The 144179-nt window shown below is 43.1% G+C and overlaps 3 protein-coding genes and 1 long non-coding RNA gene across 6 annotated transcripts; 3 read left to right on the top strand and 1 right to left on the bottom strand.

Annotated features, from left to right (window-relative positions):
• Positions 1-6069: 6069 nt before the first annotated feature.
• On the top strand, positions 6070-11583 carry SPINK9 (serine peptidase inhibitor Kazal type 9). The gene is made up of 5 exons (XM_042826639.1): positions 6070-6307; positions 6801-6992; positions 8842-8861; positions 10862-10989; positions 11538-11583. Exons 1-5 carry the CDS (start codon positions 6070-6072, stop codon positions 11581-11583), a joined length of 624 nt encoding a protein of 207 aa, XP_042682573.1.
• A 12130-nt stretch (positions 11584-23713) lies between these two features.
• On the top strand, positions 23714-47025 carry FBXO38 (F-box protein 38). 2 transcript variants are annotated; one of them, XM_042826265.1, is made up of 22 exons: positions 23714-23800; positions 26500-26641; positions 27557-27690; positions 28787-28950; positions 29376-29541; positions 29916-30053; positions 30302-30439; positions 30579-30672; positions 31028-31158; positions 31479-31649; positions 32535-32677; positions 33280-33502; positions 34241-34360; positions 34785-34961; positions 36748-37467; positions 40454-40554; positions 41274-41376; positions 42377-42543; positions 43631-43776; positions 44617-44720; positions 44950-45063; positions 46385-47025. In XM_042826265.1, exons 2-22 carry the CDS (start codon positions 26514-26516, stop codon positions 46561-46563), a joined length of 3561 nt encoding a protein of 1186 aa, XP_042682199.1. In that variant the 5' UTR covers positions 23714-23800; positions 26500-26513; the 3' UTR covers positions 46564-47025. The 2 variants fall into 2 exon arrangements, with proteins under 2 accessions (XP_042682199.1, XP_042682200.1); XM_042826266.1 differs by lacking the exon at positions 23714-23800 and having other exon boundaries at positions 26555-26641; positions 28863-28950.
• Positions 47026-57000: 9975 nt separating this feature from the next.
• On the bottom strand, positions 57001-113152 carry HTR4 (5-hydroxytryptamine receptor 4). Its single transcript, XM_042826203.1, has 5 exons — positions 113040-113152; positions 111995-112195; positions 100643-100796; positions 99423-99988; positions 57001-59719 (listed from the first exon to the last, which is right to left on the bottom strand). The coding sequence occupies exons 1-5, from the start codon at positions 113096-113098 to the stop codon at positions 59632-59634; spliced, it is 1068 nt and encodes a 355-aa protein (XP_042682137.1). The 5' UTR covers positions 113099-113152; the 3' UTR covers positions 57001-59631.
• LOC122164305 lies at positions 71657-78366 on the top strand. 2 transcript variants are annotated; one of them, XR_006170197.1, is made up of 4 exons: positions 71657-71929; positions 73966-74104; positions 74378-74699; positions 77618-78366. It is a non-coding gene; the product is annotated as an uncharacterized LOC122164305 (long non-coding RNA). The 2 variants fall into 2 exon arrangements; XR_006170196.1 differs by lacking the exon at positions 77618-78366 and having other exon boundaries at positions 74378-77006.
• Positions 113153-144179: the final 31027 nt, after the last annotated feature.

Consider the following 144179-nt stretch of genomic DNA (forward strand, 5'->3'; position numbering starts at 1 on the left):
TTAGAAATGGGTGGTGATTTAAGTATTTAAACATTGAAACATAGGAAGTATCTGAGATTTCAGAAAACCATTCCTAATCTAGCTACAAGCGTTTGTTGCTATTCTATTATTTAAGTATTGCTATTTATTTATTACATTATTACTTATTGCTATTGCATATGATTCTTATTTCTGCTGTAAACACAACTTCATGACATGCTTGTTTTATAAAGGAGCTAATAAACACATCTGGAAAAACACTGATTTACCTGTGATTTACCTCTTTAAAGATGAACAGTTAATATCACATTAATATTACCTTTCAAACGGAAAACTTTGTTCTACTTCTGAGGCAATGTCTGCAGAGAAGTGTTGTATCTTTTCCTATATGAATTGCCTAAAGGTACCGAATCAGCGTAGATTCGGTAGAAGTGTACAGGACAACACCAAAAGGTGATGGGTTAGCAGGCACTTCTGCAGGCTGACAAGTGATTGCATCTTATGCAGACTGAGGGTACATTGAAATTCCCTGTCCTTTGTGGTCAGAAGGCTTTTAACTGCAATCCAGCTGACATATATCTTGATGTCCTTGAGATTTCTCTCTAATACTGTTGCTACAGTGCTCAGAATTAGTGGGGCCTTCCTGTTCTTCAGATACCTGAAGCATTCTTGGTACCAATCACTGACGCCTCTTATTAACTTTGATTCGCTCTGGTTTTCATTCAGACAAAAGAAAATATGAAAAGAAAATAAGAAAATAAGAAAAGAAATATGCCTTTCTGTGCCGTGATCTCGCCAGGTGAAAGAAGCTTCCCCTACAGGAAGCATTCCTGGCATAGATCACAAGGTGACCTGGAGCCCGTAGTGAGGCAAACAATTGTCTAAGATTCTTCAGAAAACCAACAAAGCACAGCTTGGAACTGCCACTGCTTCTGCAGAGAGCCAGTTACGTGTATGCTGGCTGCTCTCTGAAACCAAGCTGGCTTCAGTTCTTGGCTATCCATTCCCTGGAACCTGCTGCACATCTCTGAATGCCTGCTCTAGGACTTCTCAGGCAGTCTCCCATCTCAGAGAAGCTCAGTGATTTGTGTTAAATGGTGTTAATATCACACTACCCATTTTCACCAGCATGGCTCTGTACACTGGAGATCATTTCCTAACACACTCCATCTGCTCAAGGAAATATCAGTTGATGTCAGTTCACCTTCATACTTCCCTTTCTTCATCCCTCTCCTCATTGAGATGCAAATAATCTCAAAAGCTTTCACAATACAATTCATTGGACTGTACAATGCACAAAACCACCCCCCAAAAACTTCTTACTGTTGCAGAAAAAATCCTGATGGAAAGAAGTTCATTCCTGAGGATCCCATGGTCCGACAGGACCACACGATCAGCCCTCTGTGAGACCCTGCTTTCTTGATGACCTGCCTTTCTCTGGGGATGAGCAGCTCCTCCTGCTTTCTACTCGTGCTCATCATTCAACACGAGACTTTAGATTTTACCTACCACACCTCAATAAATTTGCGCTGAACAGAGACTGACTAATTCCCTGCAGGGATTTTTGTGGGTGCTCCTCATCCTGAAGAATGTTTTACAAATAGTTGGTGTACTTAATGAGGCACTAAGAGATTGCAGTAGGATCTTGCTATCCTCTATGTGCTTCGGTGATTAGAGGTGGGTAAGCAGGCATTTGCTGACATCAGAAGGAAAAACGGCTTATATTTAATTAGGGGTTCTATGAGAAAATGCATGTGAAGATTTCAGGTCCAAACGCTTCATTATACCCCTCCTTCCATGCCGACCTTCACCTTTTCTCTCTTTGTCAGTTGTATCTTCTATTTATGAAAAGTATGGTATTTTTAATGAAAGCAAAATCAATCTGTGTCCTCTCTCTCAACACTGCTGGCAGAAACTTTCTCTCAAGTATTTCAGATTAAATTTCTGTCACACCAAAGTCAGTGGAAGTGCAAAACATCTGGAAATTGCATCTTAAAATTCAAAACAAAAGGCAATATAATGTATAGTAAAGGCAGAAGTCATAAAGAAAAACAATAATGATCAGCTCTTTGCATACTCTTGGTTTGTTAGATTTTATTTTTATTTTTATTTTTTGCTTTCTGAAATGATATATGAAATGTTCAGCTGGGATCTGTCCCAGCTTGATGACTGCAATTTTGCAGAAGGAATCATTTGTTATTTGTTAAGGTGTGGAAAATGGGAAACTCACTTTCCTGCAGGCAAATACCCAAGTGTTTTGGCACAGTTTAATGCTGTTACATCACTTGATTTTCATGCCTTCGATTGAGTAAGAATTTAATATCTTAATTGATTGCACATGGGCGGACAACCCTAACCACCCCCACATGAAAAAACTGGAGGAGTTTGTGAACTAGGTTATGTATAAACATGCAGTGGAATCACTAAGTCAGAATCCTCGCTCTTGACAATTTCAGTCTCTACCCCAGCTTGTACATTCTTCCCAGATGTACGTGGCTGTGTGAGTCCCTTTTTAGCTATTCCATGCATCATTGTTTTCAGCGCTGTTGATGTCAAGCAGAGTAAGGCACTCCATCATATGAATGAGCATAAGCTACTGTACATCAATACCTTCTGGAATGCAGCCAGATAACATCCTCCCATGCAAAATAAAGCAGGCACTTAACTAATGATCTGCTGCAGCAGCATAGCTGGCATCACCTTTTGGCTCCATTTGAAGCTCTGAAAACAAAAGCAATATTTGAGTGACTGGGACACTTTATCACTCTCAGAAAAGCATGCACTAGATGTTTTGTCTTTATCAGATATAACAGGTCAATTAAAGCAAGTAAACATTTACTCAGTAAGCAATCACTTTTTGTTCTTCAAAATAACAACTTGGAGAGGTGAGAGGTTGGGAGAAGACACGATACAGCCATAAAAGTAGAAAACTACCAGGGGCCCCTAGTAATATGCATATATTTAAAGCAGTAATTCCTAGTCGGAGTTTCCTAATCATCCATCTCTAGGAAGCAGAAATAACCAAATAGATCTGAAGTTGTGTTTTTCAGCCAATAAAATTCTGTTTCTCAGGTATCTAAAATCAATCCAACTTGCTACTCTATTTCGTGTCTGCTTTGTCATGTCAAGAAATGCTACCTCATTAGGACAAATAGAAGCAGCTGACTGCCAGCAACAGCTGAAATTCACCTTCAAGAATCATAGAGCCAACTTAGGTTGGAATGGAGCACTGGAGATCACCTGGTTCTACACATCTCTGCCCTACCACCAAACCATGGCCACCTCAGAACAGATCAGGTCTCCATAATCTCTTTGGGCAATCTATTCCAATGTTTGACTGCTCTCATTACGAAATTTGTTTTCTTCACATCTAATTGGAATTTCTCTTGCCGCAATTTGCAGTATTCTCTCTCTTCCTTTCATTGTGTGCCTCCAAGATGAGTTGGTCTTCTTTGTACCCCAACCCTGCAGAACAGCTGAAGACAACAGGATTCACCTTCTCACCTTTGCTAGAATTGCCCCAGTAATCCAGTGTCTTTTGTGTGCTGGAGAACCCAGACCTGTACACAGTCCTCCACATGCAGCCTTAACAGGGAAAAATCATGATTTATTTTGATGTGACAATGGCATCATTAGCAATACAGCCCAGTATGTGGGGTCAGATGACGTTGCTGTAGGGGCAAACCACTGACTCACGTTCAGCTTGTCTACCACAAGAACGACACCATATTCTCCCCTCAAGCTTCTGCTGAGCATTCTTGGAGGCAGCATGCTGACCTAGATGAACCTGTGGCCTGCCTGGGGATGACAGGTCTCAGGTTGTCAGACCAGCTCTGCTGAAAGACTACAAAGGCAAACAAGTGCCTGCAAGTTTGGACAGAAAAGTGCCCCAAATGAGGCATGTTTTCAGCTGACTGGTACGTATTTTCTTCAATTTGCTGGATATGAATTCTTCCCATTCTTGAAGTTCTGCACATGGATACTATGATATCTTGGTAACCTTTTAAATCAGACTTGTCATAAATGCTGTGTGACATTAATTTTACAGAATTTTGAGATTTTGAATCAGTGTATTACTTCGCTGCAGAAGGTGAAACAAAATATTTATTTCTATGTATGGCATTTTCCTCCTAAATCTTCCAGATAGATTTGATGTTTCAAAATGCACAGAACTCCAGAACTCTGGCAGACTCCCTGCCGTGCCAGCTTCCAGCATTCAGCCTCACACTCTACAGTACGTCACAGCTTCTCATCAGAACTGTCTCTCTCCATCTCATCAGTGGTCTGGGAAAGCCCGACAGAGCGTCAGGTCTGCTGCTCAGAAAGTGAATGCCAACCTGATATGAAAACCCTAACCAAAATGCCTAAATGTTAACAGAAAGGAAAGGAAGGATTTCACACCACGGATTTGCTACTGTAGGGCATAGAATCAAAAATCCTAATAGCAAGACAACTTTCAAATGCCAAGAAAATTTAATTCAAAATCTGTCTCCCTCATCAGCCCCCCTCGCCTCCAAATGCCCTGTACTCCTTTCTTCACTAGGCCTCAGAAAATCTTCCTACATCAACTCAGAAGGCTGCAAACAGACATTTATACCCTTTTTCTAGAGCGATGTGATGGATACTAGAGTTGCATCAGTCAATATGCTCTGTAGCACAAAATGAGGTGAGGCGGCGTAACCGAAGCGGGGTGTTTCCTCATACCAGTGTCAAGGAAGCTGCATGTTCTGTCAAGCTGCAGTTTTGTAGTTTCAAGTTGCCCTTAAAGTCTTGTTTGCTAACAAACTCTTTGGACCAAAGATCAGGAGCATCTTCTGATTTGTTCTGGTTTTTTCTCTTGTTGCCTAGAGCAGGTAACAGCATTAATCAACAGACATTTCCTGAGTACTTCTCATGAATTTCTTCATGTCCCAAGCCAGGCTTTTGGGCTTCCCAGAACCAGAATTGCACTGACAGACTCAAATAGCTGAATCCCAGCAATATAAACCAGAGCTTGTCTTTCATGGACTGAACTCCATAGGAACACACCTGGATTTCCAAATTAAGAACAAAGGAAAACTTGTAATGAAATCACAGATGTAAAAGCATTAAAAAATCTACAGTCTCCAACTCAGTCCACATCCTCAGTTGTCCTTTTCTTCTCTTAAGTGAAAATGGAATCTGATGGCATCTTTTTTTCCGAGAAAATTAACCATTTTTTCATTACCTACTTTCTTTAAAGACAAGATCATCAGTAACCCTCTTACTCTGCAGAGAAGCGTGACTTAGTGGGGTCCGAGGAAAAGCTGACCTCTGCAACCTCTTCTGTGAGGATATTTTGCTCCTCTGTCTTGCTGAAGCTAGTGTATTTGACAGTGCAAAAGCCCCAGGATATCTAGCAATGGAAGGAAGGTCATCACTGAAATATTGTGAATTGTAGCAATTGTGCAAGGATTGTTCATACTGTAAGAATTTTCACAGCTACATCCCAAGTCATTAAAGAGAAGGCTATTCTAGCCAGGTAGGTTTAAACAGAAATATGGGCTCAAAAGTCCACATAAGCACAGGCCTTATGAGGAGCACTGAATTAGCTGGGATTGGTCAGTCTGGAGAAGACTCAGGACACCTTATTGCTCTCTACAACTATTCTACGATTCTATGACTACCTGAAGGGAGGCTGTACAGAGCTGGGGGTCGGCCTCTTCTCTCATGCAACTGATGATAGGACTAGAGGGAATGGCTTCAAACTGTGCCAGGGGAGGTTTAGGCTGGATGTCAGGAAATACTACTTTTCTGAAAGAGTGGTCAGGCGCTGCAATGGGCTGCCCAGGGAGGTGGCGGAGTCACCGACCCTGGAGGCGTTCAAGGAGCGTTTGGATTTTGTGTTGAGGGACGTGGTTTGGTGAGAACTGTTGGTGATGGGCGGATGGTTGGACGGGATGATCTTGTAGGTCTTTTCCAACCTTGGTGATTCTATGATTTCTTTGAACTTCATGAAAATGAATATTCAACTCCGAGATCTCCATTGTGTTGCTGCCCCTTCTCTGTATTACAAAAGTTGATTCAGTCACCAACACACCAGTATGACGATTTGTTTAAAGAATGCTGCACATGACTGCCGTTGAGCTGGAACGGTCAACAAAGGAAAGGATGAGCGGGGAGAGGGACCTTCTGCACATCCCACGGCAGCAAACCAGGGAGCAACTCAGCTGGATGCAGAGACTCTGTGAACTCATCACTTCTCTTTGCAAGGCTGTGTACTACAGTACCTTTGCTCCTTTTTTTACTGATCCCCAGACTGGTGGAACTCTGAAGGCAGATGTGGGGATCCTCTGTGCTGTGTGTGAAGGTGAGTGCATATCCACACAAAACATGCACTTCTCCAATCAACTGAAGACTGTCTGGAAGGACTCGGTGCACGGCCATGCTAACCAGCATCAGCTTTACCCACAGCTAGCAACAAGGGCCTCCAAAATTTCAGGAGAATAGGAAATATACATTTCAGCTACTTTCGTATCAGTCTTCCGGAACACACACAGTAGAAATTATTATTATTATTTTTTGCCGTGGGAACTACATTCAGCTGTAAGGGCCATTACGGCAATAGCAGATCAGCAGTAAGTAACCACCTTACTGAGTCACTGTTCAAACTTGCTAATGGAGATGGAACAGTTAATTAGGCAATGGGATTAGCCAAAATACAATACATCTCCTTTATCAACACAATCCATGATGTGACTCTCATCTTTGCCCTGTACTTATGACCTTCATGCTATACAGAAGACATTCTTACTGCCACTACCCATGGGCAACACCTTCTTCTAATTACCTTCTGTTTGGAGGATTTCATCATCGGGGTTTCTGCTCTTGGTGTGTGTGTATATATGTGCACTCAGAGATGCACAAGCAGATATCTGATTGTACTGGAATACTTAGAGCACAGACTGACTGTGAAACAGCTCAAGAACCCATGTCTGCCATGAAGATAACAGGTGTTTTTGTGCTTCTCGCCCTGGCAGTTCTCTGCCTAGCAGGTGAGTAACCTTTTTTATTGGTTAACATGCTATAGTTACAATGCTTTATTACTGAAAATTCTTGATCTGCTAGGATAGATAGCGGTGGTTGCTGGGCTTGTGTGGCAGAAGGCAAGTGAAATTTTATGCTCATGCACCATTTACAAGCAACATTTCAGCAGCTTTGCAGTTGCCAACTTGTGTAGATGAAACCTATTCCTTGACAGCAGTGTGAATCAGAGCTGTGTTCTGCACTGTAACTAAGAAGTGATCTGTAAAGCCTCCAAACTCAAACAGGTTTTTTACCTACTCATTTTCTTCTTCAATCTGAGTGGGTTGCTTGGAGCTAATGAGATCCTTCTTCTGCCAAAGTGAGCAAGCAGGAGAGAGGTGATTATGCGCCAGCCATAGAATATGCTGTGAGCAGCCTCTTTGTGGGGTTAGTTTATTGGAGATAGCTTTGAGGCACAAGTTACTCTATCATAAAATACAGAGCTGAGAGGAATTTCTTGAGCCTTCACTTGATAGTTCAGTTTTTTGGAATACAAACTTGCAACATATTAAAAAAAAAAAAAAGACAGAAAAATAAAAATAAGTAAATAAGTACACTTAGAATAACTGAAAGGAATGCAGATCTTCACTGCTATTAGAATGGATGTCCAACAGCATTATTAATCTTAAGGAATGTTTTTTTAATGAGAAATATGCTTTCAGCCCACTTCATTCACTGCAGCAACAGCAACAAACATTGCTCCCACAAGAACTCCAGCAAATCCCTTCCTTAGACATTCTAGTTTATCTTACTACTTCAAAACTTTATGGATCGATACTTTATGAGCCAGATCTTTTTTGATGTACTGTGTAACTTATGCCAGCTTTCTTTACCTTGGATGACTTTATTTAATCAGAAGACGTAGGCAGTTTGATGGAAGCGAAGTTCAGTGGAAAGCTGCCTATCGTTAAAGATGCAGATCAGCTGCATTTAATTAGAAAAACAAGTCTTAGTGCCTGTATTGCTCCTTATAGCATATTGCACACTGCTCCTTCTGTACAAAGCCTCTGCCTGACTTTTATCCTTTTGAAGCCATAGAATGACAATCACAGGACAGGAGGAGAACAAAATACATTCCTATAGAAAGTTATGAATGTGTCAGCACAGTGGAGACATGCCAGTGTTACTTGATTACTTTCTGGAAGGTGTAATTAACACTGAGCAGCTGTTTTGAAGGAGCTTTTCGAAGCCCCACCTGAAATCAGGGCTCTATTATACTGGGTGCAATGTGTGTAAGGAATAGGAAACAGTCCTTCTGACAAATAGTTTAGAACCCAAGGCAAGGGAAAACACATTCTAAAATTGGTACTATGATCCAAATTTCATCATCATCACAATCTACATTATATTTCAGTAAAGTTATATCCTCATTGTAAACAGGAAAAAAAAGGATATAAGGAATGTGTGCCTTGCTTACAAACACGTGAGTTTTTTTGAAGACCTAGGAATTAAAACCCAGTCGTGCCCAACTCGTTCATCCACAGAACATGAGCCATGTGACGTAATAATAACTCCTGATTCTTTAATCTTCCTCTGATGGAAAGGGGAACAATAGACTCCAATTCCCAAATAGCAAAGGCTGTTCAAGCTGCTGACGCTGATTCCTAAGGTAAACAAGGCAGTGATTCCCACTTGTTGGATAAGTCCTGACACAGGTAACTTATACAACACTGAGGAACTATGTAAGTATTTACTTTCAAGAAAGCAAGAGAGGTGGAGTTGCTGGGCGGGTGCTGATGAGGGCAGCCCAGATGCAAAATGAAGATTCACCAGCAGTGTTCTTTTACTTCATCTTTTGTGATTCTGTTTATATTGCAGATGCTGCCCAAAAGGATGAGGTGAGTCACTTTCTTCTTTATTTCTGGATAAAAATATATAGTTTGTAGTGACAGCGCAGCAAGATCAATGAGGTCAGAAAAAACACATTAACCAATTGCTGCCAAAGTCAAAAAGAAATCCCCAAGGCTGAGATATGTGGCTTCCATACAGTTGCTCTGACACTTTCCAGATGTTGTTATGTATAAGGCAGTCTGGGCAAGAAATAGATCAAGGCAAAATTGTAAGCCAGAAAAATCAGGATTTTATATATTTATCTGGTGACAACATTGTAAGGCTTACTTGGTGACTTTCAGATCCTAAATTGCATATCCAAAATTTTAATTTACCCTGTCTGCACTGGATTGTCCATCCTGGAGTCACCCTCTGAGATCAACGAGGCACTAAGCAGTAAAAATCCTTCGTCAGGTGAGGAAAGAGTTCATTGGGGATTGCAGCGAGCAGCAGTGATGCGTGGAGATTCACCCACTCTTACAGCACAGCACACACAGCCTCTGATGCTGGAACCCAGGCTAAGGCACACACTCTTTTCCAGGAGGAGCCAGTTCCACTTTCTTTTCCATTTTACCAACTGTTATGTAGAAACAAGGCAAATCCATTTGATTTGTAGCTTGTTTTGTTATCTGACCTTCACCACCCACAGGCTAGCAACTGAGCAGCCTTATGTTGAAAATTGCAAGCTATGGATTCCCTCCCATGCCACTGCCTTCGCTGGGTTATGTGACAGAAAGCTGCTGGCCATTAGGTCTCTGATCTCCTCCTGCAACTGGGGCCAGTGTTTGACATGCATTGAAGAGAAAAGTGACCAACCAAAGGAAAAGACTGAATAAACCAGTATCTCATGGGCTTCTCTTATGGGGCAATGGGTTTGAGCCCAGAATACCTCAAGAAGTAATTGGTTAATGACCCTTTTGCCAGGGGAGACCTCTCAATTTGCTGATCATCACAGCAGCCACAGCACAGGCTGCTGAAGGAGCTGAGCACACATGGCTCATTGCTCCTCACTCACATGCAGCCCCTGGACAACAACTGTCACAAAAATAGTCACAGAACCTGTAATAAGCTCCAGGTCTTGGCTGGAGTAATATTCCTTCACTAAGAGATGGGACAAAGGGTAAAAAACAGGGCCACAAAAAGACAGCAGCAAAGCCAGGTTCTATTTTAAATGCTTACGTGTGTAAAAGATATTTCTGATAGATCTTCAGAAAGCAGAAGCTCCAGTCATAGCCTCCCTGCAAAGACTCATGTTTCAAATTCTCGCAAGGCTGGTAGTGAGCAGAGCTGAGCCAATATGAGTTGCAGCAGCACAAAAAAGAAAGGTGATTTCCTAGGTGAGCAAACTCCAAGCTTTCAAGGATAACAAACAATACATTGAATAGAATATGTGAACTATACAAGAAGCTCCTCAGCTGGCAAATAGCAGGAATGACATTCATTTCACAAAAGAAGCCTGAGCTCTGGAAAGAGGACAGGAGCTCTTTCAGGGATTTCTTTTATTAGTTTGTACTCCCATTTTTATATGTACTTCTATAACAAATACAGTCCTACTGTCAGATGAGAGAGAGCCTTTCAACAGCTTCTTTTCATTTACACAGGACTTCGTCTAATTCTGCCGGATCTCTTCACCGTTGTGAAAAGTTGTGTTTGTGGAAAGGAGACAGAAAACCTTCACATCCTTGAAAAATAATCTTACTTTAATTTACTGACAACTGCAAGCATGGGGAAAATATATATTAAGACTCAAAATTTGTAAATGGAAAATGAGCTGTATTATTTCCCTTTATTAATTCAGGCAGACAGCAGAGTTCCCAAAGGTGCTCAATACCTGCCATCATACATTTCTTTCTTATGGCTTGGGCTCAGCTAGTTCAGATGGTGGAGCTCCCCTGACTGCTGCTCTGCAGCAGCTGATAGCTTTGCCCAGAGATGTTGCATTATCTCTGTATGTGAATGATGAACGTGAGAAAGGCTTATTCCAACATAAATGATGTTGTATTTGCAGGTAGACTGCAGTGAATACAGGAGGTTAGAGAGAGGAAGACCTATTTACTGCGAAAAGCTCTACGAACCTTTTTGTGGCTCTGATGGGAAAACATATAACAACAAATGTTCTTTCTGCAAGGCAGTCCTGTAAGTAAGATACTGAGTGATGACTTCTGAATTAGCTCAAATCTGAGATGAGCTATCTGGCATTTCCACTTCATTTTGTCCAGGGTCTCTGCTCCTCTGTTTCTCTGCTTAACCTTTACAGAGTAACTGCTTCTCCCCAGCAGTTGAACAGTAAGGCCCAGTTCATCCAAAGAGGTGCCTTTGGCGTTTGTGGGAGCAGCTTCCTGCTCTAGGAGAAACTAGAAGTGGAACAGACCAGAGGAGAGTCCACTGAACAGCACTGGGCTAACAAGGCACCAAATTGGGTGATATCAGAACTCAAATGTGGAATTTCCAATATTGGAAATATTTCTATATTGGAAATATCGAAAATATCAGAGCTTTCTTACTTCTTATGCATAAGATACAGCATTTTTAAAAGAAAAAGCTTTATAAATCAGTGTCTTCTTGCCTCCTGCAAATGTTCACAGTGTCTTTTCTGTTAGCAAATTGTTGGCTGAGGACTTCAAAGAGATTTTAGTCCACAATGGAAAGTTTACTGTCTGCACTGTCTTTCCTTTCCTTCACAGGAAGAGCAGAGGAGCCTTACATATGAAGCAAGCAGGTGTATGCTGAATTAATTCTGCATGACAGAGAAGAATGCCAAGAACAGCTTTACACTGCCTTATCGTGATCTCCTAATTTAATTTCATTCATCCTGTACTAATAAAAACGAACAGATCTCCATGTACACCTTTCAGCTGTGCTCTGATGTCTGCTGCTTCTCCCTGCTCTGGAGCGCAGGGGCTGACACATCTGTCATCCCTGCAAATCTTCCTCTGGATACCCATAAGCATTCCTCTTTCTGCAGCATGCTGGTTTTCACGTGAGCACTGCATGATGCATTTGTCTCCATAGCGAAAGTTCAGATCCCTACATTGCCACCTGCAGGCACTGCTCAGTTTTCCTTGCTGGAGCTTGCTCCCACTCGCTCTTTTCAGACGCTTCCTTTCAAAAGCTTCAGCTTCCCAGTGAAGCGCTCAGGCTCCTCCAGTTTTGTAGCTAAATTTTTGATTCTCCTTTTTCTTTTGACTTTGTACAATTCTGATTCACATACGTTGTGTAACTTCTTAGATTGCATGTTTATTAAAACAAACGTAGGCTCTTTTCTTTTTGTCTGTGGTGACCTCTCTAGAGAATAAATTTGTTATATCAGTTATTCACAAATGAGACGTGGAGTCACAGAAACTAGTTACAGAGCAGGAGCCAGAGGCAGTGTGCTGGCAGAGCAGAGCTCAAGACAACTGTTGTAATATTAGCAAGACACACTAGATGGCCCCATGTTATTGAAATTTACCCTGCAATCAGGCCCACTTTTTCCTTCGAATGAAACAAATCCATAAATGTGCAGGACTGTGTAAGCTTTGAAGCTGTGTCTCTGTTAAACCCAGTAATGTGATCTATGAATGATTCTTTTAATTTCTGATAACTTGTCTGCTCTCAGACCTGAAGAAAACTGTGTTCTACTATTATGTCTGTATTATCTTCATTATTAAGCTGCCCTATGTCTTTGACACTTAAATAGTCAGCCAAGGGAGCACATTTTCCACAATTAAAGCTTATTAATGAATGAATTTACTGGGATTACATCTGAAGAAAACTTTGGAACTGGAATGTAAGACTCATACTTTAGAGGAACATAAAATCAGGCAGGAAACTTCTGTCCTTGCCTTTGAAGATGAGATACCAGAAAGCTGAGCCATCCCACTGCTGGCTGAAAGGCACTGTAGTTCCAGGCAGACAGCATTCCGTAACAGAGGGACTGAGAGGATCTGTTGGTCCATTACGTACCTGCCATGTCCTGGCAGAGCTGAGAACATCACCCTCATGCTTTGTACGGGAAAAGAGGATACTGGCAATTATGTGATACTGAAAATGACCAGAGATGGTCTTTCGCATGTTACTACTTTATTGTGCCAGGATCCAGCTGTGAGTACTGAGATTCCATCATCTTTACTTTGAAATAGCTAGCGTGGCCCTGCCATGGCTGTCTTGGATCACAATTCTTCCCAGCACTTCTCTGGCACATTCTGGAACTGGCTAGAGATCACTGCTGGACAGAAAACTGTATGAAGGCACCTGGTTTTAGAAGGCAGAAGAGATTTCATAGCACAGATATGCTATGAAACTAGCTGATACGCAGACTTGCCATCCTCCACATGAGAAAGGCTCCATTTAATTTGCTGCTACATGCGTATAATATGAACTGGTTCAACCATTTTAAAACTAATTGTATTCGGTACATCGGATACAAATCTTCTGGTATTTGATGTTGATTTTGCTGATTATAGTAAGTAACTGGCAGGGGTCAAAATGGATTTGAAATCCATTTTTTTTCCTGATTTTGGTTCTCAATTGCAGAGATGAAAACATCACACAGAACAGTATGTGGTATGTAGGGGGCCTGAATCCCAAGGAGTCCCAAAGATCTATTCTCTTTTTTATACATCTGCTGCCTTTCAGAAACTCAACAGCTCTTTAGGAGGAGACTCTTAGTACTCACAGAACTCAGAATACAAAACATTAACAGCGTCTTTGGGAAAAGAAATTTAAAAGCTCAACAGCAGTAAAAGCTGTATGCAATTGATGACCTTGGCCATGAACAACCAAAAGGAAGATAAAGCTGAAAAAACAAGAAAAGAAAGGAAAAAAAAAAAAGAAAGAAAAAAAAGGAAAAATGAGGAGTAATGAAATGTTGAAGCCCATAACCCTAGAAAAATTGAGTGGTATATTCCAAGCAAGAAAACAGCATGAAACGAAAATACTCTGCATTTTTATGTCAAATACTTCTAAAAAATGAGTGAATTTAACAAAATTCTTCCTCTTTCTGATTCTCCATTTCCCTAAAGCATTACCTATCCTGGTAACACTAAGTAGGGAACACACAAAAAATCCTGGTCAGCATTATTATATGCTATTCCCATTCACTGCTGTGTCCCCTGAAATCCCATAACAAGAGTGGTGTTCATTCCCCCCTGTGGGAGCCTTCAGACTCCTTTCTAAGGGACGGTGGTACTTGTAGTACATTAAGAACCTTCTCATCACTCTGTGTAACTCAAACGTCATTAGGACTGATGTTGGGCTATCTGTGACCTTGGCTTTAACTCTCCTCTTTCAGAAGGGACAGAATGGACATGTTATTTTCTAAGTGGCGCATAAGCAGAAGATGCTCATTTTGGTGTCCTATTGAGGTTATCAGTTTAGATCGACAGTCTGAGCCAAGTGCCAGGGTAAAACTGGAAACTTAAACATTCGGGCTAATGAAGGTGGATGAAGGGTTTCCGAGCAGACCACAGTCCCCTTCTCTTTGAAAGTGCAGTCAAGATTAATTAGCACCACGTGTCAAGGGATGAACTGCTGCTGTGAATGCTGGATCACACAAGTGGCTTATGTGAGGAACAGAAAGCTCCCAGAATGAGCAGTGTGGTCACTCTCTTCATGGCACCTCCCAGTGTGTGTTTCTGCTTGGTGTATTCTTCTCAACAAACTCAGACTTCATGTGTGGTGTGTAGGGAGAAAAGTGTTTGAGAGCATCATCTTCAGGAGAAGAGTTAGGTACAAATGGCATCTATTTATTTCCTCTCTGAAATAGAAGAGGCTGGAAAGCCTTGTAATTCTAATAGGAACAGAGAAATATGGACCTTTTAGTGATTTGCATGACTGCCTTCCCAAGGTCTATATATTATGAAAACACTGGAGTAAATGGATGTTAGTGTTTTATTATTATTATTATTTGGCCCTCCAGCCAAAGATAGGAATATCACCTAATATTGAAATATTTTTTAAGTTGCCATGTCTTGAAATTGCAGTTAGGACAGCTGACTAGAAAAATACCTCCATTGGGCCATGAGAGTATTCTGGTCGTTTTAATGCTTTTGTTCATTCTCCTTCAGACAGACTGCTCACATGAGTACATTAATTAGATATGCTGCTGGTAAAGAGCTAAATTGTACACCTGGTCTAAGGAGAAGTTGCTGTCAGGGCCACAGGTGCCCATTTCTGGCATGAGAACAGTGAGACTTAAAGTCTGAGTGCATTGACAGGTGAATGGTGCCAGTCAGACAGCCCTGCCTGTTTTTTTTTGGAGTAAGATATGTGTAAAGCATGTGCGTGTAGGCAGATGTGCAACTAAGGATAAATCAGTGGTGACAAAAAAATCTGCCAACGTGTTATTTCTCATCAGCTGGAGTTGTTACCTGTTAAAATACATAAGCTGAGAAAGGTAAGTAACCTAATTATCTTTGTATTGAATGAGAAGGAAAAATGGAGGATGCTAGTCGAAAACTGTTCTGCCTGTTCTAGCACAGGGACTAAAACCAGCACTGCCCTGCATTTTGATTGTCTGGAAACCAGGCCCAAGCAATGAGGCAGCAGGAATGCAAATGAGTGAAGCAAAAGTTTCTCAGAGCTCAAAGGCTTCTGGCTTTGGACAGGCAGCCTAGAAGTTTCCCAGGACAGATCATCCTGCCATGACTGCATCTTGGCTGAGAAAGATCACAGTGAGTGAACAGAATCAGACTCTGATCTTTTATCACAATGACAGAAAACCCAGCAGACAATTTGGGGGATGTCTTCTGTCTTGTAGCTTGGCCTGTTACAGGCAAAGTGAATACTCACATCAGCTGCTTTAGTATATTCAAGTTTTTAAGCAACTGTTTGTGTGAACCAAGTTTCCCATACAGCCAATGCACATTCACAGGGGTGACAGAACCTGGTTAGGTTTGAAGGCCTAAGATGCACAGGATGTACATCCACCACAGACCTCTGGAACTCTAATTCTTTTCTGATCAATTCTGACATGAAACAGTAGCAGAGAGCAACACTGTCCAATGTGACAGGTTTGAGCCCTTTATCTCCTTCTGCTGGCAACATGTGGTGGCCCATAGCTGCAGATAACACTGAGAAGCATATCAGCTTTTGCCACATACCAGACCAAAGAATTTGCATACTGCTGTAAATGACATCTGAAAATAAATGCTGAAGCAGCCAGACAATCTGGACAGTCAAGCTTGTGCAATGGAGCAATGACATAGAAATATGGGGAAGAAAAATGTGCATAGCTTGAGTGAGCTAATGAAACATGCTCAGATCCTGTTTGCTTGAAATAATGGGCAGCCAGATGTTGGCGTAGAACGCAAAAATAGAGCGCATGTCCTTGCACTAAAAGAGCATGCAAGTTTTCAAAAGTCTGCTGAAAAGGAACTCATGTATCATTGATGTATCTTTATACATACGTAGAGGAGAAGGTAGAAGCTTCACAGTAAGGTCTTCTTATGCTTTCTTTTTTCCTTCTGTTACAAGAGGTAATGAAATATGGGCCTGAAAATGAGATGGTTTGGATTCCTGGAAAAGAGAATGACTGTGCTATAATAAAACTACTTCACTTGCCCATGAAGCCCAAACTCTGTTTTCTAATTACTGTCATTGCTGTAGCAAGGCAATCATGGATGTCCAACCTTTTGGCTCGCCTGGGCTGCACTGAATGAAAAGGAATTGCCTTGGGCTGTGTATTTGCAGGTCACTCCAAAAGTAATGCCTCCTGTATGTTTCCATGGAAATGATAACAGATACAAATAATACTGTATAATTGAGCAAATTCTCAGCTACAAAACTTTATTTTTCAGCATAGTCACCACCATTTGCTGTTTTTTTCCAGTGATGAACAAGACCCTGCGTGTCACAGCTGTAAGAATCTGCACCAGCGGAGGTGATCCGCTGTAGCTTTCACCACTGCTGTAATGCACCACCCACCATCTCACTGCGCTCACATCCACTGTTTGGTCTCCACCAACAAGTATTGATGAAGGTCAATGGGTTCACTTTTTCCACATGGAGGAATTCAATTCCATACGCACTTCCATGTCAGGTCCCATTGTCTCAGACCTCCCCTCTGCTGCCATCTATCACATGGCAACAACATGAAATGGATATTGGTGGAAGGTTCAGCCTCTACTTCTATACCTCCAACATCTGCCTCTGACATTCCAAGCCAACATCATAAATAGGAGACATTACTTTCGAAGAAGCCTCATAAAACATATTTAATCCATATAAAGAAAAAAAAAAACAACCTGATTTTTAAAAAGAGAGCACCAGAACCATAAGACCAGTGGGCTACATGACCTTATTTTGATGAAACAGTCCCTGGTTTGATGGCAATGGCTGCAATTCTCAATGAGTTCTGGAGATGTTCATCAGAGGTTTTTGATGAAGTTCTACTATTCCTGCACTTCATTCTCCACAAGCTATTGATATCACTTGAGCTGGCACCACAGTGCATCTCATGCCTGGTTCCAGCCCGGCCGGGGCTCGAAGCGCACTGCTGCCCTGTGGGTGCTGCAGGGCCGGGCCGCTCAGTGGGGCACAGCCACCTCATGGTGGTGTGGGGCAGGGCATGGCTGCACTGCCAGGGGGCCGGGTCACACGTGGCCTGTGGGCTGCAGGCAGGACATGTCTGAGTACAGAGGATGAGGGGCGCTGTTGATCTGCATGCTCCATGTAAGAAATGGGCGCTGCCCCAGATATCCCAGAGACTGACCTGGAAGGCAAACTGTGGGGGGGGAATGTAGTCTCCTCGATCACAGATACCAGAGGTGTACAGCCGAGCCAGAACCAAAATCCAGGCCTCCTGACTCCTACACTATCAATTACCTTCTTAAAGGCATCAATGGCAACATGAAAAATTGCCAGCTGTATTCCATAGTTGTTATTGCATAAAGCATTGTTTAGATCATAACAGAATTCCACGTCTCTGAACAGAAGATAATACCAGATGACTGAATGGTGAAGTATAATGGAACATAATTCAACAGGCTTCATTAGGGTAGTATCAGTGTCTGCTCAGCCTGGAGAGCTGGATTCTCACCCTGCCCTAAAAATAGTGTGATGCCGCTCAGGCTGTTTACAATAAATTGCTCAAAGATTATCTCATGCTTGTTGAGCGTTTCCAATTACAACGATTATTCAGGGTTTGTCAATCTTTTAATAATACTACATATTCAGGGCAGGGGGAAGCAGGCCTTCAGTGTCCCAAGCATAGACAATATACGCAGAAGACATTTTAACCTGTTTTATCTTAAGATCACAACATCTCACTTCATAAGACTAACTTGTGCTTGCAAAGAGAACTGGTAAACAAAATAGCACCACCAAAATATAGAGAAGTTTGGTTATTTCAAGATAACTCACCGACTGTGTTATATGTCAGTGTTATGCAAAGCTTCTCATTTTAGTGCAGGACCTCATATCCATTTGAAATATTTTCTTCTATTAATGTATTTGATTTTCAACACTTCCTTTTTTCCACACATGCTATGGATCTGAATTCTTGTCCTACGCTGTTAGAAGAGGAAAAGAAACTGACTACTGAGGAAGTACACATTTATTTTCTCACTGGAAAACAATGCTTATAGGATTCTATATATTCACTTACAAGAGACAAGATACTCAACGAACAAGAGTTTAACAAGCCATCCTGTATTTTTCATGCAGAAAAATATGTATCTGTTATGAAAAGCAAAACAAGCCAAAATAAAAAGTCGTCATAACTGTGAGACACAATTATGTAAGGAATGTGAGACACACAGACGTGCCTGGTAGGCCTTGCTGAGGTTTCTTATGCCAACCATTTTTTGTGGCAAGGAGTTCATTATGGTCAGTCCTTTTCTGTTGAATTCTGACTTCCATGTTTCATCTGTCACTACAACAGCTCTAATGGCTGTCTTACCTTTTTTCTCCAAGGACAAAGAGGCAACATGAATGTAAATATGTATGTATACATTTAAGTGAGTTTAATTGCAATGAACTCCGATACTATTCAGAGAATATTATTCAGAATTATCACCCCATCTGTGCTAATGTACTTGAACACTTTTGGCTGTTTTTGGACTGATGCATGAATAGATTCCATATACATAAATATAATGTGTATAAGTGCACACACATACATACATGGCAGGTTTTCCCCCTTTTCTCAGTTGCAAATATTTCAAACTTCCTTGCAAAACTCATTCAAGAAGAAAAGTTTGCTGTTTTGCAGACAATAAATAGGCCATAAGCAAAAAACTAAAATTTGGTAACGGTTGAATTCTGGCATTCAATTCCTTGGAGGAATGGGGAAACTGAGGCAGTAATAACCTCCCTCTGGAATCACTCAATAGGAAAGCTTAATCAAATTCGAATCCACACTGTGCACCTCTCCATCTTTAAATAGTTTATAAGCACTTAGTAAGCTTCTGAACTTTCATCTTACAGAATAAGAATGCTTTGATAGTTTGGGCAATTTATAATAATGCAAAACTTTTTATATATGAGTGACAGGAACTAACATATCAAATGCTAGTACCATCCCCATAAGGAGATGTTTGGAAAAACATCCAATTCTATGGGACATGAGTTGTATTAAACTGCTGAGATGCAAACAAACACATGTAGATAAACATGTAAAATCTGAAAACATAAAACTTTCCCTCATTGTTTGGAATATAAAATTCCAGCACAAGATGGCCAGAGGCATCACTAGTTATGAAGCTGTCCCCCTGTTAGGCCTACATACTGTCTTCCAGAAGAAAAAGCTGGATGGCATCAGCTGCAAGCATAACAGCTCCAGTATCTCATGTCCAAAGGTAAATGTCTTTCTTGGCCAAGCTGCAACCACGCTCCTTCAGACCTCCCAGAAGCAGCCCCTAAAGGCACAGTGCCATACAGGCACAGGGAAGGCTGCTTTCCCATTCACACCACTGAGGTGCCATCTTCTGGGAGCAGCACAGCGCATCCAGTGGTGCTGGCCTCACACCTCCTAACCTCAGGCCTCTTTGAGCAGAGCTGATAAGATGATCTTGCAGGTCGTTTCCAACCTTGCGATTCTATGATTCTATGATTTTGTGTGACATAGAGCATAAGAAAAGGATGGATTTCTTTCTGCTGCTGTATTCACTGTAGGATTCTCCAGGCTGTGGCTAGTTTCCACTCTTTCAGTGGACAAGCCCAGCACTGCAAGGACTGAAGATACATTTACATTCATAGATTTAACTGCAACTTTACAGAAAGTCTTGAGGATGCTATTAGGGAAGGACTTGCTTCCTTCCCAGAATGACAAAGCAGAGGAGTTCCATCCCCGTTCCCAAAAAAAGCTGAGTTATAGCTTGCTCTGGCCCCAACTCTCTCCCCGTTCTTACAACAAGCAGGACCACACTTAAATTCTCAGCTCCCTGCTCCAATCCATCCCTACCTAATTTGCAGCAGGGGAATGGGAATTTACCCCCATCATTCAACTCCAAAAATACATTTAACTATAGCTCCCTTTTAAGTCCAACACTTACTGTAACTTTCCTGTCTGAGCAGGAGAAAAATTCAGAAGCTCAGAGGAAGACAAGGTTGCCTTTGCTTCCTTTGTAAATATTTGATATCACAAAACACCATCTGTACCAATTCCTTTAGTCCACGCCTGCATGAGGGAAGAGTCAGGCACAGAGATGCTATACTATTTGATTTTTTGTTATATACTGTATTAAGACTTCATGCTATTTCTGGGAGATGTTTTTGTTTTGCAATTCTGCCCCGCAGCACAGCCTCTGAACCCTGTTGTTGCAACAGACTGCAACCTTTTAAAGGAGAGTAGAGGTGCGCTTGTTGGCTGTCAGCAGATCCTACCTCCCAGCGCCACAACACATTCTACAAAGGGCTCCCTGTAATCCTCCACAAACCAACTCAAACCAAATATGCCTTTTCACCAGTTGATCTGAATATTTCTAAGCAATGATTCTATATTTTCAAGAAACCAAAGCAGATAAATGACTATTCTGAGCTCACTGGGGAGCTAGACAGCCAAAAGCAGCAGCAGAGGACAGTCCTGCATGACTTATTATTGGAGAGGACATGGCAATTGCATTCCGTGCAACCACAGCACCTTGGCAGCATATGATCTTCCAGGTCTACCAATTTATTAAAATGCAATTACAGTTCTGAGGGGTCCAAATACCAGTAGACAGATACTTTCCCCTGTGGATGAACCTCAGTGCTTCAAATGGATGTTTACAGCATGAAACGGGGGGGTAGAAATTTAAATCTGGGTGAGAGCATTACTGACAAATAAGAGAGAATCTATGTCAGAATCATATCAACTCACGTTCTGCAGTTATCAGCTGTGGAGAGAGGAGCAAAACACTGTCTGTTGACTCAGTGACGCAGGTGAAACTCATTAGGCTTTCTTATAAAAGACGGAGAAAAGTTTCTGGAAAGGAAGTTTGGTATCTTGGAGTTTGGGATATGTGAAGAAAATTTCTAGAAACTGTGTTGGCAGCAAAAGGACTGGATATGGGAAAAGTGTTACATAAGTTGTTAATTAGGAGTTTTAGATTCAGAGAGTACGTTGCTTTTAAAGATTTTCTCAGCTTGTAGTTTCTGATTGTGACTATGGGGATATTTGGTAGTTGTTCCTTAGAATCTTTTAGTCTTTGTTAGCTTCTTTGTGTGTGGTTAGTTCTTAATTCTGACAGAAATTGAGCTGAAAAGTATCTTAGAAAGTTAATAGGGAATGGAAAGTGTCCCAGAAAACTCAAGGTTAGAAATATCTTTTGGGAGACCAGTAAGTGCTGAGAGTCTGTAGGTTATTTAATAACAAGATAACAAAGCTTCCCTAAAACAGGGACTTGTGGTATGTGTGTCTGAACAGTGTCCCTCAGCTCTAAGAGAGAGATCTCAACACTCTGGGTAAAAGTAAGCAAAGTGAATGCTCTAAAACTAGTTTAAGTTACATAGTTAAGATACTGTTAACTCAGTAATGTAGCATGCTATCTCATTTTAAATTGGATCAAAACCAGAAAATTACTTTTTAAATTGATGTTTGTCTACTACTTCTGTTTCCTAAACGTTTTACTTTTGGTTCTTGTTTAAGTACAATTATCTCAAATTTCAGAACTTCTGAAATGTAGATAGAAATAGAGCCAATGAACTACCTCCAAAGATCAGCGTACTACTGATCTGTGTGATGAGTTGTTGGGTTTCTTCCGAGAAAGAAAAGGTGTTCTGGTTTTCACAATCTTACAGCCACCTAACCTTTCACTATCAGCTGAACTCTCTTATAAGCAAACTGCTCTATCCAAATTCCTTAATTCAACTGAGTGCGTCTCTGTTCTGTTACTGGTGTTCTCAGTCCTACTAAAAACTATCAGATTTTCATCCTTCTGCTGAATGGACTACTGTTTCCCTTTTTTACTTAGTTTTCTGTAGGAGGGCTCACTTAGATTCCTCATATTTGGGGGACAAAATGTTTGGATGCTGTTGCTGACAAATCCAAAACTCACACTTCTTGCCAAGAAGAGGGTCTGCTCCAATGTTAATAGTATTATGCTCAATCCATCCCTTTCCTTTACCAACTTAGCTTAAATACAGACTATTCTCCATACATTTCTGCTACTAATCATTCTTCTATTGTAAGTTTTTTGTTTTGTTTTCCTATTAAAAAAACTTATAGGAGTGCAAAATATGCTATGGTAGCCAGGCTATCGGTAAGATTGCCTGGGTGGTTTAGACAGTAGATGCTCCTGCAGCCTTCTTTTTTAGTAACTGTAACTGTGTTTGAGTTAGCAGAAGAATGAAGAGATACAATAACTGAGTAAGAAAAACTAAACAGAAGCATTTTTTGCATGAAGCCACTTCGCAGATGAGATGAATGAGTAATGTCACAGTAAACACGAATGCCAATTCATGCGTTTAATCAACAGTGATGTCGTAGACTTCACTTGGGATGTTTTTTTCCCCAGGTTACTGTGTCTTAGACCACAGTTTTCCCATCAGTGAGAATGTTTACCCACAAATGTTCGCTCTAAACTATGTGATTTTTACAGCCTGAATCTGTTTAATACATGAAAAATAAGACTGTAGCTTTGCAGTCAGAAGGCCCTACTGTGTTCAGCTGTTTTGCGTAAGGAAGAATGGGTTGGCACTCAAGCAAATAAAAACTCACTAATGTTACCACATGTTCATAAATGACTGTGGCAATTAATTACACATACAGACTATCTCTTTAATTTTTTATAAGAGGTTCTAATGTGCAAGATGGTTGCTTTGTATGGGCTTATCATGGCTAAATTCTTCAATTTCCCAGATAAACTGAAGAGCAGCAGAAAAGCTACAGAAAACAAGGGCAAGAAGTACTCAGTGTAATCTGTAAACGATGAGCTAAATGCAGACCGGCAGACTTCCACCAACGCTTTCCAAGGACAACTAGCAGTACTCCTGGGGCTGTGCTACAGCCAGATAGCGCAGTCAGAATCGCTTCTCAGTTCATACAGAACTGTGGGCTGTGGTGTAATTTTGATAAATCGCCTTCTTTTCCTCTCAACAGGCACTGGTGCTGTGTGGGCTGCTTTAATCCCCACCACCTTACACGCACAACTACACGTTTTTGTTTGCTGTTGTCAAGCCAGCTGTCTGCATGAAAACAGTTTTCCTCTGTTCCATCTCTTTGGAAATACACAATTTAGATCTCCGCACGTCAATGAGGAGGGAGGAGCAGGCCGCCGCACCTCAGCCACCACCAATATGGCGCCTGGCGCGCGACACGCAATAGGCCGTGTTGGCGGGGACGCATCCAAGATGGCGGCGGCATAGTTCCACCTCCTCGCCGCTACGCAAAGATGGCGGCGGGGCGGGACGAGGTTCGCCGCTCTCCGCCCAGACCGGAAGCGAGACAGGAAGCGCGGCGGCGCTGGCGGAAGGGACCGCGCAGGAAGCGCCTGCCGGGGCTAAGCCATCCCCGCGGGCACAATAACAGGGCGGCGCTGAGGGGCAGGTAAGGGGCGGCGGGCGGGCGGAGGTATGGCGGGTCCGTCAGCTGCAGCGTCCGCCCGGTCCGCGGCCCCTCGCTAGCCTGGGCCTGGCGCGGCGGTTCTGTCCCCTTTTGCTGTTGCGTGGGGACCCTCGCGGAGTGACAGGCCCTGAGGAAAGCGGGGAGACCCGGGGCGGGCGCGGGGTGCCCGCTGGGGCTGGCTGCGGGAGAGCGGCGAGGGAATCTGCCGTCGTATCCGCGTACCTCGGCACGAAATCAGCTGTACGCCGCGGAGCGAGCGCTGCTCGTAGCTTAGCTCTCCTCCGTGGTGTCTCGGCAGCGCTCGCGGCTGCGGGGCCCGGCAGCTCCGGCTCGTTCCGCTCCCCTTGCGGTGGGCCTCGTCGTTCCGGCTGGAGGCGGCTGTGATGAGGAGCTGCTCTGCTTAAAGTGACCCTTAGCAGCTTAGCCGGGAAGAACCAAGCTCGTTTGCCTGCTTCATGATTTTTTTTTTTAAATTATTTTTGAAAATTGAGTCGAGTTGGCAGCACAAAACGATAGGTGCCTTTAACTTGTCAGCGTGGGACCTGGAGTAGCATGCGTTCTGCAGAACGCTGCTGCATAAGAGATTCAGGCTCTTTTTCCTTATTGGTAGGAGCCGAGTGCAGCAACAGCCCAATATCAGAGAAAGTTGTGCTTGCTGCCTTTAAATCTGGATTTTTCTAGACTTCTCCCTTTCACGCTGATCTGCTAATATCTTCCTCTTCCCTCAGATCACAGTCTGTCATCTTTTATGCTGTTGTACTTGAAATACTTCTCTACTTTACTCCTGAATCTGCTTGTTAATCAAGATTTTTTGACGTTGTGTCTGGCTCTGTGCAAATTGAATGATCAGGTGATATTCACTTGGAATCCATGCAATACTTCTTTTCATAAGAACTCGGTGTCAAAAGTAGTTTGAAGTCAATTTTAGGCTTTCTGAAGCTGAAAAACAGTGCAATGTTGCAAACGCCCTGAACTTTCCCAGCGTGCACTAAAAAGAAATGCAGTATGTGTACAGGCAGCACACTTAGAGTTTTCAGCTTTGGCAGAAGAGGCCCCAGCCAATCCACAGGGATACATATATGTTACATGCAATTCAGTAGCAAAAGATGCCTTTTAGTATCAGTATTGAAAATGAGATTAACTATGAGCCATGCAGTTGTTAATGAAGAGTGTGTAAAAAGATACGTACGTGTGTGAAAGCACATGTTTTTCAGTAGTTAGATCATAGTGAAGCTGTCATTGTTTCAAATTTTCATTTTGTGCCAGCCTGTGAATCTTTTGTGTTCCAGAACACAGAATTTTCCTTTTAATTACCAGGAGGTGCTTTGTTTATCTGCTAAGGAGCCATTTGCACGTCATAAAAAGTACTGTGATGTATTAAATCACAGTGAGCACTGTAACAGAAACACCTCTGATAAATCTTCCAAAATCCATTTTTTTAAATTTGTTTTCTCTCATCCACTGAATTTTGCTATTCAACCTGTTAAACAGGTTTACTGAGTTAAAGCTGTTTTGCCCTACTCAGCAGAAAGCATTCCTCAGCTAAACAGCAGTACTAAAGACATTTCTCTTGCTGTTTGTCTGTATAGGATGTTAACTCAGTTATTCTGTTGTTAATATGAAGTTCACATTTATTTCAGCTATGTGTTATTTCTTAGAATAAATGCTTTTAAATAAAACTTTATTGTTATTCCAGTCTTTCTGTGCCAGTGTGTGCTGTTGGGCAGTATAAGCACAAGCACTGGAATTCAGTAAAGGGAGCAGAGAGGGGATGTCCTGCACACTGCTGCTGAAGCGAGATCTTTGAGCTTTTCAGCAACGTTGATCTTTAACTAAGCTACCTGAGTATTTTTTTAGCATTGTAACCTTTCAGAGGAGCCAGCCACTTCTTACAGTCCTTTTTTCAGGAATTATCTGCAGCCTGGCTTCTTTAAAAGGGAAAATTGTTTTTCTGCTGGACAGAGGCCTTGTGCTGTTTCACTGGGCGATCTCTAGTTGGTGTTTGATAATCTCTTGGTGTGATTTGTCTTGACTGACAAGTATGTGGACGATATCTCTGAAGACATTTTATTCACACAGAAGAGATGATCTAAAAGCTGTGGTGATTTTCCTCTTTATCAATTTTCTCAAAAGGATTTTCTGGTTTCGTAGGATCATAGAATCATAGAATACCCCAAGTTGGAAGGGCCCCCACGGTGTTCACTGAGTACAACAGCTGGCTCCGTGCTGAATCCCACAGAAATCAAGCTTTATTTCTGAGTATTGCCCAAATGCTTCTTCAACTCCATCGGCTCGATGTCATGACCACAGCCCTGGGGAGCCTGTCCTGTGCCTCTGGGCAGAACCTTTCCCTAATACTCTTGTGACCTCTCCCTGACGCTCCATTCAGCTCCATTCAGCACCCTCAGGTCCTGAGCTGTCACCAATGAGGCGCCTGCACCTCCACTTCCTCTGAGTAGCAATAGATTTGGGAAGCCATGCGTGAACCTCACACACAAAGCAAACTACAACTTACTGAAAAAAAAAATTCTATTTTTCAGCTAATTCAACTGCACTGCTGTTTGCTTTTTTCTTTTATTCTTTTTTTTTTTTTTTTGAGAAAGTAAGCTTAAGGTGGTGTATCCTCTATTCAGGCCTTCTCTCTCAGTTGCACTCAATTTGTGAACATTTCCTTTCTTCAGAAATCATTGCAAATATGGGTCCCAGGCGGAAAAATGTGAAACCATGCTCGGTGAACAGAGAAGGTTCTGAGTCTACCAAAGCTGATGAGCCAAAAGATTACATGAACCAGCTCTCCCATGAAGTGCTTTGCCACATCTTTAGGTGAGCGGCTTTTCAGAAGTCAAGTTTATTGTTTATTATTATATTGTTTTCTGTTTTGTTTTCTAATCTCGCCTCCATTAATAGTTGTGTCACAAACTGCTCAGAAAGTATTGAGGTACTGTGTGTGAAGAGTTGGATAAAAACTGAATTTGAAAGGGTCAGGGATCAGTCTTTCAGTTGCAGAATTCATTCAGGCACTTTGAAAGTTAACTTGTGAATGTGATGAATAGTATAATAAGTGAGAAACAACAACAAAAAGGGTGATTTAATTTTGTTCACAAGCATGTGATGACAAGTGCTTAAAGATTGATTTCAGTGCAGAAATATGTATCTCAGGTGTTACATAGCTGATAGGCTTTGTTTGAAATTGTATCTGCTTCACAGATATTTATATATAATTGTTTGTATCTGCCTACAAAGGGGAACTTGGATGAGTGCATTACCTTACCTACAACAGCCATCCTCCAAGGTGTTCACCCTGCCAATTATACTGAAAAGATAGCATTTTTTGTGACAAGTTCTCTGAAAACAATAGCTCCCACAAGATATTTGCAATTTGAACATGATAGTATGTACCAGAAACTGAAAATAGCTTTGATTAAACTGTGAAAAAATTATTGTGGCTAGTAGTTTGGTTGACAGTATTAGTTAGAGAGCTAAAACACATCCCTGCTTTAGTATTCAATTTGTACCTCAAGTAGCCTGTATTTAGTATCAAAAATAGGTCTTTCTTTCTCTGTAGCCAAATCTCACACTTTAACAGAGTGCTGTCTGAAAATTCTGTTTGAATTAATGTTATTAGGTGTTAGAAATGTATGAATTCATGTAGCCATCCTTGAGATGTTCTTTATTTTGGAAGAAGCTGAAGGAATTCACATTTGATAAATCAGAGGGATGTTTTTTCCTCTCCCAAAGGTACCTTCCCTTGCAGGATATCATGTGCATGGAATGCCTGTCCCGGAAGCTGAAGGAAGCAGTCACTCTTTATCTGCGAGTAGTGAAGGTTGTGGATTTATGTGCAGGCCGTTGGTGGGAATACATGCCCACTGGTGAGTAGTGCACTCACTCAAGATCTGGCATTAAAGTGGTGTTGAGCAAAACTGGCTGTGCATGCTGTCCTGTTATTTATACTGACATGTACAGGGTGAACTTTCAAAAGCAGTAACAGGAGTTAGGCTTTGGATTCTTTTTGTCCAATTGTGAGGTCTGGATGGCTTCCTCAAGTTTGTGTGTATATATATGTATGTTGGATGCTACTGTAGCTGAAATGGGGATTCTCTGTAGCAGTCTATAAATACAATCTATGTTTGTCTGGTTATTGTAAGGGAATTAAACCAAGGGTTAATCCAAGAAGAGTCTCTTTGCATGCAGGCAGGAAAAAATACAATGGAATGAGAGAGCAACTCATCTGCCACCACTTTACAATGTAAGAATAAATAAATTTTGATGTCACACGTCAAGCTATCTTCAGATCAATAGATAAGTTTGGCAACTTAGGTCACCCCTGTGAGTATTAGAATTTTGCTTGAAGTTTGTTGGGGGTGAGAGCTAAAATAAGTGAATTCTAAAACTTAGAGATTCTGCAGTTAGATGCATTAGGACTGATATCAGGTACGTGATTGCACCTAACCTAAGACAGATGTAAATAGAGATAATTTACAGCTTTAAAATCCCTCTTATACGTTGTCTTATGTTAGAATAAAATAATCCTTTGCTTTAAAAAAATTGTTTCATGTTTTGGGGAGTTATGAGCTGTGGTGAATAGTGGCAGATACAGACAACTGATCTGGTTGGGTGTTGTTGAGCCATAAGTTGGTAAGTGGGATTCCAGAAAAGATAGAGGCACAGAGCCTGTCTGCAGATGTCCATCATCTGAAATGGGCGAAAGCATAGTTAGCCCTGTAGCTGTGCAAACACACAGGAGTCTCCTTCAGGAGACTTAGCAAGCCTGCAGAATTCAAGGCAGAAGCATGTAGATCACAATTTCTATAATCTGGAAGCAGATGATAAGCTATTGCTTCACTGAGTACATCTTTTGACATTAGAACTTACACTGCCATATAAAAAGGACAACACGTTTGGCTTTCCCTTTACAGCTGGGTGTCTGCTGTTACACAAATACCAAATCTGTTGTTGTCATCTTAGGTTTCACTGATTCCAGTTTCCTAACGCTGCTGAGGAAGATGCCAGACATTGAACAACTTTATGGTCTTCATCCCAGGTATCTTGAAAGACGCAGAGTTCGTGGCCATGAAGCTTTCAGCATTCCTGGAGTTCTAGAGGCTTTGCAGGCCTGTCCAAATCTATTGGTGAGTGGTTAGATTCAAGAGAGAGATTCTTTCAACAGCTGAGACAATTCTTGTTAACCAAACAGAAAAGTGTGGCTTACAGGATTTTACATTCATATTTACTGAGTTTGTACTGAAATCTAGCATTTAATTGTGACCATATATACAAGTGAACAGTGCTTACAAGTACTTTGTTTAGTTGCGCCAGTGGGAATCACAGGTGATGCTAAGTCCAGCTAAGAGTTTAAACTGTGTTTCCTCTTGCTTTTAAAAAGACAAGTCGCACTGCAAATGTCCAGTAAAATGACACTGCATTATCTTTGGTGTGTTACTGAGAAATTTACATGGCTAATAAGCATATTGTTGCTTAAGCTTATTGCTTGCTGTTATTGCTTATGCTTATTGTTGCTTAAGCATTTACTTTACTTCTTTTTTTTTTTTTCCAGGGCGTTGAGACCTCCCATTTAGAGCTGGTGGAAGCTATCTGGACATACATGCCACAAGTTCATATTTTAGGGAAGTTTCGTAATCGTAACGGTGCTTTTCCAATCCCTCCTGAGAACAAGCTGAAAATTCCTATAGGAGCTAAAATTCAGACTTTGCACTTAGTAGGTGAGTGTTTAGTGGTGATGTGTATTGCCTTAATCACAGGTGTCTTTTGTTACTGTCAAACTCTTACTCAAACTCTGAGAGATTGTCATTATTTTGAAGAGAGGAAACTTGAATTTGTGGAATTTTTTGAGATATCTGTTGCAATACATATAATAGCAGGAAGGGAAAGTCTTAAACTGTATTCACAAACTGAGGTGAAGGACTTGTGCTGAAAATGTGTACAGCTTTTATCACACTTCATGTGACAAAGAAAATGCTTCATTTTTATAGTCAGAGTATTGACCTGAAGAAATTTATCCTGGATTTTATACTTAAAAATGCATTTTTAAAAGTGGTTCCTGAATTGAACTTTCATTTTGTTTATGTATTATTAGGAGTGAATGTCCCTGAGATTCCTTGTATCCCAATGCTGAGGCACCTTTATTTGAAGTGGGTGAGACTCACTAAACCACAGCCTTTTAAAGATTTCCTTTGTATCAGCTTACGCACTTTTGTAATGAGAAATTGTGCAGGTAAGAGGGATTCATCTGTGGTTTTAGCACATTGCAAATCTAATAATTGTGTTAAAGCTGCATAGCTATCAACTGCAAATGGAAATCTGAGAGGAGTTGTTTTATTTAAAGTGTTGTGTAGGAATATCTTTCTCCATGTTATTTGATGCTGTGTAATTCTGTTGACATCTTTGAATTATTTAAGATGATATTTTGTTTAATTTTGTTACGTGAGCAAGCTTTTATCAACATTGATCTGTTCTGTGTAGGACCCACAAATTCTCTGAAGTATGTTCCCCTAGTGACAGGCCTGGCTTCTGCCCGAAATCTGGAGCATCTGGAACTGGTCCGTGTTCCATTTCTTGGAGGACTTATTCAGCACGTGGTAGAAGATAGCTGGAGATCAGGTATGAAACTTCTCTTGTACTTTAAATAAATAGATTTTTAAAAAATTATGGATGTATTTGGTTAATTCTCTTGTCACATCAACACTGGTAGAAACGTAGAAGGCTTAAGGTTGTGTGATGAAATGATGTTTTTTTTCAGGTGGTTTTAGGAATTTGCACACTATAGTTCTGGGAGCTTGCAAGAATGCACTTGAAGTGGATCTTGGCTACCTCATCATAACTGCTGCACGAAGGTATGGCCCTTCAGAGCTTTCTTTTTCCTCTTTTTTTCAAAATAAGTGTCTTAGTAATAAAGTTCAAGAATGTGAAGAAGCAGAACAACATTCAAAAGTTTAAGGAATGAGTACTTGTATTCTTTGGCTAAAATAACTGAATCATGTTGTGTCTGGAAAGTGCTGTGCTGTTTAGTCTGGCTACTCTGATGCTTCCTGTAACTGCAAAAAATTGCCATAAAGACACAAATATTCTCTTAATCCTACCATTGGTGAGATATTTTCTTTGTGATACCAGAGTGCATCTTCTTGAGTAGTTTCTGTGACAGCTGTTTGGGAATGCCTCATAATATGAATAATTCTTGATTGCATTCAGGTTGCATGAAGTGCGGATCCAGCCTTCCTTGACCAAAGATGGTGTTTTTTCTGCTTTGAAGATGGCTGAACTGGAATTTCCACAGTTTGAAACTCTTCATCTAGGATATGTTGATGAGTTTTTACTACAGTGTATGGCATTTTTAATATACATAAATTATTTGATAGATACAAAGATTAAAAGAGTTGATGTCAATGTTCAGTCAATGTCTAAGAGTGATTATAAAGAATTTTATTTACCCTTAATGAGGCTGCTGATCTCATACAACAAAATGCTTGTTTTTTTTTTCACTTCTTGAAATGCTCATTGAAGTTAGAAAGTCTCAGCTTTATTCAGCTGAAGTGATTGTTTGATCCACTTTGCAATTTAGACTGAAATAGGGAATTAGAACATCGTGCTATGAAAGGCAATTTTCTAAAGTTTACCACTATTTCTACTGTCTTTTCCATAGGTAAAATGACAAATGGGGACTTGGTGAAGTATGGCTTGGCTGATGTGGTTGAAAATCCAGGAATTATTACAGATATTGGTATGAAAGCTGTAAATGAGGTTTTTTCTTGCATCAAGTATCTGGTCATTTACAACTGCCCACATCTACATAACCCAAATAATTGGATCACAGGTATTGCACGCTTTCTGAAATTTTAGAAATATTATGTGAATAGCTCACATTTTTATGAGCAATTCATGCTAAATCTTAACTTGTAAGAAATAAGATCCTCTTAGTAAGAAGCAAAATAATGAGGTACTAGGTGGAAAAAAATAAGTGTTGAAATGTAAATGTGTGAACGATTCTTTGACTCCATGCATAGTTTCTGTATGCAAATGTGAAAGTGTTTGCACTGCTAGGCAAGAGAGAGTACAGTATTTTAACATATAAAATGGCAATATGATCTACTTTTTATGTGTGTATCTTAGAATGCATATTTTTGTTTTAACCTTCTTGAATGCACATCCTTGCAGGTCTTGTGGTGGGAAGATAGTTAAATCCTGTGGCCCTCTGGATTTTATGTATATTTCAGCTGCTGAAGTACTAGGGAGAAAGTGAGAAACAGATTAGGGTTCTTTTCAATATCAGTACTGATGTGCTGTGAATTAGAAATGAAGATAAAAATTTATTTTGTGCAATCATTAATAACCATAAGGCAATAAAATGACTTGTGACATTACTCACAGGAACTGTACACAGGATAATACAATGTAACTAAAGTGAACATCCACAGAATTAACGTTTTGCTCTTCTTTGCAATTCAAAGGATGGTACGACATGAAAACCCCATAAAGAGTGATTTTAGAACAGATTTTTTTTTATCCTCATACTACTGCTTATTCTGTTTTGTCGTAAGTACGATAGGTGATGCATGGTTTGGAACCAGAATGTTGCTGGTAACAGTCAGATGGGATACTAAACTCTAACCAAACTGCCTACTCTAAAATCTGGAAAGACGACAGTGAGAAATAAATGAGATAGGAGTTCTTAAGGAAATAGATCTCTTCTCTTCTGCAGATCATTCAAGATGGACCCGGTTGGTTGACCTCACGTTGGTGCGATGCCACGCGATAAAGCTGGATTCGTTCAGTCAGTTCATTGAGTTACTGCCAAGCTTAGAATTTATTTCTCTGGACCAGATGTTCCGTGAGCCTCCTAAGGTGTGTATTTTGGGGAATTAATTTGCTTTTTATTTTTGCCTGCTCATTTGAAATACAGTGAACTCTAGCAGTTAGGCATGCTTCTAAAAGTTTTAGTAATTAAATTGAATAGCTTGGTGAGCGAATTACTTAGGTTTGCAGTTGCTGTTATTATGGTTTGTTAGGGAGAGTGGTGCTGCTTTTGCAGAGAGAACAGTGACATTTATGATGCCATATGATCATGTGACCAGAAAACATGATCCTTGATAGTTAGTTCTATCTTGAAGCTATTGTGTTCCAGGAAGACTGTATAGCCTGCTCATTGTGTTGCTGTAAATCATCTAATAGCATATGACATATTTCAGTAAGTTAAGATTTTACTGTTTATAGAGTTTCCTTTCATTAGGATCCTTACAGAGAAAGGAAAGTTTTCTGGATTGCCAAACTTAAGATAGACCTTTGCAGTGTATAACATAAGGAAATATTAGGAACAATTTACTAGCTCTTCTTATAGATATTAGTCTCTGTATACTGTCAGAATGCTTTTTTTCGTAGCAGTAGGGTACATTACAGAGGTAATCTGTCAATGTTTTTAAAGCTTTAGAGTTGTTCTTTGCTTTTAGGGCTGTGCTCGTGTGGGCTTAAGTGCAGGCACAGGAATCGGTGTCTCATCTGCCCTAGTCAGCAATCAGAACTCTAACAATGACAATGACAACAACAATAATCACCAAAATAACAACAATCCCAACATCCACCACAACAACCATCAACATCCAAATGACCAAAATGAGGAGAATGAGCTGCGGCAGGATGGGCAAGCTGAAGGGCAGCAGATTGCAGCTGAGGGTAATCTCTGATCTTTGTGAACCCTGCTGGGTAGTCAGTATGCTTGTATTGCTACTTACCTACAGTCATAGAGAACATATATATTGAAAACCCTTACAATTCCTGGTGTGTAACTGTAATTTTTTAACCTTTTCTTAGTGCTGTCTGCACATTGCTGATACCTCTGATAAAAGCCATCTCCCTGTTGTATCTAGAAACTGATGCAGGGACATTAAAAATCAATGACTTGAGGCAGTACTGGTGTTAGCAGTGTAAAACTTCAGTGTGATACTCATTCATGGATGGAGGTGTGAGGTGTTTTCTAGGCTTCTCTGGTCAGGGCTTAGTAGTGTGTCACAGTGTCCGATAGTATATTTTTAAGCTTTACCAGTGAAGACAGATGTCATTTCAAGGAATGAAGATGTGAATTCTGATTACACTACTCATTGCAATGTTAGAAGACTTTTGAAGGGTGGAAAATCTGGGAGAAATAAACCCCAAAAACTGAAACTAAAAAAAAAAAAAAAAAAAGACTAGGACTTTAGCTAGAAAACGTAGAACAAGTTGCTGTGGGCTCTTTTAAGTAGAACAGGTCTTTACAGGACTTCAGTGTGCAAATTAAATTTGAGACTCTGTGAAGAAATCAAGGCAATTGTTATGTATTTCTTGGTGACTGACTGGCTAGGTGTTGATTGAATTCCTCTCCATGGGTTTTGTTACTTTTATTTCCTTCTTTTAACTGTACCTCAATCTTCTCAGCACTAAATGAGATGGAGGAGGTGGCACCAGAAGAAGGGATGGCTGCTGGACAGGGCCACAACGATGTCCCTGCTCACAGCCAGGCTGTTGTTCCTATGGAGGTTGATGAAGAGCAAGCAGGTAACTATGCTTTTGGAAGGAAACTGCCTTTTGGTATCACCTCTCAAGGTGTTAAGTACTTCAGTGTAAGTTTGGTTATTAATTTTTTTTTTCCAGGTGAAATATCTGGTACATTTGAAATTATGTTGCTAGCACAGCTTATCTCTGTGAAGAAATTCAGTCTATTTTAAAGTCTGTATTACAATTTCCAATTTTCTTCTGCCTTTGTTATTAGGTAACTAATAATATACGTTTATACTCAAAGTTGGTAATTCATGCTTCTTTTAATGATGGAGCCACAGGATGAGTGGTGAAGTTGAATGAGATGGCTAAATTGAACTAAATTCATCTCTTGTAATTTTTTTCAAGGAGTTCTAAAAGTTCTTCAGACTTTTAATCCACTCTTCTCTTATTTTTACTTGAACTGTTGTGGTTCTGTTTTCAGGACCAAGTGGCATTCAACCTGTTGTAAAAGCAGCACCTATTACTGTACATGATTCAGACAGCGAGGATGAGGAAGAAAGTATGGGAACAAGAGCCTGCATCACTAACAACATTGCACAGAATTACTCAGATGGAGAAGAGAAAACCAGAGATCCAGTGGAAACTAAAGAACCTTCAGGTGTGGAACAGCTGGGTGAGGGCTGGACAGTGTTCTGCAAAATTTGTTCTTCAGTTTTTCAGTCTTGTTTACAGCTTTTTAAAAGGCATGCATGTTTGTTTGCCTCCTCCACTTTTCTTCCTTATTGTAAGTAAAGAATAGAGAGGCAAGGACATCTCTCTATGAGCTCTGATCATGTAGTTGTTGTACAGATACAAATCAGAAGTATAGTGCTGCACTGCTCAGCAGGCAGAAACCTGCCACTCTTTATTTGCAAGTGTGTGCAATTTAGCATGTCTGTGAAGCCAAATTTGCAGTTCTTTTGCATTTATGATTCCCCTGCCAAAGCATTGCTCCTGGTTTAAAAATAAAAAAAAAAAAAAAAAAGTGACAGTTGTGGCCATCTTTTGGTTCATACAGGACCTGTGGAATTGTCCTGGAGGGAGGGGATGCTTCCAGGTGAACTTTAGTTTGATAGGAACTTTAGAATTCTCAGGGTTACGTTTAGTACTCTGTGCTCACCACTTCTCAACAGTGCTCATGCTTACTGTGTGTATGTGTATGTATATACTTACTATTACTATACATGTTATTAAGAGTCAGAGGCTCTTTGTGGTAGTGTGGCAACTATAGAGAGATGCAGAAAAGGGCATTCCCTCCCTTGCAGAATTTACAGCTATAATATGCGCAGCTGTGGCAGTAATTCTGAGTCCTGTGTCTGATACTGTGTGACATGCTGTCTTTCCAGCAGCACAGATGACTTACTATTTCCTGTAGTTTTTATTCTAAGTGGTTTCTTATGTATGCAAGAAAGGAGGAAGTCAAAGTCAAATTATAAGTAGTTGACAGTTGAAGTGCATGTGGTATTAAGACTTGATGAGTTTTCAGCTAAGCAATTAGCATGGAAGTCCTGTATTGTGAAAGACTGAGAAATGTACTGGTCTGATACTGATTTGGTTTCTGTAAGACCTAGGAAGAATCAAAGCTGCAATGAAACAAGTATCTTCTGTAGCCATCATACTCCTTACACCTAATCTCTCTCCTCATTTTAGCACATTTCCATGAGGCTTTATAGGGCTATTGTTACAATGTAGACGTCGGTTCCCTTTGGGGAGTTGAAATAATCTGTAGTAGAAAACAAGAAGCATTTAGAGGCAATTGGATTGAACTTCTGCAGAGCCAGTAATATTCTGGGGGGCCTAGTTTAGTGTAATTAGCTGAGAGAAATAAGTTAGTAGACTTCTAGGTTCTCCTTGTGATTTTGTACACTATTCACTGTGTTTCTTTGTTCATCTGTAAACTGAAATATCTAGTACCTACCTACACTGTGTTTTGTGCCTAGGAGGGGACCTGAAGATAGCTGTTGAAAACAAACTTTTGTCATATCTACATTATTATTTAATTCCTCAGATTTATTCCTTATATTTAAGAAAAGAGAAACCTATAATTAAAAAACATATAATTTTTTTCGTATTTTTGTGGTTATGCCTTTTTAACCAACTGGTTAGCTGGTTTGTCAAAATATTAACCCTTCTGGCAAATACGTGTCATATTTACTGACAGGCACACCAGCACACCACTACAGAAATAGCTGAAAGACTTTATAGAAACTGAACAACCGCTCAAATTAGTGTTAATTCACATAACATCTGAAGGAGTTGTGAACAGCATAATGGTCATGACAGGGTTTGTTGTTGTCCTCTAGGCTACATTCTGTTTTAAGAAGCCTAAAAGAGTAGCCAGCACTCAGTATTTATTTGAACTGTGTATTTGGTTGTCTCATTGTTTTCTGATATTTAACTTACAGTGAGTGGTAAAGGCAAGACACCCTTGCGGAAGAGATGCAGTGCCAGCCAAGTGGGCCAGGCAAAGCAGTTCCATATGGAGGAAAGCAGCTGTGAGAAAGGTTGTCAAGTAACAAGTGAGCAGATTAAAGCAGACATGAAAGCAGCAAGTGACATGCCTGAAAGGAACAAAGGCAAAGATTCTTACCCGAGTTGTGGTAATGCAACAGGATCAACAGGATCATCCAGCTCCTGCAGTGCTATTTCTCCTAGCCCTGACTGTGCACAGACAGCTAGTAGCCACTGTGCTGGCACCAGCCTAACAGCTGCAGATGAATCCAGGCAGTGTGTCTGCTCACCTTGTAAAAGTGAAGGTTCCAGTGAGAGAGAGACTGAGGAGACCTCTGTTTGTTCCAGGTGTTCCTGCTACAAGCCACAGGACACGCAGCGGAGGACTAGTGGGTGTTGTGATGGGGAATGCCCATCCACCAGTGGTGCCTGCAGGAGTGGACGGAGCAGCACTGGGTCAGATTTTGCACTTAGGACTCTGCCGAACTGTGGGTCTCCTCGAGAGGCAAGTGGTGAGAGGACTAGTGGGAGTGCCTGTGGGCCTGCCAGTGGGGAGGAGAGTGTGGGCTCACAGCAGAAAACCTGTGAGATGCAGTATAAAGAAGAATATCCTCGCCGGCCGCTGACGAGAGCTAGAAGCAAGCTGTCACATGTCCCTCTGGTGTCAGAGTCAGGTATGGCCTATATACAGTGTTCATTTCTGAGTAAACTACTGTCCTGCCATGAGAAAGTGTTGAACAAGAGCAACACCCACAGGTAATACTGAAGTTAAGCATGAAACATACTGAATAACAACTTTAAGTGGTTTTCAGAGGTTCAGAACAACTGACTTCACTGGCTTAGCTGGGTAAAATAACAAGTTCCTCTTTAAAGAATGCCATTGTTGTTTTTCTCCATGCAAGTATTTCTGTATGTTATCCATTCCTACAAAACAGCATTTCATTTACTCATTTGAAAACCAAATGCAACTCCTTTTGACAGCATCTCTCTTCCTGTGAAGGTTGTCATTTATTGAAACTTAAGAATGCCTCCACTATTAAAATTCTCTCTTTAAAAGGAAGACAGCAGGTATGCTCAGATCTCAGAAAGAAGGCAAGTGTTAATAACTGATACTTTATCAAACAATAACAAAAGCCAAGATTAGGATTGAGATGTAATACTGTACAAGCTTGTGCACCTGCATGTTGGACTTCATTTCCAAGTGTGTAAGGCATGACAATCAAACGTGTTGAAAACTGTCTTTTATTAAACTAGTTCACTTTTCACATAATATAAAGCATATGAATGAAACAACAACAAAAAAGTCCTGAGGGGCTGAAATGAAGTTGGAAATGTTGGGAGAAGAATAAATGCAAGAGGTGAACTTGCTATTTCTTTTGAATTTACATGCTTGCCAAACTAATAATCCTAGTTTGGCATAGCAGAGTTTGTAATTACCTCATATACTCAGCATTGTTTGCTGAGAATACGTGGCAATAAAAATGAAACTGAGAAATGTAGCATGCTGGTTCCAGGCCCGTATGTGATAGAGGTAGAAAGGATTGATAACAGATTCATATCTCTGGTAACATGGAATAATTCAAACACAGCAAGTCCTTATGTTTTTCCAGTTTAACTTAGTGTTGCTAAGTGTGAACAAAACCTAAATCATGTAGGAAATGGTTCCATGGCTGAAAGCATCTCAGAAGAAGTGATCTTGTTTTTACATTTAATGTTTTTTCTACCTTGCTCCATTATGACTAAATACTAATCTGCATTATTTAATTAAAAGACAGCATTTCCTCTCTATCTTCATAAGTCAGTGAGATCTTAATATTATTTTGCTGTAGAGTTTGAATTGTTTTCCTATAAATAACCTGGGAATGTGCAGTAAAAGTCACTGCTTTCCTCTATTCTGGTATAAATGAAACTGATTTTCAGATTCTGTAACAAACCTATATTTGGTAGTAAAAAGTTGGGTTTTTTTTTGTTTGTTTGTTTGTTTTTTTTTAATTACTTACACAGTGGGATGAGTTGAACATCAAAGCCAGTGAAATGTAGAAAGTATTATGACCAGTAATGACCACTGGCTGAAATATGGTGTGTAATAGTGATTTTTACCTCAGTAAAAATGCAAGCCACAACTTTTCCTGTAATGAATCTTTTCATTTTGACATGTGTTAGTTCTCATTCGTGGTGAAGCAAGCTTTTCATGAGCTTAAAAATGTTGTGTTGAACCTTCTGTAAGGCCGTGGGCTGTATCTTGAGCAATGCAACACAGAATTGGAGAGCTTTTCCTGTGTTGTAGATAGTGAAATGCTTCCTGTCTGTAAATGCTATGGGAACTGTTAAAAAGTAACAAACAACAAAAGCAAATCAAGCAACCCTCAACTAAAACATGGGAATGGTCGTTCATTTTTCATGGTCATTCGTTCATGAACTACTTAGCATCAGATCTTTCAGCCTCTGGCTCCCCTGAAGGATTAGGCAGAATTCTGCAGCTCATAAGCCCGCCGAGAATCACTTGTAATTAATAGTTCTCGTGTACTGGAAGCTGATGATGTTACATAGGCTAATAATGATCTCTTATTGTTAATAGTGATATAGAATAGTTAGTATTTTCTAATATTCTGCACATTTATCTTGATTATAAATCTTTGTAAGCATGCCATCTGTTTTACAAAGGAAAAAAGTTAAAGGATGATTCACTTTAGTAAAATAATTGATACTTTTGACCTGTTAATCGTAGAAAATTGTTATCTTTATTCTTTTCAAAGCTTTGTATTTTAAATCTAGAAGGAATTTGATACAACTGATGCATTTTAATAGAGTATGAAGCAGTTTGGGGACCTCAGAGTATTTTATACCTGGGCATTGTTTGCAATGTCAGGAAAAACTCTGAAAGTTATAAAGAACCAACTTTCAGGTAGTTTGAGGTTATTTCTACTATTTAAAACAGTAAAGGTGTTTTGTTTCCTGGATTTGTTAAGAGCATTGTTTGCTGCACAGAACCAAGTGTAACTTAACAAACTGCCGTCTGTTCTTTTCTTGGCTCGTTGTCCCTGATTTTGGACCAGTAGGTTAAGGATTCCTGTGTTTTCATCTGTAAACAGCACCCCTACCTTCTCCAGTCCCCAGATTATTCTACACAAATGATTCAGAGCAACAAATTTGCAAGTCTGTTTCCTAGAATCACAGAATGACCTGGGTTGAAAAGGACCACAGTGATCATCTAGTTTCAAGCCGCCTGCTATGTGCAGGGTCACCAACCAGGCTGCCCAGAGCCACATCCAGCCTGGCCTTGAATGCCTCAAGGAATGGGGCATCCACAGCCTCCTTGGGAAACCTGTTTCAGTGCTTCACCACCCTCTGTGTAGAAAAACTTCCTCCTAATATCTAACCTAAACCTCCCCTGTCTTAGTTAAAACTATTCCCCCTTGTCTTATCACTATCAACCCACTTAAACAGTTGTCCCCCCTCCTGCCTATATGCTCCCTTCAAGTACTGGAAGTGTTTTGGTGCAAAGAAAAGATGCACAGTTTTTTTTCAGGACAGACAGGTATTTTGATCTAGCTGTATAAAAAAAAGTATGTGTTCTTCCTGGATATTTTCACCTAGGAAATGTCCCTGTTGTCTTGAGATGTAAACAGAGGAAAACTTGTTCTGGTTCTCTGCTTTCAGAAGTGACCAAACCAAGGCCAAGGCAAACTACGAAGCGGAAAAGGACTGCTGACAAGTCCACAAGCACAAGTGACCCAGTTATTGAGGATGATCATGTTCAAGTAAGATGTTTCTCCTCACTCACTACAAGTTTTTATCAGTTGGGGGTGCTCACGAACAACAATACAGTAGCATAGACTTGTCTTTCTTTTAGGACTAGATGTTGTTCTCTGTGGTCCTGTCTGTATATAGGAAAATTCTGTTTTGGGTGCAGTGATACTTGGGCTGGCTTGAGAAGAGCAAAGTAAATGCTAAAGCTAAAATTGAAGCTAGTGAGATGCTCGCAGCTACAGTGCTGCATAAAGTCTTGCCTTCCCATACTGTCCGTGATGTGCAAGGGGAAATTTTCTTCTCTGACATTTGGTTTTTGAAATGACAGCATAGTCTACTGCTGTTAAAAGAAACATGGTGTATGTAATTACCTCTAGAAATACCAGCTCAATTGTAATGTTGCAAGCTGGGGGTTTTCTTACTAGGTAAATAACTGGTAGATGGTAGATTATCTGATAGAAACTGTGTTTTCTGATGAGAATCTTTTTTTTTCTTTTTTTTTTTTTATCCTGTGAAGTTATTCTTTTGCATTCTGTGATGTTGCTAGTCAGCAGAAAGTCTTTTTTTTTCTGCCATTGAGTGACTAGTCATCTCAAATGCCTGTGAAACCAAGTTGTAACATTTTGATTAGTATCTCCTTAGTATCTTTGTGTATCTGGCAGTAGCAGCTTATTTGATTTGATTTGGTTTGATTTGACCTATTATGGATTTGTTTGTTTGTTTTCAACAGGTACTGACTTTGAAATCCAAAAATCTTGTTGGAATCACTTTGACCAATTGTGGAATAACAGATTTGGTACTGAAAGACTGCCCCAAAATGATGTTCATACATGGTGTGTAGCTGATGTTATGCCTGTCTCCTCCATCTAGGATCATTAGACATTTCTGAAGGAAGCCAAGTTAATCCATTGCTGCTTTGCTACAAGTCAAACTGATATTTAGAATTATTGCATCTCAATTTGAATGTTCTTTTCCTTACAAACTGTAACAGATTTAATAAAGATTAGTATCAGAAAATCAACACTTGAAATTACATGACAGTTACAAAGACAGAGATACTTATTGGAGAGCGATAACACGACAATTGGAAGCTGATGAAATGATTTTTAAAGCACCTTGTTGTTTCTCTCATTTCTTCCTGCTTCCACATATTAGTTAGCTGACATGATGATGTCTTCCTTCTTGTCATGATAGAAATCTATTTTAAATTATGGCACTTAAGATGCATTAGGTTCACATTCCAGGTTGTATGACTAGTCCTGCAGTGAAGCGTTGTGTCATCTGTTGTTTTCTCTAACATGGACACAAGCACCGTGTTTTCTTCTGAGATGAAGTATCTTTGTTTAACAGAGAAGGAGGAAATTATTTCTTTATTTATTCCAGAATACTTCTTAAAACATAAATTAACTTTTAACTAGATTTTGATGACATGAGCATGATTACTAGAAAGGAAATAGCTTTCTTTTACCCTGCAATACGCTGTATTGGGTCTGATTTATAAGTCGTTGGATTTCAGTAGTGGGGATACACAGAAAGTTTCAGGGGGCTTTGTAAAAAGAAGCAAAGGAGGAGGGAAGGGTACTAGATTGAATTTGACATGGACTTTTATTAAAGTTTGATCAGAACATGGAAGAAATTAACAGATGCTGTATTTCTTCAATATACTTAAGTTGCCAGATATCCAAATTACTTCAGTAATTGTTACTTACATTATTTGTTTGCCTTCTTTTGAAACAGTCTGCTTTGAAGATGTCTGAAAGGAGAAAGCCTTTTCAGTAGTATATTTCTTGTTTTCTTTTGATTCTTTTAATAATTTCATTTGCTTGTTTATAGCTACAAGGTGCCGAGTATTGAAACACTTAAAAGTAGAAAATGCACCAGTTGTGAATCGGTTTGACTACGCCCAGTGCAAGAAGTTAAACATGGATCAGGTCCTAGATCAGATTCTCAGGATGCCACCAGAAAGAAACCGTATCATTTACCTTCGTCCAATGCAGCAGGTATCCAACCAATTTCTCTTGTTTAATCACACACAGAGCTGAAGTTCTTTGCCTGTATTCTTTCTCTTCTCTTGGCTTCATTTGTTTTTCAATTAATAAAAGAAATGTGGATGCTACAATAACTTGTTTATTAAAACTGTGTCCCATCAAGGCTTTTATTGCAGATTCTGGAACTTGGATGATACTGAATTTTAAGACTTAATGTTAATATCTCCAATAGTCATTGCATTACAAGATATTAAAAAAATCATGATGCATTGAATTAATTCCCAACTGAATAACTAAAGGTAACTTTAAGAACCTAGATGCTACTAACACAGCTTGTAGTTACATATAAGCAGAAGCATGACATAGGTGTAGGTATCTGAAATCTTTTACTGATGTCCTGTTAGCAATTAATGTTTTGAATACTGCTGTAAAGCTAAAAGCTGCATCCTCTTTTGGTACTGAACAATGTTAGAATAAAGTTTTGATACTGGCAGCCATCTTTTTCTCCCTCAGATTACTCATAGTAGAACAAAGCACTGGCATTAGTGATTTGTTGATATCATTTCAACAAGCAAATAATAGAGCTTGATCTAGAATCCAGACTAATTTTTGACTTGCACTCAAGCCAGGATGTTCCGTGTTATACAGTGGGGCTCCTGCTTTCCTGCGACGTAATGCAAGTTTGTGGGTCAGATTTCCTGACCAACAAGGGGAGGTTGATTTGGTATCAAAGCCAGCTTTCTTCGAGTCTTAGATCTTAAAGGAGAGTAGTAATACTATTGAAAACAACTGGACCAAAGACAATTCTGAGCAAGTGAATGTAGTTCAGACTGTTACATAGTTTTGTGAGGGATACATATACACTGGAGTTGGAAAAACTCATCAGAAAATACCATATCCCACCACATTCCTTAAGAATTTGTCACTGGCAAAGCTGTGCTAGGAAAGTTTAACTCATGTATTGCGTTATGTGTGATGTTGAAATTTCATTTAATTGTCCCCCAGAGTTTGGGAGATTTTATAGATGTCTGCTCTTGACTCTAAAATCGCATTCCTTTGTATCTCTTTGTTACAAGTCTTTATTTGCCTGCTTTCACAGGTGGACACACTGACTCTTGAACAGAAGATATTTAGTGGCCCCTATCCCTACCATATTTGCATAATTCATGAGTTCAGTAACCCGCCCAACGTCCGCAACAAGGTGCGCATTCGGAGCTGGATGGACACGATAGCAAATATTAACCAGTGAGTACTTGTCCTGCAGTGCCTTTGTGGAAAATACAGTCAGTCCTGATTCAAAGCTGCAGTTAGCTGTAGGCTTGTAGTATTCAGTTGCAATGTAAAAAAAAAAAAAACGACAACAAAAAAAACCCACCTTAGTTTGCTGGCTGGTGAAGTTTGAATTCTGTACGGTGTGTTGATGTAATATCAGTGTTAGGATAGAGCTAACAAAAAACTTAGATTAAATAAAACTGGTCATATGAAAAATACTGTAGAATTCTCTAGTTCTATTCCATGCAGTAGTAACGCAATTTAACACTGAAGGAGTCAGGGTGGTTGAGAGATATTTTCACATGGGAAACCAAATTTTGTCTTTCAAAAAAGAGAGAAGACTGATTTCCTTCAAGAAATAACATTTCTGGAGAAGATGATGTACAGTCAATTTCACTTTGTTACTGAGGAGCAGAAATTCCCAGCAGCAGGCAATTGTATCTAATGGCTTTTGTCCACATACTTTAAGTCTGTGTTTCTGTTGTCCAGGTTTGTCACTAAAATGGTTAAAAGAACAAATGTATTTTTGAATGCCTGTTTAGATGCAATTATGATGGGTTGTTTTTTGGAGATAGAAGCTATGTGTTAAAGTTACCTTAACTCAGTGATCTAAACAAGACGTATTCTCCATAGTTACTCAAAAGTGAAGGGACTTCATACTGTTTTTATGTGAAGGTCTTAGAGGAGCATTTCTATGGATTCAGGCTCATTAAAGTAAAGGTTATGCAGTAAGATTTCCCATTTGGTTCTTCTTCCTCCTCCCTTCACATTTCCAAGCAATACTGGCTGTAATCTTTTCATCCATCTCTCTAGAGAGCTTATTAAATATGAGTTCTTCCCTGAAGCAACACGAACTGAAGAAGACCTGAAGAAATACACTAAGTACCCTTGGGGACGAGATATTTACACTCTAGAAGGTGTGTATCTGTAGAGACCTGAAAGTTGATGCTCTTTCTCTTGCTCAGATAAGTAACTTTGATTGCATCACGTTGTAAGAGACATTAATAATCATTGTTGTGAAGAAAGAGGAGGGCCTTTAGCACAGAGTGGAGAAGTTTATGTTGAGAAGATGTTTCTGCATTGAGAGTGCTGATGCTACAGGCGTGCTGCTGTCTCCCTTGTATCTTCATCCTGTCTGTCTTCTAGGCATTGTGGATGGCGCCCCTTACTCCATGATTACTGACTTCCCATGGTTGAGGTCACTGAGGACAGCAGAGCCAAACAGCTACGCCAGATATGACTTTGAGGATGATGAGAGAAGTGAGCAGTCTTTTGTTGAAAGCTTCAAAGAATTCTAATTTGTTGCTTGGTCCAAATCTGACAGTGTGTTCCTTTGTTGTTGTTGTTGTTTATTTTTGTTTTCTAATTCTTATCCTACTTTTGTAGGCTATAAATAACCACTTGTAAAAGTGTTGAGAGCTGGACAAGAATGGGGACTGACAGTATAGTAGTGCAAGAGTGGATTGAGCAGCTTGGAGACTCCTAGTTATGACAAATCAGAAAAGCAGTGTAATGTTTAGCCTGAAAACATGATGAGTGTGTCATACCCAGAAGAATTAACCAATGTTCAGTGGGCAGCATCAATAATGTGGGCAGTCTCAGCAGAATAAGTTCTGTACAGTGGTGTTTCAGAGTTTGAACAAGCAGCAAAACAAAGAAGGGTAATATTTTAGCTGGAGTGAATGCACTTAAACTAATACACAAAACTAATGTTGTGATGTGTAGATCTAGCAATTCAAGTTCTCAGGAATTTCCTGGTGTTAGTAGTCAGAGCTCAGCTTCAGTCATGCTTCTGGCTTAGTGTTTTGAATTGTAAAGGTAGGCTAAAGAAAGTCCAACAGAAAGAGGAGTGAGATTCACAAAGCATTGGGAGAAATAAGGAAAGAACTTGACTTGAAAAAGCTGGAACAGAGAAGATGTAGGTTAGAGTTTAGGATGAAGTAAGGCTCTTTCTGTTTAGGAGCTTGTCTTGTGAAATATTACAGGAGACACTTCCTAGGGCTTCAAATAAGAAGCTTGTTCAGTAGCAGGGATAAATATGTTCTTTTACTACTTAACTAGGAAAATCTTGGAATTTCCTTCTTTAGAAGTATTCTTAACTGCCGTGGTTTCAGATGTAAGTATCTAGCTCTGTTTCAAAGAGGATGAGCCTCAAGAGGATGAGTCATGGCTATACATTTCTGTAATATTTTTTAAAACTGATTCATAAACTCTATGATTGCAGTTCAGTACGCAGTATGAAATGTCAAAAAATGATATGTATTCTTTTAAAAGGTGTAGTTAGCATAAATAGGGTGTTAAAGCCATAAAAAAGGCAGTTGCTTCATCCTTAATTACTCTTGTTTATACAACATTTAAGTGATTGATGAAACAGGGATCCGGAAAGCATGTCAGGTAAGTCTCAGGAGGAAGGCTCTGTTGTGCTTTCAGGTTCCCTTCACCCACAGGCACAGAGACTTAGTGTATACTAAATGAGGATTAGAGCTATTGAACAGTTTAAATGAGGGGAGGGGAAGGCAAAATGAATCTATGAATTCCATAACAGGAAGGATTACGGTTTTCACTCTTACGCTTTCCCCAGCTACTATTTACGCACCGCGGAGGAAAGGCCAGCTGTCTGCAGACATCTGTATGGAAACCATAGGAGAGGAGATCTCTGAACTGCGGCAGATGAAGAAGGGCGTATTCCAGCGTGTGGTGGCTATCTTCATCCACTACTGCGACGTCAACGGCGAGCCGGTCGAGGATGATTACATCTGAGCGGATCCCCTGTCGTCTCCTCTAGGTTCTGCTTGGCTCTGCCCGCCATGGGAGCAGGTGGATTCGTTCTGAATGCAAAGCGGTTTTTTGAAACACACACTTTGCAGTTGCTCTTACTCTGCTTGGAAAGAGTATGTAGTAAATGTATAATGAAAAGTAAAAATTGTATACTAAGGTTTGTACATAGGTGAAACAAAAGAAAAAACTTCCTAATACTGAGACTTTATTTCATATGTTTATACAATTTAATTTAAATTCCATTTTAATGAAGGCCAATGATTAGGAACAGGGAAGAATATTTGAATTTTTCAGCCCATATAATTCACTGCAGTTTTTTTTTTTTTTTTTCTTATAAACAAAATCCCATTTGCTGTGTTCGAAAGAGTCATCACAGTCTCTTTTAATCTGTGCCTTTTTCTTGAGCATTTAAGAGTCCAGTCTGAGTAAACCTGTTGAGCACAACTTTTGTGTCTTGTGTGCATTTTTCAAAGGAAGAGAATTGTGGTTGTGGGAAAGAAGGCCAAAAGCTGAAGAAAGCAGCAAAATTGGTGATCTGTGGTAGTTTCTAGAGTTCATAAAAAACAGTTTGGAAGAAAGATATTTAGCGCTGTGCAAGATAAATTCTATACATTTTGTACTGTAGATTTCATTTTATTAGCGTATCGACTCTTGTGATATGCAGAATAAGCTAGTCATGTTTGGCTTCATTCTCGCACGTAAATCTGTGCTTATTAACAAGCTGAAATGGGAATTTTCTTTAGGCAGGCAGGAAAAGGGATACGTAATTATTGTCAGGGCTGCAACTATGAAAAACACATAAGTCATCTGACTCAGTGAGCTTTTGGGCTGATTCATGCTCATGAATGCAGATTTTCCATATAGTCAGTAAATACTGCTGTGCTTTGCCCCTGAATAGTTGTTTTCATTGTATTAGAAAATACCTCTCCTTCCCACAGTTTTCAGAGATGTTTTGTGTACATCCAGAATTTGCTACAAGTCCTGTATATGGGTGTTGCTCACTGTGCACCCCACTGAAGTCCTTATGATAGAGATTGGATGTTTTGGGGCTTATGTCCGGAATATCAAGCTGGAACTAGCATATATAGGAATCTCAGTTCTTCCCTGCACTGACAAATACTGCTTTTTTGTTGTTTTCTAGTAATATAGTGTAGCAAAACTCTATACTTAATTGCAAATTAAAATTGATTACTTTTCTGTCCATGAGTAACTCCACGCACACAGCAATACCATACAAAAATGCACAAGTTAGTATTAACCTAGCTGGTTTGTATGCTATGACTGAAATTCCTGTGGAAGTGGTAGACTTGTTAAAATCCAGCATACCGTGACACGTATCTGTGTGCATACATAGCTGCAACTGCACAAATGCACCTTTAGATGCTCCATGTGGTCAGCTATGGCCTGATTATTGCTTCTGCTTTTTTCCAAGGTACAAACTTACCAGCCTATCAAAATACAACTCTGGTAAAAGCTGTAAAGCAGATCAGTTCATGCTATTATAAGACTTTACTCATCGCTGTTGGTGATTTCACTTCTTTGAACACTGGTGTGAATGTGACTAACAAGAATTTCTAGCCCTGTAGAACTGAAGAGGCAAAGCCATCCAGTAGAGCAAAATCAGCACTCATTTCCTCCGTATCTGTCCCTCAGCAGAAGTTCTTGAGGTCTTAAAAGTACATTAGATAAGAGGAAGAGAATGGTGCATAATGGAAACAACAAGAGAGAGGTATCTAACTGTCAGTGCTGTTAATACAGTCACTTTAATACAGGATCAAACTTAATGGTTTCATTGTGACAAGTATATTTAACCAGAGATAACAGCGTAAAATCTGATTCTGACCTTTCCCAGAAGCGTTTCAATTAATCTGAATCAGTCACACGTGTTTACCATTTTAATGCAGCATGTACAGGAAAATGTGCTGCATTTCTGGAGTATTGCACCAGATCTGCTATCTAACTTGAGCTTTTTGAGGAAGTATTTATACAAATAGTGTACTTATTTATATTCAGTGTTCCTTTGTGTAAGCGGTTGAAACTTGCAGTACTTTTAACCTGTTAAACATGACACCTGTTTGGCACAGAGTGGTAACATAGTGACTGAAGTCATTGTGTCCGTGTGAAAGCTATTGGTGATGGAGGTGGTTGAGGTTATATCTGGGGTGCTGGCAGGGAACCTGCTTTCTTCCTTAAGTTCAGCATCTGAAATCGAGGAAAGGAGCAAAGCAGATGAAATGAATTATGTTCCTGTTTAACTTTTACTAGCAAAAACATGTCTGGAGGTTCCCACCACCAACTCAAAATGGTATTACTGGTTCGTGGATGGGTACAGTTAGCATCAGTGAGAGCTGCTGTGTGAGCAGTAATTGCTGTGCTAGTTGTGGGCTGCCATGCACACACTCAGCACTGCCCCAGCTCCGGGGGGGAGGGCTGCAGGGTTCCTGGTTTGTTTTCTATGGTGAAGAACAGAAGGTTGTGGTTTGGGTGTCTGATTTCTTCCTTGTGGATCGCTGTGTCACCGTGTTGGGGGTACGTGTTAACAGGACTGATCACGCTGCCATCAGCACAGTGCACTGCTGGGGTGTGTGGGAGTTGCAAGTTTTCTTTGCAGGCTGCTTTTTAGTTTGTCAGCTAAAGATGGTTTATTAGAGCTGCAGGAGCGAAGGAGCCAGAGTGTGGTAGTGAGCGTGAGTTTGATGGGCATAGCTTTTGTTTGTGTGCTGAAATCTCTGCGATTCTTAAATCACGCTAAACCCTTTTCCGTGAGCACTCCGTGTGAGCGTCTGAGCTGCTGAAGGATCGCTTACCCGGCTAATCTAACCGGAGACCGGCGCGGCTCCCGGCCGCCAGGGGGCGCTGTGCGCCGAGGCGCTGCCTGCGCTGCCGGCCCAGCTGCCGTCCAGCTGTTAGCGCTGCGCTCCGTGCACGAGGCCGTATCGCTCGCAAGGTTTCAGATACTTCCGTTTTCTGAACTCCTGGCATACATTCGTTGGCTGCTCAGGGGAAGTTGAGGCTTAAGATGACGTTGCTCACGGTCAAGAGCAGCTCGCTTGTTATTACTTTAAGTGAAACTTCGTTTTTTTCCTTCTTTCAATGAATGCATTTCCTTTCCCTGGCTCTGAGAGCTGTAGGTCCTTCCTGACACACAGGTTTGCAATCTCTTCTTGTGCCGTGCAGATCAGGGCAGCTGACACTGATCTGTGTGTGCCGGTCAGAGCCAGGTGAGCCTCGTGCCATCGATTGCTTCCTGCCCTTTTTTGGTGCTCAAGCAGCAGCAGGTCACAAAGGTACAAGGGAGTTTATTTAGACGTTTACAAATATGATTTACTGTGCTAAATATCATGCATACCATGGACTGTTTTTATGTTCTGTTTTAAAAGAGATTGGTGGATCCAGAGAATCTGTCCATTGCATTTTCTCCAGTCCCGCATACATCTCCAGATATCTGGGTGCATCTGGAACATTGTCACCAGGCTTACAGAAGCAGACATAGATATGCAAGGCTTGAGAAATGCTGCTGTGCAGTTTCCTGATTGTAAGCAGCTTTGTTTGTTTGCACCTGAGCTTCCCCATCTATTTTGTTTCCTTCTGGGGCAATTTGTTATTCAATTTCCATGTCAAACCCTGGAGGGCACAAGAAGGTTTGCACTGTTCTGGCTGGTTGCTAAACTTCCTTCAGGATGCAGCCCAAGTGCTATTCTGTGTGCAGCAGGCTTCCCTCTGCATGCCAAAGCCCTACGCCCCGCTGTTGATCTGTGGCAGCAGATTGGGTGATCCTGCTCTGCTCTTCTTTCTCCCACAGAAAGTCTCCCAGCTGGGACTTTTAGCTTTACTGTGCTAATATATGGTGGCTTTGGAGTGAGCAATAAAATCCATTTACAGCACACTTAACAGCAATATTTGCATCTAGATATCAAAGCAAGCAGTTTGTTTCAGTCCAAGGGCGGCTTTGCAAATATTAAATCTGATAGATAATGAAAATGATAAAAGAAACCCCGATGTGATTGCATAATTTCTTTCCCTTCTTCCTCCATGTGTTTTGCAGTGCATGTGGTTTCAGGGAAACAGTTAAACAGGAAGGATTGTCTCTCCTGGCTCACTCTGACTGAGCAATTCTTTGCCAACAGGAGACTTCCTGGGTGGGATATACTGTTAGATTTATATGCCTGTAGTGCAGCTGAAGTTGTCACAGAGATCTCCTCTTACAGTCAATGAAGAGAAAAAAATTCCAGGAGATAATTTTGATAATCAAAGGTAGGTATTGATTAATTGATTGATGAATCGCTAATTGCAAAGCAAGTCTGAGGTGTCTTGTGCCACTGCTTGCAAGTCCATGAGCTCTTTCATGCTTTTTTTCCCACAGCAAGTAGGGGTAGCAGCTCTTCCTAAGAGAGGACGAGGTGATGATATCCAAGTTATTCACATACCTGAGAAATGTCATCTAAATGGAGTACCTAAAGTACATAGATAAAACAGACATGGGATATGAGCCCTATGGAGAAAGAAAGCCTGGAACACTGTCTCCAAGATGGGCAGTATGCTGGTCCTTGCTTGTTTCGCTGATTTTAGGATAAAGAAACAAAATCGGTGTTTGGGTTATGAAAAGTATTCTGAAGGCGTGTTTTTATGCTGCTAGATCTGGTAATTCAAGATGAATCCCTTGTCTGATGAAAACAGCACATTTGTATGTTCACATGTGCACTGCATGTGATAACAGCACAGCCAAAGCTCAAACTAGGATGAGATAAACTTCCTCCATTGCAGACTGTTGTTACAGAGCAAACCCACTAGCTTTGTGTTTGCAGGAAAGAACTTCTGCTTCCTATGGTATGATGTGTTCAAAGGTGAATCCAGCATTTAGTATGAGAACGTGAGGTATATATGAATGCACAGGTGTGCATTGTTGTGACAAGAGGTAAGGAGACATTTCAGTGTTAGGATCTACCCAGCCTTAACCATGGCTGCTGACTTTGAGTTAGGCAGTCCACCTGTATCACACACTTCTAAGGAAAGATGAGACAGGAAGATGAAACTAGTTAGAAAAGCAACACAAGAAGTACCTAAGGGTTTTTGCAGGTATCCTCTCATAACCTTGTTTCGTCCCAGAAGAAAAACTTTGGCTGAGAGCTTTCAATAAATACAACTTGTTCTGAAGTGCTTCATCTAAAGACCCAGAGCAAACCTCAGTTTTCAGGGATAGGCCATTCTGAAGAAGAGCTGCTTAAGAAAAGGATGAATTTCTGCTAAGGAAGGTGCTTGAAGAACACTTTTCATAACACTCATTTGCAAGAAAATATCCAGCATTGTGACAAAATGGACCATTAAAATATCCATGCTTCCATGGGACAAATGAATCAAAAGGAAAGGCAAAGAAGAGGTCACTGCACTCCTTCCACCAATATCTCTCTTGATGGTCCAGAGTTGATATCTTAAACTTTACAAATAGTGCTGTGAAGGACATGCAAAGAGCTGTACATTGCAGCTCTGGCACAAAAGGAGTGCAGGGTCAATCTGCTGCGTGTACTCATAGTTTTGCTGTGGGGACAAGCTGCCAGATCTGTGGCTGAACACACGAATCTGATGGCAAGAGTGAGAGAGCACAGTGACTGCCATAAAACTCAACAACATTAGTTTGATCTCCATATCTTTCTTTCAAGCTCTTCTTTCTCAAGCATACTTCTATATGAAGATTTCTCTAGGCAAAAATCATGGATTTAGCTCCTGGTTTCACTGCACTCCTCTTTCTGACTCAGTAGTAGCAAGGATGGGAGCAAACAAATAGGGGTTATCAGCTTAAACATTCCTGGTCTAGCAGAGGGAGAACAATCTGTCCTTGAAATGGGAAGTGGGTTGTGCTCATGATTGTCGACAGGGAGCCAACCCTGGCAAAGCAGAACTCCGTGTAGGCTCCTGGGCTGGGTGACACAACTCCTGGCTGCTCTAGGCTTCTGCAGGAGGAGCACAGATGTCCACAGCTTGATTTTCTGCGTGAAGGTGATTGCTGATACTGATCTTGGGCTGCTTGTTGAAAGCCGTGGGAGTGGTAGCAAGTGAGTAAGGGTTGGATGTAGTAGTGGAGAGCAATTATGGGAACTGGCATGGAATAAACATACCTGCGTTAATCTGTTTGGATCTTCATGCCTGTTTGTGTTAATCTATGTCATCCACAAAGTAACCTCTGAATAGCTGTTACTGACAGGGCTGTTATTGAAACAATGCTTTTGACTCTACATTGTTTTCTGTTTTTTACAGATAGAGGGATGCCCTTGAGAGGAACTGGATTTAGAAATCAGTGATATGAGGATGGCTGTTGACAGGGCTTTCAGAAACTCATCATGGTAGGAGCTCTGTTTGGTGGGTGGGATTCAACAGCCAAGGCATATGATAAGAGATTAATTACTGAGACTGTGTGATAGGGATTGAGTTCTGATATCTGAATCATTGCCCAGCTGAAACGCACCCCATGGCAGCTGTAGGTCCTCATTTGGGGCCTCCCAGATCTTGATTTTGAAGAAATCTTCAAGTAAGTCATCAAGTATGCTTCTTAGTCAGCAAGCAAATCATTTTTTCTCTTGTCCAGAGGACTGAGAAGCCTCCTTCACAGCATCACTAAAAGAGTACAGACCTTGGCACTACAGAGCTGGTGTAAGGAGCTTCATCTTGCATTGCAGCCCATTCTGGTGTGGTCCAGTAGAAATAGGTTTTTTTTTCTTTATATTTTTTTTCTTTCTAATTGATTCCAAGGACTTTAGATGACGACAATTAAAAAAAAAAAAAAAAAAAAAAAAAGCTGTAAGTTGTCAAAACAAATAATGTGTGCCAAAATAATTTTAAGCTTTTCTGCCAGATCTTCTAAATTCATTAAGTAATAAGCATATATTTGACAGGAAGTCCAACAGAGTGGGCAATTTCAGTTCAGCTTAACAGGAAGTGAAAGAATGCGGGTCCATTAACATTTTAATTGGGTAAATTCTAATTAAATTATATCTTTTTTATTCTGTGAGAAAGCTCCAACGATAAGATTGCACCTTGGAAGAAGATGCTGAGTAAATGTGTGATGATTTTGGATTCTGCAAGATTTAAGCTGTCCAAAAACTGAAGGAGCTGAAATCTTTTGTATAAAGGATGGTCAGGCACAGCACCAGCTCCCCAAGGCGCTGCTCAGCCCCAAGCTGATGGAGTTCAAGGAGTGCTTGTGTCAGACACAACACTGCCAGATACGTGGTGTGATCTTTAGGTGGTGCTGCGCGGAGCCAGGAGTTGGACTTGGTGATCCTTGTGGGTCTCTTCCAACTCAGGTTGTTTCATGCTAAAATTAGTAGAAAGAACATCAGATGCATTGACTTTTGGCGTGTTAATACTCAGAAATGGCAGAGGAAAGCTCAATGCAAAGGAAAAAATAGGATCCTAAACAACTGAAGGATTTACATTTGACAGTTATGAAATGGAGATGATCTCTTCGGCTTCAGCATCTACAAAGATAGGTGAAGAAAACTCAGGATGACTCAGAGTCTGCTGGCTGCTGGGCTGCCTGATCAAGGAACCATCATTTTATTGGCACTGCTCTGTATTTCTCATCCATGCTAGAAGTAAAATGGGTGAAATTTGGACCCAGTTGGTTTGTTCTGTTCCTCTCTATTAACTCAGATCAACACCAGTGAATACCTTAAGTACCCTTCTGATTCTTCTTCATCTTTGCTGAGCAGAGACAGTTTTGAGTGTATTGGATTCTGGAAGCCACAGCCTTCAGTCATATTGTCCTTAGGTTGAAGATTGATTGTTAGTTAATACCTAAATTGAGAGGCATTTTGAGATGCTGCACTACAGTGTTTAAGTACAACTGCTACACTAGTGATGATTACTCACAGGGCTCTTGATCTCATGTAGAGGGCAGTAGGAGAGGATAGTAAAATAAAAGCCAGTGAAGTGTGAAGAAGTCAAAGGCAAGTTGAGTAGCATTCAGCACTCTCAGTGCTGGCTCATATTTAAGTTTTCAGGGGTTACCATGTGCATATCCGATGTACATTCTCCCTTGAAATGTCATTTGCTATAACAGGAACTTAGAACCAAAGTTTGGAGAAGAAAAGAGATAGAGAGACTCGTTGGAGACAGGGATTCATACTGCTCAAGTTTAAATTGACCCTAATGATGGTTTTCATTGCTTGCGTGAGTTTGGTTTGATCACATTCATTCTGCAAGCTAGACCAGCATCACAGTGATCCTTGAGACCAGTGGGATGGGGGTGAACTCATGGATTGAGATAAAAACTAGGACAGAAATAGAAGAAGGAGAAAAGAATAATAGTTACATTATTGTGCATATGTATATAACCCTTCACTGGCATGACAGTATGAGAAGCTGAGAAACTGAAATGTCTGAAGAGCCCTGCTTGGCAGTAACTAGAACATCAGCATGTTATCTACGTTGTTTTCCTCCTAAAGCCAAAACATAGCATCATACCAGACACTGCAAAGGAAAAATCAGCTCCCTCCCAGCTGAAACCAGGACAGCATGTTAGGCCAAGGTGTGGGCTCCTATGGCTGCAAGCACGTTGTCTTTAGTATTACTGGTTATAATTATTGTAATAATAACCAGTAATAAAATAAGATTATCAAAATGACAGTATCTCTGTAAACAAACAGTGGCTGCAGGTACCCTGCTGGCTGCTCAGACTTGCAATGTGTGCACAGAGGAGAGCACTGAGAGAGTTCCAGTGTGCCGGATTTGTTTTATCCACTTAAGTCCTCCGCTAGCGCACACTGCACACACCATCTCCTTGAAGCTGTATTTGTATATTCACGTCTGCAGGGATTTCAACATTCAAACAAGCAGAATAGGAAAAACACAGCTTGGAGCCAGGCACTGTGTGGATGAGAAGTGAGTAAGGGCTTCCCACTCATCACTACAAATACCCCTCTGCTCCGGCACCGAGTGTGTGTTCCACAGGAGCCTTGTCTCAGCTGTGCACAAAGTGCTGTAGTGCAATGCAAGTGGAAATCATTGCCTTCATTTTTAAGTTGCTCTGGTAAATGTTTTCCTTTCTTTCTGTGCTTATACAGGCATCAGGTGGCATACTAGATCTCTAACTATGTGAAAATGGTTTTGAGTATTTACTGAAAATGTTTTTCAGATTGTTCTGATGAGATTGTCTCTCCTTTTTTTCCAATTGTTCCCCTCTCCAAGTCTAAAACCTGAAAATAAATTCAGTGTTGAAAGAACTGTGAAGGATAAATTTGGAAGGGACATCTTCCCATAAGGATTCATGTCTCTGCACAGCGTTTATGAGCATGACCTGCTGGTACACTTGGGCTGCAGCCATAACTCCGTACATCTCACTATGCAATGGAGCTGCTGGCTGCCTCGAGCACTGACATTTACGGTGTGTCACCCAGTATTGCTTCACATCCCTCCAGACAGTCTTGATCATCACCTAATTAAAGTGTATGGCCTCTTCTGCACTCTTCCGTGGAGCTGCTGAACACTGCCTCCCGTTGGTGATGTGTTTATTATGCATCTGAATTTCTCTTTGCAGCAGTCTTTGCTTCTATCCGAGCAAACTGAACAGTGGGAGCATGGAATGCTGCTGAGCTGGAGTGATGGCTTGCATCATGTTGTGCATCCTTGCACTGTAGGGCCCTCTTAAAGTCAGATGGTCCACACCTTTATAGTGCTGGACCAGGTTTACAATCTGCCTCAGAAGGTGATCAACCTGTTCTCTGCTTCCCTCTTCCAGTGCAATAACTGCTTTGGGTTTGCTCGTCTGGGTAAATGGGCTACTAACAAACACCATGCAAAATCTTAGAAATGCTTCCTCTGAAGCCTGGAAAAATAGAGAAATATGGCAATACAGCTGTGTTGACAGAACAGCCTCCTGAAGACTATTTAGCAAAGGCCCAGCCAGCCAATTTCTTATTAGCTAGCTGTTCTGCTAGCACTTTGTCTCTGGCAAGGAAAAGTGTCATCGGTTGTAGTCCAAGAAAACAGCTACAGTAGGCACTGTGCTTAACACTTCTGAGGCTTCCTGCATTTGAAAGAATATACAATGTTCCTAGACTATAAATGTGGTAGTGGGACAATTTGCTGGTGAGTGCTACTATATGTACAAAATACATGGATATTAGAGTGAATTGTGAGACAGGGAAGTGAAGGATAAGTGAGAAAGAAAGTCCCTTTTCAGTCAAATTCACTGGGAGACTCAAAGAAACAGCGCAGGAGGTGCTGGAGGATTATTATGGCGTAGCAGGGGATATAGAGATTAGGAGCTTGTATTATAACCAATGGTTCATCAGTATTTTTGAAGCAATGTGGTCAGATTCTCCCTTCCCATTCTAGCAGTTTCAGTATATTGCAAGGAAAGTTGAAAGCATTATCTGGTAATATCTTAAGTTCTGAGTGGAAAAAATACAAGAGAGGAGCGTGAGCTAGAGTTTCCTGCAATGTACATAGACCTTTATTTTTAGAAACAGCCAATGCATTGCAAGTTACTCAGCACAGGCAGAGACACTGAAACCACTAACCAAAATGGTCAATGGGAAAATGAACTCAGAGGCTACAAGAGCAGCTACCCTTAGCAGAGGAAGGAAATCAAAAACAGGTTCTTTCCCTGAGACAGCTCCTTTTCCAGAGAAATACTGACGTTCCTGATGATGGACAATGCCGTTTACTGTGTTTGCAGAAGCACTGCTGAGATTACTGACTTATTAAGCAGAAGCTGCCAAGTGATTCTTGACAGCTTTGCTGACTCCAACCAGCCATTAGGCAGAGGTGACACTAAATAGTGTTAAGAATCGAATCCCTTTTTTTAAGGTTTGTTGACCATTTTGGTTAGTGAGCTACCGAGCCCACTGACAAAGCCTTCTGAACACTGCCTGTGAGCAAAACTCAGTGGTGAGAAGTTCATTTTAAATTAAGAATATATTACTAAAGTACATTAAAATACAGGAGAAAACAATACTTCAGGGACAACCAGAAACAAAGAACACCCATGCAGCTGGTTCCGTATCGCTCAACGTATTTTGATGCCTTTTAATGAGGACAGATGAACTCTGCTCTAGCATTTCTTTAAGAAATTGATATCTGGAGCTAATCCTAGGCAACCTGTTCTGCAGTCTTGTGTACCCAAGTCCAGACAGAACCTGTGTGAGCAGTTCCACGGAGGTATAAATCATAGGCTTGAAGCTCTCTTGGATGCATTTCTCCCAAAACTTTCAATGAGATCCTACTTCTTCACCCACCAGTGTTGATTTAGAGTTAACAGTAGAGGTGAATTGACACTGAGTTCTTTTGGAAAAACAGGTCACTGAAGGACCGTCCCTAATGATGAACTGGAATTGGCACAAACCATCCCTTACCATCTCTTTTCAAGCAGCTCGTGTTCTTCCCATCAGCACCTGTGACCAAAACACCAGTAGTTGGTCTCTTCCTAAGTGCTGGGGATTTCCTACACTAGGATGTGTCTGGCTTCCTCTAATTAGAACTGTTTCTGCCCACAGTTCTTTTGGATCCTAAAGGAAAATGAAGTGAAGCTATCACTGACTGTTTGGTGTGGAAGAAGCATCTCAAAGAACTCAGACACCAAGGTGAAGAAGTCCGTTGTTCTCAGCATGCACAGTTTTCTTTTCCTACTGAGCAACAATTTTGTTCAAGGCAGGATTTGTTTGTTTACAGTAAATATCTGTCACATAGCAACAGAAATATTAGTAAATCATATATATATAATGTTAAGCTCCTGGGTCTTGAAGCCTTTAATGAACAAAACTCACACATTCCTGATAAAAAATAATAATAAATAATGTCACTACAACTTTTTACATTAAAAATGTCTGTACATGACTACACAATATAACAAAGTACAATTTTATCTCCTAGGTTCAGGGTAGCATCTCTGGGTTAGATCTTCAGCTAAATAGGTATGTAGTCCTGATCCTGCATATTTCCCACTGCAGGAAAATCATTTTTTCCAAGTTGTGATGTGCACAGTTTGCCTACCATTTATGTGCAAAAGTGAAAGCAGCTCACAGGGAACACAGCAACACATACATGCAGGAAGCAGCTTAGAAGCGAGGTTTTGGCCCACAGCTGTGTGTACAGCGTTATCTTAATGTTTTGAAACTTCTTGCCCCAACTGGAAGAGAACAGAAGGAAACAGAAAAAAATAAAGATGGAAAAGTAGGAGTCTGTCTTCCTAACGGAGACAGAAGAGATTCTTAGATGGTATATTTTTCAGGATGGCACTTAGTGACGTATTACAGACTGACAGTCCCTTGACCAACCTTTCTGCTTGCTGACAGTGCCCAAAGTTTGCTCAGATGAGGGCAGTGCCGGCCGCATGCTGGGTGAGGCCTTAGAGCAGCACAGTGCGGCCAGGCTCAGCAGTGGACTGCAACAGTGGTCCCAGACCTGCTGTTAGCTGGAGAATGTCTCTGTAGGCCCCTCCAGCTTGCCAGGTACTATACACACCTCCTGAATCCTGCTCCAAGGAACCTGGCCAGGAAGCATAATAAAAGCATTTACAACAAAAGCTCTGCAAGGCAGGGTAAATCAGCAGCTTGTGCAGATCTTTCCCCATAACAACAGTCAAAAGGCAAACACTTCTTCTGTTTGGCTAAAGAAAACAAAGCTGTTTCTCTCCTGGCAGCGTTCAGCCACCGGTGTGATAAAGCAATTGATCTCATATGATGCCAGGGCTTTAGAACTCTTTAGGATCAGGATAGCACGGGACAGAGTGGTGGCTCATACAGAGTTGGCATCTGGAAAGGAGTAACAGGAGTCCCTGTTCTAGGCAGATTGTATCTGTGGTGTTGCTTGGCAGAAACCTGCTCTCACCCAGGGCAGGCTCTGATGCAGTCATATGGCCACACCATACAGCACTCAGGGACCTTCCTTGGCTCCATGGATCCACACAGCGTGTGGCTGGGCCTTCATACAGGGTCAGTGCAGGCAGCTCCTGACAATGCAGATGAATGGGTGTTCATTCATCTGCTGTCTGGGAATCCTTTGAGTGTCCTAAAAGGAACCTCCAGCTGGGCTGTTCCTCTTCTGGGATTGTGGCTAGAAACAGGACTCCTGGGATTCTGGGTCATTGTGGATGGGAAGCTTCTGATGTTCCTGATGATGCCCATTATGTAAAACAGCGTACCTGAGAGTGGGAAAACAAAGCTTTGTTAGCGCTAGATAAAAAGCACAAGCCCATGTACAATGAGCTCCTGAAAACCCAGAATCATATCCTCTAAATATTCCTCTCAGTTGACTTGGAATCATTAAACTGGATGCATCCTTCCACTGAGTATACTCAGGACTTAGGCTCCTAAAGTACAGTGCTTACAATGCTGCTGAGATGTCTGAGGTAGCTGATGTGAGAATCCTCCAAATGATGTATCCACCAGTTCTAGTAGATCAGCCACGGGCTCAAGATAAAAGCCATGATATAGAATTCACTGCCTGTCCACATTTGTCCTGGTGAATATTGCTGGGGGAATTTTCCCCCTGACAACATATTAGATGCTGTTTTTCAACGCTGTTAGGCTTGATTGACTTAATACAGGTTATTGTACATGCAGACATATCCACTGAAACATCTTCCCACAGGACTCCATCACTTTGAACAATGACCATAAAAGTTTGCCAGATCACATTTGTTCTACCAACAAGATACAGGCTTGATGTAAGAAACAAGAAGACTGTTTGCATCTGACACCGAACAGACACTCTGATTAGATGACCATGACGCATACAAGCCTTAATGCAAGTTTGATTTCCCATACCAAGTGAGCCACAGCACATGGAGTGGAGTGGTCCAGCAAACCTCAGGGACACAAAATCCCTGCTATGAACGGTGACGGGACAAGAACCAGGAGAGCCCTCACTCTGAGAACAGGGCAGGTATATTGGCTTGCTCAGAAGCACAACAGACAGGCACTGAAAGCTGACTTCACAGAGGACAGCCAAAGAACCAAACCTTTGATTTTTTCTTCTGCAGGAATCAGAAAATGGTTGGGCAATTTATCAGGTGATGCCATTTGTTACAAAGCTGATTAAGCTACAGAGGAGTCATTGAGGTGTCCCAGGATTTCTGTTGGCTCACAGGGTTTGCCTGAAGCTGCTGGCATTAGATCAGCACTTCCAGCTGTTTACCCTGTGGGGAAAGAGGAGCAGTAGGAGAGCAGGAAAGAGCATTTACAGGCAGGGAATGAAGGCTGTGCTGTGGGTGTGCTGGGCATGATTTGGTAGTGGCATGTGATTCCGTACCAAAAACTTACCCACATCTCCAGGAAACTGCTAAAGGAGTCCTCTGCTGTCAGGATTTTGTGTGAGCACTTTGTTTACACTATGGTAGTTTATCCTGTCACATAAAAGTTAAAGCTGCCTGCCACATGACACAGTTAGTGTCAGATTAATGGCAGCTTTGTAACAGCCCTGCTTTGCGTTGTGCCACCACATCTCAACTGATTTGCGTTCTGAAAACACCATTCAGGCATCAGAATCAATGGGAAACAAGTTTCAAAGAGAAAGCACAGCAGCAGCTGAGAATCACTTCTGCCTCACCTATGTGAACACATGTGCTCAGCCTGCCCAGAAGCCATGCACTGCAGGGTCTGTCTCCCCAAACAGAAAGCAGTGCCTGGACCCTGTGTGTGGGGGCTAAATTCTGCCAGATTTGTCAGCTAGATCTGAGTAATGGATATGAAGATATAATCTGTGAGCAAGGAAAAAGAGAGATTTAAATGTATTAAATAAGTTATCCGCAGCAAATTAGTTGCTCAGCTTTCCTGCCTATAATGAGTTCCTAGATGAGATTTATATACACTGGTGTGCAAAGCAACCAGGCTTGATTAAAGGCAGCATCCCACACTGCTCCTGCACCTAGCTGCTCCCAGAGCAAGGAGCAGCATCACTATCATGTCCCACTGTGCCACCTGCCAGCTTCGCTTGGATCTGAACACTGCCACCCAGCCACAGACCCCAGGGATCAAAAGGCACTGCTACCCATACAAGGATCCCACAGCAGGCATTTCACGTACTTGCTAAATGGTACTTTGTGATGATGACCAATTTGGAGATAATTGCTTCTGTGTCTCTTGGTTTTTCTGACAGTCCAATGGACTCTTTAATTAACTGCTTGGATTAGCTCTCAGCTCAGCAGTGGGGAGTTGTGTGGTTTTACCCCCCGTCGGCCCACGACCAGAACACAAAGCTCCAGCATTGTTCTGGGAGCACAGCAAGAGCTGGGAAGGATGCACCACCAGGATGCAGGACACTCTGTGCTCTCTGCAGATCCAGCCCTCGCACCAACTTGCACAATTCCTTATGGAAGTGCAGCCAAAGGTGCTGTTTTTTGGCTTCCCCAGCTGTAATGAAGGAGTTGCCATCCCCACAGAGCCCTCTGGGCTACTGCAGAGCACAGAACTCTGGTAGGTGCCAGAGCCATAATGGTAGCGCTGCTCATTAATTAAGAGTGAACTGATGACAAGGAGCAAACACAGCCCTTCCCAGCTAGAGCTGACTCACTGAGGGGCTAAGGATCTACTGCACCTCCTGCCCTTTGCCTGCCTGTGAACACTGGGCTTCATTTTGCCTCATCAGCCTCTGCCTCTTTAACCTTGGCCAGGAGAAATAATTTTGCTTCAAAAGCCATAACAATAGCACAGAAAACATGGCAAAAATGAATGGCCCCAACTGCCCAAGCATGGCAAAGAGCTCAGCTGGACTAAGGTAGATTAATGGGGGAAGCAGCGCTGTCACAGAGCACTGTAGGTGCACAGCTGTCCCCACTCTCTGCTTAGTGATCCTCTCCCAGTGCATCTGCTTACATGATTAATTGCTTCCATTTCTGAGCTGGCAGAAGGTGGTTCCTGCTGTCCTGGTGTTTGATGGGGACTCAGGTGAGCTTTTTGCATTGCTGGGACGGCTGGGGCACAATTGCCACAGACTCTGAGGATGGTTAGGCACAAACCATAGAGAAAGCTGATGAGCACCAAGTTTCCCTGTATTTGTAAATCTTTTTGGTAACCTGTACATTGTAAATGTAGAATGAGTCTTTAAGCTCCTCCATAAGGCAGGAAGCAGAGGAGCAGAGCTTCAGCTGTCAATTTGTTATCAACTGGAAAGAACGCACTGGCTTTTTGTTGAGAAGTGAAACAGATCTGTGGGACCAAGAGGTCTTCTGAATTTGTGCTGGTTTCTCTGAGTTTGTCTTTTAAACAAATACAATAAGCAATAATTCTGTAAAAGTGACTGGGGAAAATTTTCACGTAAAGGCATTAAAGGCTGTTGTTCTTTGGGAAATGTCCTTCATACATGTTTTTAACGTGTGTGTGTGTGTGCATGTGTGTCAGCTGCTTGCATTCCAAATGAAACACTTCCATTTAAAGCAGGCATTAAATTCCAACAAAACAGAAATCACAAATAATCCTTATCCAGCCACATCTTCCTGCCAGCAGCTCTGGTGTCCAAATTAAAGCATGAATCTGTTTTGCTGAGTGCTGCCTAGCTTCTTCTGAAGACAACCCATTCCCTGTAAAAACGTACAAGTGGAGTTCATTTACAGCTAGGAGGCTGAACAGATGGGGGTGGTTGTTTAAGGGAGGTTGAGGTATCACAGAAACGTGTGATTGCAGAGACACGGATAGGTCAGAAATAATAACCTGCAAGCTAAAATCAGAGTGCCATAAGAAATGCTTTTTCCAATCTCCAGAAGTTCTCCCAGGCACGAGCTATGCCAGCCAAGCAGCCCTATGTGTTGGTTCCCAACAGATCCAGGGTTTCAGAGGGGAACTGCTTCTCTGAAGCAGTCAGATCTCAGGAAAATGTTTTCTGAACAAGGCAGAAAACATTAATGTTTCTGGTTGCTCTCAGTGAGCACAGCCACCTTTCCCACTGTTCTCCCATTCCTTGGTCCCGCTCCTCTCCATCTTGGCCTCCACTAATTCACTGCCTGCAAAATTCTGATGACCACATGCATGGTTGAGGGGGTACCAGTGCTGCCGATTGCTCTGATGCAGAAGAGCAAAGCTTTCAGCTGTAGGAGATCTGTAAATGTTTCTAAGCAGACTTCCACTGAAGCAAATCTCCTCGTGGCAGTGGGACGCCTGGAGGTAACCCAGGTAGGATGTGTTCACCAGGAGGAGCGAGGGCCAGGAATTAGAACTTGGGTAGCACCAGACCTGGGAAAATAGATGCTCCTCCAAGAAACCTTGACATTGTGTCCTGCTTTCATCCGTATTCAGACCAGATCCTAAAATCTCAACATGGGGGGAGGTGGGGGGGGAAAGGGGGGCGGGAAATCTCAGAAATGAAATACTGCAAAGGGGGATAAAGAGCAAAGAAATGTCTGAGGATGCACTGACTGCTTTGGAATGCAGTGTGGTTAGGAAAAAAAGATTTCCAAAGAAGAAAGAAGCATTCCTAGCTCCATAAGGAAACCTCCAGTTAGTTGGAGGTGCACTCAGTGAGTGCTCATTAGGACCAGAAGGAGATGAAACATCACTAGGCAGATGTGGAAGATGGTAAACTGTGATCAAGACTCAAGTCACTTTTAATAGTGGAAACTACCATTATTGAGCCTTAGGTATTTGGATCACAGTCTGGGCATAGGAGGAAGCTGGATTTAGCCTCATGGTAATGGAATAGAGCCTCCAAACTGAATATAGAATTGAATCTTTTCTTAGAGCTGAAAACTGTGGTTTCCAAATTCTCCTTTTTTTTCTTTGTCACAGCTGAAAATCCCTTTGATGCTTTGCCATTGACAACGCACAGCACCATTGCTCTAGCTTTATGCTCAATATGGGGCCCATCTCTCAAAGCTCCATTTCTTCCAGGTGAACTGATAAAGTGTAAGTAACTCTTTGCAACATGAAATTGGGATCACAGTTAACAATCACTTGGCAGACCGGAGCAGGTTATTTTAATGAACACATCATTCTGAAATAAGCCTTCCACCATCTGTTCAGCTCTGTAATTATAAACGCAAACAATATAATTCATAAATGCACTAAAAACGTACGGGGAAAAAGAGAACAGCTTAAGATGAGTGTTTGTTAGTTCTTCCAGACAGTGATGCATCTGCCTACTTGATTCCTGTTTCAGGAATAGGTAGGTAACAGTCTTTTGACTCTGCATGTTATGGCAGCAGCTAACCCACGGTAAACAACTGATGGCAGAGGATGGCAATGCAGTTCAGTGCGGCTCATGGCTGGCATCATGATTTGCCATGCCTACACCAGAAGGACCCAAGGAAGATGGTGCAGACCATCCCGTGTCTCAGTGGATGAGGAGTAAACCTTGAACTCGTGTTTCAGAACAGCAGCACTGAATGTGCCTGTGGCGCTGGAGTGCCATCCAGGGCTGCAGGAGCTGAGGATAGATGAAGGTGGCGGTGCTATTTGCTCCCTGAAAAGATGCTTTCAGCAGTTTGGAAAACTGGGAGATCCTAGGGAATAATCAGAAAGTTGGGAAGAGTGAGCATAAGATCCAACAGTCTCCAGGATTTGCTCTTTTAATCTGTGACATTTTTCATTTTGAAAAAGGCAAAAAATAGTCTTATTTTTTTCTTAAGCCTGAAATACACAAGATGTCAACATGAAATGTGAACAAACTACATTGTTTCACTTCCATTTTCTCCTGGAAAAAGAGAATACTCGTGATCCAAATGAAATGCATTTTCATGAAGCATCCAATTTCAGTACAGCTGCATATTTAATTTTTAAAAGGTCAGTGGAGAGTTGTCCTCTTGCAGTGACCAAGTTCGTAGGCCTCATGAAATTAAAGCTTGCCATCTCTGGGCTGAGTGACTCATGCTTCCATCTCTGAATTGAACTTCCACATTTGACCATAGAAAATACACAGTGAGATAAGAACGACTCCCACACCCCCTCAACACGATTCCGGTGGTGAGAGGCAGCAGTAAATTACAGCTCATTCTGTCTTCTCATTGCTATGTATCAACACTGCAGAACAACATAAATTGATTCCATATTCAGTGCTGCAAAGCCAGCAATATATCTAACGCTTCCAGGATGAATGGCTCCTGTTGTTTCTCTGTGGGATTTTCATTTCTTCTTGCTCCTAAGATGAGCATGATACTTGCAGGATTTCCTAAGGGCTTATAGTATATCATTTCCTAAGCCTGTTGTGTGTCATCCTGATGCTGTGACTGATGTCCTGCAGCCCTGAGAACAGCCCGTCACCAAAGGGGGGTGAGCAAACACAGTCACTGTCTGTGTGCCCTATTACAGCCAGGACCAGGAGAGGAATATGAAGCCCATGCTCTGTTGTGAGCCTGGTAACGTGAGGTTAACCTGCACCACGTGTCCCCTGCTCCAACCCTCAGCAGGGGCTGGTGAAGCCCAGCTGTCTCAAGCAGTATCCATCTATCCCCAAAGAGAACATAGCCCTGAATTCTTAAGATGCCCAAGCCAAATCCAAAGGCATGGCTGGCCTGTCCTAATCTTGCTCATTACCCGGTTTTTAAAAAACAAGGAGGAACAACTCTTGGTTGTCTGCTTGTCCTTATGGCTGACGCAGTCCTTCAGGTAAAATCCACAGGAATACCACCAAAAGTTCAATTTTCTGGGCGCAGCTGAATAGTGAAAATCCAGATCTCATGAAAACATGGGGATTGTTAAATTATTTAGATGGATCTGACAGCACTGTTTATTTACAGTCCTTTGTAGTCAAACGTAAATACAAATTTATCTCTACCTCTTGACATGCATTTATTTTTTTCCACTCTTGAGTAGTTGTGCTGAATATCTTAATTATCATTAAATCAAATAATGCTGTTCAGACCTCGCGAGCTGGAATTAAGCACTCATCATTCTCTACTAAACTTCAGTTAGAGGTTTTAAGAACAGCTGTCTGCAGCCCACATCATCCAGCCTTCAAGCACATTTTGTAAGGCTTCTGCATGCCTCCTCAGGTTTAAAATTAGCAGACAGTTCTCTAATTAAGCAAAGCCTTTGAGTGAGAGAAATATACAGCTGGAAAAAAAGAAAAAAAGCTTTCTATCTGACAAGCCACGGAAAACAAAGGAAGCGTCAATCAATGCATTTGTTCCTCACCTTTCTCCTTCCTCTATTCCATCATTCCTGATGGATGCTTTCCTCAGCTGAGCCACCTCCTCTCACTCCTACGGAGCAGCCCAGGCTCCCGCCTGCTCCCACCACCCACATTCCCATGATGTGTTCCCACAGCACCTCAGTCCGACAGGTCCTGGTGTTCCCACATAGCATGTGATGGCCGTGCAACCATGGGCACACAGACAGCACTTCATCTTGATGATCAGAGAACCATAAATCACAGAATGGGTTGGGCTGGAAGGGACTTAAAGATCACCCCTTCCCAGCCCCCTGCTGCAGGCAGGGTTGACAATAGAAATGTTTCAAAACATTTTCTAGCAAAATACCCTCCCATTCATTTCCTTTTGTGTTTACGGTGGAAGCATTTGTTGTTTTTTGAGGAGGATGTTTAACTTCTTTTTGAAGTGTAGTCAAATAGTAAACTGAAGTACGATTTTGAAATAAAATGTCAAAACACTTCAGGATCTTGTTTCCTTTCCTTTTTCTCCTGTTGAAAACATTCACTAAATTTGACCCAACCAGTTTGTTTCCTTGGAACAGAAAGTGTTCATTACATCTTCCCTCCTTATTCTTTTTATTGCCAGGCTCTGTTAATGAATTTGGTCAATGAAAATTTATAGGAACTCATTTAAGCGACTTCAGCTTCAACAGCTAATCCCAGCACACTGCCCCTCTGCTCCACTGTTCCATGAATGGAGGAAAAGCATTTGGGTCTCTCTGGTAGATTGCTGAACACAACCCTTCACTTGGCACAGGAAATAGATTGGAAAGAGATTGATTAATGAAGGTAACTAATTGGGAGCCTGGCCTGAGTCAGCCAAGGCATTCCACATAGATCAGCAAAGAAGCAAAGAATCAAATTCAATAAAAAATAGGGCTGAAGGAGCACATTTTTGTATGTCATTATCTCTAGCTATCCTCCAGAGCCTTCTGCATGATGCCCTGAAGTCCCATTTTTGTGCAGAATAGTAATACCCTCCTGGAAGATCATAACATTATTGATAGATATCAGAAGTTAAAACCAGGGGAATGACAACAGGTATGTTAATGCCAACCTAACAGCTTCCTGTAAGAATGGAGATCTACCACATTCTTCAGAGATCTGTTTGAAGTGATTGCTCACAGAAAGTTACTGGGTACTCAGGACAGCCCCAGGCTCAGAGGTAGCTTCCAAAGATTCCTGTTAGGGGCAAGCTAAGCAACTTCTCTGAGCCTCCTTTCACCATGGATAGAGGCAAGAATACTTCCCCTGTATGCTGCTTCTTTAGATTTCACCTTTCCTCTGGTTCTTTTCACCCGGGTTTGTTGTTTTTTTTCAAGATGGGATGAGAGGGAATGGCCTCATGTTGTGCCAGGGGAGGTTCAGGTTTGTTATTAGGAAAGATTTCTTCTCAGGAAGAGTGGTGATGCACTGGCACAGGTGCTCAGGGAGGTGCAGTCACTGTCCCTGGGGGTGTTCCAGGACTGTGGAGATGTGGTACTTGGGGACATGGTTATTGGCAATATTGGTGTGGTGGGCAGTTGGACCCATTGCTTTAGAGGTCTTTTCCAACCTCAGTGGTTCCATGAAACCAAAAAATAAAGAAGCTGAGAATGAAGTTTCTGTTTCCCATGCAGCTGATGAACTTGTTGCTGTGCTCCTGTGCTCCTGTGGCCTAATTGCTTTTTCCCTTTCATGCACAAGCAGATGCCTGTGCCTTCCAGAGCTGTCAAACATGGCAGCTTTCAAACCGCAAAGCTCACTTTCAAAATAATTAGCCTCATTATACCATTAGCAGCTCTGATCCTGCCAGAACTGTGCTCCCCACCACTTCCCACCTGAACCTCACGCTCCCCTCCCTAGGAAGATCCGCAGACTGTTTCACCTCCCCTGGGTGTGAGGGCAAGAACCTGCTGCTCATGTTTCTGTCTTTCAGATGCTTGACCTGAATGATGTTTATCACTTTCCTTATTTTCCTCGCAGGACATTCAGCTCAAATTTAACAGAATGCCCTGGAGAAAACAAGCAAGAAAATGAGAGGGGCCACCCAGTGCCATGCTGCAGAAGGTGGGCACTTTTCTCCTCACATTAACTGTGTATTTTCCTTTCATTAATGTTAAGCTTGGCACTACATTACATATTGTAATCATCTGTCAATTTTGGCCTACACTTCATTTTTGCATCATCACTAATGCAACATTCGTAAGAGGCACAAATGTGATAATTAGAATAGTTGGAAGTGCTCACTTATGTTAAAAATATATATGGAACATCACATTAAGAGCAGCTCACAGCTGCCTACAGATGGGAGAGCTCACAATAGTTTTCTGGTTTTTAAGTAAGGTGTTTCAATTACAGAAGTACAAGAAAGGATCTATTAAGAAAATTCAAATAGATTATAATGATTTTTATAAATGGAGATCTCATAACTGGGAAAATTGGATTTTTTATCAGCTGAAGAGAAACAAGCCATTTGTCTAAACTGAAAGTGGGGCAGAAGAAACTGGAGCTGTTTCCTTGTGCAATGGAAGCATCGCTATTTTCAAATGTACTGCAGACCAGCGGCCATGAGCCCCAGCACTGGCCTGCACCTGGATTTTTTCCCTTACTCTTTAAGCAACTGAGGCCTTTCTTATGGCTGATGGAGAGAGATGGACACCTTTTAGCAAAAGAGTCATCAGGCTCCTAGCATGAGCTATGGTGTCAGAACTGCAGCTATCTGGGAAATTGGCTTTTTTTTTGCAGAATTGTTTGAGTGGGAAGGGATCACTAAAGGCCATCTGGTCCAACTGCCCTGCAGTGAACAGGGACGCCCACAGCTCCATCAGTGCTGAGTGCATCCAGCCTGACCTTGCAGGTCTCCAAGGACAGGGCACCCACCATCTTTCTGGGCAACCTGTGCCAGTGCCTCACCACCCTTATTGTAAAAAGATTCTGCCTTATATCCAGTATATATACTATAGCCTATAGTATATATTATAGTCTAAACCTCTCCTCTTTTAATTTAAAACCATTTCCCCTGGCACTGTCACAACAGATGCTGCTAAGAGTCTGCTCTCTCACCGCCCCTCTAAATACTAAAGGGCAGCTCTCAGTTCTCTCCAGAGCCTCCTAATCTCCATGCTGCACAGCCCCAGCTATCCCACACCCAATGGAAATGAGAAACATCCAACAGAAAGGGGCAACAGGAGTTTGTTGAAATCCTCTCCTAAAAAAAAAATCCGTAATCATTGCACGTGTCTGTTTTGTGCACGCAAAAGCCAAACTCTGCGTGTGCCAGAACGAGACTTCTTCTAAACAATGACATGTTTTGTAACAAAACTCCAGCATATGTCAGTCAGGAGTGGAAGTTCCTGAATAACAAACCATCTCCGACTCCCGCACAGCACCTGGGGCTCACGCATGCTCCCTCCCACTCCTCCACCCAGCTCGGCTCCCGGGGCCCCCGCTGCTTCCCCTGTGCTCCGTGGGGCTGCTTCCCACGTGCACCCACGCTCTGTCTGTGCTGTGCATCCCAGTGATCTCTGGCTATCCCAGAAGAGGTCTTTGCACTCCAGCCCTTGCTTAGGGCACCCGATGGTGAGATCTCAAAGGTCGTTTTCTCAGTATTTCTGTTTCTACGATATGCATTAACCAGCACATTCCTGACTTTAGGCTGCTTCTCTGTTACGGATCTCTGGATGTGAATTTGTAAAATTTTACACATCATATCATAAAAAATATTAACATTGCAAATTTTTAGGCTGAGCTCATAACTAGTTTGTTTTTTAAGCGTGTTATTAGGATGAAATGTCATCTCACAGATGGTGACATTGGGAGTGGGTGCTTAATTTGAGTAAAATCTCCATATTCTCCTCCGTACAGCCTATGTCTGATGAAAGCACACCTCAGTTTTCCCTCTGTGTGTGCATGGGAACTGCTGAGTCACGGCCTGAACCACTGATTGAGCACATGGGGAAAGGACCCAGTCAGCCCTGGGAGCACAGGTGAAGGTAATTCAGCTGCAGGACCCGAAGGGCTGCAGCCTGGCTGCACCTCTCTTAGACCTCATTTAAGGGCTGACTGCCACTGGGGAAGGTTCTCTGGTTGGAGATCCCCCCTCTTGTGGAGTTTTCCCTGTGAGCCTGGATCTTCAGAGATGGGTGAGCACTTTTTCTTTCCCTTTGTAGCACCTTTCCATTCGTGCTAGTCCCTTTGTTACTGCACCTCATGGATCGTCCTTCCACCGCATTGATCTTTCTGGCTGTTGCAGTACAGTAAGGACAGCGCACAGCTCTGTGCTCCCCATCCCTGTTCTGTCCCTCTTGCACTCCCCCCCATGTGCAGGCTTTAATTCCCTGCATCGCATCCACAGAAAGGCATTAATCCCTGTTAGCTTGGCTGAAAGCAATACCCAAACAAGGCAGCAGCATGCTCTGCTCAGTGGCTGTGCTGCCACTCCCATTGTTCCTCAGGAAGCATGATGCTGCCTTTGCTCATCCACTTCCCTTGCCAAGAGCTATCTCACAGCTAGGTTAGATCGTCTTCAGGAGCATGCTGAGGAGCACAGGAGGCACCTTTGACAGCTTCTTCATTTCAGTATGATTCAGAGATTGCCAAGCCCCCACTTTCTTTTAGCTACATCCCCAAACATCCTGTGATAATGGTCTGTTATCTGGCTTCATCCTTTGTAATCTCAACAGGATTGTTCCTGGACATCTGCTAGTGAGGATGTTGTACAACTGTCACCTCCAAGCTCACAGCCCCTCTGAACTTCTGTGTGCAAGAAGGACCTAAGGGAAAGGTTTCATCTGAGCATCATAGGGAGCAGAAAGGCATATTTGCTGGGGATGTGCAAAAGGAAAAATGCTATGCTCAGTATGAACATTTGAATGCACCTTATTAAAGAGCACATCTCCTGGTATCCTCCAAGCAAGGAGGAAAGAACATCACTGCAAACAATTTCAGATGTTTTGGAGAGGATGGAGGAAATCCAGGAATCTGGGAAGTACACTCAGAGTTAGAGAAATTTATTTTCTGGTGGATTTCATAAGCAAAAGAACTCTGGGCAATCCCTTTTGAAATCCTTTTTTTTTTACACAGATTCCTTGTGGATTGGAATATAACATTCAGAGCTGTATTGATCAATATATTGATCGTGGCCATGGGGGATGTAACCAGCACAAAGAACCTGGTGACCGGCTGGGGGAGAGACACACAGAAATCACTGGGAAAGTCATAATCCTTCCCCTGCTGACATGAATGAGTTTGCAGCTTTATTGCAGAAATACAAGAAGGAGAAATTAATCTTCAGGTGAAACTAGTCATTTATTCTGTTTGACATAAAGTGAAATGCTGGCAAAAAATAATCCAGAAATACATTATGAATATTGAGTCTTTGGACCGACTCAGCCAAGAGTCCCTCAGGAGCATGTAGTTTGCTGGGTCTGTAGCACATAACATTTTCATTGGCATGACATTCACTTGTTATATTTGCAAATGACAGAACCACCACAACAGACTGTGGTACCTAAATGTGAATGCTGTCTGTCAAGACAGATAATAAATATATTTGTCGGTTGTGTTGTGGCAATATTCATTACATGCTTTAAATATCAGACAGACTAGAATAAACTGATCCACTTCAGATGGGACAGAGAAGTCTAAAGTCAAAGCCTTGTTACTTCTTAATGCTGATACAAGCATTCTCTGTGGCAGAAGTAGTCTAGAAAAAAGCATGTAAAAGCCCAAACACAGCTGCCAGGAAAGAACAGTGGGCAACCCACCAAGGTCAGGTGCAAAGCCTCCCCTCGGTCTACAAATGGCCCTTCTATCTACATGAGAATTGCTCGTAGTCTACTTAAGAGATTTCTTTACAGTTTCTCCAGCACAAGAAATACCAGTTTCTTATTTAAATAAAGAACACTTGCAGTGTAAAGCCAAAGCCAGACATTGTCAGCAAACCCCTTGTGTGCTTTTCCTCAGTTTGTGCAGTTTTAGGTCCTTCAGCACGAAGCAGAGATCTTATATTGAGCAGGTCTGTGTTAGGGGTGGGCTCTGGCCATGTCCTGGCCATGTTTCACTGAAGGCAATGCTGAGCTGCCCGAGCTCTGCCCTCTGCAGCCTGTTGGTCTGCTGCTGCCCGAGGGCTTCACCAAGCCATCACCTCCTGCCCATCCATTGCCTTGTAGAGCACCTTCCAATTTACAGTGCAAAAGTAAACAAACAAGTTCCAACTTCTGAAGGCTGTGATGTCCCCTCCCTTGGTTGCTTCTGGGCCTCTGTATTTTCCGCTTCAGAGGATGTGATGTGTTCTATAAATCCCTGCCTTAGCCTTTGCCTTAGAAAAATAAACGTTGCTCAGATTTATGCTTGTTCCCATTCTTGAGGAAAAATGAAGCAATGATGTATGTAGCAAATGGAAAAGAAAATTCCATCTTAGCCAGCAGGCTTCCAGTGTAACTGATTTTGGTTCAACTGCAGCAAGTGCCTGTTCATCCTCTTAAGAAATCAGCCCAGTTTTGTACATACGGTTCTCTGCATTACCCTGAGGCTAATCCAAAGTGTAATTTGCCCAATAATCTAGCAAAATATCACACACCTGCATTACATACTGGTATAAGACACAGGGTTTTCCCTTTTTATGTAAATTCATCTCAGTTCCTATAAAATTGTGAACGTGATGTAGCCTGTATAATAGAAATAATGAGATGTGCTATACTTTGCAAACATTTTTCTTTATAATTTCGTTAGCACTCACCCTAAATCCTTAGCTTTCATTTCTGCTGCTTCTTAGAATGGTCTGACAGCACTAATTGTTTTTAAAAGTGAATTATTTATTCTAGAGCAAAGACTGATTTCACTGAAGCTGGTTTTCACACACTAAGCCCTTTGCTTGTGCTTCTCATCACACATTGTTTGTAAGTTTGTTTGTAAGAGAACCCAAATATTTACTTCTGGGCCTCTAAACTGCAGTCCTGTCTTCTATCCAGAACCGAGCTGTCTTAAAACCAATGGCTGAGACCAGGATTATGTGGGGAGGACAGAGTCAATCCCTCAGCCATTCACAGCAGGGAAACTTAAGATTTTTGTTGGCTCCAGCTGGACTGCTGGCATCTGGTATACATCCAGGAGAGCAGTTTAGTTACCAACACTGAAGTTATTTCAGCTGCCTGTATTGATGCAGAGTTGTTTTCTCGCTGAGCTTTACAGCTTTGGAGTGAGTAAAAATCACTAAGCGAGATCTCACAATGATTAACAGCAGTCTGAAAGCTACAAAATTTGGTAATATATGGCTGCTCAACTTCTGTGGGAATTCTCAAATGTGTCAGGATTTCTGTGTGTTCACAGCCACAAAACCAGAATGCTGGCACAGAGGGACATGAGCCACCTGACTCAGCAGGATGTATGGATGAAGGAAGCAGCTGCTCTCAAAAAATGAGACTGCCGTGCCTGGGAAATGAAATACGGAGAGAGTCAGTCTATTCAGGTAATCTGTTACATAGGCATTAGGACTGCAGAATGAAAATAGGAGAAAAAAATACAGGGACACCCAAGAAATAGCTGCAGATTTCAGCTGGGCTTGGGCATGCACTGAGCACATGGGCTGCATCACGGCTGAGGCACAGAAGATATCATAGGCCAAATGGTGATTTCTGGACAAGGATCCCATGGTTTTTTTTTTAAAAAAAAAATCTTTCGTTTGATTTTTCTTTTCTTCATCTGGCCTATATTCACTGAGCTTCTTTCTTTTGGTTTACAGGAGAGCCAACACAGGATTTCTCTCTTGAAGTGAGAACTGATGACGCTGATCACTTGAACTGTTTGTACTAACCAGGCCAAAGAAGACCAATACCAGCCAACCATTTCCTATAGTTGGTGTGCCTGGAGTGTAATGATGCTGTTACACAGATAAATTGTGTTGCCATCAAAGGAAAATATCAGAGAAATTAATAACAGGCTAATTTAGTGGCTGTCTCAGGGAAGGCTTCTAGAGGAAACCCTGTAAGTATTTTGGCTGTGCTTTATCTGCCCTTCAAGCCTCCTGCTGCCAAGGTCTTAACTCCTAGCAGGGAAACAGGGAGGTAAGTGTCCAGCCAAACAATGGGGGCACTGCCAGGGCTGAATGCAACCTTACTAAATGAGTCACTGCCATGGCAATTTCTCAGCAAAGGGTGGACGTGGCATTGAGGGACATGGCTTAGTGGTATGGTGGTGATGGGTTGACTGTTGGACCTTGTAATCCTAGTGTTTTTTTCCAAACGTAATGAGTCTGTGATAGACAAACTTGGTCAGCGAGGCTGCTGTAGCAGAACTCCTGCTGAGGCACATTCCCCATGTGTGCCTCCATGAATTCAGCAGCCACAGCTGCTTTGCATTGCCAGCTTGGAAATGCTCAGTTTCATCTTCTCCAGCTGTAAATCATGTTGCTTAATTAATCCTCATTAAGTGTTGTGGGCATCTCTCAAGCTCCGTTAACTCTTTATTTAATTACAGTATCATAACATATAATGTTCTCTGTTTGAAGGGATGCTTTATGCAATGGTTTAATCCAGAAACTGAAAGAATTAATTAGTTCCTAGAATATGTCTCTAAACGGGTGGCTAATTAAGCCGTGAGTTTATCACAAGTGCCTGGACTCATCAGCCATCATAATCTATTGCTGATACTGCACAGAATCAGAAACACATTGCATGGCTCTGTGGTTCTCAGATCTCTGTAGGTTCTTCTGAAGTAGAAATCAGGTAAATATTTAACAGAGATATCTGGCTTCCATCAGCCGAACTCCTGGCCAACAGCCAGACAAACTCACAAGCTGCTCTTGTTCCAAGAAGGTCTCCCTGAGAGCTGCCCCGCTGTACCCAGCTCTGGGGTCAGGGTTTGACTCCCACAGTGTGGTTTCCATCTGTGCAGCTTTCTGCCGTGCTCTTCCTCCTTTGCTGCACTGGCTGCTCCCTCAGCAGCATAACTGGCAGTGCATAGAGGGAACTGCAACGGGGTGATGAGTACTGTCTTCGTGCCCCATCCAGACACAGTCAAACACTCACTGCATCACATGATGAAGAAAAGCACACAGAGCCTGACTGATCTTCTACCCAAATTTCCATGAATGTTCAACGCTGCTTCCTGAACTGAGCAGGGTGGTTTAGATGCATCAGCAACCCTTCCACACTCAGGACACTTGAGTTTTGCTGCTAGGAGACAGAGCAGTACACGATGATCTTTGGAGACTCAAAAACAAGCGTTGAGAGGGAATTACTCCCAGGCAGCACGCAGCTTTCATTCATACTTCAGGAATCAGCTTCATCCAAATGGGGAGAAAATCCAGCTGGCCCCAAGCCCTCCCAAGCATAGATGCTGTTTTTCCGGTACATATGGCAGTACCATTCAAAGAGCTATGACAATGAGGCTGTTTATAGCTCTGAAAATGGCGCTGCCATCTGCACCACGGCCGTGGCTCTGCTCCCTGGAGGCTCAGCACAGGGTGGTCCCAGCCCTGCTCTTCCACCTGCTCCGTTGTCCCACTCCTGCCTCAGAAGCTGGGTTAAATGAGAGTGGAGGTGCGGTTTGGGTTGAGAAATCCCTGCCACCTTGATAGTTATTATTGCCCTTTCCGGATGGAAGCCATTTTTTGGCTGGATATTTCCAGTTGCTCTTTGAGAAGTCTTAAAAATTGAAAGATTTGTGCTTTGGAAAATGATACTGACTCTCATTTGTGCTGCTGAGACACCTTCCAAGGCAACTGCTGTGTGACTACAACTGTAACTGCCATCAGATATTATTGTCATCACCCCAAGGCGTCATTAAAGTAGGGAGAAAGACAAAAAGAAGCCTTTCCTGCTCCTTGGCGCTGACGTCCTGCCTGCGGTATCTGAGGAAAGCCCCACCTGGCCATGATACAGCCCAAGGGGAGCTCATGGGTTGGAGCAGCCTCCTGGGCACTGTCTCATCCTCCAGGGCAGCCAAGTGGGATGTGACAGCTCCAGCCACGCTCTGGGACACATCCCACATCACCCCACTGCCCCATGCAGCTTTTGGCCCCCAATTTCCACACTCTCACTCTTTCAGAGCTCAATCCTCCTTTTCGCCTACAAGATTTTTTAGGCCATGGCTCTGCTTTCTTTAGTATTTCAGGAAACATACGCTGTTAAAGCTTCACACAGAACTGTTTAAAGGACCAAAGGGTGAAACTGTGCGTTTCTGTTGCTCTGTCTCTGTAGGCAACCATGAATGCTCAGCAATGGCTTAGTGAATTTGTTAGAAAACTTCTCCCTTTTTAACCATCCTGGGGAGCTCCCTCTGATGACCCCAAAAAGTGGAGCTTCCTGGTTTAATGAGCTGGTAAAAATTGTTGCGTTTGGATTCTTTTACGTGTTTGCTGTTGTTTGCTTTGGTTTTAGTTAGTTTGGTTTGAGTTGGATTGGGTTTGTTTGGGTTGGGTTGGTTTCATTTGTTTAACAGCAGCATACATGTGCCAAAATCTTGCAGCGCAGGTTCAAGGTGCCAGGATGCTCCAGCTCCCTGCTGGATTCACAGGGTGACTCCCTTGGGCAAGGGGCTATGAGTCTCTGGAGCACATTCAGCCCTGAAGGCAGGCTGGAAGATATTCAGTAGAAAATCCCATTTTACTGAAGATGAATTGTTTTGTTGTTTTTGCTTGTTTGTTTGTCATGTTCCACATCAAACCTCTCTGTTTCCTCTCCCCAAGAATGTCATATTTTCAGAACGCCTCATTTCAACCTTTTCAAAGCAAATTAAGTTTGAAATCTTATTTTAAAGTGAATAAATGATAAACTAGATTTCAAATCAAAATTGAATGTTTCAAAATGTTAGAAATGAAAAAGAAAACAATTTGCCATTTTGTGTGTCTGCCCCCCAGCTAGGGTCAGACAGATTGCCTACTTCTGCAAATTAACTGTAGGATAACCTTTAGCCTCACTGCTATCTGTTCTTGAGTGCATGTGAACTTTCTGCTTAACGAACCTCTAATTATCTTTCCCAGGCAAAGTCCTTAACGAAAGAAATGGAGCAGCCCATGTTGAACAGGGAGGCACCCTCAAACCACAGCACCAATAATGAATGCCATCACAGCAGTCAGCCAGGTTTCTCAGTTCATCACAATTCCATGTTTTGGAATGGCTAAATTTGCTTCCTAATGAATTATTTGGTTCAGAAACTCCTCTGGCAGCATGCATGCTTTTCTTTGCAGGCTCTAACCAAAGTGGTGGGGACTTCAAAGGCTGTGATAACTAAGGATAGGCTTTATCAATGTGAAATTGTGAAATAGGGCTCTGTGCACCTCACACCAAGGACAGCAGAGTCTTGTGAAGGAGCCTCCCCAGCCATGGGTCAGGGCCATGGGTGCTGAGCCAGGCAGAGATGTACAGAAGGCAATGGATTCTGCTGATTTGCACATAAGTGAGCTGGCTTATGACAACAGAGTTCTGCTTGCTGTGTTCTTGCTCCTTCTTGCTTCCCAAAACGGAGTTACTTTCTCTGTTGTCCTATCCTCCAGTGAGGTATTTTTGACTTTGACCAGAAAAACGTGAAAGCCCACCAGACCAGGCTGGGGAGGTTTTTAACTGTTTTGCACAGACATCACTGACTCTATAATGGAAAATCAAGACTTTCCTCTGTGACTAGCAAAGGGAAGGGAACGTGATGGTTAGAAGGAGCAAGTTTTGCAGAGATGGTTCTGCACTCTGCTCCATCTTGGCACAGATCTCAGTAAAGTTGTTCCCCACTGGTACTGATATGGCAAAAAAAAAAAATAAAAAATAAAAAAGAGCAATTGTATTTTCTTCTTTTCCTTTGAAAGCTGTCATTTCTCTTACTGCTTCTGCAACCTCACACGGACACTCTGTCCTGCTGCCACACTGCAGCTATAGAAGCAGTGGTGAGGCATGATGCCCAAATGTTGGCCAGTCGCAGGTCTTGCAGCCCCTTGGCAAGCTTGGGCTGTCCCAGGCAGAGTTACTTATTTCACTGTAAGGCAGAGGGAGCAGCATGTAGATTACCTTTTGCTTTTGCTTACTTTGTTGAGCTGTGCTTTTTGGAAAATTTGCAGCCAAGATGGAGCTCAACTATCTGATGGACTTGAGAAAAGTCTGCTCAGCTGTCTTGGCATAAGCACTCAAATCCCTTTAAGTCCCTGAATGCAAGTATGATAGAGTCATTTGAGTTGTAAGCGACCTTTAAAGGCCATCTAGTCCAAGTCACCTGCAATGAACAGGGACACCTACAGCTCCATCAGGTGCTCACAGCACTGCCTAGTCCAACTTTGAGTATCTCCAAGGATGAGGTGTCCGCCTCTTCTCTGGGCAACCTATGCCAGTGCCTCACCACATTTTCTTTACATCCAATCCAAATATCTTGTACTTGGATGTGAATCCAGGGCATAGTCTTACAGGCACTGGAATATCCTGGATTCTCCTTGTAAACCTTCAAGTTTCAGTGAGGGATAAGAGGATGATGGAAGTTATTGACGTTCATCTTTTTTTCATTACAATGCTCAGCTATCTCTTCTTATTCAGCATGGGAGCTTTTCTCTGGGTCTGAAGAATATTTCATGGCAGTCTCACTCTGAATTAGCCCCTTACATGACTTCTACTAATTGCTTTCCAAAGACATTTTCCCTTCTTCCTGAGAGATTTCTTGTTTCTTTTGACCTTTGAGGGGATGATGCCAGTTCCCCCCCAGTGGCTTGGAATTCTGCAGCACAGAAATTCAGAAGCAAGTTGGGTACCAGTGCAGGGAGCAGATTGCAGCCTGATCCTGTGTGTACTGCAGCCTACTCAGGAGACCTGGGTGTGGGAAACAGCAGATGGTGGAACCTGAAACTGCTTCCTCCACTTCGAACTCTGCACTCTTAAAGCAACTGTTGGAATCTGCTGTCTCTCTCCAATATGTGAGTGTCCTAATAGGGAATAAATAAAATCTTTGAAGGTGCAAAGGAGGGAAATTCCTCGTCTGCCACAAATGTCTTGAGATAACTGTGGGTTTTTTGGTACTGGGAGGTGAAGTCTCCCCAGTGTCCGTGGCCTCACCAGCTCAATGCAGAGAACACGAGCTGACAGCAATCAGTAACACAGAGAGGTTGTGGCTGTGTGACATTGAGGGTCCACACACAGCGTGTGCCTCCTGATGGAGGAGGCTGGTCACATATCAGCTCTTGTGACTTGCCACCCCAGTTTCAAGATGGGGAGGTCCTCATGACCTCCAGGGCTTTCTTGGTCCTGAAATGAGCTCTTCTCCTTTTCCTACCTCTGTTTCCAGCTGAAAGCCAATTTCACAGTATCTCCTGTTTAATTTTCAGCTAACTGTAGCTATGTTTTGAAGTGCTTGGCCCCGGGGACATTCCTCTGTGATGGGAATCCAAATGAAAGCACTCACCTCATCTGATGGAAGAGGATATCTACCAGTAGCCAGAAGGTACGACTGACTTAAAGGCACTGATGTCATTAGTCTTTCATAGCTGTTTGAGAAACTCTCATAGCTATATCTAAGCTCTTGGAATTGCTAAATATTCCATGTTTTATGTATGGTTCAGGCTTGCTCTAGCAAAGGCCATAAAGAGCTGTTCTGTTCTCAGTGTGGTATGTGATATATGGTGCTGTGCAATGCCAACGTGAAATTAATACCCTCTGTCTTGACATGTTTTATGTGGTACTTATGGTGGGATCCTCCTGCAACACAGTGAGAACCAGCATCTAAATGCAGCTCTGCTGCTTCACAGCACTGCGCAGCTGGAACCCTCAATGTCCTGGAGAAACATCCCCATGTGCCTGGGGTATCTGCTTCTACACCTCTACAAATCTTAGAGAGCACGGACATGGCTAGATGGGAACTGATCTACTGCAGAACAGCAGGAGGAGCTTGGAGACAGGAACAGCCGCTTAGTGCAGACAGGAGGGAAGACACAGAGGTAGTAAAGGGAGAAAGGGAAAAAACAGACAGTTAATAGGAAATGCTCTCTACCTAGCCTGGCATTAAAACACCAGGAAATTACCTTTAATAATGTCAAAGCTAGAGCTATGTTCCCAGATCTTCTAATGAAAGGGAAACCTGTCTTTATGGTAGCAGTTTCTAACTGAGTTAGAACTGTATGAGACATCAGGTGAGTTCATTTTCTTCCATATTCCTCACTGGGAATCCTTCAGCATTTTCAGCTCCTTGAGAATATCCTCTTTGATCTACTTGTAGGTGTGCTCAGCTGAGCCCACATTCTGACAGCTCCCTAGCAGTGCTCTAGGGAGAGGTTTGGTTGCAATGTAATGTCTTCCTCCTGCTGATTTCAGGAACAGCACTGGCATATTTGGTTTGATGGTCTTCTTTTGTGGAAGCCACCCATATCTCATAATAAGAAGCCTAGAGGGTAGTTTTTGGGTCCTTTGATTTCCAGCCATGGTAACTGACACGTTCACTGCTAGGAAGTTAGATCTATGGAGGAATGTGGATTCCTGGCTGGTGATCCTCGAGCCAGCTGACAGCTTTAGTATGTTGGAAATGTTGGTCTGTGTTTTAATACAGGCGGGGGAGTAATTGTTGAGCTCCTTGATTTTTGTCACACTGCAGTGCAGGAATATGGTAGTTACCATTTAATTTTTAGTGAAGTTATAACTACACCTGGCCATTAGCCAACACCCAGTACTAACTTTAAAAATACACTGCTGTTGGCTGTGAACAAGGTACCACTGGTTTCTCACTGGTTCTCTAAAGTAGCAGAGAATTATCAGTGCCTCTTTAAGCACTTAGCTGCTGTAATTCCCATTCTAGTCTTCCATTTTTCCCTGACTTTCTGATGAAAGCTTGATAAAGCACAAAGGGAGAACACTTTCCACATATCAACAACAGCAGTTCTGATGCAGAAAGTTGAGAGTTTCTTAGACCTTCTCATAAACGGAAATTGTATTGAATTTGATTGATTTTTTGTAGTTTTCCCCACTGGAAATATGCTCACACATTTACAGGTAAACCTTGCTCGCTGATGTAGACTTGGAAGCCACTGTCCTTTTGACTTGGGCTGACTTAGGGATGAAAGCATCTATCACCTGCCTACAACACAAGGTCTTGCTAAAAGCTTCAACCAAGTTTTTTTATTGCTGTTTAGATGGAGTATTTGGGGTTTCTTGATGGCTTTTTGGGGGGAGGAGGTGGGAGGAGGAAGAAGGAAGGAGATCTAATCTTTTTTCTTAAGATATAAATAGAAAGAAAAACCACAAAGCAGCTGGTAATTTTCTCTAGTACCTATAGTTAATGTTAGAAATGATGCCTTATTTTCAGTACAAATATTCTAGTTTCAACTTGCAGTCACAGGATCCACTTTTCACTGTACTTTACACAGAAGAATGTTATTTGTAAGCTATGATTAAAGACCAGCTTCTAATAAGATCATTCTTTAATTTCTCACTTAAGCTTAAGATAAGCTTTCAAACATTTCATCACTTTGTGTGCTTTGCTTTCCCTGAATTTTCTGGTTTGTTTTTTCACATCCCTGCTGTGGGCACATCAGAACTCAATACAGCATATACAGAGGTCACTTCATTACTTCTCCTTGATATTCTTCTAGTTTCTTCATCCGTGGACATGAGTTGAACCTTGTGCCCTCCTGACCCAGGGGTGTGCTTTGCTGCCAGCTGCCCACCCTTGGCTGCACACAGCCTTATCTGCTGCAGAGCCGTCTCTCTCTGGTAGATCATCCTCTGACACAATCCATCAGGTGCAGGGTAGGGTACCCTGATCCTCCAGCACCCATCCTAAAAGGAGTTCAGGGAAACTGAGAGGAGCAAGTACTGGAAATCCAGCAGCAGGTGAAGGAATGAACCTGCACACCCCTTCCTGGCTGTGGAGGGGACGAATAATGCCACAAGTTCATGGCATTATGGAGACACTTACAAGAACCTGAGCAGAAAAGAAGGGGAAGGTATTTTTTGTTTTTGTTTTCATATACATATTTAAAAATGTAAGCATCAGCTATAGCCTTTGCTTCTTTGGGAAGTGCAGATCTGGGCCTCATTCTGCAACAATTATCAAAACCAAAACCTGTTCACTAAAGCTGTACATTCAGGAACAGGAGTGTGTGATAGAAACTCTATTTGCCAAGCAGAAAAGGATAGAACAAGTCAGGAAATACATTATTTTGTAGATTCGAGGAAGGTTTCATAGGCTGTGGAAGACTTGGAGGTTTGTGCCAAACACTTGGCAGCTCTCCTGAATGACAAGGAAAAGAATTAGAAAAGGATCAACTGTGAGAAGGAAAAGACTTGCACGAGCAGCCTGCCTGGCTTATTTTTTGCATTTTCTTGCTTCTTTTTTTTTAACACCTTTAATAACAGCCTTTTCCTTTGAGCCCAACAATATGCTTAAACTTCTGCATCTGCTCAAGTATTTTGAGAGCATCATACCACCTTCTTACATTCAGTTACATGATGTTGAGATCAGGATTTTATTCTCCTCCTGCTGACTTAAAATAGAGGTTGGAGGGAAGGCTTTTCAGTACAGCTGCGTGATGCACTTGATCACAGAGGTGGGGCATCCAGAGCCCTGCTTTGGACATTTTGTTACTTGGCTTCCCCTGTGGAGGAACTTGTCTTTCTCTGCTGATTTCCCATGGCAAAAGGAACCCAACTTAAATGCCCACTCCTTTCTTGCACCCCATGTTCTTTGCTCCCCCATGGACTGCCCCAGCTGAGTGGGTCTATGAGGGATGCTGGGGAGGAGGCTGTGATGCTCCTGCCGGACAGAACTGAACAAATGTCCCCATCTTCTGCTCTGACAGCACTGTGTTTTCAGTGATGTGAAGCTGAGCTCTTTGAAGATCTCTTTGGTAACATTTCTTGATATGCCATTCATAGCTGCTTTGTTGCCTGCAAAGTAGTTGTTTAGTGCTCTTCTTGTCTCAATGTTGTTTCAAAGTGTTATAAAATGATTTCATTGCTAATAAATAGTAGCTGGGGTGCTATAAAATCTTTTCAAAAGCACCACAGGGCATGAATCTCACTGAATAAATTATATCTGCCTTCAATACTTAAACAGTTGCTGTTTCTGCGCACTACCAGTCAGCTCAGAGATCAATCAGTGGTAAAGATTATTCACACATATCATTAGTGTAACACACCACCAGTTTCTTGATTTTTCATCAAATCAAATAATCACACCTGGCTGTACTCCATTTCTGGTAGCAACACGGTATCCTCCCATTCCCTCCAAAGTGATAAACATGTACAGTGTTTGCTTTGCTTCCTCCTTCAGAAAGAGTATATTCCTGTTATTTGTGCACTTGAGCAGCCATTGCGTGGAAAAAATGCTGCCAGAGATGGAAAAAACGCTGCTAAGACCCAAACCCTTGGTACAGTTCAAGGCCAAGGGGATTTTTGTCCTTTGCTGACATTTTGAGAGGGGTGAGGTTTACAGAACACCGTAATACTTCTGTGAGGATGTCCCATCACATGGTGTGACATCACATCTGGGCAAAGCACAAAAATGCCTCCTGCCAGGCCCAGCAGCAGCCCCCAGCACCACCTGGGGAAGGGGTGAGTTTTGCATCAAAGCTGCACCACTGCACCTGGAGCTGTACAGCTGCTCTGCTCACCCACTGTCTCTGATCCAGAAGAATCCACATTTGCAGAAGATAACAGTAATTATTGGAGGAGTTCCTTCCAGCTGCTCCAGGATTACAGCCTGTCTTGCCTTCTTCTGCCATCTCACAGTGCAATTAATTACCCTGGTCATGGGATGTGCTAGTAATGTTCTGTGTGTCAGTGATTTCTTCTGAAGTTCACAGCATTGTGAAGTTCACTTTCTTTGTACTAACTACTTATGTAGACTTGCAGTAGTAGATGCCAAGAATTTAAACTATGAGAATGAGGTACATTTTTGATAACTGAGTTAACTGGAAAAAAAGAGCTTTAAATGGAGGAAAGAACTTAACAAGCACCTAACAATGAAATCACTAATGTTCTCGGAACTCTGATGTGTTTCAGCCAAGGGATGGATACCCTCCTGATTACACTTCCTGCAAAATGCAAAGGCTTGTAGTGAAATCTGACTTCAGATTCTAGGTTTTCAGAAGGCTTGACATTCATGGTAAGAAAATGTATCCAGGTTTATCCCTGCAGTGTAAGAACAAAGCCTCAGATACTGAAGAGCTCATACATTGCAAAGGAGAGGACTACAGCTCACCGGTAAGAAAAAGGCAATGTGTGGTTTAATGAGATCTTTAGGCAAGAAAAATGTCAGTTAATCAGGATTAAATGGACTAAGTGAAGACACAGGTTCAAAGGGAGAATCACTCTTCAAAGAAAGCTCTCTAGAAAAATTCCCCATTAATAGCATAATGAACAATGGAGGCATCATAAGCCAGGCATAAATCACATTAATAAAGATGCAGTCATAAAGCAGAGCAAAACAGGAAGAATAAAGATGAGTTATAAAACCACATTCTAAATGTAGCTACCTGAATTTTAAAAATCTTATGGATGATAATGGATGATAGTGATGCCAAGCCTGCATTCGCCAAAGAGCAAAGTAATTCAGAAGGAAGGACTGGAAATCATCAGCTAATGCAGCATTAGACATACTGAGCTGTGTGTAATATTGGTGTTTGCAAGACTCTGTACATCCCAAAAGCATACAGAAAAAAATTACTGCATTTTTATTGGTGACTAAACCAAAACAAAGGCACATCTGCATCAATTCACAGGTCAGGTCATCTGTTCAAGATGCAAATGCACACTGAACAGCAGATGTTAGCAGCAAGAATAATCTCTGCCATGCCTAATAAATAAAAACAAAAGACTTGAAATGGCCAATGTACTGTTCTGAAACTGCAGCTAAGGATGGAAAGATGCTCACAGCTGGCTAAGAGCTGAAATCACAGGTGGGTGAGCACAGCAGACAGGCTCACAGCAGACAGGCTCACAGCAGGTGGAACTGCTGCCATTACCTGTAAGCACTGGGACCAGCCAGGTTGGGTCTGGTGACTGCCGTGCAATCAGAAATATAGGCAGCAGCTAATCCTCATAAAAGAGGCAAAATGGCAACAAGCAATCAAATCGCAGCAGGGGTGGTGAAAGTCACAGGGATACCAAGTTGGTGGCCAAAATGTCTGTGAGCAGCAGGGCTTGTCCCTGTCCCAGGTGTACGAAGTGGCACGAGTGGCATAAGCTGCAGTGGGCAAATCTAGATGGGTAGGCAACTTGGGAGACCTACGCTTTGCTGGAGACTTTGAGCTATAAGTACATCCTTTTGCTGTAGCTGCCTTCTGCCAAAATTTACAAACCAAAGACAACGGTCAGAAAAATTGGAAAAGCTCACCAAGGTTCCCAGCCAAAAGTGAAAACAAATCTCAAAGCCAAGATGTTAAACAGCAGTGCCATTCAGAGAAAGCAAAGTATGTTTTACAAGTGATAATGAGATGTGCTTATAACACTCTCCGTGTCCATAAGGTCTCTGCCCTCTGGTTACTGTTCACTATGCCAATGTTTATCTTTTGCTAGGAGGGGAAGCCTGAGGGATGGATCCTGAAATATTTCTCATGTGCATCCTTATGGCATTCAGGTAAATGAACAGCCTTTTCAAAAAGCTTGGTAAGCTTTCTGATCAGAAAGGAAGAGGGTTATTTAAAATTGAAGAAAAAAAAAATTAAATAAGTTAACCTAATATTAAAATGCTCTTAAGCAATTAGCCCTGCATTTTAGAGATAACCGCTGCTACAATGAATAATAGAATCTAATAATAATTACTTGGATTTATATAGCATTTCTAACCCTATGGCATGCAGAGCTCTTTGTCTAAGAACATCTTGGCTGACAAAATGTGGAGAGGTGGGAAACAGTTGGTCCACAGCACTCAACAGAGTTGTGCAGAGGTCTCAGCTGGGAGATACACAGAAGGGAAGTAGGTGAATTCTATCCAAAAGAGGATTTGTTCAGGTACCAAAATTAGTTGTACACCTTCCTTGAGCCCCTCTTGTGGTCGATGGGCCCAGTGCAACAGGCAGCAGGCTGCTCACTGCATCAAGCAGAGCCCTGCACACAGCCCTGTCTATCCCATCACACCCTCCCAGCACCCACTGCTCTCCTAGAGAAGTTATGTTCCCAACACAGGATGCAGTGCTGTTGGGGTCAGCAAAATGTCATTGCATGAGTAAGAATTCATTTCTCAGCAGCAGCTTTCTGCTTTAGGTGTATAAACCTGAATAGATCCCTAGCATCGTGCTGCTAATTCAGGAAGCAGTGCAGGGATTAAATTAGGCAGTCCTATAATTGTACTTCCTGTCGGCAAGGACTGAGTTGAAATCAAATTAGAGCTTCTCCAAACAGATCTTGCTCTGTTTTTTTCAATGAGACCTCCAAACCAATTTAAACAACCATTCAAATAGCCTCATGCAGAAAGGAACTGCTTGCTTTACTCCCAGGAGAACTGCAAGGATGGAAGATGTGGAAATCCAGCCCATCTTTATAAAGGGTGTCCACCACGCAGACAGTCCCACATCCCTCCTGCCATGCACGCCCATGTTGATTCCTTGTGCTGTCCTGTGCAGCAGAGAGGAAAGGAAACTTGGAAGAAAGCTGTGGAGGCCGGAGCAGAGAGATGTGGCTGGGATGAGGACCTGGGGACAGCCCTGACACCACGTCCCTGGGAAATGGCGTTCCTGCTCCAGGCCAAGAGCCAGAGCTGGGGATGCACTGTCTCTTACACAAGCTGGCTTTGCAAAGCAGAGAGAAATAAGAAACAGTCATGCATGAAAAAGGCCAGAGAGGTTTAATTGGAAAAGACAACACGTAATGTAAGTTACTTAAAGTTTCCATTTGAACAAGAGCCACGGTGAAGCGAAACCCAGCAGTAATTGCACAGAGAGGAAACGTTGACCTGCAGCACTTCTGGCCATCCCCATGGTTTCTTTCCCCTGCTGGCTTTTCATGCTGCTTTTCACCCTTCCCTCCAGCACCGTCCTCCGACAGCACTGCAGGGGCTGCTCACAGCCGGGTTGCTGCAAACTTCTATAAACCAAATTACTTTCCATTTTCATAGGTGATAAACAGAATAAGCAATGCTTTATGGAGCAGTGGGGCTGAGCCAGGGAAGTTCTGCTGGTAATGGGCAGAAAGAGCGAGCAGGTCAGGGGCAGCCCAGCTCCCCAAGCAGCTGGGGAGCACCAATTTTCACGGCTTCCTGCAGAAAAGTCTCTCCCAGGGACCCCATGTTCTGTGTGGGTCACACCATCACTGGGTGCTGCTGAGCCAGGAGTCAGCTGCTCCTCAGGGGGCACAGATCAGGGCAACAAATTACAGAAGTAAATCTCACACCAGAAAGTAAGCAGTAATGGGGATTCTACCCCACCAGGATACAGCAACAGGCTTCGTTACCCAAAGCACAAGCCATGCAATTAAAAACTGACAAAAATTAGTTGATGATTCAGTCACTTCCAAGCTCAAGGTGCCCTTCAACCCCTCAGTCTCCTTACCAGCAACAAACCAATGCAGAACAGAACTTCTGATCCTGAGTCTTGTATTAGGCCAAATAACAAAAGGGGTTTTATCATAGCTCTAATCTTTTTCCAATATACAGACATATTGAAAGAGATTACCTTACTGAAATTGAAGGAAACTGTGGTATTTTAAAACCTTAATCCCCTTTCTCCTCTGTAGGAAATAAGATAAATTTCTTGATTTCATTCTGTACAATTACAAGAAGCTTTTCTTTTATCAAAAGTTCTCCTTTTTCTCTGGCAAGGTATTTTTGGAGCTGTGCACCAGGCTTCAGCCCACTGTCTGTGTACTTCTGGGCAAGACAGGAAAGTTTTGACTGAAGGAAGACCTCACCAACACAGTCATCAGCATACTTAAGAAGCATCCCAGCAGGAGCTGGTCTGTACTGGTATGGGCAGTGGGGTGAGCTGGGGGGGCTGGCAGGAGCTGGTGGGGCTGCTGAGTGGTCAGAGAGGACCGAAGTCTGGGTGATGGGCTCACACACCACCCACAGAAGGCAAAGGGAGCCGGTGCAGGGAGCTGAGGTTGTCCCACACCTTTCCCTCCTCTTTCATCCTTTCCCATCTTTTTCAATTGTCAAGAAAGATCCAAGCACTCTTCTGCTTTTAAATTTAGCACAGATCCCTAGGAAAGAAAAAGCAGGGAAGAGGTGGGAGGAAGAACCTTTCCCCACACTTGAAAGATGACAGCTGAGGGATAAGAAATTAGTGTCTCGACATCCTACCCTGGGGATAGCCCAACTTCAATAGAAGCCTATCACATTTACAAATAAAAAAGAAAGGCTTCAGCAATAACTTTAGAAAACACCCACAGTAAAAAAATAAGTCGGCCCCCACACAAGCTGGAGGTTCACTGCATGCTGCAATGCTGCAATGCTGGTGGCTGCTGTGCTGCAGGAACTGCTGCCATGCAGCCCAAACACTGGGCTGAGCATGGCAGGGATGCTGCCCTGCTGCAATATCCTGCTGCACACCAGGTGTCTGTCTTCAATTAGTGGTGCAAATCACACTCCTCATTTTCCAGGCCGTGCTGGAGGTCTCCTCCCTCTTGCAGCTCTTGGCATTTGTGCTCCTTCTCCTCATGTCCAGATTCCAGGCTGTGCTGCAGAAGCACCAGATGACATCAGCTGCCTGGAAGAGCTTGGTGTGCCATTGGCCACAAGATACCCTGTGCACACCCAGATGTGTAAAAGTCAGGGGAAACAGAAATCCATGCAGCTTACTTCAAAAGAGGAAGAGGGGAAAGGAAGGAGAAGATGACGTCTATTTTTGGCTTCTAGCCCCCTTGATGCTGCACAGAGCAAAACACAACAACTGCTCCATGTTTGCAACTCTCTTATTGTTATGGTGTGAACTTCTGCTGCTGTTGAATAGCCAAATTCCCAGATCCCCGTGTTCTCTGCATAACAGCTTGCATAATCTCACCCTGCATTTCCTGGGTCAGCCCATACCTCCTGTTTGAGCTATCACATACCTCCAGGTATTTATAGTTCTCCTTGTCCTGCTTGTGAGCCTTCACACTGCCAGTCAGTTTTTGTGAGTGCTGTGACTGTAGGGAAGATTGCTGCCAAGTTGTAAAATCGTGCCAAGGAAGTTGGAACATAAGTTTGATTGCAAATATTGGCAAAGCTTCATGAAAAACTACAAGAAAGCTCCTCGAAATTACGGAACTCTTTTATCTGTTATTGAGTCTAATGATCTCATATATTTTTATAGAATACCTTTTTGGAATTGCATCTAATGAAATTCAAGTGAAAACCAGATTATCTCCTGACAAGTATTAATGCTATCAACAAAGAATAAGACCTAGTGAATGCTGTACTCTTAATTCCCCTGGTCTGAGCCTTCCCTGGTAGAAAATTATCCACTTCCCACACTACCTTTAACTACTTTGCCCAGCCTGGATTTAAATGGCAGAAGGCGACGATGTGTCAGATAATTTTGCACACACTATCAGATAGCCACCCTGAAAAATAAATGGGGAAATAAGAGTAAAGACACAAATAAAGAAAAAAAAGTATTTGGAGGCCATGGGGGGGCTGTCGGGGACCACCAAGAGCCTTTGGGCTGCTTCTGGTCTCCACAAAGATCGGAGATAAGGGCAAAGCAGGGCTTTGTGGGATCCCAGCTGCTGACACAATCATATCATACAACGATACGACTTCTGCATATTCATCAAACTTCAACTTGCTAACAGTCAGCCATTTTCCCCCACTAGTCTTATGGAGAGCTTGTTTCAAAACATCAGTGCCATGATGGCCAGAAGCTTTTTTCTGACTCCATGCTTGAATTTATTCCTGGCCACTTTCTATCTTTTTTTCTTTTTCTCGAGCTAACAGTACTCCTTAGCTCAAATGATTCTTCTCCCTTTCCAGTCTTTGGTGGCATTGCCCAGTGGGATCAGCTCAGGGCTTACGTTAAAATGAACTGAATGTTCTTGAGGTCTTGGTCTTGGTCACCTCTATGGATTTCATTAAAAATGCCTTGACTGGTATAGTACATCACATCTTGGATGGAGTTCCTTTCCTTGCCATGGCTCAGTACTGAGCAGAAAGACCTTGGGCAGCCCTGTGATACTTTCTGTGGGTTATACTTCTGGCCATGCCTGATGCTGTACTCACAGACATATGGTCCTGGTGAAAAGGTCTGCCTAACATCACCCATAGATGTCAGCACAGCTTACCCAGGCACCTGCAGCTGACAAAAAATGTCACTACTGCATTTTAAAGACAAGTCCACCAACAGATTTCTATCAGATGAAAAAGTTCATTCATTTCTCCTGTGCTTCTTGTTGAGCACTGGAGCATCCCCAAGGACAGAACTCCTGACACAGAGGTTCCTCTCTGGTTCTACAGCCGCTGCAGAGCAGAGCACTGTGGTCTGCTTTCACACAAACATAATGTCTGCATCAATTCGCTAAGGTGAAGCAAAATAAAACCCTGCCAACAAGGACAAAACTCAAAATCCCAGTCTGGATATGTGCAAAGACACTAGCTGCACCCAGTCAGTATTTCATCAAATTTTCTTGAAACTAAAACCTTCACATCTTCCCTCTAAACTCCTGTCTAAAATAGATATTACATGACAGCAAAACTGCAGTGGATGGAGATGTCAGGGGGATCTCTCAATCCTTTGCTCAGAAAATTTCTAAAAAGAATTTAGTGGGAATGTTCTTTGTTTACTTTGCAAACATGAATTTCTTGTCTATTGCCTCCCAATAGTAAGTGACAGCTGGAGGATCTACAGCTGGCGTCCTAAGGCTCCAGAGCCTGTACTTGCTCGCCAGCACAGCAGAATGTCTGCTGATGTCAGTATGCTTCCAAAATGATCTATGGCAATCCAGCATGGAACTGCAAACAATGAAGCAATGAAGGAAACAGCAGAACGAATCCAAATGATCCATTTTGGGGCTAATGACCTTCTAGTGAAGATGATGCACTGTGTCAAAGCTCTGATCCATATTGCTGGACCATTAAAATTCCCAGGCAATTCTTGCCAAGCAGAATTTCTGGCCATAATGGCCTGATTATGGTTTCACCAACAGCAGGCATGCCTGACCAACTAGTGGCCTTCTGTGATGGAGTGACAGCACCAATGGACAAAGGAAAGGCAACTGATGTCATGTACCTGGACTTGTTCATGGCCTTTGACATGATCCTGCATCACATCCTTATCTCCAAATTGAAGAGAGATGGATCTGAAGGCTGGATATTCAGTGGATGAAGAATTGGTTAGATGATCATAGCCAGAAGGTTGTTGTCAATGACTCTATGTCCAGGTGGAGGCTGGTCATGAATGGTGCCCCCCAGGGTTCCATTCTGGAACAGAAGGAAGGGATGCCATCCAGAGGGACCTGGACACACTCAAGAAGTGGAAATGTGAGAATCTAATGAGATTTAATAAGGTAAAGTGCAAAGTGTTGCACATGGGTTGAGGTAATCCCAGATATGAGTAAGAGTGGAAAAGGAACTCCTTGAGAGCAGCCCTGCAGACAATGACTTGGGGTTCCTGATGGGTAAAAGCTGGAAGGATAAAAGTACCTTGGGTTGCATTAACAGAGGGGAGGCAGCAGGGAGACAGAGGGGATTGTCCCCCTGTGCTCTGCCCTTGTGAGTCTCCATCTGGAGTACAGGGTCCATACCCGGGGCCCTCAGCACAAGAAATGGAGCTGTTGGACTGGGTCCAGAGAAGAGCCACGAAGATGGTCAGATGGCTGGAGCCCTTTGAAGAAAGATTGAGAGAGTTGGGCTTCTTTAGCTTGGAGAAGAAAAGGCTCCCCAAAGACCTTGTTGTGATCTTCCAGTACTTGAAGGGAGCTTATAAGGAGAGGGGGGACCAAGTTTTTACACAGTCTGATAGTGATAAGACAAGGAAAAATGGCTTTGAACTAGAAGAGGGGAGATTTAGGTTAGATGTTTAGAAAGAAATGTTTGAGTCAGAGAGCGGTGAGGTGCTGGAACCATCTGCCCACAGAAGCTGTGGATGCCCCATCTTTGGAGGCATTAAAGGCCAGGTGGGATGGGACCCTGGGCAGCCCAGGGTGGTGGTTGGCAACCCTGCCCGTGGCAGGAGGGTTGGAACAAGATAATCTTTGAGATCTCCTCCAACCTAAGCTATTCCATTCCACGGTTCTATTACTCTATGATGATTTTCTGTAAATAACTGTATAGCTTTGGGCAGTAATACTCTGCCACTGAAATTCTTTCCCCAGTGATCCTTGAGTGATAAGAAAAAAATCACAGAACGTCTACAGAAAAATCTGTTCAATATCTGTAAAGGGAAAAAACCTTTCAGAAGGATATTCATGGTGTAGTTAGTGCTAAAATAAAAACTCAGATTTAAGCCAAGGCCTTGCATCCTTTGTGTTCAAAAAATGCCACGAAAGATTCATATCCACTTCACTTTGAAACTTGGTCAAAACAAGCTAAGAAGACATGTTTGTAATTCATGCTTTTTTATCCAAATACTTTTTTCAGGATTTTGTTCCCTTGCTGGTTCTGTTTGTAAGTGTATGGGAACTGTTGAGTCATGGCCTGAACCACTGATTGAGCACCTGGGGAAAGGACCCAGTCAGCCCTGGGAGCACAGGTGAAGGTAATTCAGCTGCGTGACCCGAAGGGCTGCAGCCTGGCTGCACCTCTCTCAGACCTCATTTAAAGGCTGACTGCTCCTGGGGAAGGATTTCTTTCTGCAGATCTCTCCTTGGTGAAGCTTTCCCCTGCAAACCTAGAATCTTCTGATACAGGTGAGCACCTTCTTCCCTTCCTTTATAATATCTTTCTACTGTGCTGGTCCTTCTGTCATCACAGCTTTGCTGTAATGCCTTTCCCATTGTATTGATCTGTCCAATTGCTACAGTGAGCACCATGATCTCATGTGCCTACACTGCTTGCCTATTTCTCCTTAAGAGAAAAAACAAAACCAAAATTACACCCTTCAGATGCCCTAGAAAAGCCAATAATAGTGGGTTTTACCCATTCACCTAATTAGGTGGAGCTCAGTACCCTGCCAATGCAAGGAGTTGGCTTTGAAGCCGCATGCACTACCGCTGGGAGACGCTGTGTTTCAGTCCAGCCCTTTACCTCTCATCTCTGGGCCAGACTTTGCAAGTTTGTCCAAGCAAAGTTGTTCATGTATTGAAATAAGCTATCTTTTTTTCTTTCAAAGCAGTAGTGAGGCCCTTCCTTGGCTGTGGCAAGCTGCTGCAGCCAGGATACAGATCCCAGGTTCCTGTAGCACCCTCCTGCTTCCAGCAGCACAAATAGAGCCAGGATGCAGCACCTTGCAAAGCAGCCCGTGATCACCTCCTCTCCAGAAACTGCTTCCTGCTGGCTTATGCAATGAGTTGTTTCCATGAGCATGGGTATGTGTGCAAGGGAGAAGGAGAGCAAAAAGAAATATTTAGCGTGGTGTATCAGTGGCTGAGCTGGGCCCAGGCTCCCGCTGCTGTTCCTGTATGCTTTCTGTGGGCTTCATCAGGGCAGGCAGTGAGCTCATCCCATCTGTGCCCTTTGTCACCACTGTCTCTCCTTCCTCCAGCAGCCACCGCTGTTCCATGGGGAAAGGTGGTAGTGAAGGCGTTCGTTCCCCGCTGAAGCTCAACACACCTTTTTGACACCAAAGGATGGCCCTGAGCCGGGGAAGAGGTGGGCGAGTAGCGAGGAGGGGCTGCGCTTCCAGGCTGCTGTCTGCAGGCTGTCCAGGTGCCAGGGCCCAGCGTGCAGCTGCTTGGGCTGTGCGGGAGCAGCCGCAGCACAGGGCTGTCCCATCCTGACTGCTTTGCTCTGTCTCGGGAATTCCGTGGTCTGTGTGGCTGCCTTAATGCCTAAGGAAGGATAAGAGATAAGAGGAACAGGAGGAGGCAGGACAGCGGAATTTTACCTGCAAGCACAGCAGTGAAGACTCTGTACTGGCAGCGTGGCAGGCAGGAGGGCTCCAGGACCTATATGACAATTCAGGGCAGCCTCTTTAATTTATTCATTGTTTCATTGCTTCTGGAAGTAATGCAACGCAGTCAGCCCATCCACCCACATGAACACCAAAGCCTCTGTACCAGTGTCTCCTCTGCTCCTGGCCAGGAAAGGGAGAGGAGGGAGGAAGAGCTCCTGCCAACACCTTACAGAGTAGAAGCAGCAGTGCAGCGCTACAATCCCTGCGCACACCTGCTTCGCGTCAGACCCAGTGGGGCAGGAGCAAGGTGGGCACAGCACATCTGAGCCGTGCTTCCCTACAGCCAAGAAGGATTTCTTTTTATTCCAGTGCAGCTGCAAGCCAGGGAGCTGCTACAGTTCTGCAAAATGAGGAGCCAAGCATTGCAGTGCCTGTTCAGATTTACCGACCCCATCACTCACATTCCCCACAGGGGCCAATAAGGCTCCGCAGCCATGCTCCAGCACTGAGTGGCTGTGCAGTGATTTACGGTGCTCTTCTCCCCGTGCCTTGTGCACCTTCAGAGTGCTGACATGAGTGTGTTTGATTGGGTTACTTATTAATTCTGTATTTATGAGGACAATGAAATTCCAGTCCTCAAAGCTGTGCGCTGCTTTTCTTCCCCCCTTATCTTGTTTCTCTTGGCTCTTCTAAAAGGAAAATCAGGATTTGCTTTAGTTTGGAGAAATGACATTGGCATCAGCCCTGTCTGAGAAGGCCTCTTTGTGCTGGAAAATGAGTAAATAAACCACTCGCTATAGCTCTCCCAGGAGAGATCAACACTGCTCTGTGCTGAACATTGCACCTCTGGACGGAGATGGGGAATACAAATACCAAAGGGATGTACTTGACCCAGACGTTCCAGAGTTCGTCTGCTCTGATCATCACTCAATTCTACTTCACCTTCTCTGCTGTGACAAAATTTCAGAATGTGGTTTATCCAAGAATTCAAGCACTGCTGAGCTGTGTTCCAATCCCCTTGTGCAGTACAAGTGTTTAATGATTCCCAAAGGTATGAGCTTGTTGCTTTGCTTTAACCAAATGTCTATGCACAACAAAAGATATGCAAGCAATATGTTTAAAAAAGGAAGCAGCATTTTTCAGCTAATTATGGCATTTTGTTTTCACTCTGGTGGTGCACAGGACTCCTGAACACGTGCTGGAGTTGTCCAGAAAGCCTTACGTACTGCTGTGAATTATTCTGCTTATTTTTGCATTATGTTAGCTGAGAGCTCATTGTAAATTCACTTGTTAGATCAGAAAGATCCCCAAATCCTTTCCACGCACAATATTTCACACCACAGCCTCTTAGAACTGTGAATTGCAAATTCATTTGTATATTTATGCTCATAGATAAATAGAAATTCATATTTATATATTACACAATTTGTGCTGCAACCAAAGAAACAAACCTCTGCATATGACACGTGAGTTGCAATCTCAGCCTTTGAAAATTGAATAGGGTATGAATTTCAGATAGCATCCACACCTGCAGATTTCGATTTGCTATTTGCATGTGTCCTGCCTAGATTGCAATTGATAGTACACATCAGAAGTGAAATAGGTGGATCCAAAACGCCAAAAGTATGTGTTCTGGCAGTTCCTCTGCTTACAGAACACAAGTTTTAAAAACAGGAAAGTGAAAATCTTCTTCACAACTGAATGAATATTTAATTCTACCACTCCTGCCCATGGTACAGGCAGATCCAGCTCTAATTAATCTTATCTCCTGCCTCTTCATGACATCTTCCAACCATACTTTGCACTACATCTTACCCTGCTCAAAGAATGGGTATCTCCATCACTTCATGTAGAGTTCAAGAGCAAAATTGGTGATGGGAAATCCTTTCCTCATCTCTTGCTTCAGGGTTTAGGGAGAAAAGAGAGTGGCTGTTGGGGTTTCCCTCCCATTGTGGCAAGGCAGTTGAGCTGCAGGCAGCCTGCCCATCCCACTGGACATGCAATGGGCCCCAGGTGTGCTGTGCAAAGCCTCTCCCTGTCTGCTTGTCCAGAACACCACAGTCTTCACAGATCAATTGAAAAATAAAGAAAGGATGAGGGCTCCTCCCAACTGGCCTGTCTGTGTGTGCTGAGGGGGTCTGCCTCTTCTCACCACTGCTGTTTATTGTGCTCTGCTCCTCCTCTTTTTTTTTTTTCCCCATTCTTAATACAACCATGAGAAATCCCGAAATGAGAACATTAGAATATTCTGGCTCTGAAGTTATCAGAAAAAAAAAAAATGAAGAAATGGTTTCCTCTCTGGAAGGCACTCACAGGTCAGACATCCAAGAGCGAAAGCCTGAAATTTACCTTTAATGAAGACAAGTGTAGTGTTGGCAATTGGAAAAGCACCAGTGAGTTGGTTGTAGGCAAAGGAAGAATAGTTTGGACAGACAGAGCTGAAGAATAGTCCAAATATTATCAAGATTGGATGTGGGGAGGGGATAGAAATCCAAGTCCTGTTCCACCACTCCTGAATCCCACTGAGGCTGAGAGATTCAGTCAGCTTAACTCAGAACTGCAGACCTTTAGAGTGGAAGCCCACCCTGCATTCAGCACAAGGACTCTCTATGCTCTTCCTGCCGGGGTACAAGACACAGCTGCAGCATCCCTCTTGCACAACTTCCCCCCATGTGCAGAAGCTCTTAGTCAGGAGAAAACAACTCTGAGGTTGGAAGAGTGTGAACCAAGCCCAGCCCCCAAGCTTCTTCACAGCTGGGTTAGTATGAGGCCAGCCCATAGGTTTAAGGTATTTTAGCTACTGGGCACAGGATTTCCAAGCTACAGAGCAAATGTGCGTTACATCTTGAGAGGACCTGCCTTCAATCTGAGCTGAGTCCAAACTGTTCTGCATTTAATAGAGAAGCACCAAAGAATTCAAAATTCCACAAGTGAGATTAAGCCCAGAAACTACAATTAGTCACCTTTCCTTTAATCCCTACGCCTCCATCACCAGCAGTGCAATATCCACACAGGAGAGGAAGTCATGCTTATCTGCTACAAAGCCAAGAAAAATAGAAAGTAATTGTGTCTGAAGTGCTGGAGTGCAGAAGTGTTGCTCAGCAGCCCTGGGTGCCTTTCCCTGCAAGAGGAGTGACACAGAAAGGCAGGAAGGAATGTAGCTTGTGCATGCAGTGAGCTGAAGAGAGAGGACCCACTCTTATCTGTACAATAACTCATACAAGCTAGAAACGAAGAAGATGTCGTATACAGAGTTAGTTCTCATGGAGCATTTTATAGTGTTTATCACATCTACACTGACAGGATTGCAGCAAGGCAGGGCAGCAGTCCTCAGACTCATTATTTATTTCCACGGAGGACTTGTTTGCAGGAGCCACATGTTACAAACGTGAGGGGGGATCTGGAAATGGGAGTACTTTCACAAAAACTATCTTGCTGCAGCACTTAATAGCCCAAACAGACACCACTCGCTCTTTCTCTGTGCTTAGGCCAGTGGGCTGGCCAGGTAAACACTAAAATCATGGAACCTCAGAATTTTCTGAATTGGAAGGACACGCAAAGATCATCAAATCCAACTCCTGGCTGCACACAGGACCACCTAAAACTCAAACCATATTTCTGAGCATCTTCTAAACACTCCTTGTACTCTGGAAGGATTGAGGTCATGGCCAGTGCCCTGGGGAGGCTGTCACAGCATGAAGCCCTCCACCACCGGTGGCCCTTTTCTCTTCCCTGCATGCAGCCACATTCCCAGTGCTTGTTTCTGCAGCTCCCAGCCTCCTTCTGCAGCTGAGCAGCATCCGCCTCATCTGACACAAGCTCAGCATTGCGTTGTGTCCTGCATCCATCACAGGCAGAGGACTCCGGGACCTTAGCCCTTGAACAGCTTTTACTCAGCAGAAGATACATAGTTTTTAATGTCCTTCATAATGTGAAAAGCATGAGAGGCCTGTCTCAGGGTTGTGGAAAGCCCTGCCCTGTCTCCCATTCATTACACAGCCCAGGACTCTTTCCAAAACTTAAGAAGGGAGCTGGGTGCAAACCAGACACAAACCAACAGATCAGGCACAGCTGGAAGTATGATTTTTTTCTCCAGACGGGTTCAGCTCTGAACACAAACAGTTACCAAGCCCTTAGCTGCAAGTATGGAGCCATGAATCCATCTACCACCAGAACCAAATAGCTCTCAGGCAGTTGCACAGAAACACCTGCAGATTTTCTTTCAGAGAATAGAGCTCATTCTGATATTATGGAAATAACTGCTCTTTTCTGCCTTCCTCAGTGCTCTGCCTCCACTGCTCGGTGAGGAGAAGGCAGCAAAGGATGTGGCCCAGCACAGAGCCCACTGCCATCCCAGCCACACGCAGTCCTCTTGCAAAAAGCACTGTGGATGTACAGGATGTGTGGACGTAAAGGATGGATGTGTGAGGTGTGGGAGCTTCACACTCCCTAGGATTCCACAGTGCCATCCTTTGCCTTTCATTACTTCAGGAGCAGCAGCACCAGCCGGTGGGTCTACAAAGGCAGAATCTGAGGAGAAGTGGCAATGAGAGCATCTCGGTCCCTCTGCTAGAGCAAAGGGAGGGCAGCCTCCTGCAGGGTGCTCCCCCTGCAGTCAAACTGTTCTTCTCAGAAAAAGCAATGGGACTTCCAGCATGCATGCACAACTACTGCCTCCTCCCAGCTGTTTCCTGAACACGCCTCTGGAGAAACTGTGCACTCCAGTACGTATCTGGGCACATACAAGCACTGGTCATTGGAGCACCCTAAGGACTTCTGTGAACTTCTCCTGCTCCCTCCTTTTTGAACAGTTAACCCATCAGCTATTTCAAATGCAATGCAAAAATAATCCCTAAAGAAAACTCATGAGAAGTTCTCTTCCCAGTGACTCAAGGTATTTTGCAGCAGCTGAGAAACAAACACTCACCTTAGCACATGAGTTGATCCATTTATTGTGGTGGTGGAACAGGGGACTGTCTGCCCCAGGATGGAAGGCCTTCGGTATCGCTCATCACCACAGCACAGGATGATGAGGAAGGCACGTCTGAAAGACTTGTTCAGGAAGGCATAGAGGAAGGGGTTCAACCCTGAATTGATGTAGCCCAGCCACAGGAAAGCTGTCCACAACTTCCCCGGCACCGTATAGTTTATGAAAGGGTCTACTATGTTTGTGACAAAGAAGGGGGCCCAGCACAGGCAGAAGCACCCCATGATGATGCACAGGGTCTTGGCAGCTTTGGTCTCGGTCTTCATGCGATGCGTGCTGTGCTGGTCAGGCTGGTGCCGGCTGTCAGCAGGGGTCCCTGCGCGCTGCAGCACCCGGATCTGCCGGGCGTGCTCCCGGGCAGTGACGTAGATGCGATAGTAGGCCAGCACCATCAGCAGGAAGGGAAAGTAGAAGGCCACCACAGAGCAGGTAATGGCGTATGGCTTGTTGACCATGAATATGCAGTACGTGGAGTTGGAAGCCTTGTTGAACTGCCTTTGCTGAATCTGGGGCCGGGGGAAGAAGGACAAAGAAGGGAAGAAATTCAGTGCTGCTCCTCCGATACCAGCAGTCTGTTTGCTAGGAAGCTCCACCATCACTTTGCTATTCTTTCTCCTCCTTTCCCTCTTCTATAAGCAGTACTTCACTTACCTGCTGCTGCCCCTCCTGCCTGTGCTCACATCATGGGCTTTGCTGTAGGACCTTCCCATGATGCAGCTCCAGCATCCCAGAGCACGCCTCAACCTGGCTATTGAAAATCAGCCTGACAGCCCAGACATTGCAAAGAGTAATAACTTCACTTGATGCTGTGCTTTTTTTGCAGCGCTCACTGACCTGTACATCAGAATATGTTCTTATACCAAGAATGCTAAAGCTTCATCTGCCCAAATGCACTGGAGAAGGACCACATAGGTGGCATGGGTCTGGGCTGCTGTGGCCTCAGAAGACAAGGGTCTGCATCAGGTACAGGGCAGTGGGCAGCAGCCTTGTAAATCCCCATAAAGACACCTTCCAGGAATTCAGCGGGCCCTCTGAATCAGTCACAAGGGGTTTCTCCTTTAGCCTCCCTTGCCTTCTTTTCCTTGAATATTGCTTTTTAAAAGAAGATACAGCAGGGAATATACGTAGTACCAAGACGGTATGTCTCCTAAGCTACTCACCAAATCAATGATGCCAATGCTATTCCAGCCTTGCATGATAGGGAGGAAAGAAATAAACGTCGGGATTACCCAGCAGCCTCCAAGCATTACAGCAATACGCAGTGGAGTCATCTTGTTCCTGTACACCAGTGGTTGGCAACAGATAGCATAGTACCTGCAAGGAGGAAAGCAAGAGAACAACCATCACTGAAGGAGACCTTCAGGTCTTCTAAAAATAAAACTGTAAAGCCTTTTCTTCAGCTTGTTTCTTCTGCCTTTTGAAACAGTGGTAAAAAATGATTCTATAGTCTATTTCTATTGACTTCCTCTCAGACAAGGAGCTCAGAGTATTTTCACAGCATGAGTAAATAAGGTCTCAGAGTCCCTTGCAGGGAAAAGCCAATATTTTCTATTTTCCAGCTAGGGAAAATGAGGCACAGATTAATGCTGTGGTTTGTCTGAAGTCTCTGAGCAAGGGAGTGACCTCCCATGTTGCCCTCCTCTCCTCCTGTGCTTAGTCACAAAGCTGTCTGCACCCTCCTTACCACAATGAATGAGTTCACCTTCCTTCTATTTAGCCATAACTGAGTAAATGTTGGTGTTTTTCTAATGGCAACGGACATGTATTTTGGCAAAGCTGCAAAGGTTGTTATTGCAAATTAACAAAGTGTTTCATAGTTGTGAAAATGTCAGTAAAATTAAGTGTGCTTTTCCCTAACTGAGTTCCTTTTCTTCCTCCCTATTCCCTGGCCTTAACCTTCAGGCACAAGAAGAGCTCAGCCCTGCCCATGACTTCCAGGCTTTTCCCCATCAAGAGAGGTGCCCTGCACTTGCCTTTCTTCTCCCTGTTATTCTAACACATTCACAGTACAATAGATTCATGTTCTTAAAATAAAACCAGCTTTGAACAGAAAATATCTTCTGAGATAAAAAATCAACTTGCCTGTTTGTTTCCTGTGCTATCCACCTGTTATTAGATTTCTACATCAAGAAGGTGTATCAAGCCTAAAAACAGAAATCCATCTCCAAAGTTAAATATGCCCACAAGCGCAGCAGATCAGCAACCATATCATCCTATTGCAAATTTCTGGAGGTCCTGACCTGGCAGCCTGTCTTAGGTTCCTAATGAAATATTTTCAAACTCCAGAGTTTTAAATTTCAGCACACACTGCAGGTCAGCAGTGACATCCCCACTGCTGAGATAGGGAGCTGGAGGCTGGAGGCTTACCCATGCTCACACTGGAGACCAGAGCAGAGCCAAGAAATGGTCCTGACTTTCAATCCCCTGCTCCTTGCTCTAGCAGTCTTGTAGTTTCTTTGATTTGAGCTTGACAGAGTAAGGAAGATCACAACAGAAATCTCACTGGGTAGACTATGAAGACAGTCAGTCTGCAAAGGTACTGTATGCAAAAACCAAGTTTAGATATGTCCTTGAACTATCTCTTGCTCCAGATAATTGATAGGAAGTAATGTCAACACTCAGCTACAGAACATCAGACTTTTTCTTCTTGACCACACAGACGTAACAAGGATATTTATAAAAGGACATTTTTTGCAAAATGTTTTATAATTCAGCTCATAAAACAGCATTAAAATCTCTTTACAACCAAAACGAGTCTCACTCTAAAGGTATAACTGAGAACATTTTCAACTTCCTTTTAAAAGTCTCCAGGGATCCTGCAGTTCAGATCTCTACATCTAGAGATGCCGGAAACTACTGGTTGGAAACCACTGGCTTGGCTCCAGAACACAGCTGTTCTGCTGCAGAAAGCAGGAATTGCTGTGAGGTGGGAGAGCAGTGGTCAGCGCAGCCCTGCTCTGCCAACAAGGCTTCCTGCACAAATGCCCCTCTGCTTCCCCTATAGATGCCTCTTGCTGAGCTCCTGGCATTTTCACTTGGCACAACCAGTAGATTGGAGACATCACAAGCACCCATGAATTCTCAGCTCTTCTAAACAACACCATACAAAATTTAGCTCCGTGCCTGATGGGTGTATTTTCCCAATGAATTAATAGTTATTGTCTAGTAGATGTACCTGCCAGATTTTGGAAGCACAGACATTCTGCAATGTGGTGCCCATCTGTGTACCCAGAGGATATCAGTACTGCACTGAAGAAGTGGCCATAATTTTAACAACTATTTATAAAAGGAACTAATGATCTCTGTCAAAGAGATTTTTTTTAAAGTCAGGCTTCACACCAAGACATAATGCGTATGTAGCCCATCTAAGTCTGCTTTATGAGGTCAGTAGAATCATAAAACGGAGACATTAAATTAGCACACATACACTAAAACTGAACCACAAACCTGAAGAGTAGCCTTTGAGAAATTCTAAGTGCCAGCAGCCCATTACAATAAGAGACAGATAAAAGCACGCACGTGCACATCTTGTGTGTGTGTATAGAAGTGACATCCTTGAGGTGCATGATTTGTCAAGAGCTGAGTGGGAACTGAAAAGTTTGTACTGAACAGGCAGAAAAATCTAAAAATTGCCAAATTTTCTTCAGAAATTAAAAACAGTCATGTGGAGTCAGCTAAATTGCCTTATTTTGATAAAATTAGAAGATATATTTCATACAGAAGGTTGAAATAAAATCAAAGTGTCAAAAGAAAACATTTTTAACATCTCTTTGAAGCGAGATTCAAAATGTCACGGGGGAAAAATGTTGAAGCAAGCATTCAACTATTTCAATTTGATCATTTATACCTTGTCTTCTGGTTTCACGTACGCATGAAAATCAGTCTGTTTCTCTGAAAAATTTTGCTTTCAAAGAAATGGTGTATTTGACAGTAAATGTTCTCTTAGGACATTGTCTGAAATGCTCCCTCCGTGGAGCAATGCAAACATCCATAATTTTCAGTGGATCCAATTCCTCTGTTCACTGACATGGTCTTCACATCCCTCTGGCAGCACACGGAGAAGCCAAATAATTTGCAGTAACAAGATTTAATTAGTTTGCCTTCAGTGGGTCCAGATTTGAACAGGCGAGGTTACCCAGCCTCAAAGATATGCCAAACTCAACTGGAGAGGGCCTTGGGGAGCCTGATTGAAATGAAGACAGATTTGAGCTGGAAGAGGAAGGATGGATCAGAGATTTCCACAGCTCCCTTCAGCCCAAACTTTTCCAAGTCTATCAGACAATGAGCGTCACCACGGTCAAGTTGCAATCTCTTAGTGATTTCCAAGGGAAGAATAAATATCTCTTTCTTCCTGGGCTAATTAGCCACGTTACACTGCACGTGTAACCTCACTTTCTATTACTAGAGATTATCGAGTTCAGATTTCTCATGTTCTTCAGTTTCCTTCCCCAAGGAAATAAACTGACCTTTGAATTCAAACAGGTATTTTCAGTAACATCTTTGACTGCTTATTCAGACAGATGGTGCTTCTCTTGGCATTATGTGCAACTGCTCCTCCAACTCTAGACCCAAGGGAGATCTACCTGGCATATCTGTTTATTTACTATCTGAGAGACGCCTACTGCAAAGTCCTACCCAGTGCTGGACATCAAAGGATTCCTGTCACACTCCTGATAGCAAGTTCCTGCAAGCCCCAAGAGGCCGCATTTACTTGTGGAAAGGGCAGAAGGAGAAATTCAACAAACAAATGGAGAGAAAAGCCAGGACACCAGCTACCATTCCAGCTGTTGAATCAGCAAACAGAAAACCATGACACACTGCTAATTAGCTACAGGAGGAAAACAATTCTTCCAAGCAGCTCAAGTCATTACATTTCTGTACTCCTATCTCTGCTGCAACTGACAGCGTTACGCTGGCTTGTACATGCTGTTAAAGGCCATTAGAGTAAAAACTATGCCTGTAAAAATGACACCGTAAGCTCTCATATTTCTTCCCTCCCAGTGATTCAGCAGCAATTTTCCTCCACTTACATGTCAAAAGATCATATGCATATTTTTTTGCTAGGTGCTGCTGCCATGACTCCTGCTGTATTCGGGGAGTTGAGCTGGGTTCTTCCTGCCCCTCCCCTGTTAACAACAGCGAGGTCCCGCAATCAGAACATGGGTGATAATTTTGCTGATGGTGAGTGAGGCAGAGGAGCACACAGCTGGCTGCCCACTGCTCAGCAGGACTCCATTCAATGGCCCAGAGAGTCAGATAACAGCAAACTGTGTATGTTAACAGGAGACACTGAAGTCACACCAATTTTTGCAGTAGCTGATGATTTGATGCAAACAATGGTTTTGGTATTTAAGCAGCTATTTATTCACTGAGAGAAAAGTAATTATATCTCCAAGATTATCAATAGTTTTAGTCAAAAGTTGAAATAAGGGCATATTCTACATTTCTGCTTCCTTTCAAGCTAGAGCTGTTTTCCTGAGCTCAGAAAGAATATCTATTGGGTACTGCTGTGACAGTATGATGGATGAATATAAAATGCAATATATACACATGATTAATACAATGTCCAAGTTGAGTTAAATATTAATTCTTACTATTATCAGCCAAGATCCATGTTTTTGCAGTTCCCTGGAAACGTTAAGTTCCCGTTACCTACAGCAGAGTAGATGATGTGAACATCCTCTCTTCTGCCCCTATTATGACATTCTCAGCTGAAAGGGAAATGCAAGGATCCCTTCCTGGACTTGCAGATCTTCCAAACAGCTCCATAAAGCAAAGGTTATTACAATGCTTTTCCTTTCCCACATCAGACATTTACCACATGTGAATGATTCAAGAGCTAACATTTTACAGATGGCTGAAACAGAACAAAATAGTTCATGGAGCCATAGTTATGGCCTTTATGGATATGGGATATGTTTGGCTACCAAGGATTTGTGCTCTACCCAGTCTCTGGCTCTGAAACATGTATGCAACTGTCCTTTCTCTTCCAATCACAATGACTTTGGGGGCACTCATTAGTGCCGAATGGATTGATCCCCCAGAGTGAACCTCATTTGCTATAACAGCCTCATGAGCTCCAAAGAAATGAGGGGTTGGAACTTGATGATCCCTGAGGTCCTTTCCAACCCATTCTATGATTCTATGAATGCAGGTACACCTCTGGTATGCATGAAAGCTATAAATGCCTCTCAAGATTCACTACCCCATGGAGCCAAATATAAATGATGCCCAACTGCTATAAGAGCAGAATATTTTATCCTTCCCCAACAGAACTTGAATTTTCCCTGCTGGTGAGTTCATCTTCATGGTCGGTGCTACATTTAAAACCTAAAAGCAAATATAAATGCATAACACACGGTACACCAGTGACACATTTGTACCTAACAGCCTTCAACACTTTGTGCAGAGCAGGCACAATATCACATTCCTCAGCAGCAGGATCATGGACAGCTTGTCTAATGTTAAGTTTGTGTATATGTGAAGACAGGATGTGATGGATAAGAAGGAAGCTGTGAATGCAAAGAGAAAATATGAAAATGAAAATGAACCACAACTATATTCTTGCCTTGTATGACTGAACACTGAATCTGCTGTGTAGGTCCAAGGCTTTCGTGGAAATGTAAGCATTGTAAATCATGAGTGTTTGTTGTTGCCTCTTTGCCTGGACAAAAAATCTTACAAACAAACATGCACACTCTGACCGTCCTGCCCAGGGGAAAAAAAAAGAGGGAAATAAAGGTTCTTCAATATCATATCAACTTCCAAGTGATAACACCTGCAGTTAACACAAGTTTATAGATTATAGGCTCTTGGAGACAGTAAAGGAAAGTGAAAGGGCTGAGAAACAGCGTGGCATTTCACTACATTCCTGACTTCCACCAGACAGCAGCAGAATTTAGCTGTGGCCCATGGCAGGGATGGCTATCTGCAGCAGTGATATCTGTATACTCACTAAGCAGCAATAAGATGAGACTCTGGTTGTAACCAGACCCACTGTCAAGACCAAAACCAGAGGTTCAAGAATCCAGGTAACCAGCTGGGCCAGCAGAGCTGCCATTCTCTGCGGTTTAAGAGAAGCGGGCACTGATGTGGGCACAAGCTCCTCGTCAAGCCTGGGACTGTGTATGAGCTGCCCTGGGCACATCTCCAGAGAGCAGCCAGGCATCCTCAGCTCCTGCCTCTTAAGGCAGAGTTTGAACCACTCTGCTGCCTTCCGAGCATCACAGAACCTAATTATTTTACTGCATGAGATAATTCCTCCCTTGGAAAAAATTGAAGTATCTCCCTAGTTTTCAATCCAATCTTATTTAAGTTATGAGTATGCAGATACTACCCTGAAAGAAGCTCCTTAGACATCACAGACAGACAAATACACACCCACCTTTACAGAACAGACGGGGCCATATGGATTCCCACATAGAAATCCATTTGGTGTCACGTGTATGTATTCCATGATATGCGTACCATAGGATTTGTCATTACTGAGGCCAAAATGAGCAGAGGAAAACTTTCTGAGTACTGTAACTGTTTAATGCTCTTAAAGAGCACCAAAAAGCATAAAAGGGGGGTAGCAAAACTAAGAACCCGAGCAGAGAGGCTCCCCGGCAAACTGCTCCCAGCCACGGCTCAGATACAGAAGCTGCTGAATGGAGCAGGGAAAAACCTGTGTGACTGAGAATGGCATGTTCTTCCTCTCCTGCAGTCAAGCCGGACTGGATCAGGCTTCAGCTGAACCCTGGCAAAGTCAGGAGGTCCATAGAGAGAGAGCCTGAAGTTGCTCATCACTGTGCAGAATTAAAACAGTGCTAGTGACTTTGCCAACATTCCTGTAAAACCACATTCTAAATTCCACATAACCAGGCTTCTACATTATTCTGGGAGAGAATGGCTCTTTTTTCTTTTCCTTTTTCCTGCTGAGCAAATAAGCCATGATCTCTGACTGTACCAAACTAAACAAAGTTATGCATTGCTGGTCCAGAAGAAAAATGTCCTAAAATGATTATATCTAACAAAATTAAATTCTTATTAGAAAAACAACGGCCTGCTGGTGTTGAGATAATTACACTGAGAAAAAATGCTGAAGAGAACAGTTAATTGGAATTGGATAAATTTAGCTAGTAATACAAACAAACGTATGTTGCCAAACGGAGATGCAAGGCTCCTCCACAATCCCTGCATGGGTTGGTGTGTGTGCAGGACTACTGTAGGCAATGATGGCAAAATAAGTGTCCATGTTTCTAGTGGTTTGGTAGAGATAAATAAAGGACAGTGCTTCTCGCAGGCTGTGCCGTGACCATCTGCCCTGTAATTTTTGGTAATGCTTTCCAACCTGAATTCTGCAGACCTGTGTTAGCTTTCTCTCGGCGCCATCGTGCAGCCATGTGCCATATCCCACGCATCCCCTGCCCACGAGGCTGGGACCACACAACCAACTGCAGGAGACCAAGCACTTTTCTGTCTGAGAAGGACAGGGGGAACTCATGGCCTGGTTCGACACTGGCACTGTGCCACACAGCCAGCCTGTTGAACTCCCAATTATTTACTGATAGCTATTTAGAATGCAGCGAGGCTGCCCGCTGACACCCTGTCCCTGCAGCTGCAGCCAGCTGATGTCCCGAGGCACACAGCTGGCTGCAGCTGCCTCCTCCCTGTCCTTCAGAGGACCAAAGCCCTGCAGCCTGGCCAGCTGCAGCCCCTGCCCCTGTTCTAGGGAAGTTTAAGGCTCTAAAACATCACTTTTCTCAAAGGATTGTGCTAATTTGATGTCTGAACAGTACATTAAGGTTAATTAATGTTTGTAAATGGCGCAACAAGCATCTGTCACTCTGGTGCTCCAACACTCTTTGGATACATCTGCTTTGCTTTAGCCTTTATTTAGCAGTGATTATGTGGTATGTTTGGATTCAGTAAGATTAGCCTCATGTACACAAACACACAGCTAGGTCTGTTCTGTTCTGTACACAGCAAATATACCAATGTTTCTAACACACCAGGCGAGCAGCAGCCAGCAGAGACACAGCCCTGAAGGAAAGCTTCCATGGCTGGGACACACCAGGAGAGCTGGAGCAAGCAGCAGCAGCCTACAGGATGCTTTGGGTGTGTGGGTAAGCAGAGGAGCCATGTGTGCATATAAGGCCAAGAATACAGACATTTAGGACTGTTTCTCTCTGTTGTTTTAGTGAGTGCTTTTTGGTTTTCTTTTTCCATGAGGCTTTGAGAAATAATTATACTGCAAATTGTATTGCAAATACTGGAGAAGAAAATTGCCTTTCCTGGCAGGTGAATTCTATTTGGAGAGATTCTATCATAGCTTCTTTGTCTATATATACACAGTGCAGCTTTTTTTTTTTTTATTGCATCGACAACAAAGAATGGATAGATACGCATAAAGCATGCAACAGATAAAGAATTTGGGATTAATTCTATCATTTATATTAAAATACGGAAAAAAAAATAAAGAAGTATTACCCAGTGACATCAGAATTTGGATTCAGTGAGCCCTGATGTACCTCTGATACCTTGGAGACTCATTTTCAGATGAGCCATTGTCCCTAAGTCTCTGCAATGCTTTTCTCCCTGTATCTCAGTGGTAACACTGGCTCCTCCTGCTCATGCGGTGGTTTTTCCAGATTTCTACCAAAGTCTGAGTGAACTGAGGGGCAACAGTGAGCACATGTGAAGTAAAACTCTGCAGAAGAAGCGCTGGTCCACAGGCAGCTGCCATAAGTGGTGGTGATGGAGAATGGCTGAGGTTGGGCTGAGCCCCCATTGCACTGCACCCATCTATCTGCTCTGGTCTTCCCATGGCCAGCTGCTGCCCGTTCCCTGCTCCCAGTGCTCCTGCTGAATGTCAATTCTCACCGGAGAAAAACACCTCCAGAACCACACCAAAATGCCCCAGAAATGCAAGTTTCTACCAACAGCTGATAAAGGCCGAGGATGTGCAGATGAGAGGAAGAGAGACACTGCTTGAGAGCAAAGCAGCACCTGTATGGTAAACACATGTGAAAGAGCAAGAGCGCTTGTGTGCCCTGAAATAATTCCCTGACATCTGGCAATTTCAGGTCTGTCAGCTGCCAGGTATTACTGCTGTGCTGCTGAGTCGCAGCCAGTGCAGCTCTGCTTCCTCAGCCTGGGCTTGCAGTGACCTTCAGCACTCCCATGGCTCAGCCCTGAATGCACCCCGTGTTCTTAGTCTAATATGGCCAGCAGTGGGAGTGACGAATATTAGGGAGTCTCTCCCACACCCTTTGTGATGGCAGCTCTGGATCTGGCAGAGAAAGCTCACAGCTCTAGGGGCCAGAGAATAAAAGAGCACCCAATGAAAAAATGTGGTCCTATCCAGGTGTTCACACTCTCCTCTGCATGTATTATTTAATATAGAATAATCTAACCTGTCTCATTTCATTATTTTTTTTTAATATATTTCCAGTTCCAGTTCCTTCTACTCAGTTGGGCATTTGCAAGACCTGCCTCTGACCCGTTCACAAAATAGAGTCTTCCTATGTATGACTGCAATGCCTCTTCTGCGTCCCCACATGGATAACGCTGCAGCAGCAGTAAATCCAGGCAGCACCCAGCATGGCTGTCCCAGCAGCATTGGGCACAAGGGACAACAGGAGCTCACAGTGTACCAGGAACTGCAAAGGGGAAAATGGGCAGGAGGGGATATTTTGCCTCCACAACCTCCTGCCTTCACTTAAGAGCCTGGGGAACCAAACCCCAACGTTTTACACAACAAGTCCACATCCAGAGCGCAGTGCATAACAGCTGCTTCACCACTAATTGGCTCAGAGAGGCAATTTGTCAACAATTTTAAGATAATGAGCATCTTCTTTGCATTCCAGCCATCTCTGTTCCCAGATAAGGAAACACGCCGTCACTGCTGCACATGAGCTGCTATCGGGATGCACTACGGGGTGGTGCTGCCCCTGTGTCCACACCAATCAGTGTAGAAGTTAATCAAGTACCTTTTGGAGCCTGGCTAGGTACAGACCCTTTGGATGAAAGTTGTTATTTAAATATTAGTTGTGCCAATGGTGAGATTGATTATGGTTATTTTATTCCTAATAGTAATACTAAGCGATAGTATTTTTAAAGTTGTTGAAATCTTTACACAGAATGCAACTGAAGGCTTTAAATACTGCTCTTTAGTACAGCTGGTCAAAATGTTTTATTCTAAGTATTTATCCTGTGAAATATGCTTCCAAGTCTGGAAGGTTTTTTTTCAAGTTGAGAAGGTCTGTTGTTTCCATTTGAAAAATTACAGCCATCAATAAAACAAAATTGTTTCATGTCATTTCTTCAGGATTTTGGCTTCACTTTAATTTTGCAAGGAAAGTTTAAATAAAAAGAAAGATTTTCAAACTTTTCTCCTACAAAGCCTATGCACCTTTCTTGCTCTAATTACCTCCTTGTTAGTCTTCCCTAGCAGATACCTGCATACAGATGCCTCAGCAAAAAACCTATAAAATCTCAAGGCAGGAGGGAGGTTGTTTTTTAAGTCTTTCTCCATATAAACTATTACTATATGTCAAAACGTGTCATTCAGTAATATGGGTGTTCAACTGGTTAACAGCAGATGAAGGAAGATGAAGGAAGAGCAGCTCTGATTGCACTTCAGAGATGTGTCAGGTTTGCTTTGACAAGGGATGGAAAGACAGGCTACTAAATGCCTCAGCTCCCAAGCTCATGAAGCTCAACATAACCCTTTCCCTGCCCTCCTGCAGCCCCAGCAGTGAGCAGCACCCAGCACTGCCATTATAGCAGAAATGCCAAGTCACAGCCTGAAGCAGTGATTGAGCACCTGGTGGGAAGGCAGGGCCAACCCAGGGGAAGTCAGGTGCATGCAATGCAGCCAAATGGTCGGAAGGGGTAGAACCAGAATCCACCCCTTCCCAAACCTCATTTAAGGGTTGGCAGTGGAGGTGAGGGTATCTTGCTGGAGAGCCCTGCCTACCTGAAGCCTTCCCAAGGTAAGCAGTTTTTTTGTTTGTTTTTGTTTTTCCCCTCTTTGTTATTGTATCCACAGCTGCTGCGCTTGAGCTTATCCTCAATTGCTGCAGCCTGGGGCTCTGCTGTCCTGCTATCATTGCTGTGTTTTCTGTTTTCCTTTTCCATCACATTATAGTATCGCAGCCACGCGCAGCAATTTCCTCACTGAAATAGCAACCTGCACAAAATGCACCTCCTTCTGCAGCTCTTTTCTGTGGATGCATTTTTAAGGTTAATTAAAATCTTTACTTAAAAGGAGAAAACATGCCATGTCTGATCAATAATGCAAACTCTGCCAAGCACCAGGTGAGAACCCACCTTGCTCTACCAATATAAATCTCATTTCCTTCAAAGTCTTCCTATGCTGATGAGGATTCAGACCACACTTTCCAAACAGAGCTACCAAGAGAGATTCACTGCTGCCCAGCACCCAACAGGATCAGGCTGTTATGGGTAAGCAACAACACTGAAGAAAGCCAAAGTGAAAGTTATTTGCTCTGCTGTTCTGCTCATACCTGTCCAGTGATATGCAGCATAGATGCAGGATCGATGCTGTGGTGAGCAAGACATCAAGGGATGTTCGGACAAGACAGAACATCTCTCCATAAATCCAGTTGTCCTGGACCAACTCAATGGCTCCAAACGGCATCACCAGTACTGACACCAGCAGGTCCGCAAAGGCGAGAGAAACAATGAAATAATTGGTCTTGATTTTCCTGCAAGACAGGTAACAAAATGAATAACTTCAACACAACATCCTCCAATGTGAACAGAGATCTTGGCTTGTGATTGGGTCTGATTAGCTCTATCATGTAAATATCTCCTCTTCAATGAATGTCCCACTTCATATTGTCTCCCTCAGCTCGCTTGTGGTTTTTACAGCTTAACAGCCCCTGCTTCTCCTGCATGAACACATCTTTCTGCCCACATGCAGGAGGTAAATAAATGCCCACAGGCCTCTGCATCTGGCTCAGCCTTGTGGGATGCATTGGAGAGTCTGGGGATGAGGGGGGAGATTTTAACTTGTATATTGTGAAAATCCTTCCAGAAAGCACTCTGCAGAACCTAGACTGAAGCTATCATTTTAACTTGAAGAGTACTTCTAGAATCATAACAATAAAATAGCATTAAATCCATTAAGAATCCCACGCAGAACACGAACAGAGGCTGCTGAATTTCTAACTGACAAAGCCCAGGGGCAGCAGCCAGCCCTGGGACAGGAGTTTTGCAGGAGAGCCCCAGGCTGCTGGGAACATTTGCTGGATGCAGGAGGGCTTGAGCTGCCCATTCTTTGGAGGGGGTTGTTAGAAAGGTAATGGGAGACAGAATTGAGCACTGTGTTCAGCTCTGTTTGTAACTGATATATCTGGTTCTGGGGGATGGAAACAGCGGTCCCACCACCACAATGCAGATCTGAGCTCAGGGGTGCTGAGCTCAAGGAGACAGTGTGACATCGGCACAGCTGGTGGTGGCACTTCATCATCTGTGATCTGGACTCACAGCTGCATGTGTGGGTCTCCCATTTGGGATGTGGCAGCAATGGGGGCTGCGTGGGCTCACCTGAGCTGCCTGTCCCGGCACACAGCCACCATCACCAACAGGTTCCCCAGGATGGCCATCAGGATAACTGCAGAGATGAAGGTGAGCAGCACAATCTTCTCTGCTACGCCGAACCCCCCCCCCCCCCTCCGGCGCCCCCCCCCCCCCCCGGCGAGCGGAAACAAGAAAAGAAAAGACGCATCAGAGCCTGGGATTGCAGAGCAGAGGGCTGCAGGTGACCACCTGCAGAACAAGAGGCAGCATGGCATTTATTTAGGAACTGTTCCAGCATTAGGGGAAAGAAAACACATTTATTAAAAGGAGGTGCGCAGTCTTCCTATCCTGAAAACAATTTCTTTCTTTTAATGAAAAGAAAGTTGGGCCAGGTTAAGGTTAGGTTGAATATTAGGAAGCACTTCTTTACAGAAAGGGTTGTTAAGCACTGGAATAGGCTCCCCAGGGAGGTGGTAGAGTTGCCATCTGGATGCATGTAAAAACCATTTGGATGTGGTACTCAGGGACATGATTTAGTGGAGGGCTGTTAGTTAGGGTAGTATGGTTAGGTCATAGTTGGACTCAATGTTCTTCAAGGTCTTTTCCAACCTGAGTGATTCCATGATTCTAAAGAATAATGTGCCAACACAACATTGGGAATATTTGAAGTCTGCATTTCTACAACTATCTTGTTAAACATTTTACTACTTTTCTCTGTTTAGGAGCCTGCAAAACAGGAGGGCAGCAAACAGTGTGCAATGAACAGCATTCAGTTTCTCCCAACATCAATTATTACAAAGTTGTTGAGCCATTTTTTCTTTTAGGCTATTTCTACTAATGTATCCAGAACCAAAGGCACCTCAACCATGCACTTGTGTCCTTCCACAGTACATCACAGCAGTGAGAAGGGGTAACTGCTCACGGCATCGCGTGGGGCTGGAAGTAAGATGGCATTAAGAGCAGGACTCAACACTGATTCAGCAGGGAGATTTCTTCATTGAGTACAAAGCTGGCATTTGCTACCTGGGATTAATGCGGTGAGATTGCTCAGGTAATTGAAAAACTGAATGGTTATTCTGTCTTCATTTGATTTCCTCTGGGGTCATGTTTTATTTACTAAATACAACCCAGACTTTTATACTCGATCTCACTGAGTTCTCTTGATTTTTGGCAAAGCTAAAAAGGATTAGAAGCTCTGCTGCAATCTCATCTCCAGTGCCTGTACCATCTTAATAGGTTTCTTATGGCCAACTTCAGGTCACCTGCACTGTGAAGCATCCTGTTCATCACAGCCTCTGTCCCTAGCACTACTCTGAGTCTGACTCCTTTGCTTGCTGCTGGTTGCACTGCTGGGTCAGATCACAGCCTGCTGAAGCTTCAGACTCGCAGTCTGTATGAACGCTGTCCTAGGAATGCCTGGAGTCTTCACTTTTACAAGGAAATACGTCACTGCGTGTAGATCCATCCAGATGGGTGAGGGTGTGCATGAGCAAATAAGGAAAAAGAAAGGAAGCATTCAGTGCTGGACTGATCCATGCAGCACTGATCTGGCTATAATAAGAAAGAGTCCAAGGCAGTTGCACATTCTAGCTTTGTAAATGTATGTCCTTATGTCAAGTAGAGCTTTCTCACCCGTGAGAGCACACACAGCTTTTAATTTACAATAATCTCATGAATTAAAACCAGGAGTTTGACAAATGTCACATAGCATTGGCAGATGGCTGTATCCCACCTCCTTGCAGAGTTTTGGGGCAAAATATTCCTGAGCACTGCCAGCCCCATGTGTGTCTGGACGTGGATTTTTGGGGTACCTGTGGGTACCCAGAGAGGTATGGGTGCTCATGCAGAGGGTTCCCAATAAGGTAGTAGGATTTGTCCTGTCTTAGGTGAATGGTCCCAGCCCAGGTGGCCAAGGCAATGACTGCTACTTCTGCCCTAATGGTTTTCAGAACTAATGTCAGACAACTCAGTCCTGCTTAGTGGAGGAAAGTTGCAGGGTTATGCTGACAGTCAGGTGTAGTCGTAGATTCACACTCAGTAAGGCACTTCTGTGCGAGTTAATTATAGATGCTAAGATAAGAGAAAGGCAAAGTCAAGAGTGTGTTTTATTCTGAAAAAGTTTGCTCTTAATTAGAAGGAGTTGTCTACTGGACTTAATACAACTCAAAGAGGACAATTAAGGCTCTAAGAAGCTTTCTGAGCAGCTGGTAGCTCTGGGCAAATGCTGGCAGAAATGTTGATAAGGCTCTGTCAGAACTAAGTGTGGGTTTCCCAGCTTTTTTTGTGTTCTGGCTGCCCTGGGTCATCATTTCTTGGACAACTCTTGAAATGAGTGGGTTTTGTCACTGCTGCTTGCAATTTGCTTCCATTGATCCAGCCACACCTCCTCCCATCTGATGGAAGAAAAACCCATCTGCCCAAAGACTCTGCCTCATCCATCATCCTGTCTTTGACAGTGGCCTGTAGGAAATGAAATGTCTACCTGCATATAGCAGTACTTCCTTCTTTCACACTGTGAATGTCTGTGTCATAATGGCTTGGTGTCAAATGGCTCTTGGTGAATTCCTCTGGTCTGTCTGTTGAATTCTCAGTGTATGGGGAATACAGTCTCTGGGCAGCTTTCCTTTATCTAGCAGTAGTGTGCTAAATGCAAAATCAGGCACGTGGAATCAGTTTCTGTGCTTTTCAATCATCCCAAGTTGCATACATAGGCTCCCTCAAAAATAAAGGTAATAGGCATCCAGCTCCTTAGCCCAAGCTGCTCTACAGAACTGGTCACTAGCAACATGAATGGCTCTACAGAAGGACATCATTCCTTCCCCCTAGAAGGAAGCTAGAAATCACTTTCCTGTTCCTCTCCATGTCAATCTGATCTGAAATATTTCCCTCTGAAGTGTTAGAGATTTTGGAAGGCTGAGAGCTGCTAACAGACAGATCTACACTGCAGTCAAGTGCTTTGGAGAATGAGCATCTTGTAGCTGGTGCTATAGCTCATGTGCATGGTGCCTGTTGGGATCCACAAGGTGATTCCTTGCTGGAACACATGTTAACTGTGTAGACAGGGGTTGTATAGCTGGGGAAGGACAGACATTTGCCAGCATCAGTACAGTGAGCAAAGCTGATGTCCAGAACCTTCATTAATATGTTCATCAGCAGGAACAGACACCACAAAAATTAAAGGGAAAAAGAAACAACTTCAAAGGCAGGTCTCAGCCACAGGCCAGCTAGCTGGGTATGGGGCAGATGAAAAGCTCAGGCACAATAGGGATGCTGGGATCAAAGGCACCTCCAGCAGCTGTAATTGTGCCTGCCTAAATTGAGCCCTCACAATAGGCAAACTCCATGGCTACATCTGTGAAATGAAATGTCACACTGCACGGAATGGCTCCTCACAAAAGGTGTTCCTTCACCCAGAGCGTGGCAGCACACATACGCTGCTGGCATGGCAGTAGGGAGAATGATGATGTTTGTACAGAGCCAGGCAGAGGGCTTGATTTATATTCCGTCTTATCTAGCTTTGCTCACCCTTCTGCTTTTCCCACACAATTCTCATCTCTGTGTTATTTGAGAACCTTGTCTCTCCCTGCACCCTGCAGTGTCTACAGATGAGAGAGTCACTGTGAGCCCTGCTTGTGGGTTCAGCTGGATGAGCTCTGCACCTGCTCCAAAACTTTCCCTTTGCATTCTGCTGCAGAAGAAATTTTCTCTGGTATCCAATCTACCTCTTGGATTAGGTCAGAAACAGGCACTGGCACACATGTCCATGGAGCATTTGCTGTGACAACAGTTTCAGAAGCACTTGGGAGGTCTCTACAGAAAGCATTTCTCCCATGGCCCGTGGTGTTGCTCCCCTGGGGAGTGTTAAATAGCGTGCACAGTGCTTGGGGTGAAGGAAGGGCATTTCCCTGGAAGATGTTTTTGCTCATCTGCTTTTTGATCCATCATCAAGTGGGAAGATTTGTTAATTATTCAGTCTCCATAATTCGAATCTGTTAATAATGGAAGAAGTGGATATTGCTGTAAATTAAAATCAATGGTTTGCTTAACTTCTTTGATCAAATTTGAGCGCAAGCACGCTTCTGTTTAATAAAGCAGAGATTGATGGGTTTGCTATTACAAGGAAATGAGATTCAGACAAAATGATTGTTGGTTAGTAGGAATGCAGAAATCACTTAAGAAAAGGAATATAGAATCACTTAGCAATACTAACATGGAATGAATGCTTAAAACCCCCGTGAATATATGTAAAAACCTCTTCTGAGTAGTTGTTAATATTTTAAAAATGGTGTAATTATTTTTTTTCAAGCTCAAATTCTACTTTCCTGCCAACAGCCCACCTTTTCTAACTGACCTCAAGTGCTTCTGCATGTTTTATGCAGCAATTAAGCAACAGACAGCCCTGTTGGTATGCTGTGTACATCACCCCTCTGGTTTCTGTTACAGGTCACAGCTCAACTTCCCCACAATTGCAGAGGGATAAAACGACCAATGAACAGCAGAGAGCACCTTGGGCACTGCAGACATCATATGATGAAGGAGACAGAAAAAAGAGCAGGGGGGGGACAAACAGGACTGCTCTTCTGGGGCAGAGGAGATGATGCACAGAGCCTGAGTGGCCAGAGAGCCATTTCCTGACCACAAGAGAATGACTCTGCCCACAGAGGTGACATGTAGCATCTCCTGGAGGCAGCTGGGCACATCCTGAGCACCTCACAGCAAAAGTGCTTGTGTAATTGAGTCAGAGCCCAGAGCTGTGAGCATTACCAGTTCCCATAGACCAGAGCTTGCTCCTCGATTTAGTAGTGGCCTCAAGGGAAGTGGGGAATACTGGAGGAGCCCGTCTGCTAACTGCAGCCAAGCAATGGCTTCTCGCTCTGTAACTCCAAGTGACAGGAGATTTCATGCAGGCCTTTCACTGCAAGTAAGCAGTTATTTGCCTCTCCTCTTCCCTACTCCCCTGGTTATTCCTAGGCATAAAAGCAGAGGCTGATTCTTAAATACTTAAAAATCAGAATATGTTATTATATGAGTAAACCTAACAATACATGTCTCAGCACAGAAGCATGACAAGAGGGAAGACATTATTTGATCTATGGCTTTCCTGCTGTTATCGTATTCTTTTCTACTGCCACCTAAAAATATTAATCAGAAATCAGCGTTAATGTACTAGTAGCATATAATTTCTCTTAATGCATTGCAAATGGCTGCCTTCACTTCAGACTGTGCATATGGCAAGTCCACACCCAGCAAAATCAATGATGTATTTCACTTCTGTTTTAGAAACAGATTGAAATTAATTAAAGTAATGAAAAGCCACAGCAATCCAGGTATCAAAATAACTTATTTTTTTAACAAAGGACACTGCAGCACTGGGGTGGGCAGGAAGGCATAATAAGGGCTTTTCCGTTCATGCTGAACCTCAGAAAAGTTGTGCAAACAAACTTGCTTTCACTATAGTGTGGGAATCAAGCTGTACCCTATTGCAGACAGCAGCAAGCCAAGAAGGACCATGAGCCATGAGCTGCAAAACAAGGGTTTCAAGTCACCTCCTCTTGGGCAAAGCTCCTGTGCACATCACTGGTACCACACCTCCGCTTCACGCAGCATCTCCTGCAAGAGCACTTCAGAGGATTCAGTGCTTCAAACAGTTGATAACACTGATTGAAATCAACTGTCAAGATGAAGGGAGGAAGACAGGCTATTTCAGTGTTTTAAACACCGCTACGTGTGGGCTGTGCAGTCAATCAGGTGCGTGCCAGGAGTGCTGTGCTTGGGAGCAGGTGTGCACTGGGCTGGCTGGGTGCTGTGGGATGGCACCATGCATTGCAGGCACAGGGGTCCTGAGTAACAACCCCAGAGGAAAGGAGCTTCCTGACGGTCCATGCAATCATTTCAGTTTGCCTCGGCCTGCCTTCCCTGGATGACCAGCCTGGGACTGAAAACTGACTCTGAGCAATGCAATCCTTTATCATCATCTGCATCCAGAGGAAGGTCTGAGATCTGGGCAGCATGAAAAACTCGTAACATTGTATGGGAACATTGCTGAGCTAGGAAACAAACCGTAACGCAGCAACTGCCAGGGTGCTGCCTGCACCTTGATGGCCTCAGCCCTGACAGGGCAGCCCAGCTGGCAGCACACAGCCACAGCCATTGCTATTCCACATAAAACGAAAGACAAAAATCCTGGCTCGGCTCCTTCTCAATCAGCAGATCAAGCGTTACATAATTTACACCCACATATGAGAGGATATTGCCACGAGGCTGATGCATGTAGGTATAATCCTTAAAAGCCATTAGGCTGTCACCTAAAATATAAGCTAAAATTAACTTACAAAATTAGCACTAGATTAAGATCGTGGTGTTTGCATGGAGGAAGGACAGCTGCTGCCATTGCTGCTTGTGATCTACTGACAAATACCATAAGCCATCTCCTGTGCAAAGCACTGCACAAACACGAGCAATCATTGGACCCCAGCACTTGTTCTCCTTACATTCTGTTCCAACTTTTCCCATTTAACTCCCAATGTCCCCTTCAAACACTGACTATTCCCTTTTATTTCCACATACACATAATGCTGTTTGAATATGTGGGGTCTGCTTATCATAATGAGGTCAGCAAACACTCTACAACTAGGAAAAAGCAAGTCTCTGGTTTAGGCACAAGCAGGAACTTAAGCACACTATGAAGTGCAGTAGAGATGCTGTAACAATCATTCTCCTTTGAAAATGCTGAATAAAACCAAAGATCAAACACACCTTTGATCAGAAATTTCTTGATCAGTTTGCAATTGGAATTGTTCCTCAGAAGGAAGACCGATGCACCTTCCAAACAATGTGTGTCAGATGAACAGGGAACAGGAGATGATGAAAGAAGGACAAAAATAAACATGGCTTTTGTTGTACAGTCTGTGTCAGTGATGTGGTCATACCTCCTCTAGCACAGGAGAGAGCTCAGTAATCCAATTTAGGCTCACATTAACTACACTGAGTGTCCACATTTCACATGCTCACAGAAGTCTGTGCAACACTTCTTGCAGTGACCGGCTGCAATAGCAGGGCGTGCTGAGACTGAGCGAGCACAGCTCGCAAGGATGAGCTGCTGCTCCTGGGCTAAAAGCATTTGTTTGCTCGGCTTTTTATTGCTTCTGCCATTAAATTGAAAAAGGGAGTCCTGCTCCATCCACACACATGTGTTTCCCAAAGATAACTCTCGAAACACCATAACAGCAGTTCTTAGTATTTATCAGCATTTAGAGTTTGCATTTTCAGACCGGGAAAAACCTTTGCTCCCATCTTTGCTGAGAGCGTGCAAATTGCAAAACTTTCAGATTAAAAAGCATGAAAATTCTCCCTCTACTCTTGTAAGCAATATCTGCACTCAGGGAAATACTGTTCAATGAGAGGCATTCATTTAAGCCAGTGGGAGAGTCCTGGCATCAGGCTGTACATGAAAATATCCAGGCTGTGTACTTTTCTCCCTGCTTGTTTACACCTTGAACAATAAAAGTGAAATACAGCTATTGGCTGTCTAGCTTCTAATATTTCCTGGACAGCTTCCCAGTTTCAAGAATCTAGAGAAACAAGAGAGTTTTTTGCTGTCAACCCTGCTAATGTAAGTCTTGGCACAAATGAGATAATACATACATTGATTTCTGGAATATATTTCATTTGAGAATGTCCTCAACACCCCTCGTGGCTCTCAGCCACGTGGAAATCAGCTTGCTCATTCACTGAAAACAATAGCAGGAAGTTCTTTCCTTTGAAGACAGCATGTGACAGTGTCCCAATGAGCTTTGTGAAGGCCCAGCATGGTGCAGTTCATTTATTCACCTTCTATGGTGCGTGCTCCTTGAAATACCTAGCTGAACGATTGCCTTCTTCCTCCAATCCCTTCACCAGTACTACAGTTTCTGAATTACTCAACCAATCAGCAGTACCCCAAGACAGAGCAGATCAGCCAGTCCTGATGAAAGTCATCCTTAAGACACCATTGCTCTGCTGTCAGTGTGAGCTGCACTACAAGCACTGGAGTTCAGTAATGCTGATTCCGGAGGAGGCAGCCTGAAACCTTCCACCCCCAGAGCATACATCCATCTACTAACTTTGTATGAATCTCACTTTTGCTTTTAGGCTCCAGATAGCTAAGCAAAGGATGTGTAAAGTCCTTGAACTGAGAACAAAGCACTTTGATCTCTTGTTTCATTTAAATCTCCTTCTATGTCCCCAGAAAAGTACACATTCTGAATATTCTCCACAAATCCCCATCAACTTTCTCACTTCAAATAAACACTTGAAGATGTCCACCTGGGCAAGCAGCACAGAGCAGAGAAAAAGCAATCCGATTCTACAAATTTGCTTCAGGTTGCTAATTGCACACTTACAAAACCTAACGTGTAGAGGCCAAAGAAAGAAATGAGCAAAGGTCCGGAGGGCTGAGATTTGATAAAGTACTGTGGAAACATAGGAACCACATGAGGGTTTAAAGTCCTGTGGAAGTTGAAGAATCTGCATGTTGGTTGTATTGTATATGACCAGATATGTAAAGTTTTGAGGCAAATGGAGGAGAAAGAGATTGGCTGCACTCAGCTTCTTAGACACACCTAGATAATGATACCAAAACATAGTTCTCAAGTACCACTGGACCAGCCAGCAAAGAGGCATAGAGCTCAAAAAAGATAACAAGCAACTAGCAAGCATTCATTTTTGCGGGAAATTTTTCCATGTCAGAACAGAGAAACTGGATCCCAACCCAGGGTATGCAGATCCCTACCAGCACTAAGCAGCCAAATTGCTCTGCCAGGGGCTGCTAGGGAAGATGCTCTCATCTCTTAAACTTTCTGCTGAGGGGGCTGCAGAGTGGTTGGCAACTTAATAGTCATAAAACTCTTAATATAGTGATGTTTCTGGAGAGCACTTTCACTGAGGGTCAGTACAGAAGGTTATGTTATGTTTTGGAATTAGTTTTTTTGGTCCTGTGAACTTTCTTACTCATTTCAGTAGCTGAGCGACACTAATAGCCACATCAGTTTATAGCCCTTAGCTCCAGTGGAAACCTGTGTTCCACAACATGTCACTGTCAGCAGTTCTAAACAGATCCTCACACTGCTGAAAGGAAATGGCAGCAACAAGGGCTCTGAGCGCGCGTGGCTTACAGGGAAAAGTACAAACCATACAAGAACACCGTACTGGACTAGACACACTGTGTTGAGCTCAAGAAAGCATACTGAACAGTAGCTGCACTGCAAGGAACAAAAAAAAATCATGTTTCATTGTAGCTGCCAGCCCTTCCTGAGAATCACACCCCCATTATGGCCCATAACAATGGAAATTGCAAATAATGGCCAAATCTATCCCAGCTGTTTGGGAATGGAGAAAAAGTATGTTCCTCCACTCTAGCACGATGCAGAATACCACAACAGCAGTTTCATCCCAAGGAAGTAAGGCAATCAGTTAATTTTCCAAGGATCTCTACCAGCAAAGAGGACATGTATATCCTGATGCATGAGTCCCAAAGAAACTTCTGTGGTGGAGACTGGAAAAGAAACAGTCCTTGCATCCCTCCCACTATTTCTTTTTCACAGGGAAACTCAAAATATGTCTGCACTCTTGTGTCATCCTCTGCTTGCATAAGTCCTCCAAATACCCAAGACTCTGTCTGAAGATATGCAGATAAAATCAAACAGTTCGTGGTCAGTTTTCCCACCGCTCAGAGCTATCATCAGTACTGAAGACTTCTTGATCAAGTCAACATGAACCATGTAATTCCTGCCTATTTTCTCCTTGCATTTTTTTATTGTCCTATTCGACTCCCTAATGAGTAGAAAGAGAGCCTGTTTCCAGATAAGTCCTTGAAGTTCATGAGAAGAGTTAGCCCTGAACAGGTCTCCAGGCTAATCTACTGACAGTGAGTGATGAGCTGGCCCATCACCATGGCCCCATGATCTCACTGTGGAAATAAAGCTTTGGAAATAAGTAGCCTTTGTGTTCTCAGGTCCTGGCCTTTAAAACAAATTTGAACAGAAACTAAATGTCAATAGATATAAATCTGAAGATAAGAAGATAGAAAAAACATCAGCCGAACTCTAAAAGCCAAATGGGAGATCAGGCTAAGGAACTGGGGATGTGGTGAGTAATGTGTTTACACCCATTGGACTCCCGGAACTGGCTTTTAAAAGAGCTCAGAGTTACCAGGACACACCAAACACTGGAGTCTGCTTCACATCCATCCAGTGCCATTCTGTGGCAGTGACCCAATATTGCAATGGGGAAGTTGGGCTGTGAAACTCATACAGCCAAAGAACAAACAGATATCTGGTGTATTAACACTGGGGCAATGGAAAAGCAAGAAAGGTGTCTGTGTCTGTACAGACAGGGATGAGCTGTAATCACCTGCTAAATGAGAAGTGACAGAAGAGCAGATAGGACTGAATATCAGCTAAGACTAGCTTTCATTTTTCTCATATTGGCACAAGCTCATGTGCCCAGGGAAGAGAAAGGCCCGGCTTGGTTCAATCCCATTCCTGCACTCTGATCCATGAACAGATGGATAGCCAGCTATTTCAAAGCACCCTGCCCTCCCTATGCAACACCAGTAGCAATCAGAGCTCTTTCCTTTCTCCCTTACTCCTCTCTGAGGTTACAACAATGCCAAAGTGCAGTTAAAAGATCAGCTGCTGGTTTATTTACAATTGGTATTCCAGCATGGAGCTGGAAACCTGCCTCCTGTCCTCAGCATGACTGGAGAGTGCTGAGATCACATCCTTAAGGGCTTTTCTGCAAAGGAATCTTGTTTATTTTTAAATTGCAAGATTTACCATTCCTCAGATGTGAGAAATAGAGAAGCATCTGACACACAAGATCAAATTCTTCCTGTTGTCCAAGCACCACATCCCAGGAAGGTCTTGACTTTCATAAGGCCATGCTAAGCTTTAACTGGCTGAGAAGGGAGTAAAACTGGATCAACTGCAGTCATCTGCAACAGGCAGACCAAGCATCTCCCATTGCTGTGCTCAGAAGTGGAGCAGTTTGGCCTTCAGTTATTTGGTTTTCACTCACACAGCCCAGTACTCCCTGAAAGCTTCAGCTCCACAGTCATGTCCATCAAGTGCCAAAGCTTGTGTTCAGACAGCAGTCTCATTTAATCAGGATCTGACACTGGGAAGTCAGAGGAGATGTGATGGCAAGTCCTTGGTTAACAGACAGGGCAAGACAGTTCAGATCGTGACGGAGGTTCAGACCTGTGACAGTTTGCCAAGCACAGAACTGGTGATTCATCACCACTGCACATAAGAACAAAATAAATAGTGTAAAGAGTGCCCTTAGTAAGAACTGGAATACTGGTCTTATCTGCACAGGAGATGCACTCTGCTCCAAGGTGATAGTCTATCAACGGTCACTGATACCACCCCATAGCAGGCCCTAATTTCATGGCTGGGAACAAAGCACTAAATATGTTTTGATATAGTATATCCTTCCCATCTGAGACACTATAAACACCCTTTCCAAAGACATGACTGGCTCCTTCTGCAGCAGGGATCTGAAGTAACAGCTCACTGTAGCTCACAGCACCCGATCCCCAAGATGGCAGAGGTATCTGCCCCGGACCTGGGGACTGTCTTCTGCCACTTTTCCTGAAGTCACTCAGGGAATTTTAACTAAGAGGAGAGCAAAAGCCATTCAATTTCTGCCTCTCATACAGCTCAGGTTTGGCAGCAGCCCGGCCTTAAGAGCCCTGCCCCAGGTTCCTTGGGAACATGACCTTGAGAACAGCTGGTTCCAGAAGACCCAAAGCTGCAGACAGATGGAGTTTTGCCAGCCTCATGCAGAGGAACATCCCAGCTACGCATTACATCCTTACCCCGTGAGGGGCTCAGCATACACAGCCCCTCTGCACCCTCTAACAAACTGCATGGAGCAGATCCACCTCTTTGCTCCACAGCTGCCATTCAGGAGCATGCTATTGATTTGCAGAAGCTAGAGCTGGGTTTAAAAATTCCATTAATTAAGTGTTGGCGGAGGTGTTTGGAAAGACATTCTGATAAATACAGTGCTATAAAGTGTTTCCCTAGAAACTGAGGAAAGAAGTTCAACAATAAGGAAAGTGCCCAGGCTGGTAACAGCTGTTGCTCCTGCTGAGTGGCTGCATGGGAGAGTTCAGCACAGAGGGCTTCCTCAGGGCTTCTTTGGCTACTGAACATTTCTGGTGCTCTGCTGATCACCAGTCCCCTTTGGGGGATGCAAAAAGGGAAAGGGGCTCTCTGCAAAAAGTCTGCTCAGTCTGTAAGTCTGTCTCCATGGAACAGCATGGACGCATGCAGTGGTATCACAGGGATGAGAGCTGGTCTTCCCCTAGAGAGACAACTAAGAAGAGAAGAGTGCTTGAAGTTAATTCTGGCCTATTAAGCTATTAAGTGACATTTTAGCCTGGTGTTTCTCACCTAGACTGAAACATGATCAGAGGCCTTGAAATAAACACTGATTTAATGGCTTGAAGTGTAGAAGCTGGAAAGGTTTTGAAAAGACCTTGTGTATACATGAGAATAAACACAAGCAGTCCACTTGGGGCATCCTAAGTTCCTTGCTTTCTACGAATGCCAGGGCACTTAGCACACAGGCTCTCTTCGAAAAGCTTTCTGCTCTCTAGAATCGCAAATGAAATGTTCTTTTTGTCCCAGCCTCTCGGGGCAGCCCACTCCCAAAGGCATCCACCTCTGCTTGCAGCCCCAGCTTCCTCTGCCCCTCTCCACAGAGAAGCCCCTGCCCGTACCAGCTTTAGGCAACAAACCCACATCACAGCTGGTCACCAGCAGCCCTGCTCCCATAGGTGGGGCAGGAAGGAGCCTGCTGGGTCAGAAGAGAAGGCTTCAGAATGGAGACTCAGAACAGAATCATAGAATATCTCAAGTCGGAAGGTCAGCTGTCTTCAGAAATACCTGGTGCTCACTGTTCCTCTGGATGAGGGCTTTGGGAATAGCAGCTGGGTTAAATAATGCAGTATTTTCTTTGTTTCCAAACACAACTAATTCAACCAATTTGATTCCTTCTTCCTTCACCTTGCTTCTCATTTCTCAAAGTCAAGACAAGATTAATGAACCCCACAGTTCTGCTGGAGGGCTCTGCCTTTTTCAAAATACTTCAAGCAACAAAAATATCCACAAAAATACCTTCAGCAAGCAGAGAACTAAAGCTGAAAAAAACAAGTTCAGAAGCAATTAACATCAATCTAAAATTCAGTTGTTTTGGGGACTAAGCTTAAAAATAAAAAGCAATTACTGTTGTGACAAACTCAAATAATATATTGTTCCTCCAAAGTTAATTTAGCAAAAGGAGTCTGCCTTCACCACCAGCAGCAATAAAAAGGATTATATAAAAAGCTATTTGCTTGCACTGAACTTTCTAGTAATGTTATCCCCAAAAATTTATTTCTCAAGAGCATATCAGCCTTTGGGGAATATGAGCATATCAGCCTGGCACTTGGGGAAGCAAAAACTCTTCCATACAGCATGAGCAACACAGACCAGCTCTGACCAGCTCTCACAAGCATCCATTCAAACAGCAGAGACTTCCCTGTTCTTGACCATGAGTGTGAGAAGAGCCCATCATCTGCTTCTCTCCTCCCAGTTAGGGACCTGGAAAGCAATGGGAGCTCTGGTGCTAAGGGATGGGGCCAGAGCACAGCGTCCTGGGTTGCAGCCCTGGCAGAAATATTTCAAAAGCAGTGTGAAACATCGCCACGCAGTGAATATGTAGCACGCAGCAGCAGAGTGCTTGGCCAATGGAAACACCACCCAACGTGTGAAAATCAGTTTGCAGATTTTGAGAAGTGCTCAGACTGCCCCTAGTCAATAACTGCAGCTTTCCTATGTGCTGCACTCCTGCAAACCACCCTGGAGCCTGCCTGTGCCAGAAGCTCTTTTAAAAACTTTAAGCCAACAGTTTTCAGGAAGTTAGCACAGTATTTTCAATCAGGTCTTTGCACTGACACTGGCAAAGGAGATGCGGAGTGGTCTGTCAACAGCTTTCAGATGGCAGAAGAGGATTTTGCCACTGTGGCTAATGGTGGAGGCATCTGCAGGCAGCAAACAGCCTACAGTGCTGCTGGGCTGGGGCCGGGCAGCAGGAAGGACCATCTCACATTTGCTTATGAATGTGCCCAATACCTTTACACAATTGCTTCAAAAGAGGAGAATAAAGAGAATATTTCTTCTCTGCTCTACAGCTCATTCAGGGGCTCAAGTTTTCATTCCAAACCACTTGACAGTATCTCATTAACCTACTGCATATAATAAATGCTCCCAATAACAATCACCAAGTCACAAGAAATTGAAAAATCTCGTAAAATATAAATAGAAATACTTGCAGGCTCATTTATTTTTCAGCTCTAGTATTAAAGAAAATGAGGCCTGCCACCCCTCTGTGATAAATACAAGTCCCATCGCAGACTGTCAAAAATTGCCAGAAACATATCTCTAGCTTCACACTACGTAAAATACATAACCATTTTCTTCCACATAAAGGAAACATCTGTAAAGCTGAATCTGCCTGCAGTGTTCAGATAGGTGGAGAGATGCAAAGCTGTTCCCCACTGGAAAGCTTGGCATCCCCTGGGTCACTGCACCAAACACACATGAGGGCAGGAGATGAGCCTGCTGCTTCCACAGGGCTCAGCTCCAACAAAGCCAACCTGTCCCTCTCGCTGCTGTCCTCAGACTGACAAAGACCTCCTGTCTCCCCAGGTTTTGCTTCCCTTTGCCAGAGGATTTTCCACAGGAGCACCCCAAGACCCATGGGGACCTGAGAGCTCCCACCACGGCTTCACACAGTCATGGCAAACATATGGAACCCCTGGCTTCAACAGAAAACATTCAGCAAAAAAAAGCTGAAATCAGGGTAGGTAAAGGAGGAACAGCAGCTCCTTGCTGGCAGCTGACAAGCGAAGTGCTCAAAGCCAAAAATGTACAATGTGGAAAAGGATGGAAGCAAGATTAAATTATACACCTAGAAGGAAGTCTGCATGTGCCACCAATCATGAGAAATGAAGGACTGCATCAGCATGGCTCAAACACAGCCACAGCCAAAATTGAACCTGAAGTATAATGAAAGTGAGATTTGACCACAGTGTTTGATCAGAACATCCAGGCAATGGTGAATCAATATTTATGCTGAAGAGCTTTCAACCTGCCACGGTTTTTCATTCATCAGACCCCTGAGAACACCTTATGCTGCCTTTTAGCATCTAAACATGCTGTCAGATCTGCCAGGGTCAGGCTGATCAGCTGGTGGCACCTGCTAATTCCCAGCAGAACTCAGCCTCTTCAGGAACTGCCTCTGAAAACCCTTCTCCTGTTCAGAGGGCATTTTTGGCAGTGAGCTGACAGGGCAGACAGGTATCCCTGCAGCAGGCAAACCCTCATCCTCCCTAGTATTTCTCATGGTGTGCTATGCTGCATGCTTTTAACTATTGCAACTGGAAAGAAAGAGGAAAGACACTTACAAAGCCTAAATCTAACAGGATTCAGCTTTGTTTTTTCATTGTTTAATGAGCACATTCCACTTAAGCTGCAGTTTTCCAGGCAAATGGCAGCACTCCACCCACCAAAGGACTAATCCACCCATACGGAGGCAGAAATGCTGTAAAGGAGTGTTGGAAATATCAGCCTAAACTTTCAAAGCACACAAACAAGTCAAACAAGTACAAGACAGCATCTGTCTTCATCAATGGCAAATAGAACATTACCAAAAACCGTGAGCAAGGTAAGGTACTCTCTGAGCTCTCAGTTTCTAAGCTGAGAGATTTTCCCTCTGTGAATGTGGAAATGTACTTGGGGGGATTTTTTTTCATCATTGTCAGAAATAGATTCTTTTTTCCTAACATCTTCAAAGGAACAAAAAAACGTTGGGACAATTGTCTGGTGTCAGCACCTTAATTCCCTTTACAGAGCAGCTGGGTAGCCTACGCACTTAACTACATTTCTGGTATTAAAAAGTCAAGACACATTTCATTAAGTAAAACACATTACCTTTCAGCATTGATTAGCAGGTTACAACGTGCCCTGCTAAGTGTGCATTAAAGCAGCAACCTGGGTTACCAGTGACTTTCCTGATGCTTGAGTAGGTGCATGAGAGCTAGAATGTTCCTCTGATAGCACAATGCTTTGAGGAGATCCATTAAGAAGAGAAATCATCTTTAAAGATGTATCATCTCTCTCTGTGCACCGAAGAGAGTGGGATGCAGCTGGCACAGGTAAGCCCAAGAGCTAGAAAACTGCGAGGGCAGCATGGTATGGCAGGGTCCCTTTGACGGCAACATCATGTTTCCCCTTTTCTACTATTTCTTCCTGATCTCCCTTCAGTAACTCATTAGGGAAAGGTTTTGTGGAAGATCAGATTGCATACATTTCTATCAGTGCAATTTCCTCCAAGGCATTTCTCATGTCACCTGAGTGCCCAGACAGGGGAAGGGGGAAGAACTGTTTCTGGAATTTTAAACTTGAAACATCAAAAAAGATATTTCCTAGAGCTAATTCTGAGGAAACACTGTGGAAATGCACAACTGTCATCACTGGAATATTGCTTCCTCTTGTGTCCATGCCAGTAGCCCAGGTTTGGTCAGATGTTTCATACCCTTGTGTAAATGGGCTTGGTGGGCATTAAATTCAGCTCCCCACAATGGTGAATCAATATTTATGCTGATCAGCATCACTGTCTGCTTGGCCAGTCAAAAGGGAAGAGACAAACCCTAGTCCTGCAGAAAAACCCCACAGATCATATCTGAGAATGGCAGAGCCAGTGCCAGCCCCAGGTCCTAGGGACAGCCATGGGCAGGATCCAGGCTACTTGAACAGTTTCTTTTGGCATCACCTTTCCAGGATCACAGTGATCAGTACCAAAATGTGTCAGTATGCAGTTTTTGATGGGATCTTATCTGTCCAATTGCAAGAAGTCCAAAATTCATCTAAGCCACACCTTACATCTACACAAATAAAAGAGCAAAACCAGGCACCGCTGCACAAACGGAGACCTTAATCTACAGGCAAACAGCAAAGAACACCCCACAGCTTTGCAGGCACACCATAGCAGCTCACTGGTTGGATGAGATGTGATACAGGAGCCATACAACGCATCCTACCTCACATTAACATCAAGCTCTTCCATCACAGGCAATAGGCATAGGTAGCTGGGTGTTCAGTGTCCATAGAAAAGACCTTGTCCTGCAGTGGAGAGAGTTAGAAAGGAGAGTTATAAATTAAAGAACCTCTCATGGGTTCACATTTACCCCAGTGATGACACCCGTTCACTGCATTTTACCCCTCTGCTCTGTTCTTTATTGACAGCAGAGGTTAAGTAGAGGTGTCAAAATGAAATCATACCATTACAAAGAGTTGCCATAACACAATTCTCTGCTATCTGCTATCTGAAACAAGTGACCTCTTCCAGCCTATGCTTATTATAGGGCTTCCCATTCGAAATGGGACATGACAACATACAGCTGCACAGGGCCTAAGTCTTCCAAACATACAAACACTCAAAGCAATAGGAAGTTGTTTAAATACAATCAGTTAAGGAAAGCTTGCAAAACCTGGCTGGGAAAAGACAAGCTAGAATGCTTGGTAAATTAGTTTCTGTTTTTACATGAAATTAAAACATTGACTTACAACTAAATTAAAACAGGTTTCCTGTGACACTGTATTGTATAGCCTCATGAATACTTAATAGTAGCACTGTAATTACAAAGAACTAAATGATTTGCAGCTCGAGTTAAAATAAATGTACTTACTCCCAGTAACACTAAGTGATATAAATATTAATGGGGCTTTTAATTCTATCAAAAATCCATCATGAGAAATGAATACACCATCCTAATAATGAGACTGTGTGTTTGCTGCTGTTAACTCAATGGAAAAAAAAAGGGATATGTTTCTGAGCATTTCTGGCTTTTAATTGCCCCTTGTGTTATTTCTCTGGAGAGCCATGGATAATGCTACCACCATGGCACTATTAATAATAACTCAAATGAAAATAATGTCATTGTGGTTACTTGGATTCAGAGATTGCAGTAGTACTGAGTCAGGCTTCCCGGATGGGATGCCAGGTTTGTCGTGCAAATGAACACCCACCATCCAGGCCTGGTTCAGCACTTACCAGAATTAGCACTTCAGAAGGTATAGACTATACATAGTTTTGCCAACAAAACTTACACAAGAGAGTGTTTTATCTGAGGAAAGACTTTAATATGTAGACTACCACTGCGTTTTGCATGTGTAAGGATGACAAGTCTAACATTTTTCATCAAGTCACCTCTGCATCCCTAAGAAATCACCTCCAATTTTAATTTGGAGGTGAAAATATATCATCTCCTCTGCTCCAGCTCTGGAGTTCGCCCATGGAATGAAATGCCTGGCAGGCTGCTGGGACAGCTGCCTGTCAAAGATGCAGGAAGAGTATCCTAGAAATGTTCTTTGGGGATATAAAAATGCAGCCAGTGTTCTCTGAGCTCAAAGTAATGGACAAAAATAAACCTAATTATTTCATCTCCAAAGAGACCTGAGTAACCTCCAAGTTGAAATCGCTCTTTTGGCATATGAGTTGAGTTAACTGAAATTAATTTGTAGGAAATGCATAAGAATGGGTCTAATACAGTGTTTTGGTTCAAATCAAGGCAGGAGCCCTTTCTTTCCTGTTCTGTCAATTCAGAAAGGATAGCTGTACAGCAAACAGGACACACAGTAAACTGCAGCCTGCCACAGCTGGTGAGCACCGCTTCCTTCTCCCTCACTGCAGCCTTCAAAAGCATGGCATCGTCCCGGTGTGCCATGCAGGAGGCTGAGGACCAAAGGGGCTCACTGACCCCACCATGGGGACTCGGATAGGGCAGAAACAGCCCCCACACCTAAGATATTCACTTGGTTTTAGGCTGAGTTAGCACAGGTGTGCCACGAGGAAAATCTGAGTAGCTGACGCTGACTCAAGGAAAACTGTTCCTTTGCTGTGCAGAAGAAAAGGGACACGAGCACTCACTGTCACAGTGGGAGGGCACCGCACTGCTTGCTGCCGTTTACACCTGTTACAGTTCTGAGCTGCAAGGGAAAGACGTACGTGTGGGTGTGAGCAAGAGCAGAGGGTGGGCATGAAACAAAAAAATGCCACCCATCTGCACTACCCCAGCCCACATCTTCCCTTCAGCATTGGTATTTTAGAGGACGTCTTTCCTTTTGCTTCTCCCCACAGCAGCACAGAGGTGGGATTTGCAATAACTGGAGTCTCAAAGAAAAATGACACAATATCATATAATGCAAAATCTCTCAAAGAATTACTCTGTAAACATATTTGGCTCATATTAAGGGCCTGATGCTGTTCTTTGTTATTAAAGTGATTACTCATACTCAATTAGGAAACTGTCCTTTGCCTCAGAGAGACAACAGTCCTCCTAACTCAGCCTGCATGTCACCCAGCCCATCACACATGCAGCCCCTCCTGCACAAAATAGCACACGAACAGTGTATTATTAGAACAAAGTGGAATGTTTAGTTGATTGTATTATCATAGAATGATAGAATGACTTGGGTTGAAAAAGACATCAAAGGTCATCTAGTTTCAATCCCCATGATGTGGGAAGGGTCACCAACCAGTAGACCAGGCTGCCCAGAGCCACATCCAGCCTGGCCTTGAATGCCTCCAGGGACAGAATGGGATTACGCTTAAAACAGGTAATCAGAAAAAAAAAACCAAAAACATATCTATATTAACGATATTTTAGAATTTAAAAAACAAATAAGGAACTCTTAAGCTAAAAAACCTTTGCAAAAAAACTGTTCCCCCAAAGAAGCTTCTACTGAGACCTGTACTTTTGGCAATATTTTCCATGTCAGCAAAGTCCAACATTTTTAATGGAAAAAGTTTGAAGCACAGCATCTTCAGCAAGATTGACATGACAGCTGCATAGTCTCCTCTGTGTGACAAGAAATCTTCATCTTATTTTATTCTCCTCTAATCAGTGCTACCAAAAAAGAGCAGATATATCATATGCAGATGACTAGTCCTAGTCATCACTGACTGCACTTGAGACTGGCTCAGACATGAGAAAAGCAATCCAGTTACAAGTCTCAGCAAGGCTGCACTGATGGTATTCAGTGAAACCAGAAGCCACCCATCTGTCAAGAATGTGTGCCTTGTACCTTCACCCAGCACACCACTAAGGCAGCCCAGCAATAGTGCCCTAGCTCTGCCTCTCCACTCCCTTACCTACACAGTCATGGGATGCAAAAAAGGAACAAGAACATGGGTGAACCAATGCACCTTCCTAACCAAGTTGTAGAGACTGTTGGGGATCCTTTACTCAGTAGCTTTAAGACTAACCAGGAATTCACTTCTCCAAGACCACAAGTGAGCTGGCCAGCACAACTAATGTCCTCTCTTACCTGACCACAGATTCGCCTGCTCTGCCCAGTGGCCTTGGTGGGTTTTGCTGCCAGGAGCCTTGTTCTGCCTGGTAGAAATGGAAGTGTCCCACCAGGTGACAGCTACAGCCAAGCCAGCCTTGTGAGGAATTTTTTCTTGCAAGGCACCGATTAACTGAGACACTGACACATTCTTTATCCAATTTATTCCCATCCTACTCAAGCCACATCTAGTTCCACTTTCTGTCACTGCTGAGCTGATGACAACAGAAAAGTTGAGTCACTCTCCTGAAAAACTTACACCTCCATTTCTCGCATTGCTGGATTGTGCTGCTTCATCATTTGTGACACCTCTAACGAAACAGTGCTGAGGGTGGACTGAGCAGTCTGAAAAGCCCATCTCATTTCACCTACAGATGCATACTGTTATACTGCTCCTCTGCACTACGGTGGGGGGAGGAGGATATTAAAAAATGCTTTTTCTGACTCTGAGAACTGGACTTATCCCTACAGTTCTCCGACTTCATGCCTCTCTCTATAAACTCAAGGTAAAAATTGGCCGTTCTCCTCACATCCTTTGCCAGTCTTGTCTATTTGGAGCAGTGACAATGACTTGATGCAGCCTTTGACTTCGCTGTAGAAGTCCTGGAGATACACACTGTTAGTGGGTAACAGCGGGGGAAGATGAAAAGAGCCTGTCACAGAGGTTTGGAAAGCCTGTTTTTGGAAAGCCTGTTCAATCTTCCTCTGGAAATGGTTATCCTCCACATCTCAGAGAGTAAATTCTTCTAGGTACAGGGAGTCATTCAGCTTTCTTCTAGCATGTGTGATTCCTAGCTGAAGCCAGAGAATCACTGACATAAATAAAGACTGCTAACACCTGAGTCTGCGGTTTCAGGAGGCTCCTTACTTTCTGTAGTGCACATCTACTAAATTAAAACTGGAATTGAATAAAAAAGTTGTTCCCTGATTCCCAACATATTTCATATGTTCATATGTAACAGCAGGTGTTAACAGAGGCCAGATGGACAAAACCTCCCCAGGCTACAATATACCAGTACTGTGGAGTGAAAACCACCCAATCCAAAGCTAAACTCTTGTTCAACACTAAACTCACACTAAACTGAACACTAAACAACTAAACACTAAAACCCACAGCAATGCCTGAGGAGCAAGAGATGCCACAGGGATTCAACTACTTCAGTCCAAGAAAGTGCCTCTCTTTCCTCTGTCCATTTCTGATAAGGGTGCTGCCCCCTCCCACGGCACTTCCTGCCTTCATTACCACTGCTGTGTGCTTTTCTCCTTGTAAGGACAAAGCTGCTAAGTAGTCCTTCAGTTGTCAAGCACAGATTGCTGAATTGACTTTAAATGAACATCATTCATTAAGCACTTTGCTTAAATGGGCAAAAGTAAAAAGATGAAATTGACGTGTCACTTGAAAAAAGGAAATGGAGTCCAGCTTTCAATAGACAAAGACAAGAAACATCCTTTCACTGAAGGGTTACTTTACAGAATGACTCTTTGAATTCCATGGTTTTACAAACCAAGCCATAGGTGCTAAGTTTAGCAGGTTTACATCCCCGCGTGACGCAGGACTTGCAGATGGTGCGTGGCTCACAGCGGAAGCAAACGCCTTGTCCCACGTGTCTGCAGACACACAGGTGTTCCTCCACTGCCATCCTGGCACGCACGCCCTGGCAGCCAGCATCCCTCAGCCTTGTCACCCCTGTGCCAAGTTATTGCTCTGCACTTTCACAAAAACCAGGTTGAAATACTGACACCAAACTTAAGGCTGTTTCCCTGCAAAGGACTCAGCTGCAGTTCTGCCCATGGGCTCTCTGAAAGCAAGCCCTAGTTGCAAGGTCCTGCACCGACAGCACGCACAGCAAATCCAAGCCCCTCTCCAAACAGCCATGAGCAGCTCTGCCAGCTGAGCCTAGGGTGGTTAGCTCATGTCATACCTTCTGCAGAGCCTTGCAAATCGAGATCTTTTCTCAGTCATACGATATTAACTTTATTAACTATATTAATATTAGGCTACAAAAAATGGTTGCCTTTTGCTTGTGAGTGACATATCCATTCAACGTGTGCCAGTAACAGCAAAAATACCAACTGATTTTTCTCCTAGATGCATGATTTTATCTTCTTGAGGAACACTGAAGCAAACTTTATTTTAGAGCTCTTGATAGCAGTAAGACAAAATGCAAACAAACCCAAGTGTTTACTTCTGTATTTACAGCAGTAAAGTTTCTATGGGCTGCTCAAGGGTGACATTGTTCTGTTCCAGGGACATCTGTATGAGATCCTTCTGTGTACCAAGCTATGTTTGTACAAGAGCTCTGAGGAGAGAAAACAGCTATAAAACTTGAGGAGTTATTTGCTGTGACATTAGTATTATGAAATTTCGCACCTCACCGCTCTCACCTTCAGCAATTACTACCAGTTGGTAATCAGAAGTCTTTCACTGCAATATCAAGCCCTCAGCACAGTAAGCCAACAGAAAGATCCAGCAGGAGGCTGTTGGTCTCCAAAAGACCAAGATACAGCAGATCAGTCAATAAGTGAAGGCAGGAAGGGAGCTGAGTTCAGAGAGTGCGTCCATAGTGGGGATGGAAGCAGACAGGCATGATTTACTTGGACAATTGGTTTTGTGCTTGCAAGGACACACCAGTGTTATTGTTCCCTCACCATCACAAAGGGCTAAAACCACAATATTGTGCTGCTCTCCACTTAACCCTTCAGAAGAACCTTACGTGTGTCTGACAGGGATTTGTACAGGACTAACATGCTTCATTCCTGGAGACTTGTCATAAAACTTCCCAACAGTTCACTGCCACTTTTTCCCTACCTAGAACACACTTTCCAGCTCCTTTGTAGTCTGCATGCCAGAAAATAACCAGGATGTGGAAATTGGTGCCTCAGACTAGCACTGGCTGTACTTTCTACAATTGCCATCAACTGCATTTTCTTTGCTGTCCATTGAGAAGGAAACACACAGCAGAGAAATATGCAATATAAATGCCAGGAAAGCAGAAAACCTTCATCTGAGACACAGGTGTGATGGCAGCAAAGGCAAACCACAGCTCATGAGAGGGCTGATGAGCTGCAGGGTGCCCAGCAGCATCATTAACTCGGCACACAGATAAAACTCACCGAGCTTTATCTGAGACCCCACTTTTACCAGTTCTCTAATAAATAATTAGCCATTACAGCACTCTCCTACTGCAAGCAAACTGCAGAGAGATGTGCTCCCGTGGCAGAGGTTAGCTCACAGCCCAGCAGGGACACTGTGGGCTGTGACGCATGCAGTGACTCAGACCCAATCCTCTTAAACAAGGACAGGTTCCAGCTCCTGCTTTAAACAAGTTGCCCTGCTCCAAAGCGAACAGAGAAATGCTCATGAAGAAGGGCATTCATCCCAGCCATGGCTGTGCTGCTCCAGCCAAGCAAACAGGCAGTGAGAGGAACCTCACAGCCAGCATTTTGCTATCTGGGGCAGCCCCTTGCTTGCAGGAAAGCCTTTTCCACCTGTTTCTCTGCGCCACGTGGATTCTCATACTGTCTGCAGAAGCTGGGAGCTGTGAGGGAGCAGAGGGGCAAAGCAGGGGAGTGAGCCAGGACAAAGATGGGCTCAGAGCACAGGCTACAATGGCTGCAGGCAGTGTGCAGGGACATGTTCCGCTCCTCATCTGGAGGCCACACATGACTGACTTCATGGTGTTGGAATAAGATTCCTCTCTGCGTTTTTATCGTTGCCGTGAGATGGCTTTGTGGCCCATGAAATGCAAGGAGGAAGAAAGCACCTGCCACTGTTTATCTGCAAGATCAGGACTTGAGAAGAAATCAGAATTTTTCCTGGCATAGATGTACTTGTTTGTTTTAATTACTTCTTGGAACTATGACTAATGAAATTAGCAGAGGTGCATGGAGCTAGCGTTGCAATTTCAGCTGTGTGAAGGGGTTAGAAGCTTTGTGTCTCACCCATTCAAATTCATAGAATCATTTGAGTCGGAAGGGACCCTTAAAGGCCATCTGGTCCAACTCCCCACAATGAACAGAAACACCTACAGCTCCATCAGGGCTCAGAGCCCCTCCAGCCTGACCTCAGGTGTCTGCAGGGATGGGGCACCACCACCTCTCTGGGAAATCTTTTCAAGTGTTTCACCACCCTTATCATAATAAAAAAACCCTTAAACTGCGACTGCCACTGGAAGACCTGAGCCAGAAACTCTCTGCTGCCCCTGTGCTGGAGTGGGAAAGCCACAGATTTGTGGGACATTCTAAGAGATGAAGGAGCGACAACGCCCTCAGAACTGCTGATCTGTGTAGCCAACCAAAGTGACTCATGCCTCTACAGCCATTTCTTCACACTGCTGAAAGATGACAGGTTGTGCAGAGAGAAGACTGGCTGAGAATATTCATCTTAAACTCATCTGCCTCCGCCTCTCTTAAAAAGTCAGTTAGTTGAGCAGCAAGCTGAACTGATCAGAGTCCCCATGAGAACATGTGATTCTCCAGATCTGTACAAAATATATAAAGCACATGGCTATTACCTTCACTGGTTAGGAAGCTGATACCATCAGGGAAAGTCAAAAGGTTAATTAAATAATTACTTCTTGAAAAGACTGAGATGCTGTAAGAGGGAACACACTGTAATACTTTCTCAGCTCTGATCTTACCTAGGGTAGAGCTTGTTCTAAGCATTTCATAGCAGCAACAGAACTATCTCGAGATGACTGCACTTGCTTACATACAGGAGCAATACAGCAGAGATCCTTTCTGGTGGCGGTCGGAGGGAAGCCACCACAGTAATACAGCTTTTCCTGAGGGAAAGCAATCGAAGTGTTTTGGTCCCTAACCTGGCTGCTCCAGCTGCCCAGAGTTTGAGGATGCAAGGGTCTACCCATCATCCCACAGCAGGCATTTTAAGTCAACTCCAGCCCCGTGATGCTACTCAGGACAGCCCTGGCACAGAAGTTGTGCTGAAAGGAGGCTTGGGTAGGCTGGGGATGCAGCGGGCTAAGGAGCAGGCCAGCTGGTTGAAAATTGCTGGGGAATAATGTGCTCATTTCCATGTTCTAACACAAGCTGTGGAGCACAGGGCTGGAAAGGGTATTCAGGGAAGGGATGGGGATCTCCTGTGCAGAAAAATGGAGCAAGCTTATGTAACTGACCCTCGGTGGGAGAGGCACCTGTCCAGGGCAGGATCCAGCCACTGAGATCAAGCTCTGCATAGGAAGCACGCCTGTCAAGAAGTGCAATTCCATAACCAGCGGTGCAGAGATGGGCACCTCCCAGGATGCTGCTGCTGTTTTCAACTTCTCTTCAATTGAATTACCAAGCTACTGAATTGTTCCCAGGTCACTAAAAGTGAAGAAACCAAAATAAACTTGACACAGTGAGACCTTGAGGGCTGACCCTGAAGACTGCTCTTCTTTGGATAAAACCGTGAGTTTCATGGCACTCCTGATGGAGGGAAAAGAGTAAATCAGCACACAAAGCAAGCTGCTTCCAGCAGGTTATTTCCAAAATAAGAATGACAGGACACACTTTAGGTGGGCTATGAGTTCTCATCAGCCAGACTTTCCAGGTAAAACAAGCTGTCCAGACACTAATTGCGTCTGGCACCAGACACCCAGCAGCTATGAGATGTTACATGGCTCATTTTCTACACTTTCATAAAGAACTGTTATTTCAACCAGCACACATACTTTGACCAAGTGCATTTTTAAAATTCTGCTCATATCAGACTGCAACTCCCTGAAAAACAGCATGAGGCTGGTTTCTGTCAAACTCTCTACTATGTAACCCGTGCCATCACCTTCCTTGTGCTGGGGAACAGGGCACTGGCATCTTACTTCATGTTGCCAGTGAAGTGCAGTTTCATAGAATCAACGAATCACAGAATCAATGGCTTAGGTTGGAAGTGACCTTAGAGCCCATCCAGTTCGAAACCTCTGCCATGAGCTGGTTGCCCCCCAGCCAGATCAGGTTGCCCAGGGCCCCATCCCACCTGGCCCTGTGCACCTCCAGGGATGGGGCAGCACAGCTCCAGGTAGCACTGTCAGCACCTCACTGCCCTCTGAGTAAAGAATTTATTTCTAACATCTAACCTAAATCTCCTTTTTTTGAGTTTAAAGCCATTCTCCCTCTCCTATCACTATACGCCCGTGTAAAAAGCCAGTCTCCCTCCTGCTCTGAAGGGAAACAATAGATCTGGTAGGCACTGGATGCCAGAGGCTTCACTCCTTATTTCTGGTGGTTCTGGAATGCGCATCCCACTGGGGATGAGATTTGCTGAAGCAGCAGGCACTGCCCTGGACCAGGCATCAGCAGCTCAGTTACTCCCTCACCCTGCTGCATGATGCAGAAGAAAGGCTGAGCACAATCTATTTGGCCAGGGCTTCTACATGGGACAAAGTGATCCTGTGCTAGGTGGAAACATTCACTGAAGTGAGACGTGCTGACTGTGGCAGGCAGCTCTTAATGTTTTAATGCAGCTGAAAACAGAGAGTCAAAGCAGGAGGAAGGATGCTAAAAGAAACACCAGGTCCCGTCCCTGCAGCACAGAGAAGCTTCCATACCCACAACTGCATACAGAGGCAGGAGTCTGACATGACAGCTGCTTAGCATTTGCAAAAAACACTGCAGTGAGAAGCAAGGGGAAGCTATGAGTCGGGAATTAGAGTATGTAATAGAAGTACCAGGCAAATCTGCAGGTGCAGAACAGCTTGATTTTGTGCGTATTAGGAAGAAAAGAAGTATTACAAGTTAGGCTGATCAACCAGAAAGTGGTAGAGTTGTTGATCGTGATTCAGGAAAAGCAGATATGGCCAATAAATACATCTGTGCTATTTTTAGGAGCCATATTATGTGGTGATGAACTTTTCCATTCCCACAGACATCAAACAAAATGTTGAACATCAATTACTAATGGTAGCCACTTCAAAATTAGCATGTCCAGATATTGTAACATTGCCTTTACAAAGATTTTTCAGAGGCCTGGGTGAGGAACTTTACACACGGTTAATAAACTTTGATCATCAGAGTTAACAAAAAAAACAATATTTTGAAATAATGAAATGGATGATCTAGGCAATTATAAACCTGTCAATCCAAGACTGATCCCCAGCACAGTGATAAAATGCCTCATAAAGAGTGCAATGCATCAAGAATTAAAGATGGGAAGCAGAATTCGGCAATACAGTGTGGATTAGAGGAGAATAAACCTTGCCACCTTTCTGTTTTCAGGGCTAATCAACAGCATTATTGCAGTAAGAAATTGCTGTATACTCTGATCCCCAAAAAAACCATTTGATTTGGTACTACATGAGGCTTTCATATAGAAGGAAGTGCAGTATCAACTCAGTACAAGACTCCTGAGCCGAGTTAAACTCTGTATAGCGAGGAGCCTCAAACGTGAATGCAAACTGGGAAATACTGTCCAACAGTTCTGGTTCTAATGTGGTCCTCTGGGAATCTGTTATTGGTTTCCTGTTACTCATTTTATTTTTTCATCTGTGTCATGGAAAAAAAACATTGAAATTATCATTTAGAGTTCATTTGGATATATTTTGCAAGAAAACAATATGCATTTGTGTATAGCCTAGGTGAGGCAGCCAAAATAAGGAAGTACTAACAGGACAAGAGCAATCTGGCTTTGGAAATAAATGACTCTGAAAAGGACATGAGGTCTCTGTTCATTGCCGCTCATTTCAAGTTCCTAATGCCATTTGTTATGGCTAATATAATTCTGAGGAACATCTTGAAAAGGGAAGGCAGGTAACCAGGCTGCAGTAGGCTGCTCCATGCTGATGTTGGCATTTAAGAAAGATGTTGGATAGCTGGAAATGCATACCAGAAAAGCCACGAGGCTTATGAAAGAACTGAAAGATGCATTTTTACAATGCGATTTTTTTGGAGCGTAATCCAGTTAGTTTGTTCCAGGACAGGCTGAAGAAGGACTCAGCACATCCTGTAAGCACACACTCAAGAAGCAGGATGACACTATTCAGTGGCTCTGAATACTTTCTGGGGCTGAAAGTTGAATCCAGGCAAATTTAGACAAGTAAGAAGCACATATTTGACTTGCATTGACCACAGCCCAGCAGTGCAGTGTGACCGAACACACTTCTATCAGAAGGCAAATCACTGCAGACAATGGCAAGGTGAGAGCTGTGAGCTGATCAGAGCACAGGAGAGCAGAAGTGGGAGCTGCTCTGGAGAGCCTGGCTAATGGAGGGCAAAGTGCAGACTGCAGAGATGAAATTGCAACGTGGGGGTGTTGCAGGAGCACCCAAGGATTGAGAAACGCATTCACTCTGATGTGTGTGGCAATTATTTGGTAGCTATTTGCCATCACTAGTCACAGATTTCAGCCCTTCATTCTTGAAATACAGAAGATCATTCCATGGAAGCAAGATTCAGCAGAAACCTGTGAACACTCGTAACTGATTGAGATATTTTCTTTCCTTTCACATACAAAGCACCAAAATCTCACTGCCTGTCTAAGCAAGAGAAACTTCTGATGCTCAGACAATAGGATTGTGGAAACCTGATGCTTAAAATAGAAAGAAGGAAAAAAAAAAAGTCACATAAACTGTAAACCTCAGCTTGAGAAACAGAACTTTCCTTCTCTCCATTCGTAAGAGGAGAGAAAAGCATTACTCCTTATACCCCCCCACACTCCAAGCTTTTCAGATGAGATGTAATCACTCTAGAGAGCTGTTAGGAGCTTTTGTTCAAGATTTCATGCAACAGAGAGAGAAGAAAGTGCCACCTGGGAGCGTCGTGTTACACTGAGTGTTGGGATAAAGCGATGCAAAAAGAAAGGTCTGTGTGTTCCCCAACACGGCCTGCCATGTCCCTGCTTACCCAAATGCTTGCTGACTTACTGGAGGCATTCAGGATGAGGTAGCCAACCACACCAGACATTCTAATTATAGCATGACCTGTTACTAATTACTGTTTGACTAATCCACTGCTGTTGTATTATTGTTCTAAATGAACGATATCCTCTGGCAACGTTTACAGAACCAATCTCCCATTCAGCCTGAGGAGCCAGAGAATGAACACGAGGAAAGAGCTGAAGATCCCGAACGCCCTGGAGGACTGCTGAGCAGGCTGGGAATTTTCTGACCGTGGCATTTTCAAGGCATTGCACCAATATTGTCAAGCCCCAGATGCATCACTGCATCACGCACAGTTTGGTAAGACTGCTGATCAAATCAGGCTGACGGGTCCGCTCCTGATTCTCAAGTGCAAAGCATCTCTGACTTTCCAGCAGCCACAGCCATCTCTAGAATGACACAGTCCTAGGTGTGCAATACCCACCCCCCTTTGGCACACAGAAATGTTGCAGAGAATCATGAGCAACTATGCTGTACTTTTTTCTTAAAATAATGGTGAGCTTTCAGCTTTGTTTCCCTTTTATAACAACCTGTTAAAACTACAGCAAGGTAAATACTACAGAAATACACATTCATGCATTTAAACAAATATCCTTCTGTTTTTGGGTTTGCTTTCTGTCAATATCCTAGCAAAGGAAGTGACTTTCAAGAAAGCTCATGGGAACAGCAGGGTTTGAACCAAACACTGTGCATTATTCATTACTGACAGGTTCTGAATGTGCAAAGTCAAGGAATGGCTTTCAGTCATATACACTGTGTAGTTACTGATAGCAAGGTCTTCCTAATCCTTGAGTGCAGCTGGACTCGTGTGCCCTCCTGTGCTAAATGGGTGTGGAGGTCGCACTGTGCTCGCTGCAGGAGGCACGGATGGGATGCTGCGTGGCACCAGGAGTGCCAGAAGTTTGTTATTTTGAAATCTGCTGGTTTTAAGCATGAAAATCAGTCACAACCAGATAAACCAGCTGAAGGAAAGAGCTCAGATTTCTTAGATTCTGTATCTCTAACACCTAAGCCATGCCTTTGTGGGTTCATTCAGGGGCTGAAGTCTGATGTGGACATGGAGGTTATAAATCTGCTTCATCTACAAGCTATCAGTCATCATTTTCATAGCAGTATTCCCTTACTTCTGTCACAGCGTTGGAGCCTTGCTCCTCTGGGATCTCAACACTTGTTATGCCCAATCCTTGTTTAATCCAATATGCATCAGCTGAGATCTGGATGCGACCAGCTCTGAGCAGCAAATCTGAACTATGCCATAGGAACTGGAAAGCAAAGTCAGTGAGTGTCGCTGAAGAAGATGCAGAGGGGAATTTGCACCCAGCTCAGCACATCCTTGGATGCTCCAGACTGGACCGTTTTCTCCACATTGTTTCCAGGTGCATACAGGGCAGCACGACAAGTACACAGTTGTAGGGGATAACACAGCACTGCTGCACAGTGTGGAGCTGCTTATAAGTGCACAGAAAGAAGCTTTAAAAGTCGCTTTGTGATTTTGTCCTCCCCTTATGGAGTACAGTGATACACAATGGAGAAGGATGAGCTGCAGCCTACAGATGCAGTTTAATATTTTGAGACTGCTTTTAAAATTTTCTATGTGGGTGTTTGCAAAAGGATCTATTTTATATCTCTTTTTTTTCCCCCACTGCTCATGAAACAACCAACTTTTACTCATACTTACACCATCCATCACAAAGTAAATTAAAAAAAAAATCTATTTGTCCTAATAAGAAGTTGTGATGGACAAAATTAGTCAACAATAAATGTTCTTGTTTCCTGACCAGTTCCAGATGTATCTGCCAGCTGCAGTATCTAAAGGTCCAAAATACAGCCTGGATACATGCAAAGAAATGTCACTGTTG

The sequence above is a fragment of the Centrocercus urophasianus genome, unplaced genomic scaffold (assembly GCF_019232065.1).
Source record: "Centrocercus urophasianus isolate 14NV4802_14NV808 unplaced genomic scaffold, USGS_Curo_1.0 seq_26, whole genome shotgun sequence".
Taxonomy (NCBI): domain Eukaryota; kingdom Metazoa; phylum Chordata; class Aves; order Galliformes; family Phasianidae; genus Centrocercus; species Centrocercus urophasianus.

Coding starts and splice junctions, on each gene's coding strand:
- SPINK9 (XM_042826639.1), top strand. CDS start 6,070: ATGACTGCCGTTGAGCTGGAACGGTCAACAAAGGAAAGGATGAGCGGG. Junction 6,308..6,800: donor CCTCTGTGCTGTGTGTGAAG/GTGAGTGCATAT, acceptor TTCTGTTTGGAG/GATTTCATCATCGGGGTTTC. Junction 6,993..8,841: donor GGCAGTTCTCTGCCTAGCAG/GTGAGTAACCTT, acceptor TTTATATTGCAG/ATGCTGCCCAAAAGGATGAG.
- FBXO38 (XM_042826265.1), top strand. CDS start 26,514: ATGGGTCCCAGGCGGAAAAATGTGAAACCATGCTCGGTGAACAGAGAA. Junction 30,054..30,301: donor TGTAATGAGAAATTGTGCAG/GTAAGAGGGATT, acceptor TGTTCTGTGTAG/GACCCACAAATTCTCTGAAG. Junction 33,503..34,240: donor GCAGCAGATTGCAGCTGAGG/GTAATCTCTGAT, acceptor CAATCTTCTCAG/CACTAAATGAGATGGAGGAG.
- HTR4 (XM_042826203.1), bottom strand. CDS start 113,098: ATGGCCATCCTGGGGAACCTGTTGGTGATGGTGGCTGTGTGCCGGGAC. Junction 112,196..113,039: donor TGCCGGGACAGGCAGCTCAG/GTGAGCCCACGC, acceptor CCTGTCTTGCAG/GAAAATCAAGACCAATTATT. Junction 59,720..99,422: donor GGATCAACTCATGTGCTAAG/GTGAGTGTTTGT, acceptor TCCCACTCTCAG/GTACGCTGTTTTACATAATG.